The sequence below is a fragment of the Oreochromis aureus genome, linkage group 4 (assembly GCF_013358895.1).
Source record: "Oreochromis aureus strain Israel breed Guangdong linkage group 4, ZZ_aureus, whole genome shotgun sequence".
NCBI lineage: Eukaryota > Metazoa > Chordata > Actinopteri > Cichliformes > Cichlidae > Oreochromis > Oreochromis aureus.
The window spans coordinates 517511-660346 of NC_052945.1; the positions used below are offsets into that span (position 1 = coordinate 517511).

A 142836-nucleotide genomic window follows, 5' to 3' on the forward strand; every position below is an offset into this window, starting at 1 on the left:
ACTGCACCTCCTGATACTGTACCTCCTTATACTGCAGTACCTCCTGATACTGCAGTACCTCCTGATACTACAGTACCTCCTGATACTACAGTACCTCCTGATACTGCACCTCCTGATACTGTACCTCCTTATACTGCAGTACCTCCTGATACTACAGTACCTCCTGATACTGTACCTCCTTATACTGCAGTACCTCCTGATACTGCAGTACCTCCTGATACTACAGTACCTCCTGATACTGTACCTCCTTATACTGCAGTACCTCCTGATACTGCAGTACCTCCTGATACTGCAGTACCTCGTGCCTGATGGAAGAACAGTGTGTGACTGGGGTGACTGGAGTCCTTGATGATCCTCCCCGCTTTCCTCAGGCACCGCTTCCTGTAGATATCCTGGTGGGAGGGAAGCTCACCTCCAATTATCCTTTCGGCACACCGCACCACTCTCTGGAGAGCTTTGCGGTTGTAGGCGGTGCTGTTGTCATACCTGGTGGTGTTGCATCCAGTGAGGATGCTCTCAATGGCACAGCGGTAGAAGGTCCTGAGGATGCGGGGGCTCATGCCGAATCTCTTCAGTCTCCTGAGAAAGAAGAGGCGCTGCTGCACCTTCTTCACTGTTTTGTTTAAGTGTCCTGACCATGTGAGATCCTCAGCCAGGTGTACACCTAGGAAACGGAAGCTGCTCACTCTCTCCACAGCAGCACCGCTGATGGTCATGGGGGTGTGTGCTTCTCTGCACCTCCGGAAGTCCACTATCAACTCTTTGGTCTTTGTGACGTTGAGGGTGAGATGGTTCTCTTTGCACCAAAGTGTCAGGGCGCTGACCTCCTCCCTGTAAGCCGAGGATTAACAGAGTCTGTGTGCAATCAGCACCTGATGGTATATGAGGTATTCATTAACACAATTAATCTAAAATCAGACAAAAAACATAAAATCCGAGTAGAAAAAGTTATATTTTTTACTGTAATAACTACAAACATGTTTAATGAATCATATTTCATAACTTTAAATGCAAATATAAATTGTCAATTTTAAAACCCTATGCACAAGTTTTGCAAACAACAAAGTTATTTGCAGCCATTTACCTTTTACCCTTTTTTTAATAACCATTTCAAACTATTTACAGAACAATCAGCTGTTCTGCATTCAATAAGATACCACACAAATTATTTGTGCCACTCCAAAAAAATAATTTCTGCAGGTCTGACAGCAGCAGGTGTATCACTCCTGTTTTTTACCTGGAGACAGCAGTCCCCTCATTGTTCTGACACACAACACAAAATTATCCACAACACTACACACTAACTACACACTGTCCTTAAACAGTAAACGTGATGAAGCTATTCAGGAAAAACACGCGTATATCTTGTTTATCATGACTCTGGTTTTACGTGGCCTATCAGCACAATTTATAAACTGGTATATGTCACCTTGTTGCTTTGTCTTTAAGTGGTCACGTGATTGACTTACCACGACTACTTTATTCTTCCTCAGTCAAACAGCAGCACTCATGCGATTGTTTTGCCCCCTTAGCTCCAGGTGTTGTGCCAAAAAGTGATCGTCGGGCAGAAAGTGATTGCCGTCCGCGGGAGCGCACAGCTGCTTAAAGCTGTAGCCCTACTTCCGTGCAGCTGATGCGGTAAGCTGAAGACAGCTTCAACCGTCTGTTTGTTGAAAAATAGTAACGCGACCGCACCGCATTTTCTTGTTAGTAACTGTAACGGCGTTGTAACGATAGAAATAGTAATTAGTTAGATTACTCGTTACTGAAAAAAGTAACGCCGTTACTTGTAACGCCGTTATTCCCATCACTGGCTGCTTCATATACGATCTTTAACGATGAGCCTGAGTTAGCATGATAGAAAAGTATAAACCTGATTTGTGTTCATCATCACAACATTATCCCATCACCAAGAACAAAAGCTAGCTACATCTGAGCTACTGCATGGGAAAAGACACGCCCACATGCCGTAGGGTGTACATATTATTTGTACATATTATTTGAACGTTACACACGTGTGTAATATGTACAAATAAGATCCAGAACAAATCATGTGACACAGAGAATCAGAGCACCTATCACGAACCCCGTAGTCCCCATCAGCTGTCCTTACTGCTCCTGAGTCCGCCGGCTGTGTTTCCCTCTCCTGTCAGTGTGACCGGCTCGTCGTGCTTTCGTTGGTTCTTGTTGGGGCTTTGGACAGATGTTTCTGCATCAGTCCGTTACATAGTCTGAGTGCAGCGCCCCCTGCTGGGATCAGGGTAAAAGGGCAGTTGGAGAACTGGTGCCTATCACACCTGTGTAATCCCAGATAAAATCAGGAAGTGCAAACAGAAAATCATTTGTCAGGTTATGATTTCACAGAGCAGCTGTGTCGAGACCATCAGCTCGTAAAGTCGTCCCTCATCGATGAAGTAAACAGGAAGTGATGCGGAGCTGAGAGGATGTGATTACCAGCAGGCAGCTGATGAGCTCTCTGGGAGAACGTGAAACAGACTGATCTGAGTTCAGTTCTTAAGAACTCAAAGGATGTGATGCTTCACGTTCATTCGACCATCATGTGACTCACATCTGCGTCTGCTCCATCACTTCACTCTCTGTCACACTGATTGGATAAACACTTTACAAAACAGCCAATCACGTGATTCCTCACAAACAGGTTCACATCACTTCACCATCAGTGAGCTTTACTGTCGTTCATGCACTAGTGACAATAAAAATACATCCATATATAATCTTAAAGTTACTGCAGTACTATGAAGCGAGATCGATCAACTGCAGACCAGACAACAAACGACGGAGGCACCAGACAAATGCGATCAAATGATGAGTTTATTAACACAGGAGAGGAAACATCAGCATATGCCTTCCTCTGACAAAAATACATTGAATACTGGTTTTATAGCATAGAAAATTAACGCCCACACATACACGTCAATACAGGTCAAAAATACATTGTGTACAGTCATGAGCACATCTCGTACATCTTAATAACTATAAACAGTCATGTAACTTCTCTTTTCTATAACACCTGCCTTTTAAGGTAATAAACTTCAAGCTTCAGGGTCTCTAAGAGCTAATAATGGACCCTCGTCCTCAATCACTAAGTAGACTAAATTGCAGCAAGTCTCAAGAAGGAGCAGAAGACACTTGGGCCTTCGCTCAGGCCTGCTACTAGATTAATATGTGTATTGTAAGCATGCATGCAATTAACCTGCTATGTTCTCATCTTCCCTCAACATGTATCACCTGGACACTCTCACCAGTGAAGCTTAAAACCCTCTTGGATGGAACATCAACTCTAAACAAGCACAGATATGCAATGTGTATAAAATGAACTAAACCTGTGAATAGAATGAATGTGATGACAAACATATTCAATGCAATATGAACCCTGTAAGAAATATTACTGATAAAATAATACTGTAGAACATGTTCTTAATGCATTTATCATAAGGCAGAGTATATGGCAGCAATAAAAGAATCTCTAAATCCCAACAACTACTATAAAGTACTTTAATACAGGCTTGTTTGGAGTACTTTAACTTTAGTAGAGCACGCCTCTCTCCTCCACCGCCGCCGTCATACCGCCTTAATCATGTGAAATATGAACAGTGTGAATCATAACTCACTATGGTCAGAGATTATATGTGTGAACGCAGTAAAGCTGAAAGAGGAATAACCTATCAGATGTTAAAAATAAATATAAATACACAACACAGTGTTGGACATTTCAAGAGCATGTTTATGTATCTCCTTATTAGTCCTGATTAATGCGGTCACTTATAATCATGTTTCAGTGTTATGTGTGTATGATGCTGAATCCTGAAACATGAACGCTCGGACGTCCAGGAGCTCAACATATTTCAGCTTTTAAAGAACAAATAGGTGCATCAAGTTTTCTACTCTTCATTGTTTTTCAGTCCTCTTGTCACCTCATCTTCATTCTCCTCAGCTTCAGATTGGTTCCTGTGATGTTTTGGAGTTTGGATGTTTTGGCCTGGTGTGGCATTGAAGTATATACTGCAATGATCTGCTATGTCGTCATTCTGGACAGTCAGATCAGAGACTTCAACACTTTTGCTGATGACCAGATCCAGAGTGTGACCTCTCTTATGTGTTTATCTCTTTACATGCTGCATAAGATCGTTATTTTCCAATAAAAAAAAAAAGACTTCAGTTTTTTTCTCCTCCTTCTCACCAACCCAGATATTAAAATCTCCAGCCAAAATAATGCAGTCATTGCATTTTCCAGAAGCTTCATTCAAGAGGCTTTGAAACTCTTCTAGGAGTTCATTGAATTCCTTCTTGTTTTTTTCCGAAGGTGAGCGATACACAGCGACGACCAGGACAGGTTGATCTCCAGCTCTACAGCCGCATATTCAAAGTGTTCAGGGTTTCCTGAGGTCAGCATAATTTGATTACCCTTAAATGTCTTTGAGAATAAAATCACCACGCCACCTCCTCTTTCTTTGTCTTCTTCTGTTATTTTTTCCCTCACACACTGAAAGAATAGTTTCCAAACCTCAGCACCCAGAAACTCACTCCAAACACAACACAAAGGCAGTGACAGCAGTGATCCAGGTGTTTTCACAGGTGATCACCTAATGTGTCATCACTGATGACGTCTGAAGCCTCGCAGGTTCAGAAAGTGGTTCGAGTGTTGCTGGGATTTATGAACATGTAAAACGTGGAATGGATCCCTGCACATGTGCGTGGTGGAGTTTGTGATATAGATGAGCTTGTTTTCTTGGAGCCTGCTGAAGGGAGAAGGGTTTCCCTTTGAGCTGATCTCTCTCAGTTACACAGGATGTTCCCTGTAAATACTGAAAGGTGTTATTACTATAATATACACAAGTCCTCAGTGCCATGTGAAAGTGTAAGGAACTTGGAAAAAAAATCAACTGGACTTCTTTGAGTTCGTGAAGACGTTTCATCCGAGAACCTTCTTCAGTTTTAAGACCAAACGGTGGAGAGTCCCACGTATGTAAGCCCCAGTGGGAGTCGCGAGGTGAGAGAAAGGTGTCAAAAAGTTGTAGGGGTTTATCACCAGAGGTTTTTGGGTGAATCCATCGTGACCTTGCCTCACCCTATCATGTGACCCACCGAGATCACCTGACACAGGTTGTGAACAGCTGTTAGATCTCTAAACTTCAAATAAACATTATAAAGTACAAAAACCAATAAACTCTGTGTTTCTTGACAGTCCAATATGATGAAATTTAATGATCTGGTTTATTAAAAATAATCAAAAAGACTTTTAAAACGAAATCTAAGTTATTCCCAAACTGTTATGAAGGTTAGCAGTAAAAAGGAAGGAAAATCTCCTTTTTAACGGGAATAATCCCCCGGCAGCCTACGTCTATTGCAGCATAACTAAGGGAGGATTCAGGGTCACCTGGTCCAGCCCTAACTATATGCTTTAGCAAAAAGGAAAGTTTGAAGCCTAATCTTGAAAGTAGAGATAGTGTCTGTCTCCCGAATCCAAACTGGAAGCTGGTTCCACAGAAGAGGGCCTGAAAACTGAAGGCTCTGCCTCCCATTCTACTTTTAAATACTCTAGGAACAACAAGTAGGCCTGCAGTGTGAGAGCGAAGTGCTCTAATAGGGTGATATGGTACTACAAGGTCATTAAGATAAGATGGGGCCTGATTATTTAAGACCTTGTATGTGAGGAGCAGGATTTTGAATTCTGGATTTAACAGGGAGCCAATGAAGGGAAGCCAATACAGGAGAAATCTGCTCTCTCTTTCTAGTCCCTGTCAGGACTCTTGCTGCAGCATTTTGGATTAACTGAAGGCTTTTCAGGGAGTTTTTAGGACATCCTGATAATAAAGAATTACAGTAGTGCAGTCTTGGTGTGTGTTACCTGGCTTCATGGACAGATAGAGCTGCGTGTCATCTGCATAGCAGTGAAAATTTATGCTATGTCTTCTAATGATGCTGCCTAAGGGAAGCATGTATAATGTAAATAGAATTGGTCCTAGCACTGAACCCTGTGGAACACCATAACTGACCTCAGTGTGTGAAGAGGACTCTCCATTTACATGTACAAATTGGAGTCTATTAGATAGATATGATACAAACCACTGCAGTGCAGTACCTGTAATACCTACAGCATGTTCTAATCGCTCTAATAGGATATTATGGTCAACAGTATCGAACGCAGCACTGAGGTCTAGCAGGACAAGCACAGAGATGAGTCCACTGTCAGAGGCCATAAGAATATTTGATTGGTTGTTTAACACCTACAGAAAGTCAGAACTGTGATGGAGTCATTTTATATATTTAGAGAAAAACATACACGATGTTGTTGAATTGCTGAAAAAGGGCCCAGATGTACTTGACGATCTTATCAGCTGCAGCTCTCAGTGATTCGCTGGCTTCGGTCACATGATTCTTAGAGATTAATTCTGTCGACGTTTGAATGACTTCAGGAAGTGACGATTCCTTTCCACCACCTACAACTCCAACCTGACCGTCAGAGAGAACTGATTAACACAGAATCATTTCTGTTCTTCATCAGTTTGTCAGCATCAAGTAAACAATTTGCTGAAATGATAAACCATAAAATCATGAATAATATGTTTTTTAAACATTTAGTATGTGTTTAGATCTCACTAATGATGATGTAAAAATGAAATAAGACAACCTCAGCACCACTTTTCCTTCGAGGATGTGCTGAAACTCACATAGAGACATTTCTTGGATGAGTTTTCGAGCTGATGCTGAGCTGAAGTTAATTTGGTTCTTGACTTTAAGTCTTTTTGCTGTTGCTGACAGAATTTCTTCCACGACATGCTCATTGATGTTTGCAGAAATCTTCAGCTTCTCTAACAGTTCCTTGTTCTTTTGCTGGGCTTCATTGATTTCACCTTCTATTTTCTGCAACTTCTCCAATGATTCAGTGATTTCAGGACAGGACGATGGGGCAGAGGATCTACATGAAAAAAGGTTAACACATCCTCTCCTGTTATATTTTCTTTTTGATGGCTTGAGCTCCTCAGACAGGTCTGTAAGCTGATCTTTATAGTGGTCCAAAATCTCTATCCTGGAGAAACTGGCCTCCAGCAGCTCGTCAGCAGCAGTGCTCATCGTGGAGGTTTCTCTGTCCATCACAGAGCAGAAAACTGTCCCGGTGAGATCAGCAGGAGCCTGGAAGGACCAAGACAGAGCACACTATCAGCTGATATTATAGTGCTAACACGATCATGACCATGTACTGGTCAAGCTACTCCCCAAAAGTTGACTCTATTCATCTGGATGCCTTTATCATCATCATCATCATCATATAAACAGTAATGACTGAAACCAGCAGCACTGAGCACCAAAGGGCTGTGAGGGTCACAGGTCAGTCAGCCTGTTTGCTGCTGTGAACACTCTTTATATTTGTCCTTTGTTTGCTTTCACTCAGCAGGCTGTGGCTCTCACACATCTGAACGTCTCATGGACGCACAGCTGTGCTTTCTTCAAACTTTCCTTCCTGCATTAAAATAAACTCCACACATTTTTACCCCTGGAGCACACCCAGCAGGAGTCACTCGTTTTCAGTGGACATGGTTGATGTGGACGTTGTGGAGGACGGTAAATACCTCAGAGTACACACCGATAATAAACCAGACGTGGTTAAAAACACCACTGCCCTCTACAGGAAGGACCGGAGTCTCTGAGGTCCTTCAACATCTGTGGGACAATGCTCAGAATTGTCTATGAGTCTGTTGTGGTCAGTGCTATCCTCTGTGCTGTTGCATGCTCGGACAGCAGGTTGAGGGTCACAGACGACAACAGACTCAATAAACTGATCAGAAGGCGAGTAATGCTGTGGGGATGGAGCTGGACTCTCTTAGGGTGGTGTTGGAGAGGCAGGTGTTGTCCAAGATAAGGACAAAGCTGGATAATACCACCACATGCACCCACTCCATGATGCGTCAGTGAGAGACTGACATTACCCATAATGCACCACTGAACGACACAGGAAATCATTCCTGTCTGTGGATCTCTGCACTCCTCCATCTAACACACAGCAGACAAGAGCAGCAGTTACAGCCTCTACATCCTCTACAGTAAAGTAACAAAGTTTAGGATTTTAATCATATATATTTATAATTATAGCTGCTTTGTATTTTGTATTATTTCATTTAGTTCAGTCTGTTACTGCTCTTATTATCACGTATCATCTCCTCTGGGATTACTAAAGCTGGCCCAGCTGACTGCTCACACGAGCCACACTGACACAGAGTGATACTGAGCCCATGACACTAATGCTGCCCAGTCATGCCCCCCTGAGGCCCACATGGGCACTGTGGGCAGACCCCATGATCCACAGAGGGCCTCTGTACCAGACGTGTTTCGTGCTGGTGCTGTTCAGTATGTAGCTAGCTGCTCTCAGAGACGAACTCAGAGCTGTCAAACTGTTGGTCTGAAAGTGTTTGTTTCACTTGAGTTCTTTGCAGCGTGTCAGTAAGAACCAGTTTAACTTCATATTTCTGGCAGTGGAATGTTTTCATCTTCTCCACAGTAATCACATTTCCCCGTCTGGTGTTTCCTTATGTTAAGTAACGTGCCGCCAAAATATGGCTGTGTGGGACCACTGTGGGTGTGTCCACACAGGCCCACAGGAGTTTAGCCTTAGCCAAAAAACTGTGATGGGCACCAGATGGGTAAAGCTAGTGTGAGCAGGGCCCAGTGGGGGTTTCTGGGGCCACGCACACTGTGGGTTCATCACCTCTTTTGGGTCCCCAGAGGGACTAGCTTACATGGCAGGAAGTGACTAAGGATCACTGAAGCCCCGAGGCTTGTGTTGAGTAAAGGGGGCGTGTCCAAATGAAGCCTGTGCCGAGGCCCGAATCGTTCTTCAGGATATCACGTGACCACAGATAGGCCCCGTTTCTCTGAAATGACGGATCATCATGGAGACCATACGCACAGTATGCAGCAAAAAAGTGACAACTATCAGCAGCGAGGAGCATTGTGACATGCTCTCGAGTTCGTTTGATCTGCCCTTTGATGAAGCAGTTGGCCGGAGGGATTCGACCCATCACTCCATCACCAGACGTGGCCGTCCTGGACAGTAGAGCTGCCCGCACAGCCCTCAAACAGCAGGGTTCAGTAACAGCGCCCCACCCAGTTTAACAGGAAGCTACATGAACTCTTATTGCCAAAGAAGGAAGTCTGGTCATGTGAAGTGACTTTGTGATCAGTTTGTAAAGTGAAAATTAAAAACGTTGAGCAGAGATTAGAAGTTTGTAACCAAAGCCTCGATGTTCACCAGCAGAGAGGAAAAAGCTTGTTTTCTGCACTCGCAGCAGGACTGCAAACTCCTGATGCACTCAGTCATCAGACGCTGGGCTCACCTGCAGTTTGTTTCTGCCTTCATTTAACAGAGAGAATGAAAACAGCAGTTCACCTGTTTTAAAGTGGAGCCCTGACAGTCATGTGACCTCTGCTGAAGTCCTGCAGATGTCTGTGCAGGCTCTCAGTCATCCCGTCACGGTAATCTAAGAAACTCTTCAACATAAAGGGCAGGACTCGTTCCAGTTTCTTGAATCCTGTTGTTGTCTGGATGAGACAGTCCAGATGCTTTTCTTTAAATGCTTCTTAGATAAAGTCCCGCACACTTTGTTTTACACTGAATGTAATTCTGAGTGTATTTTTGTGTTCTGGGCCACATGATATCTTTTAACTTCTTATGTTTATTCTTGTTTTGTCTCAAATTGTTTTTCTGTTTATATAAATACATCACGTTTGTTTGATTCATGGCCCGACATGTGCAAAGATGACAGGAAACAGTGAACTCACAGGTGATACCATATCCATCGTTCACTCGTCTGCCTCGATGTCTACATGAACTCCAGTGACCTCCCACTGTTATTCCACAGGGTGGAATATGATGTCAGCCCACTGTGTGCAGCTGTGCGTCTCCTGGAAGGATTTCCACAGGTTCAGGAGTGTTTATGGGAAGTGTTGATCGTTCTTCCAGAAGCACATTTGTGAGGTCACAGTGATGTTGGAGGAGAAGGCCTGGCTCACAGTCTCCGCTCTGATTGGTCCCAAAGGTGTTGGATCAGGCTGAGGTCAGGACTCTGTGCAGCCCAGTCCGGTTCTCCCACACCAAACCGGCTCGTCCATGTCTTTATGGACTTTTCTTCGTGCACTGGTGTGCAGTCATGTGGGAACAGGAAGGAGCCATCCCCACACTGTTCCCACATACTGGGAACATGAAGGTGTCCACAGTGTCTCGGTCTGCTGAAGCACGAAGACTGCTGAAGAACACCCCACACCATAACCCCCCCTCCACCAAACTTTACACAGTGCAGTCAGACAAGTACCGTTGTCCTGGCAACCGCCAAACCCAGACTCGTCCATCAGATGGCCAGATGGAGAAGCATGATTGGTCAGTCCGGGGAACACGCCGCCATTGTTCTAGAGTCCAGTGGTGGTGTGTTCGACACCACTGCATCAACACCTGGTAAGGTAAGGTAACGTTATTTATACCCATAGGTAAATTTGCTTTACAGAAAAATGGTAGCATTTGGTATCCCTTCAAAAACACACATAGCTAATAAATATAAACCTCACTGTAACACATTTATAGTACTTTAACGTTTCGAGTCAGAAAAACAGATCTGGGGTAGAAGAGAAAGCACAAACGTTTCCAACTCTCAGACAGCGTCAGCATGTTAACAATGAATTCACATGTGTGCGTGTACATCTGCGTCAGCAGAAGTAGGATAGTGAAAACAGGACACTGTATGCCCATCCTTTCCATCTGAGGTCATGTGACTGCCTGCACACTTTCACCTTGACTTCATGTTTCTAATCTGTGGTGTTGTTCTGCGTCAGTGCGCAGACCCTTCTGTTCAGCTCCACATCTTTCAACGTTCACGTGCACATCTTTCCTTTTTCAGAGTCACTTTTATTCCCATGATTACTGCGCTGACTCTCTCTTACATGCAGCTGCTCATCAGGAGGGCCTCAGGTGTTCAGGAAGGCAGCTCTGCACAGATGCGGAGACCAGCTAACTTCAACCGTTCATTTATTCTAATTCTTTATGCCTCATAGCTTCATAATGCACCCCTCCCTCGTCACGGCCCCTGGCTTTAACAACCCTTCCGGTAGGAGTGCACGGACACCAACAGACTGTTAGCACATGGCTAACATTAGCATTACTGTAGACAGCTCATCACCTTCATGAGGTACTCCTGTGCTCTGAGAGCTGTTTACCAGCTGCTGCTGCTGTTCATCTGCTATCAGCCTTCACTGTCAAACTGGAAACCTCCTCGCTGACATCATCACGCAGAGAACAAACACACAAACAAACAAGCGTGTAAACAAAAAAATGTTTATTTATCAGAGAGAAACAAACAGCAACAACGCTGCCAGGTGAGAAAACAAGAGCAGAGGGGGATTCTGGGTAACAACTGACGAGGTAACATCAGCACACACACACACACAGGAAGTGAACAGAGAGGCTCATGGGAAGCTGTCATCGTCATCTTCAGCCATTTCTTTTGCAAACTCCAGATCCTGCTGCTCGCGTTCCCGACGCTCCTGAACACACACACACACAAAACTGATTGAATGCAGATGACAGGAAGTGTATCTTTATTATTTTATTATGATTTGTCTCTGTGTAAACTACAGTCTTACGTTGCCACCATGTGGTCACTTAAAGACATGACATCAAGTACTGTGTGTGTGTAGGTGTGTGTGTGTTACCTCTGCAGACTCCAGGTCCTTGTTGTACGCTTTGGGAGGAAACCTCATGGCCTGCAGGAGGACAGAGGGAGACAGACGGGGGATTAGCGTCGGGGCAATCGCTCCTCCCTGATCCAGTTTACTCGCTGACTCTCTTAAATCTGACGTCGTGTAACCGAGCAGACCCCCGGGTCCTGCTCCTCGACCTCCTTGTCCTCAATCTGCTTTAATGTGAGGAGGAGGAGGAGCAGGAGGAAGAAGCTGCTTCCACAGATTTGACAAAAAGGCCTCCAGTCAGACCCCTGCCGACAGGAAGTGACAGAGCTCGCAGCGTTATGGTGATGCAGAGCCGTCTGTGGGCGGAGCTTTCGTGATTTCACATTCTTGTGTCGACCTTGAGTCCCGTGTGTGTATGTTCAGGTGCGCTCACCTTGACAGACATGTTGTGGATGTCGAGGCAGAAGGAGATCCTCTGGTGGAACGCCAGCTGAGGCTCTCGGGTCCCGTAGATGTCCATGGTCTCCTTGGACTGGACGAAGCCTTTCTCGTGGTTGATGCTGGCCTCAATCACGCCGTCACGGATCGCCTGTGCCACAAACACTCAGAGGTCACGAGGTCAGCATTAAAAAGGCGGCGCTGAGCGCGTCTCTTTACCTTGGCAACGATGAACTCGGCGTCCTCGGGACTGTCGAGCTGCAGCTTCTGAGCGATGTCGGCGAGGGAGATCCGAGAGTACGAGAGGCTGATCATACGCACACCTGCACACACACACAGATCAGTGTCACACTGAGTGCGGCTGATGAGCAGCGTGCTGTCTGACGGCGGCGTGCCATTGGCTCACCGGTCTTGATGACGTTGTGTCTCAGGCGGATGATGAGCGTGTACGTCCCGTCGGCCTGAAACTTCTCTCCAAACTGCTCCAACACCTGGTTAAACTTGGCCAGGTTACCTGTCCTCACAGCTGCACACACAGATACAGGAAGTGAACAGAGAGGCTCATGGGAAGCTGCGAGTATCTGAAGGTAAATACACCACTGTGTTAGCAAACATTGTTCCTCCAATCAGAACCCATCGTTTCGCCATAACTCTACGGTCTGAGTCACATGATCAGGCGTGTGTGCGTGTGTGTGTGACACTGACCCTGTGTGAGCAGGAAGTAGGGCATCAGGGAGCGTTTGAGTGACGGCTGTCTGAACTGCAGGCGGTCGGGAATCTCTCCCAGCAGCAGCTCCACCACGATCAGCAGCTTGTGGACCTGAACCGGAGCCGAGCGATACTTCAGTGATCAATACCAGATACCAATACCCGACCGTGTGTGTGTGTGTGTGTGTGTGTGTGTGTGTGTACCGTCTGTTTGAAGCCCACGGCGGTGTGCTGTGGAGCCTTCCTCAGAGCGTTGGTCAGAGTCCTGCGAGCCTCCGAGTACTCCAGCTGGATGGCTTTAATACGACCTGCGTGGGTCACATGACAGGCGGGTGAGTGCGGCGTCACGGCGGGGACTCGCCTGAGCGGCGTGGCTGTGAGCTCACCTGTGTAGTAGAGGTATCGCGCCCACTCGTTGTTGTTGGCGAGCTCGGGGAACACGGACTTGGACACGAGCTTCTCGGCCTGGTCGTACAGGTTGAAGTGCAGGTAGTTCCTCAGCAGCAGGTTCAGCAGCACCGCCTGCCCGTCGGCGTCGTGCCGCAGGGTCGCCGTGCGCAGGCGGGTGTGCAGGAAGCTGGGGGGCGGGGACAGTCGTGTGACCGCTTGTCTGAGGGTGTGATGTCATCAGGAGAGGAGAAAGGTGTGTACATACCTGCGGATGATGTCAAGCTGGTTCTGGAACTCGTACACTCGGGCGTGGTAATAGTAACACTTGGCGGCGACCAGGTCGAGAGCACGGCGGTTCTTGGAGACGATCTTCTGCAGCAGGTCGTCCGACACTTTCTGAGCCTGAAACACAAACGTCATCGTCAGCACATGACAGAGCGTCCACACGAGCACGACGTCGCAAACATCCAGCTCGCTGCCTGCAGAGGAAACAGTCACTCTGTTTAACGCCACTTTTTACAGCGTGGCAGTGAGCACAGAGTCCACTGGCTCGAGTCCTTCGACCTTCATCTGGTTTCTCCTCTGTGGACAGGAGCTTCAGCTGTTCACGCTGGCTCACAGGAGGAGTTTGTGCCACTGGGTACCGAGGCTGGTCTCTGCAGCTGCTCGTGGAAAAACCCGGAGACTATTCAACCATGAAGCACGACTGTGTGGATGTACTGAGGAGTCAGGACGCGTCATTAAGAGTGCGGAGGTCGCCTTCCACTCTGTGACCTCACTGACACTAACCTGACTGCCATTATTCAGCTCACTGCAGCTTCTTTAGTAACAGCAACAGAACAACGTTACTGACACACACACACACACACACACAGGTGAGTGAGGGGCGGGTCACACACACACACACACACACACAGGTGAGTGAGGGGCGGGTCACCTCAGTGTATCTCTTGTTGTTGGTCAGGTGAACCACCAGCAGCAGCTGCAGGTATGCCTCCACCTCTGGCAGCAGAGGAGCTGCCGCCGCCTTCCCCGTGCGAGGGCGAAACTGAACATCTCCCTCGGCCATCTCCATCGGCTGAGACACACACACACACACAGATCAGGAATCAATCACCTCGTTATAAATAATCAGGTTACTGTTTGATGATGCTCAGAGGTCAGGGTTCACTTCCTGTTTGTCATTAATTCAAAGCTGCAGCTCATCTCTGCTCACCTCCTCCAGGAAGCCCAGCAGGAAGTCTCGGGTGGCGGCGTTGTTGGTGAAGAAGCCACAGATGGCTTTGTGGAGCACGTTGGTGTTGAGGCGGCGGCTGGTGGACGGCAGCGCCCGCAGAGCGCGGAGCACGAAGCGAGGCTCCTTCCCCGACACGGCCTTCTCGATCTGCTTCACGTGCTCCTTAATATCTGTGGGGAATGGGGGGTTACATTAGCACCAGTCACATGACCCACAGACCTCAGCTCAGCGCGATCCTCATGTTTACGCCTTTTCATGCGACCTTTGACCTCCATCCATGCAGATGTTACAGAGAAGGAGCTTAGCTGCTTACAACTGTGCTCATGACAACACGGCTCTACATCTGTGCCGTACGGTGACAGTTACATCCTCCTGAGAACCGGACGAATCATTTATGTCTCCTGTTATGGACACCTGAGCTGCACAGAGGACGTCCTGGGCTTCCATTGATGTCTCATGTGTTAGCGGGAAACACAAAGTCGAGGCTCACATCAGTCTCAGGCAAACTGATTTTTATTATATTAATCCTTCATAGGGCTGGGTTTCAAAAGTAGTTTGAATAAAGCGACATCGATTCATTAAATCCTGAATGATTTCAACAGAAATGCATTTCAATGCCAGAATCTCAGGTTAAAGCTCACAAAACTATTTCAGCGACCACCAAACAGCTAAAACAGTAAACAAGAGCACAAACATGTAAACACAGAGCGTGGATCGTCCACAGACACGCCGTCGGGATGAAAGCCAACCGCTCACAGATTCTGAGCTGCAGGTTTCATCACTCTGACCAAAACTGACCGAACCAGCAGCAGAAGATCAAACTACGCTTCATGTTTGATAAACATCGTCATTACTTCCCTCTGACTCTGGCTGTTACTTCCTGCACAGCTCTCTCTCTCAGTGCACTCAGAGACCAGTTTACCATCACATCTCTGTTTTCTGCATTATTCTCTGTTTATCACGCACCAGTCTCCTGCTGTGCTCAGTGCTGTTGGCCTCTGACAGCAAAGCCTCATCTCTGCTATTCACACTGAACAAATGTAAACTTCAGGTCATGTTCACATGTTGATTCGTGGTTTTATTTTAAGCTTATCTGCTTTAAAAAGCCAGGCCAGGAAAATCTGCTTCATGAGTTTCTGTTTTATCCTCAGTGACTTTGACACAAAGGTCTCTGCTGTGATGCTCACACCTCTGATCAAGTCTCACAGTGTCAGCTTTGTGTTATACAAAGACAGAAAATATGGAGATGAACTGATAAATTATCAGAATTATGATATTTCTGACTGAATGAGTCAAAACTGAATCGATTATAGACATCAGTGAGGATACCCAGCCCTGATCCTTCATGTCTCTTTTAAAGATCTGACAGATCCGACCATCAGGCCTGCTTTGATGCAGGAACCATAATGCTGACTCGTTCATTTTCTATAGAGGCTCAGAATCTGCGGCCTGTTCACCACCAGCAAACACACCGAAACACCGGCCGTCCTGTCTCAGCAGCACACCGGTCTTTGTTTATCTGCTCTACCGACTGAGGGGGAGAGAGCCATGGAGGGAACCATGGAGAGAGCCTGAGCCCGGTGTGAGAGTCTGGATCCAGCCGGGGGGGAGCCTGGGGGGTCCCGGTTTGAGGGGGAACGGGGCCCGGTCTGGACCCGGGAACGGGAGAGGCTGGTGTCGGTTTTAAGTTAACTGACGCGCAGGCTCTCTGGGGCTGTTAGCCCCTCATGCTAACAGGCTAACCGCCGAGCTGCCGTGACTCTCGGTACCGGGCCAGCACAGACCCGGGACCGTTCCCGGGTCTGTGCTGGGGGATATCGGTGTTGGTGTTTGAAGAGTTTTACCGTCCAGGGTCAGGCTGTCCTGCTCCTTCGGCTGTTTGGGCGCGTTGGCCGCCTCCTCTTCGGGCATCTCCACGTCCTGCGGCTCCGGGCCCGCCTCCTTCGGCTCCTTTGGCTTCTCTGCCTTCGAGTCCCGATCCCGGCCTCCCGCCTTGTCGCGTCGTTTGGCCGCGGTCTCCTTCATGCTGTGTCTGGGTGGATGAAACCGAACCGAGCTGACCCACAATGACTGGACACTATTCTGCGGCGCAGAGGATTCTGGGATATGGCAGGCAGAAGCAGAGGATAGCGGAAACAGCAGCGCAGGCTCGATAATCGATCACAGATGTGTGTGTGATGTGTTTCTGACAGATGAAAGTCTGACCCTGCAGGGATCCAAGGGCTGTGTCCAGGGTATGCACCATTGGCTGTGTCCCAATTCAGGGTCTGCACGCTTGAAGTACGCATTTTAAGTGCGATTACGTCACCGCCACGCGACGACGGCTGTCCCAATTCGAAGTGTACTTCAAATGCGTACTCCAAATGCACCGTCTATTTCCCCAAATATCAAGCGTGGTCCGGTGCACGCTTCGTGGTCCCATATATCCCACAATTCATAGCGCGGCGGTGGGTGTGGATAATTTTGCCGCAAAATACGGCAGAAGGGAGCGGCCGAAGAGTGAACTGTCAGAAGGAAGTACTGAATATGATGTCACTTATTTATGTGTGAATGTTTAAGAACATTAAAACATTACTGTTGGCCACATGTCGGCAAAGTTATGTGACATTAGTGATGTTTGTACTTTCAGCGGTAACTTGGTTTTAAAGCCTCTACTTCTAAATATATATATAGTCGACCTTATCTTACAGAGAATGTGATGATTTTATGGATAATTAAAGTCAGTCATATATCCACAAACACAACAAGCTGAAAGTCAGTGATGCTGCTCGGTTTGCAGTCCTGAATATGACGGCACAAGCAGGATTCACTGCACTGTTAATGTTAGCTATGTTATATTGCTGCCTCTGTTCGGTGGTGTCGAGCCAAACGGACTTTAACGTGTGTTTGAACGAGCTGACGGTTCCCTCGTTAAGCTGAAAGAAAGATGCTTTAATCACAGGAGTCACACATGTGTCCACTGGACCATCTGGAACTCTTCTTGTTTAGCACTCGTAATAACACAAACACTAAATCCTCCTTCTCTTGTGCTGTTTTGTAGCAGTGTGTACACCTGAGACTGTCACCTGTCTGTCTGTCCTGCACTCTCTCTCTGTTTCTTTCTCTCTGATTGTGGAATAAAAGTATGAACATGTATTTATAAGTTACACTTGTGTTTGAATCCTGCAGCTTATCACACATTTGATTTCCATGTGTGACAACTGCAAGTGTCCAGAGTGAGGACAGACTGAGGGACCCACTGCTGCACATCATCTGTGAGGCTTTGCACCCTGATGATCCACCAGGACAAACTCAGCAGTGTGTGAGGAAGAGGAGGAGGAAGAGCCAGCAGCAGCTGACAGATGGAGAGAATAGACAGACTGTTCCCTGTTTGTGAAGGACTGCTAGGAAAGTTTAACATAACTAATTGTCTGTCCTGAATCAGTCTTATTAGGTAATGTTCAAATAATGTTATCATCCCAGTGTTTTCAGTGTGGGAGAAAGTACTCAGGGCCTTCAGGTTACACACTATGAAAGGCAGCAACAAGTTTAATATTCAGAAACCTAAAGTATGTATCAGCAGCAGAATGGAGCTAAAATAAATGTTTGTTTCAGTTCTATGAAGCTTTGAGTATTTTGGATTAGTAGCACTGCTGTGTTTGTTGCATCATATTGCTGTAATTGTTTATATGCTTTATATATTCTGAGCTAAGTTGATCTATAGTGTTACATCATATTCTATAAGGATGTTATGTGTTTGTAGACTTTCTGCCCAGTTTGACCCATTTAGCAGAAGTCAGCCTGTTTAAGGCTCTGATATCTATTCTGTATGACTTAAAGCAGTTATGACATGGTCTGATTTTCTCACCCAATAAAGGAATATTTCATATATCAGTCTCATCTTCATTCTATCAGAAACAGTTTTCACAGCTCGTACATTTGCTTTTTACACATATATGTAAGCATTGAGCCAAATTCAGTAATGGCAACATACTGAAGGAACAATATTTGTCTCTTATATATAATACATGTATATATACACTGTCAAAGATATTTGTCTTTGAGTGAAGATTTAAGGTGATAGGAAATATAATTAACTGCTACTTGCATCTTTGACCCAGAGTTCAAGCTCATATATATATATATATATAATCTGACAATACATATAATATTGTCCATATTATATTAACATTACCACAGTGAGATGACTTTAGTCTCATGAATAACATTAGCTAATTGTTATTTACTAACTAATCTTGAAATGACTGTTCAGTACAGGAATGAAGCCCAACTATCATGTTTTACAGTCCTGTGGTCTCAACTAATCAAAGTGATGTCATGACAAAAATGAATGAACAACAAAACATTTTTTCTCCTTCATTTCTGTCACACAAAGCTGTATGAAACATTTCTCGCGGTTAGTATCATGGTTGCTAGGCAACCTGAACAGCGCGACGAAGGCTAGACCGTCCCATTTCACAAGCCTCTCACTTCCGCACTTCCCGTACTTGTAGTACGCACCGTACGTAGTACGCGTAGTGTGCGTACTTCAAGCGTGCAGACCCTGAATTGGGACACAGCCATAGATTGTGCAGCACATTTCTGCCTGTCCTCTCACTGTGATTTATTTCATTAGATTTTTACTAACTGATGTTATTTGAATGTGAAGTGGCGAACATAACGATGGTGTCTCTGTAAATTTAGAGTCAGAGTAATAAAGTTAGAATAAGAGTAAAGACATGAACTCAGCAGAACAAATGGTTTATTTCACACGTGGAGTCAGAATGACGGTGAAGGCTGTTTAAACAGAGGACACAGTTTAAACAAACATGATGATGGAGAGCCAAGGGACAGTTCTCAGAATCACACGTACCACCTCAAACATCTTCAAGAAACCAAAATGCTTCTCTAGAACTTCGAGGCCCAATATGTCTTTGTGTGGGTGAAAACATAGGATGATGACCGATGACATTATATTAAAAAATCTCATGGTGGTGTCAGGAAGGTCAGAGTACTTCCTGAAGAGCTTCACACTCGACTGTCCTGTGATTTGTACACCCGTCTCTGCTGACGTCACAGCTGAACGATGATTGACTGTCACGCTGCAAAGGCACAAAACCTTCACGTTGAGAGCAACAACAGTTACCTCGTCATGATTCATTTATTAAAAAGAAAAATATTTCCCCTGCTGGTGTAAAAACCACTCAGGGCGGTCCTGACTGTGGAAGCCAACTGAGGAAGAGCTTCCAAGGATCCCAGAACTTCCTCAGTAGCCTCTCAGTGAGCAGTTTTACATTCTCACGCATCCCTGCGGCTTCCTCACAGAGAGGTCAGCCAAAATCAAAGTCGCATCTGCCCATACAGCAGCATCACCTGTCAGGTGAAGGGGACCCCCTCACAGTGAAATGTGAGCATGGGTAGTCTTTGTGTATCTACACGTTCTTCTGCACAGCCATGCTGTGGTTGGTGAAGTTCAGAAGAAAAGAAAATAGCTCCTATACACAAATCTGCACAACAAGCTTTGATGACTTTTGTTTATTGTTAGTAACCAGGTGAACAGACACTACTGCAGCTTTTCATGTTTCCTAAGCACGGCCAGTGTCCTGTCTAGAACCAGTTTCATGCGTTTCTCCTGCAAAAAGTCTGAACTGGTACCAAAAAGCCAGCAATGTAGGCTGGTTCTGATAAGGTACCAAGGCCAAACTGGATCTGCACCACCACCGGGACCATGCCGGTGGAAAACTAGTATCAGACATCTCTGAGAAACTCAGATCACATTGATCTAGGAGAACAAACAGTCTCTATAAAGAAGTCACAGGAAAGTTTAAGAGTCCTTGTGAAGGGCTTATGGGCTTGTGAAAGGACTGACGAGGTTCTAGGAGGACTTGAATATGTTGTAGAAATCTTTCACAGGACACTTTGAAGACATGCTTCAGAGGGTTACAGGTTTCTCAGAGGAAGTCCCAGACAAGGTTCTAGAGCTACATTATCAAGTTCTAGAGAAGCTTTGGTGTTCCTTAGAGATGCTGAGTGTCAGTGAAGTATTGCATTAGACCCTTAAGGAGTCCTTTATGTGCTTTTGTAACTTTTGGAGGGGAGCAACCGATCAGAAGGTACCCAGAGTCCCGTGGGCACCTGTGGGCATAGAAATTGCTCTAGTAGTCGTAGGTTACGGATGTCTTTGAGGGAAAATACAGCTGTGGGTAACTCTAACTCTTTGGTGAAATTACAGGCGTTCAGGATTTCCAAAAGGTCATCATGAAGTTGTCTTTTTGGGTTTATTTTGGATTTTTGCTCTCCAGTAACTTCAGGTACTCCAGGTTTCGGCGCGTGACCGCCTGGTTCTGGCGTATGTAGTAGGCCAGGTAGCAGATGAGCATGAAGAGCCACAGGAACATGGTGACGAGTGTCACCACATCAGTGGTTCTCCTCACAGACAAACACAGATCCCAGTCCTCCATCAGCACGACCAGTGGTATCCCGACAGCTCCTGTAACACCACATCACACAGTGTCAGACCATAAACCAGTGTGTAGCCAAAAGTAAAGAACAAAATGATATAAAAGAAGGAAAAATGATGTGTTGTGTGTTCTTTGTACATCACGTCTGCTGAGAGAAAGCTTACCGAGGTTTGGGAGATCAGAAGTTGCACAGACAACTTCTGCTAGTGAGGTCGGGTCCAGATCCAACTGAGGCATGGACAGCTAAACACAAACAGAAAGTTGTAATGACGTTGTGTGAACTACAAACACACATCCTTGCACCTGTGCACACCTCCATCCTGCAGTCACAGTGCCAGGGGTTATGTGTGAGGTTGGCCTCAATCTGCAGACCGCCGAGCACCGGCAGCTCCAGCGTGGACAGACGGTTGTGCGACAGGTCCAAGAAGGAGAGCGAGTCCAACCCACGGAAACAACCGTCTTCTAGTGAGGAGAGCTGAGGAGGGCGGAAACAGTATGATCCTGCTGTCTTACTGGTGTTAAACTGATGCATGCTCTAAACTGGTATGAAGAGCTGTTCACTACCTGGTTATGCGACAGGTCGAGCTCATCGAGCAGGAACAGACTGGAGAACGTGTCGGCCGCCAGAGAGGTCAGCAGGTTTTTATTCAGAAACAGACGAGTGGTGTGGTTAGACAGGCCGATGGGTACCTGAGCACACAAACACACCTGGATACTGTGAGCGCACAGATCCCGTCTGCTAAAGCTTTATGAACATCCTCATTCTGCCTGAGAACTTAAAGTCAGGTCATAGTTTCGTTTTCATTCTTGGGTTGGAGTTTTTCAGAAAAAAACGTTTTTATAATTTTAATGCTAAAACAAGCTAAGCTAAAACAAGATGCGGTAAAATTAGCTAAATACTTGTTAGACTTTTCCTGGGAACTTTTAAAGGTCAGACTGTTTGGATAACTAACAAAATTGAACTGTTAAACTTTTGGTCCTCACAGTCCTCACAGGTCATTCAGAGGCTAAAGTCCACCTAGAGCTAGGAAAAGCAGCCACACACACACACACACACACACACACACACACACACACACACACACACACACACACCTGGGTCAGTCTGAGTCCAGTGCAACGGACCGTCAGTCCTCCGTCTGCTGTCTCCAGTTGGTGGCAGGCGCTGATAGTGGAGATTCGGTTGCCACGACGCCCCAATGCCACGGTGAGTGGCGATGTGGCTGACACCGGGCGGAGTGACAGCAAGACCAGAAGAAGAAGAAAGAGGCGGGGCATCGTCTGCAGTGAAACATCCACCGCAGTGGAAGACATCGGCAGCAGGTGCTTGGCGTAGGACATGATGATCACAGAGTCGACTTGTTACTTTAACTGTCTGTCACATGTTCAGCTGCGGGCGGCTATTTTGACTCGTTGTAAGCAGCAAGGAGCCGGGGGTGGAGCCTGTCTGCAGAAAAACAGTTCAAAGTTCAGTGGCGTCCCCTGCAGACTCCAGTCAGTCCTCTCAGTGATGTTTGTTGGAATAAAGACTAAGACGTCAGAAACACACCATCACGGTCAGCTGATCAATAATCATTATTAACTTGTTATTAACACTTGATACTGATGTCAGACGCCGGGAGAGAAAGTTTCTGGAATAAAACAATGTTGTAACAAAACAGCAGGAAAACAAAAGATTAAGGCGGGGATTACACAGAGTGAGGAGGAGGAGAACAACGGGATGAGAAGAAGATAAAGGAGATGGATTCATAAAGCCAACGAGGAAATGAGCAGATTATCAGATTAAATCCTCCCACAGGGATTAAGGAAGAAAAGAAAAAAAAAAGAAGTTAATGTTTGAATCCTTTAAAGCTGCTGGTCTGTTCCTCTGAGCTCTACTACACCGACGAGGCTTTTACTTTGAAACTTTTCATCACTGTGGTAAACATAGCCTTTGTTCACAGCTACAAATAAACTGTATTCTGATCACACTCGAGTTCTTACTGTTGGCTGGATCAATAAAGCCTCAGATCAATAATAATCAGTGTGACATTGTTCATGTTTTATTGATCCAGGTAAAAACCTGACTGAGATTCAAATCAGATGACAGGTTAACTTCCTGCTGTCTCAGCACTCATGTAAAACGAGGAATTCTGTCATCCTGTCACGTGACTCCTCTTCCTCAGTGTTTTCTACTCAAAATGAATCTTCCTGTCCTTGCCTTTCACAATAAAAGCCTGTTGTGCTCTTTCAGGAGTGAACTGTTGTTGATAAGAAACTGACAGGATTACAGTGAAGTGACCTCCAGCTGAACGCAGGACTACATCCATCCACGCTCACTGTGAACACAGCCCAACACTTGAGCTCCTCCACCCACTCAGAAGCCTCACACTCAGTGTACTGTAACAGCTGCAGTGAGTTCATCATCATCATCACCTGTGCTGAGGTCATGAGCAGGATCGCACTCGGTCAGCAACGCTTCACAGCAGTCACATGAAAGACCACAAATGTGTTTTTGTATTCATCAATATTTATCGTTATTATTTGGATCAACGTAAAGCGTCACACTCCTGTAACGCTGATATAATGTGTGGCCATGGAAACCGTTCAAGCCCCTCCCTGACCGTTTAAAGGGTCCTGACTCAGGTGTGACCCTGACCCAGCCGCACTGCATCCTGATCACATCCCAGCCCAGACTTCAGTTTGATGTTGGTGTGGGATCACAGACTAAAGCTGACTGTAGGTCAGTGATGGAGGCCGGCGGCGTGCTCGCCTTCCCTGTGTCAGATGTTTACTCCTGTTTCATTTGAGGTCAAACGTTTTAGTTCAGACAACAGGCCGAAGCACGGACACGTCCCTCTGTGACATCACCAAACAAACATCTGACCCCACGGACAGGAAACGGGGCTCTCGCACGCTGACAGGACACACGTGCCTTTGTTTGATCTGCTCAGAACAAAGTCTTCACCCACGAATGTAAAATTAGCAACAATATTATTATATTATTATTGTTGTTGTTATTATTATAAGTATTATTACAATATTATTCTAAACCTGTTTCAGCTCCATCATCAGACCGCTCTGAACAACAGCACACCTCTGTGGGCCCATTCTCAGTACTGTCATTAATAATGTCGTTATATTTAACTCCATGCAAACCTTGTATCTCCACTAAGCTTACAGCTGTCAGTGCTGCTCACATCCCAAATGTTTCAGACTTTTTTGGTTTGGAGCAACACTGTTACCATGGAGACACATCCTAAAAAGCCAGAAACTGATCTGTGACTGCACAAACAAACAAACAAACAAACAAACAAACAAACAACAGCAGGGCTGTACTCACGTGCTGCTGCTCCAGACACAGACGAACAGCTCTGACAGAGCAGAGACTAAAGACGAAGCCCCGCCCACAAACGAATATAAATAGATACAGTCAAATAAATAAACGACAGAAAAACTGTCGCCCACCGGAAACAACGTCACATGACACCACGGAGGGAAAAACTGTAAGAAAAAAAAAATCTGTTACAGAAAAATCATCATTAAAGAAATGAACAAATGTGCGTGACGTCATCTCTGTTTGTTAGTCTGTCAATATGGTTGTAAAAAAAACACCCGTGAGAAACTCAAAAAACAAATGCAAATAAATCAATAATACAATCGATTCCTTAATACTATCTCACTGAAATTTTCACTTTGCTGTTGAAGCTCTTATAATAACAGAGTCATCATATTTCTGTCCCTTATTTTACCGTTAAAAACAAGAGCTCAACTATAAAATCATCAGAGTAAAGACCTTCATAAAAACGACCACCAAGGGGCGCTCTGCACTGGCTTTGGATGGCCTTCCTGCCGACACCCAGACTCTCTGACAGGAATCGAACCAGCAACCTTTCACTGAGCAGAATGTGTTCATCACGACTTCACCGAGCGACTGATGGCACTAAAATCATCATTCACGTGCTGATCACCGCGCACGCGGACTGATTACATACCGATCAAACGTGTGTTATTCAATAATACTGAGCCGTGGCTCCGAGTACTGCAGGTACTCCGTGTTGGTAGTACTTGCAGTACTTGGGGTAGTACTCACAGTGCCCGGAGGGTGGTTCGCTTCCTGTTTCTATCAGGCAGGTGCCAGGTGTCCGGTGGGCGGGGCTTCATGCAGCTAGTGCCGCCTGTGCTGTGCTGATAGAGCTCGTGCTCGCACGCTCTTTCTGCGGCGCGTGCAACCTGCGCAGAAATGACGTATGTGCTCCGAAGAGAAGAAGAAGAAGAAGAAGAAGCTGAAGCTGTTTCCATGAGTCCGGCTCTGAAACACCTGCTGCTCTGTTGCTGCTTCTGTGGCGTCAGACTGATGAAGTGACCGCTGCTGCACACACACCGTGAGTACCACACACACACACACACACACACACACACACACACACACACTGTAATATAGTTTAAACAACTTCCTGTGTGCTTCAGATATTTTGAAACAGGTGCTTTAAAAAGTAGAATATCAAAACAAAATACAAATAAACTTTATTCACTTTATTCATGAATGTTTTGCACAGAAAACACAATCAGTAATATTTTATATATGTATATATATATATGTATATGTATTTCACTAAAGTTTCATTAAAGAAGCAGACCAAAGTAAAACACAGTGAGTAGTTTGTGTGACCTCGTGTTTTATGTACATGATGATAACGACGGGGCGAGCGCTTGCTGAAGGACCTCCTCTCAGATCTGGACCTGGGCTGTAGTGATGGGATTTCCGGCTCTTTTTAGAGAGCCGGCTCTTTCGGCTCGGCTCACTAAAAAGAGCCGGCTCTTTCGGCTCCGAACCGGCTCTTCAGGTTGTTTTGTTGCTTTAATTAATTTATTATTACAATAATATAAAATTATGCACAAAAGGAATTACCAATGTAAAAAAAGTGGTTTTATTTATATATGTTTATATATAAATATATACAGTGGCCCCTAGAGACACGTACAAACTCCAAAAAGCACGTACAAACTCTAAAACGCATTTCTAGCGTTAACTGAACTTCCAAAACAGAGCTACCTAGATCACTTAAATTACACAATTGAAAGCATATGTATATTGTTTGTGTATTTATACACAAGCACTCATATATATTCAAATAATTAAAAAAAAAAAGTTCATTTACCTCTTACTACCACACACTGGTGGTTGGTAATTGCTGGCTTGTGTAGCCTCTAGGTAACAAAAGCTCAACACTGCGCCTAGGATTCTGGAGCACTTCTGTTGTCTTTTGTACATGTTTTGGAGTTTTTACGTGCTTCTGAGGCTACGTCCACACGTACACGGGTATTTTTGAAAACAGCGATTTTTCGTTTTCGTTTTAAAAAATAATCCCGTCCACATGTAAACGCAGAAATGAAGGAAAACGCTGCTAGGAACATGCCAAAGCAGCAGGTGCCGATATATTCCTAAACGTGTAGAAATGTTGGCCAATCAGAAGTCTAGAAGCCTCGGTGGGAAATAGTAAACAAAGCTGGGGCATAGAAGCAGAACCGAGTCGTATGTGTGGAGGGACAGTAACTGTGTGTATATGTAAGCATTTAAACACTGCAGAGAGTACAATTAACAGTAACAGTATTGTAGAAATTCATTTGACCTAAACAAAACATGGCGCACAGTGTGACGTCAAAAAAGGCGCACATCTTTGACGCTGCATTTTCTCCATTTTCCTCATCCACGCGTACATGCAAAAACGGAGTTTTAGAAAATATCCACCCTGACAGGCATTTTTTAGAAATCTCCGTTTTCAAAAATACCCGGGTACGTGTGGACGTAGCCTGAGTTTTTATGTGCTTCTGAGTTTTTACGTGTTTTGGAGTATGTACGTGCTTCAGGGTTTGTACGTGTTTTAAAGTTTGTACGTGCTGCTTTGTCTCTAGGGGCCACCGTAAATATACTTTTATTTAGTCACTCCACATAAAATGTAATAAATAAATCATATAATACAAAAACCAACTAGTCACTGTTCAACTTTTAACTATTTAAATTTTCAGCTTTTCCTTGTAAACAAATTTAAAATGAAACAACACAAAACACTGCAAACCACAGCACAATTAAATATAAATTAAGATATGAAAAAGAAGATGCATATTCTCTGTCATATGCGCCTGCATGAATAAACTTTCTGAATCCTTTATCATCTGCAACTGAAAATAGTTGTGGATGATTACTATACCTTTGTAATGTGACATCGTTGTCCCTGGCTCTTTTCTCTGTCTCTCCCTCCCGCTCTGTTTCTCTGCTCCTGCGACTGTAACTACCGCCCCTCCCCCCTCTGCCCAGCGCAAAGCACAAGGCTCGCGTGCGGAGTGAAGCGGAAAAAAAGTGCGAGAGAGGGTGAGAGAAAGAAAAAAAAAACCCACGGCTCGCGATAAGGAGCCGGCTCGTGTCGTTCACTTCAAAGATCCGGCTCAAAGAGCCATTTCGTTCGCGAACGACCCATCACTACTGGGCTGAGCTCCTGTCTGAGGTACAGACATCATGTCCCAGATGTTCTGCAGGCTTTAGGTCAGAGGAGTGTTTGGGCCCGTCACTCCCTTCATCCTCCAGACATCTTCCACCAGAGGAACACAGGACCCGCTGCACTGGTGTCCCTCTGTGGATACGCCTCCCCCGACCATCACTGATCTGCCACCAAGCCACTGAACAGTGTTACAGGCAGCGTAACATTCTCCTCAGCTTCTCCAGACCCTTTCATGTCTGTCACAGGCTCAGGATGAAGCTGCTCACACATCTGTGAGAAGCACAGGGCAGCTCTGGTACTCTGTGGCACATGCCCGTCGAGCTCCACGGTGCTGGGGAGGGAGCACAGGGCCCACTAGAGGCTGTCGGGGCCCTCGGGCCACCCTCATGGAGTCTGTGATGGTGGTCAGAGTGTCCTGCTGGAGGTCATGTTGTGGCTCCGGCAGAGCTCATCCTTACACAAAGGAGCAGATACTTGTTCTGCTGGTGGGTTAAGTGGAAGTGATGGACGTCCTGTGTAGGCTGCAGGTATGGCCTCGTGCTGACCCCAGCCACATGCACACCTGCTGAAAAGCAGTCAAATGAGGAGGGGAAGTGTCAGCGACCTCCACCTGTTTCCTGTTTCAGGGGGAGTGTCATTGCTGCCCCTGCACCTGTTCTTTTCATTAACGCCCTCTGATACTGATCGGATCAACAAGTTTAAATGAGTCGATTCATCAGGTCGTATGTTGAATGTTTCAAAATGTTTTTATAAACTCTTCAATTCATATTTTTTAGATTTTCAGTTAAACACCAACAGGTGGGGGTGATTCATTCACTATAATTCACCTGTTTAAAATGCACTAAGGCTTAAAGTTTGTGTTATTAGGGGCGTGGCCTCTGTGACTGACAGATGGACGGTGGCACAGGTGGCTGTAGTTGCTAGCTGTCTGTTAGCTTCTGGACCTCTGGACGGTGTTTGTGCTGTCGGAGCCTTTTAATGACATCTCGTCACTTCCGCAAACAAAAAACAACATGGCTGTGTGTTGGTGTGTCGTCATGGTGATGTTTAACATCTTGTGTCTCCATCAACCCTCCCACAGCTCCTCCTACTCAGACATCACCACCAGTCAGCTGACACAGGTGGAGGATGCTGCCCTGGACCCCTGACAGCGACAGCAAAAAAAGACCTGAAGAAGAAAAACAACAAGAGGATGAAGAGGAGTCGGACATGACCACATCTAAGGACGACCCCGCCAGCCAATCAGATGCTGCGGTTAAGCCTCAGGACGGCAGCTCGGACTCTGGGGAGGAGGCGGCCGTGGTGCTGTCAAACAGGGAGGTGTTACCATGGCAACAGAAGGAGGAAGAGCGCGACGAAGCAGAGACACAGGCGGTGGCTTCATCGCCCGACGGACGATTCCTCAAGTTCAACATCGAGATCGGACGAGGATCCTTTAAGGCGGTCTACAAAGGACTCGACACCGAGACCACGGTGGAGGTGGCCTGGTGTGAGCTGCAGGTAACACACACACACACGCGCACACACACACACACACAACCCCGTTCAGCTATCTTAGTGAGGACCGTCATTGACATAATGGTTTCCTTAGCCCCTAACCCTAACCCTAACAGGCACACACACACACACACACACAGTAATAGTGGTAAAAGTAAAGATTTGTTTTTGTCTGCTAAACAAAAATAATCCTTCGTATTTATTCTGTAACATGTTTCTTATCTCAGGTCAGTTTGTGTGTTTGAGCTCTGAGGTTGGTTTTATGCTTTTATTGGCTGATGCCTCAGACCGTGAGCTCTGATTGGCTCAGAATGAGGACCTTTAGGTTTGGTAAATGTTTAACACACCTGAGTTTGTGTCTGCGAGGACGCGTCTCTGTCCTCAGGGCTGAGCGAGCTGCATGTTCTCAGACTCTTCATCATCATCATCATCGACATGAGTTCACACACCGTCACTAATCAGCACGACTGACAGTGACCCGTCTAAAACTGACAGGAACGTGTTTGGCCACAACTCCCAAGATGCATTTATGCAATAACCCCCCCAAAAAAGTGTGGCACCGCTGAGAGCATCAGACTGAGGCCATCGTCAGTGAGAGTCGGGGTCGGGGTCGGAGGGTGCTCCTCCTGCGGCGTTCAGTCTGAGCAGGTGTCGGTGTGTTTGTGTGACGGGACAGCAGCTCGCCGCGGCTGGGTGAAGACGTCTCCCTGTTTGTGGACAAACGGTTGTTCTTTTGCTGGTCGTCACAGGTGAACATTTGTGTCCACAAACAGACCGACGACTGTAAATGTGCGAGCAACACAAGGTGAAGCTTTGCTTGTTTGGAGTGAAACGACGTTAGACGAGCCGGTTCTGTTTAACTGAAAGGAAGCTCGCGGCCAGACACGCCCATAGATACTGCCGAAGGGCGCAGCACGCCTGTGAGATAAACTGAGGTGAGCTTCGATGGGTTTGCCTCTTAGGTCCCAACTTTACCTTCACCGTTAATAGCAGCCGTAAACACCACATACTCCCAAAGAGTGCAGCGCCACCACTTCACTCATCTGTGAGCTCATTATGTCAGAATAATCCAGTTTAAAGTGTTAATAAACTTGTAGCAGGGGGATGAGACCAGACCCGTTTAAACTCACTCTGCCAGCACAGCTACTGAGGAATCCAGTGTTTCTCATCTTTCTTATTGTCTGCCTGTTTGCATCATGTGACTTCCTGATACAGTCTAACAGAGAATATTAGTTGAAGTCTGTCACGATGAGTCACAGCCTGTTTACCCTCCCTGGACTCTAAGGAAGGGATAGCTCAGTAGGTAGAGTGGTCGCCCCATGTTAGGAAGGTCGGGGGTTTGAATCCACTGAGCGGATAATTAATTTTTAGCGGATTAATTGTCTTTTAGCCTTAAATTAAACAAACAACATATGAAGCAAAAGTAAAGCAAAGACAAAAAAAACAAACAAACAAATAAACAAAACAAATAAGCAAGCCTCACCACAGTATAGTCAAAGGAGTTTGCAAAGAAAAGCGTCTGGACTTCTTTAAGTTGCTTGAAGACGTTTCACCTCTCATCCGAGAAGCTTCTTCAGTTCTAAGGTCAAATGGCCGAGAGTCCCAGATTTAAACCCAGTGGGAGTATCCCCCCAAAGAGGGACAAAGGACCCCCTGGTGATCCTCTAATCACATGCGCCAAGGTGTGAAAGCGGGTGTGGGACCTAATCAGCCAGGGTTTCGGGTGAGCCCATTGTGAAACCTGGCCCCACCTTGTCATGTGAATTCCTGAGGTCAGATGGCCCAGGATGTGAGTGGGCGTTAAGTCGTCTGGGGAGGGAACTCAAAACTGGATTATAGATGGCAGACAGTTGGTGTCGTAAACCACCGCCTCTGTTCAAAGATGGTCGCTCACAGTGGACATAGATGGCCTCTTTCACTCCTCTTTCAAACCATCTGTCCTCTCTGTCCAAACTGTGAACATTGGCATCCTCGAAAGAGTGACCTTTATCCTTAAGATGCAGATGGACTGCTGAGTCTTGTCCTGTGGAGGTGGCTCTTCTATGTTGTGCCATGCGCTTGTGAAGTGGCTGTTTGGTCTCTCCAATGTAGAGGTCTGGGCATTCCTCGCTGCACTGTACAGCATACACCACGTTGTTCAGTCTGTGTTTTGGAGTTTTGTCTTTCGGGTGAACCAGTTTGTGTCTGAGTGTGTTGCTGGGTCTGAAGTACACTGGGATGTCGTGCTTGGAGAAAACTCTCCTGAGTTTCTCTGATACACCGGCTACATAGGGGATGACAACATTGTTGCGTCTGTCTTTCTTATCCTCCCTCGCTGGTGTCTGATCTTCTTTTCTGTGCCTCTTTGCTGACTTTATGAACGCCCAGTTAGGATAACCGCATGTTTTCAGTGCTTCCTTTACATGTGTGTGTTCCTTCTTTTTCCTTCAGGCTTAGAGGGAACATGTTCTGCCCGGTGGTGTAGGGTCCTAATTACTCCAAGTTTGTGTTCCAGAGGGTGATGGGAGTCAAAGAGGAGGTACTGGTCCGTGTGTGTGGGCTTCCGTAAACTTCAATGTTGAGGTTGCCATTCTCTTCAATGTGCACTGGCGCAGTCCAGGAAAGGCAAGCAGTTGTCCTTTGTGTCTTCCCTGGTGAACTTGATGTTTTTATCCACAGCGGCGTTAATGTGCGCAGTGAAGGATTCCACTTCTTGTGTCGTGATTTTGACCCAGGTGTCATCTACATATCTGTACCAGTGGCTGGGTACTCCTCCTTTGAAAGAGCCAAGAGCCTTTCTTTCCACTTCCTCCATGTAAAGGTTGGCTACAATAGGTGACACGGGGGAGCCCATGGCACAGCCATGTTTTTGTCTGTAGAAGCCTTCGTTGTATTTGAAGTATGTTGTGGTAAGGCAGAGGTCTAACAGTGTGCAGATCTGATCGGGTGTGAAGTTGGTCCTGTCTTCCAAGGAGCTGTCTTCTTGTAGTCGTTTTCTGACAGTCTCCACTGCCTCCGTGGTGGGTATGCAAGTGAAGAGAGAGACTACGTCAAAGGACACCATGGTTTCATCTGGATCCAGGGTAAGTTTCTGGACCTTGTCGGTGAAGTCGGTGGAGTTCTTGATGTGGTGTGGGGTGTTCCCCACGAGAGGCGCGAGGATGGTAGCAAGGTGTTTTGCAATGTTATAAGTGGCTGAGTTTATGCTCCTGACTATGGGTCTGAGTGGGACCCCTTCCTTGTGGATTTTAGGAAGTCCAGTTTTCTTTGCAAACTCCTTTGACTACGATGACCTGGATGACTGAGAACCTTCACAGACATATCACCACAGTATAGTTACTTTCATATAAATAAGGACTGACTGGTAACGTTTGCAGATTCACAAATTATGAGATAAACAAACTAAAACACTATTACGAACAACATTACCGCCCTGAGTTAACCCTGTTTTCTTCATTCTTATATTTGTTAAAAATGTGTTTTTTATATTTCCTTTTAAACTGGTTTATATTGTTACTTTCTTTAGTTTCTTCTGTTAGACTGTTCCATAATTTAACTCCTGCAATTGAGATAGACATACTTTTTAAAGTTGTTCTAGCACTTTGTATTTTTAAATTCCATTTCCCTCTTAAGTTATACTCACCTTCTCTTTCTATGAACAATTTACAGATTTCTTTTGGAAGCATTTTATTTCTTACTTTATATATTATTTGCGCTGTTTTAAACTTCACCAAGTCTTGGAATTTAATAGCTTGCATTTTGAAAAATAGTCCATTTGTATGATCCCTGTACCCCCACGGGGATCAATAAAGTATACATTATTGTCATTATTACTACAGAGGATGGCTTTATCACTTCTTAATAATGGCTCCATCCTCTACGGGCTGAATTTCAAGATGCAGGACGAGGCGTTATAGAAACAGCTTTGTTCCTGCTCACTCAACTTAATAAGAACTGTTTTATTAGACTCATTGTGTCTGATGACCAAACACGTGTCTGTCAGGTTCACATAGGTGTGTGCTTTGTGAAGACAAACACCATTCTCTAGACTTTCTGTAAAGTCTAAATAAAGTAACTTTGAACCTAAACGAGACTTCCTGAGAGGTCACAGGTCAGCCAGGATTCTCCATGGAGGCCTGGGACAGATACTTAAGTGTTTCACAGTAAAGGTCAAAGGTCGGTTCAAAGCGAGTCAGAGACGTCAGCAGCGTGTCGTTGTGAACGCGATCGAATCCTGACGTGAGCCTGTAGGAGTGCTCGTGTCAACATCGTGACCTGCTCTGACCTCACAGTAAATATCAGAGCTTTACTGCGCTGCAGTCTCACAGTATTTTCTACAAGAAACAAAATCTGTTCCTCTAAAAGTAAAACGTGTATTTCTGTATTTTCTATTAGTTATGTGTACTTATCAACAGTGAAGTGAAGGTTTGTGTTGTGGATGTGAAAGTGTGATGAGGGCTCAGAGGTGGCGTGCAGCACATCAGTTTCATGAAATCATCCTCATGGATATAATCTGGTTGTTAATAGGACAGTGTGTGAATGTAAAGTCTGCTGTTACCCTCACTGACCATCAGGTAGACTCACACAACAAGACAAAAGTCAGTGCAGTTACAGCTCACACAGATGTTTCTACATCCAGGTGCCATGCCCCTCGCTGTCCTCCAGTACAGAGTGTATATCGCTCAGGTGTGTCTGGGACTATGAGCACAGGTGTGTACACAGAGGCAGAGCTCGGGACATGATCATCAGAACTCTGCTTTTTAATGGCAGGACTTCTCCCAGCAGTCTTGTAGGAATGGGCTCGTTGATGGTTTGGAGGAATCAGTGAAATTACCTCAGAAAGATCAATATCAGTGATACTGAGAGTAACTGTGATGTGACAAACCAGGTGGAACTCCACGCCGTGTCACCGTGTGTCCTTTATTCTCAGGCTGTAGTTCACATCTGCAGTGTGAATGGAAGAGTGTAAGTCCACTGTGTCTGTGCTGGAGCGTGCCCCTCCTCAGTGTTGGCTTTTACTCAGACTGTGAGTAAAAGAGCTGCATGCTCACAGCCATGAAGGCTGAGCAACAATGGTACCGCTTGCTGTACACATACAGGCTGGAGAGCTGTGTACAGTAATGTGTCTCAGAGCAGCTCTAGCATGTCATGTCTAGCAGAGCAGATTCTCTCCTGAGTGAACCTGTTGAGCTGAATATCACACAGGTGAGTGTCACACACTGGGGTTTCATCAGAAACAAAGCCTGCAGACCTCTGGTCCCAGACCAAATCAGTGCAAGGTTGGTTTGCTTTTTAGGTTTTTATGAGTGCGTCTGTGGTTTAAGGTTCAGCTCTGAGTCAGGACGGCATGAAGTTTAATATGAAGGGACCGTCCTGAGGAATTTATGTGTGAGGTTATAAAACACTTTATGACTGATTTAAAGCTCCTACTTCAGTCAGGCTCAACAAAAACCATTGTCTTCCTCGTCCTTCATCCTCGCGTCTCATCTTTAATAGAGTGAAAAACACACTGGGCCCGGTCCTCTCAAGGACACATAGACCAGTGTGTGTGTGATAAAGGGTTAACAGTGACTCAGCAGTTTGTTGTACCGTACACAGTATCTGATTGGACGGACAGCTGCTGGCTGTTGATAACACACACACACACACACACACACACACACACACACACACAGGGCAAAGAGGTCAAAGATCATCTCTGTGCTGAACTTCCTGCTTTGTGTTTATGGTCATTATTAAAGGCACTCTCACCTGGCCTTCGTGCTCACCTGTGATTGGTCAGTTTCAAGGGTCACACACAAATAAAACAACATTTTTTTTAGTGATCCTTTATTTTCATGCTTTTATTGTGAAAATCTTGGTGCGTAGATACATTGTAGATTGACTTTCCTGCACACCTGTGACGCAGAGCCAGGGTTACGCGTGTAACCTCCAGCTCAGTAACAAAACGAGAAGGTTTAAAATCAGCATTTACATGTTCTTTATTTTTATTTCATTAAATATTTCATTTATTTTAATTTAAATGTTTAATTAAATCTTCTGACGCTTTTATTGTTCCTGTATCATTCATTTTGTTTTATATTTTTAACTGTATTTTTTATTATTTTAATTACTTTATTTATTTATTTATTGGGAGTTTGTTCCTTTTAAATGTATTCTTGTCACATTAATTTATTTTGTTGTAATATATTTTTAGTTTACTGGCTTTTCAGGATCTAATTTTTCAATGTAATTTATTTGACTTTCATGTTTTTCGATTTTCATGAGTTTTTTTTATATGTAATTTGATTTGAATTGTATTTCTTGGTGTGATTTGATGTCTGTTTAATGGGCAGACTGATGCCACAGCAGTGCTCTTGTGTGTGTGAACCAGAAAAACTAAAAATACACCAAAGTCATCAGACACAAACCCAGAAACTCATCGTACAGACGGCATGTGTGTGTTTGGTGCTGGTTTCCCATCATGCTCTGCAGCGATGTGAGAAGTGTATGTTGTCCTGTCAGCAGATCTGTTAGTGTATGAGGGCTCAGCGTCCTTCACAGCGAAGCTGTGTCAGAGCCGCCTCATCGGCGCTCTGATCTCTGAATTCACGGATGAGCGAATGAATGGAAATGTTCATGTGTTCATGTCATAACAGACTCACCGTCTGAACAAGGCTGAACGTCAGCGCTTCAACGAGGAGGTGGAGATGCTGAAAGCTCTGCAGCATCCCAACATCGTCCGATTCTACGACTCTTGGAAGTCGACGCTGAAAGGACACAAATGCACCATCCTGGTGACGGAGCTCATGACGTCCGGGACCCTCAAGACGTGAGTCCAGAACCAGAACATTTGGTTCTTCTTTAGTTCCTCAACACTCTGTATTTAGGAACTTGCGGTCTTTTCTCACCGTAGTGCATCAAGAACTAATTTTTCAGATATCAGTGACTCAGTTAACTGGTTAAATAATACATGCTGATCAATTCTGGATTGTGTTGCAGATTTAAAGTCATATTAGTCGCAGTTACTAGTTCTTCCCCTGGATCAGTGATCATATCCACCACCAAAGAAGAAAGTGCAGAAAAGCTGGAGGTAGATGGAAAAGACTTCATATCGCCATATGAAGGAGTTATTAGTCACACTCATCCAACATCTTATTTTACTAGTTTGAGTAACGATAACAAAGGTTAATCCAATGTTTTTATTTGACACCATCAACAAACATCTCAATCCTCCTCAGTCTGCTGTAACTCCAGTGTCTGCTAATAACTGGGAAAAATGTTTCTTCACCTGCAAGATCAACAATATCAGGTCACACCCCGTCTGTGCCTCTTCAACCACCCCAAGTCTTTTACCCAGTTCTGTTGTCTGAGGTCAAAGCACTTTTCCAACACATCTTTTGGATATAGTCTCCCACATGCACACCTCCCCCTGCCATCTCCCCCTGGCTTCTCTCTATTGTCAGTCAGTCCCTGGCTGTGTTCCAGATTACTTCAAAACAGTCAGCGTCTTTCCTCTACTAAAAAACTTCCTTCGATCCCACTCTTTTAAACAATTCTAGGCCAATTTCCAAACTTGCATTTGTTTCCAAAAAAGGACAAAAAATTTGGGTAAAACTGAGGTTCTAGTGCTTGGCTCAGGCAGTTTCTCTAAGGATGTTTATCAGTACATCGGCCCCCTCGCCAATAACATCAAATCCTCTGCTAAAAAAATTTGTATCACTTTTGATCACCGCCTGAATTTTGAAACTCTCAAAGGTTAGCCAGTATTGTTTCCTTCATCTGAGAAATATTGTGAAAATCAAACTTTTACTGTCAGTCAGTCATCTTGAACTTTTACTACGCACTTTAATTTTCTCCCATCTTGATTACTGCGTCTTTTGCGTGCGTCTCTCGGTTCTCCATAGCTCGTCTCCAATTAGAATCCCAATCACTTCACAATCCCTTCACTGGCTTCCAGTAAAATTCCGGATCCACTTTAAGATTCTGTTATTGACATATAAGGCTCTAGATGGACAGGCCCCTGCTTATGTAGCTGAGCTTCTAACACGTGATCAGCCGGACTCTCCAGTCGTCCAATCAGGGCCTTCTGACTGTCCCTTTAAAACCAGAGATGATTGCAGTTTGTAGGTTGTAGCGCCCAAACTCTGGGACAGCCTTCCTCAGACTATCAGGTTGGCTGACTCTGTTATTTTGTTTTACGTGAATCCTGAAAACTCATTTTTATAGGTTAGTGTTTCCTTAATTCATTCCCCTTCATTTGCTGCCATAGTTTGAAACCACGCGTACATGGAATGAATGTCTGTCTAACCCGGTCTGTAAGTTTTAACACGTACACTTATCATCAGTGTGCAGCTTTTATTTGAACTGCGAAGCACTTTGTAACTTTGTGTTTTGAAAAGTGCTATATAGATAAAGTTATTCTTCTAATTATTTATTGGTCCTACTTCTTGGGGACCAATAAACTTCTTGGATCTCGTCTGTCTTTCCTTAAACTCATTCAGGTACCTGCGCAGGTTCCGTCAGATGAAACTGAAGCTGCTGCAGCGCTGGAGCCTCCAGATCCTGAAGGGGCTTCACTTCCTGCACTCACGCTGCCCCCCGATCATTCACCGAGACCTCAAGTGTGACAACATCTTCATCACTGGGCCCACGGCCTCCGTCAAGATCGGAGACCTGGGTCTCGCCACGCTCAAGAAGGCCTCGTTCGCTAAGAGTGTGATTGGTAAGAGACAGTCTGTAACCCTCAATGACCTCAGAAAGTCAGTGGGCCCAAAAAGCTGTTTCATGGTTTTTCTGGTGGTGGATTCAGGAACTCCAGAGTTCATGGCTCCAGAGATGTATGAGGAGAAGTACGACGAGGCTGTGGACATTTACGCCTTCGGCATGTGCATCCTGGAGATGGCGACCTCCGAGTATCCATACTCTGAGTGTCAGAACGCTGCCCAGATCTACCGCAAGGTCACAAGTGTAAGGCCCTGCCCCCTTTAGTGCGTTTTACTTCCTGTCTTCATGCCCAGATTTTTGACTTCCTGTTTGTCTCTCAGGGAATCAAACCAGAGAGTTTTTCCAAAGTGACCATCCCGGAGCTGAGGGAGATCATTGAGGGCTGCATCCGAACCAAGAGCAGCGAGAGGTAACGCCACGAGTCTGCGGGTAGTTCACTGTCTGTAGTAACAGCAGAAAAACTCTGTCTGGGATTCTGTGGTTGGTCAGTTTTTGTTTGTCTTTCTGGTCTTCAGGTTCACAGTTCAGGACCTGCTGGATCACCGGTTCTTCCAGGAGAAGCTTGGCGTCCACGTGGAACTGGCAGAAGAAGACGACGGGTCGAAGACGTCGCTGAAACTCTGGCTGCGGATGGATGACAACAAGAAGCTTCGTGGCAAATATAAAGACCACAACGCCATAGAGTTCGTGTTCGAGCTGTACAAGGACGTCCCCGAGGAGGTGGCTCAGGAGATGGTACCCGCACCGCCACACAGGAGGCATCACACCATGATACCAGTTGGCAGGTGGTCTTACCTGTGTCTCTGTGTCACAGGTGGTGCTGGGGTTCGTGTGCGAGGCAGACTATAAGGTGATTGCCAAGGCGATCAGATACCGGGTGACGGCCATAAAGCGCCAGCGGGAGAAACGGCGCCACCTGGAGGAGGAAAAGCTCAAACACCAGAAAGAAGTGATTGAAGAGGAGGTTGACCCCCAGTCACCTGAAACGTCCATTCAGAAACCAGCCACAAACACAGCTGATGGGAAGGTGTGTTTAAAGTCGCCACATACGGCACCTCCTGCTGGCAGACATTACACCTGCAGTCCAGATCTTTGAATATGGAACAGTTTGTTTATGTTTTCCAATTGCTTGTTTTTCAATAACACGTAATTTTAAGCCCCTCCTCTTCTGATTAAACAGATCTTCACCTTCCTCCATTTTAATTTCACAGCAGGATTCAGCCGCCACACCTGCCTTTAAAAAAGCCCCTAGCGTCACAAGTATGACATCGTTGGTTATGTCGTCGAGCAGCAGTCTGGTGGATTCTGGGATCAGCGGCGTGTCCAGCAGGATGGGAGGAGACGGCGACGAGGACGGCGATAAAACTCTCAGACATGCGTCGTGCTCGTCAGCTACCTGTGAGGCGTTTGTTCGTTTGTGATCTTCGATCGTTAAATGTTTTAGTTCACGTTGCTCTGCACCTTGAGATTTTAACGCTTCTCCGCCCTCTCACTGCAGCCGACTGTGAGACAGACTTCTCCTTCAGTTCCTGGGGTGTTGAAGCTCCGCCTCCTCCAGTCAAAAACCCTGCACCTCCACCAATGGTCCAGGAAACCCCTCGACCTGAGGCTCCTCCCCCTGTGACCCGGCTCCCATCCAAAGCCAAACCTCCGCCCCTCCCCGTGCTGCGTTTCCCAAAGGTGAGCAGAGGAGGAGGAGCACCAGTCGCCGCTGTGCTCCTCCCTCCTTCACAACTCTCAGATCTGAGCAAACACACGTGCAACACACGTTTTCAGATTTAGTGTAGCCACTATTTCCTGATGATGTCATCAGAACGAAACCAGAGACGTTACGTCTCCTTCTCCTTGAAGCAGCCTAAACGGGGAGGGTCATAACTTTGATTTAAACAGTCACCAGAAATAAAAACTGCATGTATTAAACCACCACTCAAATTTAGTGAAATCTCTTTAAAGGTTTGTTGTTGCTAAGGCGACCTACCAGCAGGGGTGCAGGGTACTGTTCACTGACCTTTGATAAAGTGGGTATATGCAGAGCTCCAGAAGCCCACTGACAGCCAGCCGTCAGCACATGGGAGTGATGGGAGGGACGCGACTCCCACAGCCGCCTTTTAAAATATAATTACAGTAAGAATATAACTGGTAACCCTGACAGACTGCAGGGTAACGCATGTTTTTATTTGTTTGTTTGAATTTTGTTGTTGGTTCCATTGATGAGGGCTGAGCTCTGCACTTTACACATTTAGCAAAAAACAAACTTTTATTTTGAAGGCGAAGAAGCAGTAATTTAGGAGACAGGCCCTGAACAGCGCTCCTTTCTGACTCTGCTGTGTTCAGTCATCACACTTTAACCTTCCAGGTGGAAACAAACCAGTTAATGTGATCTGATTAGAAATGTGACAGAAACATGAGATCATATTAGACATGTCTGTGTGACGCTCGTCATGGGTTAGTTATACACGTGCCTCTCTCTCGCCCTCTAGAGGACATAAAAGAAGTCGTCACGTGATTAAACTGGCTGAGAAGCTTCTGTTCAGTCTGGATCTGTGTTTGTGTCCCACAGAGCATTGCTGTGTCCCACAGTGCCGAGCAAACATCACATGGATCAGTCTGCGGCTTCTCCTCACCTGTGGACAGGTAATGCACACGCTTACATACAAGGACCTGCAGTAACATAAAACACTCCTAAAGAACATTTAAGGTACCTTTATGTGCTCTGAAAAACAAAATGTCCTAAATCTAGGGTTGGTCCTCACAGAAGTGGTAAAAAGCACATTTGTTTTGCAGCTACGCCTCTGACGTGACCTCAGGTTTGAGTGATGGCACTGACGGCCAATCAGAGAAGAGCACTCAGGACATCGCAAAAAGAGCGGCTGTGAAACAGTTCAGGAGGAGAGCGCGAGCTCGTCTGAGAATCACAGGGGTGAGTCGCTGTGCGAACATTTAACCTCTAAAGAACAACATGAGGTGTGTTAACACTGTGTGTGTGTGTGTGTGTGTGTGTGTGTGTGTGTGTGTGTGTGTCTGTCTGTCTGTCTGTCTGTCTGTCTGTCTGTCTGTCTGTCTGTGTGTGTGTGTGTGTGTGTGTGTGTGTGTGTGTGTGTGTGTGTCTGTCTGTCTGTCTGTCTGTCTGTCTGTGTGTGTGTGTGTGTGTGTGTGTGTTTCTGTGTGTGTGTGTGTGTGTGTGTGTGTGTGTCTGTCTGTCTGTGTGTGTGTGTGTGTGTGTGTGTGTGTGTGTGTGTGTGTGTGTGTGTGTGTGCAGGTGTCAGACATGGTGGACCGAGTGGTGGAGTGTCAGCTGCAGACTCACGACGGTAAGATGGTGACGTTTAAGTTCGACCTGGATGGAGACAATCCAGAAGACATCGCATCAGTGATGGTGAGGACAGTCAGCCAATCAGAGCACAGCGTTGGCGTCGGTTCAGATGATTACTGTCAGATACGATAAGTCAGCTGAACCTGTGCTCACTGTCCTCTCAGCTCCACAGAGACTTCATCCTGCCATCAGAGCGGGAAGGATTCATAGTTCGCATGTATGAGATCATCAAGAGGGCGGAGTCAGTGATGCATCATCGTCCACAGGCAGACTCTGATAGGCTGTCCCGCCTGAACACCTCCACGCTGCCTGGAAGTGCGGTATGTGAAGTTCTGTTGATTAGCTTTACATCAAAGTTAAACATGATCCTCACAGTCTGCATGTTTAGTCTGTGATTAAAAGCAGCTGTGTTGCATTTTTGGACGTTTAAATACCTGAAACTGTTTTTATAGATGAACCTGTCAGCAGGCGGCCTCTCCAGAACTCTGTCCTCCTCCTCATTAACCGGTAAGAAGGGACAGAAAGAAATGTGGGAGGGCGGTGATGATGGGAAGAAGAAAGGGAGACGGATGATTTAGGAAAATATGAAGAATATAAGTAAACAAGAGAAGCTGCTGTAATGCTGACTCTCATCACTTAATGTTCACTGACCCCATCCTAATTCACGAATCTGTTTCATGATCAGATATCGACAGCGTTGAACCCCCTCCTTTAAAAGGAGCCGACTTCTCCATTGACCCTGAAGCCACGCCCCCTGTCAGATCACTGAGGTCACAGTCTTTTCACACGTCTTCAGGTAAGTGTGCATGTTGTCAGTTCATTCATTCGTTCATTCATTCACAAAAATGCTTCATTTTGTTCACTTTAAGGCATTTTTGTGGATATGCAGTGTTTCCTTCCTGTTTTATAGCTGCAGTGATTAAAGGAGTCCCTCAGGGAAGTGTCCAGGGGCCTCTGAACACTCTGTTTGTTTATGTTACCTGATTGAATCATCATGTTTTCTGTTTTTAATTAAGTTGAGGGCTTCTTCTGGAAAATGGGCAAAACTTATGTTTTAGTTCACAGTTCACAGTTCACAGTGCTCGATAATGTGCTTCAAAATAAAAATAATAAAGCTGTACAAGACAACCATTATGACCTGATCCCTACACGCATTTAGCTAAAATAGCAAATAGCACGTTAGAAACTCACCACACTGACAGAGTGGCCCTCTGTTTGTGTTTCATGGGGTTCCTCAGGGAAACGTTTTAGAGCCTCTGAACTTTCAAACAAGCCTTTAAAAATTTTGAAAGGTGTCTGAGTCAGAGGGAAATCTGCTGTCTGTCTCTGAGACGTTTACTGAGGGGGAGAACTCGAGCATTACAAAGGAAACTTTCCAGGTTGCTTTGAAGGTGTCTGGAAATGTTTGTTCTTCTTTTGATGGTATTGGCTCAGTGTTGGTGCTACGCTAGGCTAAGTGCATCCACACACCAGCACAGAACATGAAAGTATTAAAAAGTTTACTTGATTAAAACCATCATCACCAGCCTGCGTGGACTCTGATGGGTGGGTTATGTAGCTAATGCTCCTTCTGCCTCTCTCACTTTGCAGCTTCCTCATATCAGCCCCCCATTTACCCCCTCAGTTACCCCCATGTGGACTCCACTGCACCACACCCATCTCCTGGTCCCCAGTATCACCTCCCAACTCACCCCTACTACTCCTACACTGCTTCCCCCCCCACCCAGAGCCCCGCCCCCAGCCTCCACAGAGTCCAGAGTAACCCTTTGCTCCACACCCCCTCCTCTTCCTCAGCTCCTCTTTCTCAGTGGGCTTCACCTGAGCAGTCTCTCTTCTCTCTGGCCAACGTGCTCTCTCTGGCTATGAGTGTAGCCCAGACCTTCATGCCCCCACCTAGAGCCCCAAACCAGGGCTTTCAACCCCGCCCTCCATTTACCACCCCCCAGGCCACACAGTCTCCTCCACTATCTCCATCCTTTGGACCCCAGCTCCACCATCCAAGCCACACACCCTTTTCCCCTCCTTTCTTCCCCCCACCAGCCTATCCCCCACCCGCACCACAGACGAACTCTGCCTCAGACAGCCAGCAGGTGGTGGCACCGCCCAGTCGGATCCCAGACTCACCTCAGATAGAGAAGGAGCAAGGACAGGTGAGTTTGTACTGAAACAAGACTTTACCTGAGTACCAGAGTACCTAAAGTCCAGACATTGTGTAGTAGCTCCTTGGAGGACGTTTCTACCAACTGTTTTTATGCAAAGCTAACTGAACCCTGTGTTATATTATATGTTAAAATAAAATAATATTAGTACATGGGAATGGAAACTTTCAGTCTAATTATTAATTCTCGTGAACACAGTCAGCTTGACTCAGTTAAGTAGAACATGAGCAGAGAAGAGAAGGAAAATAAAAAATATGTCTTTATTTCCTGTTGCCTCGACTGTAGAGGGGGACTTTGTCTCTAAACAGGAAAATGAGTCTGGAAGAGGTTAAAGTGGATTCAGCAGGTGGGGAAAGTAAAATCAGCTGTAATGTCTCAGTGTGGGAAAAGACTCACAATCATTTCTACTGAGAGCTCCAGTAGATGTTCTTCAGCTGACCTGCTAAACTGAATTCAACCAGATGTCAGCAGATGTTTCACAGCTATCAAGGCTGATTTCACCCTCTACACTGACAGTACACTGTTTATGTTTACTACACTGCTAACTTTATGTTAGACAGCCACTGTGCAGCAGTCACACTGTTCATCACAGGGCAGCAAACTCACCTGTTCATCCTGCACTAACCTGCAGCCTTTAAATAACACAGTCAGTCTGCCTCAGTTTGTTTAGCAGCAGCTTTATGAACAAACATCATGTGACACGTACAGATTTAACAACATGAGGACTTCATGTGAGCTTTAAATGAGCATCCTTCCTTTGACTCTAAGCTCTCTGCTTCCTCTCCCGTCCTTCTTTCTTATCTTTCTCCATCTCTGAGTGAACTCAGCTCTCTGTCTTTCCTCTCACTGTCAAATAAGCAGCTGGACCTTTAGCTGCAGCACACTGTGAGACAAACTGCACACACACAGTTTGTGTGTTTGCTGATGTTTGTTGAGCTCATAGAAACACTGCACTTCTAATGACCTGCCTCAACAGGCAAGTAATCTGTGTTTACTGGTTTCTGAGGCTGTGTAGGTGATTAGTGAGGTCAGCAGTCCGTAGTATAAATGTTGACCTGCAGAAGAACGATCAGTGATACAGACGATGAATCTGCTGCAACACAAACCCTGAAACATGCTTTCATTCCTTCAGTCTCACACTCCAGTCCAGCAGAAGCTCAGCTCAGCTCCGCCCCTTCACGGTGAGTACCTATGAGGTCACAAAGTGCCATCAGACCACACTGAACCTGAAACCTGATGATTTATGTAACTGGTTCTCAGGTTCAGTGACTGCCTCTGCTCCCAGCTCGACCAGTGCTCCCAGTCACAGAGGAGAGCTCCGTCACTCGTCCCCTCCTCAGTCGACTCTGAACAAAAAAGTACGAGACTTTGTTTCTGTCAGTCATGATGCTGTTTAATGCTGTTTATGGTTTTATGTCTTCATTTTTCATGTGTGAACGACATGCATAAACAGAGACATCAGAGTAAAGTAACATGTTCTTCCTCCTGCCCAGCTCTCCCCGCCTGATTCTCCTTCACCCAGACTGTCCCCCATACACGAAGGTATGAACCACCTCTGCTGTTCAGGAAACAAATATTCACATCTCATTCTGTCAAATGAGACAGCATTATCTGCATATAGAGACACTCAGAGGTCGTTATCACTGAAATGATTCCATAATCATAACAACAACATCACGCTCCGTCTACATTGGTGTAAAAAATATTCAGTGAATAGAGAATTAAGATAAAGGATGATTTACTTTGTGTGTTTTCACTTGAGCTGTATCCTTTCCACATGATTCCACTGCACATCTGACCATTAAATACCAACATTTAATGGTCAGATGTGCAGGAAGTGTCTTGATCTGCCTTTACGACTCAAGCTGCTCACACTCTTCTTCTTCTCTCATTTCTGCAGCAGAGAAACCTTCTGCTTTCAGCGTTGGTCGTTTCCAGGTCACGCCCTCTAAACATGGTCAGGCTGCCCACCAGCAGGAGCAACGAGCCATCAGTCAGGCCACGCCCACGGCTCACTCCCCGCCTCCTCCCAGGAAGAACCAATCAGAGAGTGACACAGAAAGCAGCACAGAAAGCAGCGGATCAGAGAGCAGCATCAGCACGGTGACCCTCGCCCCAGTTATTAACAAGAACGCCAACCCGGGAGGTCAGGAGGAGAGGAGGAGCAGAGAGGAGGAGGGCAGCCAGAAAAGGAGGGAGGAGGAGGAGGAGAGGAAGAGGAGAAGAGGCCGCAGGCTGAACGTCAGTCAGTGGGAGGGGACAGCCGGCAGCTTCAGCCAGTCTTGGAGTCGCTCTGCGACCTACAGCTCCGACGAGTCTGACAGCGAGAACGGAGAGATGTGGGAGGAGCTACAGGAACTACGGGAAAGGTGATAGGTAGATTTTTTTTTTTTTTAATGAATGAATGAATTTGTTTTTCATTCGTGGTTCATGATTCTGCTGATCTGGGTGTTTAGTGATCGAAACATGAACGAGTCGATGTACTCATTTATTATTTTTAATTATCAACATACAAACACGCTGCAGTGTTTCTGGTTCTCCATGGTTATCATTTATTCCATCACTACAAACAACAGTGACCGTTACTTGGCCACAGATGTCACCATCCTTCATACAGTGACTCATATTTCAACATTGAAACTTAAAGTGACTCAGAAAGGCCTCTTTCCCGTTGACTCATTGCTACATGGACGTCGCTCGCCAGGTTCAATGTTACATAAAGAAATAAGACAAATGGTGTCCAGTCTGTGTCCAACACACATCTGCTTTATCAGGGCTCTAGACTAACTTTTTGCCACGGTTAACTTTTTTTCTTAGGCGTACCGGCACAAAAATTAGGCGCACCCAAATCTTTCAACCGCATCGCTTAACACCGCAGTTTTACATGTGCACTTTTTTTGGGGGAAATTGCAGTCCATACAGACAATATTGATTTGTAAATGATTAACTAACAATCTTATGCTTGTGCTTAAAATGCGTTGGCACTCTTTGGCAATATTGCAGACAATATTAAAGTTAATCATCATCTTGGCTCCTCTGACGACCTGTTTGCTGCTGCCTGCTGCTGAAAGGCAGTGGGGAGAGGGGACACTTGGGCAGTGCATTTATCGCAGCATATAATGTGTTTTCTGGATGCACTGCTGCTTTTTCAGCATTCAAAGATTGATGGCACCGTGTCAGAGCTGGCTATGAATTTCAGACGGATCAGTCCTTAACTTAACACAAAAGTTTTCAATAGTTCTTTTTATCTTTTCTCATTACCCACAGCTACATCCACTTCTGTGGGGCCTAGGCTGCTCACTAGGGCTGGGTATCATCACTGATTTCTATAATCCATTCGATTCCAGTTCACAAGGTCCCGATTTGATTTTTTTCAATTTAGCCTCAGACAGTCAGAAATATTATAATTCTGATCATTTATCAGCACTGATACACATGAGACTTCATCAGAGATGTGAACATCACAGCAGATGCCTTTGTGTCAAAGTAACTGAGAATAAAACAGAAAAACATGAAGGAGATTTTTCTGGCCTGGCGTTTTATAGCAGATAACTTCTGCAATATTGCATAATTTTAAAAAGTTTAAATTTCCATCTTACCACTGACCTGCAGCAAAAGTAAGATGGAAATTCATGACGATGTTTATCAAATGTGAAGTGTAGTTTGGATCTTCTTTTGCTGCTGGTCAGTGAATTTTGGTTGGAGAGACACAAAACCTGCAGCTCAGAATCGAGCGCAAAAAAGACGTAAACACAAAGCGGACCCGACGCATCAGAATCGGTGAGCTGTCGGCTTTCAGCTCCGACAGCGTGTCCGTGTACGGGCCGTCAGGTGAGAAAGCCGAGAAAGACAAAGCTGATTCTGAGGCGTCGGGTCCACTCTGCGTTTACGTCTTTGTGTGGAGTCCGTGTGCCTGCTCTCACTTACTGTTTGGTGGTTCTTGAAATAGTTTTGTGAGTTTTAATCTGAGAATCTGGCGTTTCTGGCAAAAGACAGTTATATTTAAAAGTCGATTCAGGATTTAATGAATCGATATCGCTTTATTCAAGCTACTCACCTCTCTCTATCCACCTGCACTTTCAACTGGACCACGACCAATCAGAGAGGTCCCGCCCCTGACTATCTCTCATTGGTTTAGACCACGATAGGGGCATAATGTGTGTCTGTTGTTGACCACACGGAGACTTTCAGAGTTGCGGATTTTTTTTTTTTTTTTTTACTCGAACAGTTGGTCGCACCGGTGCGACCAAGGATTTTTTTTTAGTTGCACCATTGAAAAATTTGGTTGCACTCTAGAGCCCTGTTTATCGTTTTTTACGTCTCCTTTTCTAACTCTTCCCTCTTTCTCCCAGACACCTGATGGAGGTGCAGAACCTGCAGGTCAGCCAGAAGCAAGAGATCGAAGAGCTGTACCGGCAGAAGGGGAAAGTCCCGCCCCCTGGAATCGTTCCTCCTGCAGCCATGTTGAACAGCCGGCAGCGGCGCCTCTCCATGTCTGGAAACAATCCCTCCTCTCGCAGGCTGGATATGCTGCCCCCTGCAGGTGGGAGGACTCCCTGCAGCCTGCAGAATAGACTAATGGAAGTCATTTAATACTGAATCATCCTTGGGTCTGTGTGTGTGTCTGTGTGTGCGTGTGTAGGTATCATGAGGAGGACCTCAATCAGCAGCAGCAGCAGTGGATCTCAGGACAGAGCAGGGAAAGGCGTGACCTTTGCCCCCGAGCACAGCTGCATGGTGAGGGATTGAGACCGTCAGGAAGAGTTTCATGAATCTGGACTTTAGTTTTTAGTAGGCCTGTCTAAAAACTAAAAAAACTAAAACGCGTTAACGCAGATTAAAATTTTTAACCCATCTGGAGAGCAGGATGGACAAACTTTGGACAAACAGCCCAAAATGCGTTGACAGAGACATTTCAGGGATTTTCAGTCATTCTGCGCTCCAAATGCGTTAAAAATTTTAATCGCGCTAACCGTGATGACGGTTTAATCTGCGTTTACGTTGACAGACCTAGTTTTTAGTCTTTAAAACTTCAGCATGAATCAACATCTGGAGCTTTGTGTTTTATTTTCACTCTCATGAAGCCGACTGTTGTTCTTACGTAACACTTTGCTGCAGGTCTCATTCACACACACAGTCATAGACTTCTAACCTGACCGTCTCACTCTGTCGGTTCAGTATTTTTCCGGAGGATTCTTCCACATGCTGATTAGATGACCCGCTCCACGTCCTGAGCCACAGACGCCACTGCAGCAAAACACTTCTGTACACACAGGAAGTTTTACTGCAGTGTTGTAGTAAAACTGTAAGTAAAACAGAGATTAGCTTTTTTGTAAAATAATAATCATCCATATGACAGACCTGCTGAGTGTTCATCATTGGGCAGAAGAGAAAATTCACAGAAGAAGAAGAGCAAAGGCAGAGAACAGAGTGGATGCAGATCAGATGGTGCCTGAAGGCCCAATCAGAGTGAATGTGGTCATCATGGCTCAAGAGTTGACAGTTCGTCTTGTAATTGGAAGGTTGCCGGTTCGAGCCCCGGCTCCGACAGTCTCAGCCGTTGTGTCCTTGGGCAAGACACTTCACCCGTTGCCTACTGGTGGTGGTCAGAGGGCCCAGTGGCGCCAGTGTCCGGCAGCCTCGCCTCTGTCAGTGCGCCCCAGGGCGGCTGTGGCTACAATGTAGCTGCCATCACCTGTGTGTGAATGGGTGGATGACTGAATGTGTAAAGTGCTTTGGGGTCCTTAGGGACTAAGTAAAGCGCTATGCAAATACAGGCCATTTACCATTTACGTCCTCATTAACGATGGTTCTGTTTACGTGGACATCATGTTTTCAGTGAGAAACGTTTGCATCTCTGACCGAGGAAACAGCCTCCACCTGTCACCATCTCACAGTGCAGCCATTCTTCAGCTCATAGCCACCGATCAGTGATCAACACGATTAATGATTAATGATGGTGGAAATGACCTCACAGCCTGTTGTTAGTCAGTGGTGCTACTTTCATCATTATGTAAACATGTCAGTCAGCTGATGATGACGAGGAAACATTTCTCACTGAAAACTTTACGTTCAGAACGATTTCACATGGACGCTGACCATCACATTTAACTGACCTTTGACCTTTGTCTTCCAGTGAGTGAGGAGCTGCTGAAGATGAGAAGATGATCACGGTGATGATGAAGAGTAATCCGCAGTGGAATACTTTAATGTCTCGTAGTTTGAAGTGAATGTCTCAGCACTTTAGGAAGAAAAGCTGAACATCAGAGGTCAGAGGTCATCAGACAACGAGCTGCAGCCGTTCAGCTTTAAAGAGGAGACAGAAGAAGAAGAGGGTCAAATAATGAGCTGCACCGACAAACATGAGATTATAGAATCTGCTGAAAACCTTTAAAACTTTATGATTTTTGTTGTGATGAGTGTGGAAACTTTTCTGACCTTCACTGCTGCTCGTGTAGTCGCAGGACACGAGCCCGAGCACGGTCTGTGTTTCTGGACGACCATGTGCTTTATTTATCGTCATGTACAGATGAACCAGTGTGAGACGCCTTCTCCGAGATTAAACACGTGGACACATGAAGAGATGAAATCATGAATTTTAACAGTTTTGGTTTTTTGCTCCAAAGTTTGTAAAGTCCAGTTGTTCCTCCTCATGTTTGTCTTAAATAAAGTTCCTTGTCTGTTGATGTGCTGATGTTTTTCTTTTCAAACTTAAAGGTCAGAGTGACGTCGTTACAGTGAAGTAATCAGCTGACTTCCAGCTGTTTGGATCAGCAGGATTTCTCAACTGCATCAGAGATGCTGAGATGAGAAAGTTGCTCTGCCTGCTGATCCAGGTTAGAGCTGACTCAGGCTTCAGCTGCAGTGACACCTGGTGGTGGTGGGAGGTCATGACCTCTGTGTCTGCTGTGCTCACAGATGTGCTATGAACCGAAGACACACAAAGGTTTTTTACTAATGAAGCAAACACACAGAGACAGCAAATCATTTACAGCTGTTCCAAAATAATTAATAATACAATAATAATAAAATGAATGAATGCGACGTCTCAGCTTCTTTTATTGCTCTTGATAAAACAGGACATGGAGAACATGGCTGACTGCTCAAGGTCGCCTCAATGCACTTTATATTGTACAGTAGATCGCACAATAATACATACAGAGACAAACCCAACAATCATATGACCCCCTATGAGCAAGCACTTTGGCAACAGTGGGAAGGAAAAACTCCCTTTTAACAGGAAGAAACCTCCGGCAGAACCAGGCTCAGGGAGGGGCGGGGCCATCTGCTGCAACTGGTTGGCAGTGGGGACACAAGCACGCTGTGGGAGAGAGCCAGTGGTTGTTGTAAACAAACTTATAGCAGCATCTGTACATCATGTTTTTATATCCATAGCAGAAATCAAAGAACCACATGAAACAGAAGTAAGATGAAGCAAACAGGTGTGGATGTCACTACAAAGGTGTAGGCCCCAGAGTTGGAGCTGCTAACAACTGTGGCTGTGGGAGGGGTTATTAAATTATATCTACCAGTGAGGGGCAGATATAACCCACAAATTCTATCCAATCAGAGCTCCCCCACCGTCTGGCAGCATGAAGCTGAACAGCGAACAGGTCACGTTGGTGTAGAGAACCGACTTCGTGTTCATGAATGTGACCGCAGCTCTGAGGTCCTCCTGAGCTCTTCGTACTGAAACTCTGAGTCATGTTTTTACTTTTGTTTTCACATTTGGGGAATCCCAGGGCAGTTTTTACTTTCATTTGGTGACTGTCCAGGTACGTTCATAACATACAGCTCATTTAGTCAGCCAGTCAAAGACCTGCAGTGTGGTGGTGTGCCATGACTAAAGGTACATTCTATTCTATTCTATTCTACAGGCTGCACAGGGTCAGAGCAGATGTTTTTGGAGCAGGTAAGGGGACGTTTTTGTCTTTCTGAAAATTTTCCTTTGCTAGTTTGTCCACATGATGAGCAGGGTGGTGTCTATAACTGCACATTAATACATTATGGTTTAAATGTCATCAACATTTTTACTAGCCGTTGAGAGCAGGTGATGCACATCTATGAGGACACAGGTGTGGAAAGGCTGTTTGTTGCTTAGGAAAAAATAATCTTTAACTGAATTCTGATCAATTTCACTGCAAGCTTTTCAAAATACCGAAGATAAACCAAAAGTCTGTATTTATGTACCTGAGATCTGAAAGACATGTTGTCAATTTTTAACCACAGGAAGCACCTGAAGGACAACGCTAAAGACAGTCAAACTTCTGAGGAGATGGAGAGAGACGAGGAACTGGAGTAAGTCTGGAAACAAAGAGTGAAATGAAACGAGGAGATTTTGGCTTTATTTTGTTTCAGGATCCATCTGTGGACAGATTAAATGTTTGTCATGCTTAAAATGTTTTTTCCATAATTCCTGTTTCAGAAGATTGTTTCAGAGGTTAGCTGTATTTACACCCTGCAGAGCAGACAGACTGAGGAGCTGTGATGAAAGGGAAAGATTGACAAAGCTGGCAATGAGAAGCTGCACAGATGAAGTCACCCTGCAGTGGCTGAGAAAAAACTCTGATGCCTTCACAGACATGTTTGACTTTCTGAAGAAACACATTGATGAGGAGGAGAAGAAGAACCACAGTGATAATGTTCACATCAGCTTCGTGGCTCATGGAGCAATCAAAGACTTCATGATCGCAGCCAGCTGTTACCTGCCTCTGCCCACCATCACTGACGTGCTCCTGTATTCTCCCTGGAACTGCATCACTTCTGGTTTAGTGTACGGTGTCGCTACAGGAAAACTGAGGCCTCAGCACAGAGTTTTTTACTGTAGGAAAGAAAAAGGCTGTATTATTCCTGATGACAAACATCGACCTGTGAACCTGCCAGACCACTGGAACTCACTGAAGAAAGCTGGAGCACAGATGGTCCCAAACATCACGGTTAGCCCTCTTCGAGATGATGATGGAGTGTGGGAACACTTTGAGTCTCTCTCAGCTAAACACGGCCCACCAGGAAGGAACCGCATCGTCATCCCGTACAACCTCCCAGGACGGGAATATGAAAGCATCCCGTTCTCTGTGGTGACCTTGGCTCTGTCCCTGGTGCTCCTCTCCTCCAGGTTTAAAGGGACTCTTCACTTCTCTGGTTGTCTCGGTGATCACTCTACTGGACAGAAATTTGACAGGAAGTATCTTCAGGAGCAGTACGCCTGCACCATCGACAACAGCATGATGACACATTCACCTGAAGCTTTCAGGGAGACAGATGATGATAAATGCCGCTTGTGTTAGACATGTTTGTGGACGTGTTAGTGTAAAGATGATGATCAAGTTATTTTTCTATATTTGAGGCTCAGATTCATGATGAATGGACTTGAATCATCATTTAGAAATGTTCCAGCACCAGGTTTAAACTGATTTCTTTATTCAGTGTATCAGAAGCACGTTTGGGTTTAAAGTGGTTCAGACACACCTGTTCATAATCTGCTAACCTCTGTGGAGGTTATTAATATAAACAGACTCACCTGTTCTCTGCTTGCTGCTCAGGTGACGTGATACTGATGTCAAACCATCAGCCAGCACACTCAGATCATTGACATGAAGTATATAGATTATTTATGTACATTATGTATTATTTTGATCTTTTATTGCTTCATGTCAGGGTTTTAGGTCCATGTAGAACAATAAGTTATGAGCCACAGCTTTCTAACTCAGACTGAACTGTGTCTGTCACGTACTAAACATAAAAGTAACACAAGTCTACAAGTTGTACGTCGATATTTTCATGCCTACAGACTCATACAGATTATTTCTGATCTTTTGTTATTGTAAAACATTAAAATGTGAAGATGATGTCGTCTAAATGAAGAAGAACAGGATGAAAACTTGAAGCTGCTCATTAAAAACAATATCGTTTATATAAAATGTGCCTTGATCACTGGAAGAACATGTTGATGGCAGATACATGCAGCTCCACATGTGGCGGCTTTAAGAAATCCCAGCAGTGTTTGAAACAAAGACTCCACAGAACAAACCCACAAAATAAGAGGTACATGTCAGGAGCAGTTTGGGCTTCAGTATCTTTCTCAACAACATCTCCACTTGAGGAGTTATAGAGGACTGCAAACCCTACTGACGGCCCAGCCTCAGCCTCGCCTTATGAATTTAATATTCAAATGTGAAGATGTGGTTACTATCAGTAAAGAAGCATTATGTAAGAACACATCATCAAATGAAAACCGTTCAGTAAATCGGGTGACTTACAGGAATCGGGATCTGTTCCATGGTCCAAACAGACATGTGACATGAATGTGATAAACTCACACAGCTGCTGTTGCTGAAGGCCGAGGCTTTCCTGTAAATGGTTTGGAAATCACCACCGTGCTTCTGGCAGTGCATGCTGTAGTTTCTCTTTCACTTGGTGACGCTCCAGGTTTTTCCCTCGTGCTACGTCAGACTGAGCCGGCCAATCAGATGAAGGATGCTGCCACAACAGCTGAAAAAGTTCATAAAGATCCTCCAAAGCAAGTATGATGAGGTCTTCTGTTTAGTGGCCTCTCTGACTTTTTCTGCATGCTCTAAATTGTGATGATGCTGATGATGTCATCATTACGATGTAATGGCCCTTTTCCACCTACCTGGAACGACGGCACGGTTTTCAGGGTTTTCCATTTGGCCAAAATGCGTGGTACCAGGTACTGTTTTAGTACCTTCTCGGCCAGGGTTCCAAGCGATCTGAGCAGGTACTAAAATGTGACGTTGTCCTACTGCATGACAACAGTTGGCTGGTCAGTAGTGTCACTCGATGAGTCATGAGAGCGTCTCATTCACATAAATTAAAACTACCATTTTTGAAATGAGGCAATGAGGAAAATGGCTACAAAAAACAACACGTGTTCCCCAAGTCTGACAAAAAGCAGCAGGTATATGTTCGCTTTCTTATAGCATTTGCATTGCATAATAATTACGTTGTGAGATGCACAGACACGTTGTTATGACAACAAGCATGCACACTGGGTTATAATGGAAAACTAATCGTGGCAAGTTGAGTCGTGGCCAGTAGTAGGTACTAACTCCAAGTAGGTACTAAATAGAAAAGGGGCTTAAGTCAGTGAGCTCATTCCTGAATGATGGCCTCATGAGTGGACTGAGCACTGCTCTCAACAGGTTTTTGATGGGTAGATGTCAACTTGACGCACCACAGAAGAGCGAAGATTTATAGAATCATGTTTTGATTTCTTTCCTAAATTAATTTTTCATCATTTTCCCTTTGTTTTAACCCTTTAAGACCTACCATAGAACCAAGTCCGCCAGACCTTATCTTTATATTTTTACATGCTGTGGAGCCATTTTTGGGAGCATTTCAAGTTGCTATACATCAATACAACTGTTATTGCCCAAATTTTAATAATATGTATGTATTAAGTCCATAGTAACTACATAAATTGCAAAAAAGTGCAATAAACTACAACTATTCATGTGGACTACACGGTTTCACTGGTTTGGAAAAGTTCTTTTAGTTCTTTGTGTTCTGATATTACTAGTTTGAATACTTTGAAAACCTGCCAGTGTTGAGGTGACTTTCAGAACACATGAGACCTGTTGGGGTTAGAGTTTCAGAAACAACATGTTACATTTCAAACAGGTTTTTGTCATTACACTTTTTCTAACACAAAGTTTTCCATTTGGGTGTTCTGTGTAAGCCGTACTGGGCAGACTGGGATACAGAGGAGGAGGATGGGCAGAGGGAGATCATGTACACGAAAATGTACACGTTTAAAACACAGCGGACCTAACCCAAACCCTCACTTTTGCTGGTACAGTAACTGTTAGCAATATGATGGCAGCTTTTGCCGTAACTATACTTTCTACTGTATTTCTGCTTTAATTCTGGATGACGAGACCACTTCAGTTGTTAAGGCAGAGCAGCAGCTATTTCACACTACAGTCTGAAAACTCTTTAAAACATCACACTATAATGTGTAGGATAAAAAAGTTGTAATGAAAGAAAAATGTGTATCGATCAGAAGAGTGCTATATTAACAGACTCCCAGTTAGAATATAAAACTGACTTATTACAGTAGAGCGAGATCCTAGCCAGCATATATTGTTCAGTGTTACTGGAGACTTCACAGGCAGTGTGTAAGCTTGCACCAGTGCATGCTTTTGAACTCAGTATCTAGATGATCTGCACCTCTCATCTACTGATGTGTTTTGATGTAGTGCATCTTTTATTTTAGAAATGTCCAATTTGTAGCAGTTGGTGCTTAATTCTAGAAATGAAAGATAAAGTGGCTTGATGCTGTCAGGGTTCCTGGGTCGGTGACCCAGTGTTTTCAGTTTTGTCACATTTAGGTTATGTTTACATTATGTTGCCACGTCAACGTTCTCATTTCCTGCTTTTCCTGTGTCAGCTCGTCTCTTGTGTTATTAGCCAGATTATGTTCAGCTGTGTACTCACCGGTCTCTCATTATCATCCTCATCAGTCTGTGTATTTAAGTCCTCTGTTTCCACTCGTTCACTGTCGTGTCATTGATGTTATGTTGTCGTTTCCGCCTGCGTTCAGTCAGCTAGCCATTCAGTCAGTCGTCCAGCCAGCCAGCCCTATTCTACTTCTGTTCTGTTTGTTCACTCCGTTGACAATCAGTGTTGGGACTAACGCGTTATTAAGTAACGCGTTACAGTAACTACGTTATTATTGTGGTAACGAGCACGGTAACTAGTTATTATGCCAAAACCAGGAACGCGTTACTCGTTACTGGGATTTAGATAGGCTCGTTACTCGTTACTTCGTGTGGTGGATATCGCGGAGCTTCCACAGATTCAGTAACATTAGCAAGTGGTGGAGGCCAGCAGGTGGATGAAGGAAAAGGGAGGCAAGAGGAGAGACCCGAAGCGGCCGCCGGTCCGCGTGTCAGGTGAACTGAACTTCAGGTAAGAAGTTATGACCTGCAGTCTATCAGAGTCAGATATAAACCAAGTTTAGGTGGAGTTTATTTTCGGTATGCTGACATTTTCGTACTGCGTGCTAGCTAGCATGACGGAGTTTCTATACAGCTGGGTGGGTGCTATGTTACTGATGTTGAACTTTATTTTGTTCATACGGTTAATTATTAGAGTTGCCAACCGTCCCGTAAAAACAGAATCGTCTGGTATTCAGAGAAAATATTACGCGTTTCGTACTGAGGTGAAAAGGAACACAGTTTGTCCCGGACTTCAGCTACAATGAAAAGACACAAAGCTGAAGCTGCACAGCTGCCTCTTCTTCTCTCATTCTCTCCCGTTTCTACTTCAATCACGAAACTGATCAATGATCAGCTGATCGGCTTTTCTCTCTTGTTTATTTATCGCCCACTTTGCGCCAGAAAGAGGAAACCAGCGGATGTCGCGTTAAACAACAGCAGCACGTTTAAGCTTGATCAGCTGTTGTTAGAATTTATTTAATATTAATTTCTAGTATCAGCTGATGTTTGCTGGAGCCACAGCTGTAAAGCTGCTGGTCATGATATCGGTTTGGATATGTGGTGAGAGGGAAACATGAAGATGAAACCAGGAGATGTCCTTACTGAATCATCAGAGCTGAACAGGTGATGGAGAAACAGGTTTACCTGTTAGGTGACATGAATGAGTTGAAGGAAGTTATGAACTGTTTCTGAGAGACAAATAACACCAGGATCCTTTTCTATGTAGCTGACAGCTGGTAACTGTGCAGGGGCGGATCTAGCAAAGTGTTGCCAGGGGCCAGGTAGGGCATTAACAGGAAAGGGGGCACAAGGAAATACTTTTCTTTATTATTCTCATTTAAAATGTCTCGCTTTTAAAAAATAATTATCTGAGTCTTACAACAAACAGTTGATAGATTGATACATATATACCATCAGAACAGTGTACATCACTGTCACAACAGTGTTTATTTTCATTCAAAGGCTTTATGATTTTTCCTATAATGGTGGGCGGTCTCTAGTCAAAATGCCCGGGACGATTTTTTTTGTCCCAGTCCAGCTCTGTATGCAGCTCATCTGCAGTCTGGTGTTACCTACATCTTCCTATTCAGAAGGCAGAATTTCTGAGTTCTGAGTACAATCAAAAGCACCACGACTGCAGTTTTGTGTTGGATGTAAAAAGCAGGCTAGAATCATGGCGGCGGTCAACGACGGTCCAGGCGTGATTTCTCTCGTGGAAATGTGCACATTATTTTTCCTTTCTGTTGGTAGGTGGCACAGTGCACTTGTGGCAAGTAAGCAAGATAGAAGACTGGCAATCTGGCTGGGTATCCAGTTACGGAAGCAACACATTAACAAGAGAATTCTGAGTAAAACCAAAGTTACTTTCCCTAGTAACTAGTTACTTTGAAAGTAACGAGTAACTTGAAGTAACTGAGTTACTTTTTTAGAGAAGTAACTAGTAATGTAACTAAGTTACTAATTTAAAGTAACTTACCCAACACTGTTGACAATAAACACCAACCTTCACCTACCTACCTGTGAGTCCAGCGTTTGGGTCCTCCTTCTCTCATCCATGACACTATCCTGACAGATGCATGCTCAAACATCCAGGTAAGTAATTCTCCAAAAGTTGATTCTGTTCATCTGGACGTCTTCAGTGGGAGAAACGTTTTGTCACTCATCCAGGTGACTTCTTCAGTCTCAGCTGACTGCAGGTTTCCCCAATCTTATAAACAGCACATTTGCATAATGACTGAAACCAGCCCACTGAAGGAACAATGGGCAAATTATGCAAATTCTCATGAACACTGATCAATGGCTCTTTTCCGCCACTTCTACCCACGATCTCGTTCTTTCGGTCACTACCCACAGCTCGTGACCATGAGGGTAGGGACGTAGATCGACTGGTAAATTGGTCCGTCTTCACCACGATGGGCCAGTACAGCAGCAGGCCTGCAAGTATCGGGCATGTGGTATTCTCCTCGGTCTTATAGTGGACAGAAATTATTTTATGGAGTGGCTGAAATAATTTGAGTGGCATCTTATTTGATGCAGAACACCTGATTGTTCTGTAAATAGTTTTAAATGGTCTTATAAAAAAAACATCTTGGCTGCATTTTTATGTAAATAGCTGCAAATAACTTTGTTGTTTGTAAAACTTGTGCATAGGTGTTTAAAATGTACAGTTTATATTTGCATTTCAAGTGATGAAAATGATTGGTTAAACATATTTGTGGTTGTTACAGTACAAAATGTAACTTTTTTCTACTCAGATTTTATGTTTTTAGTCTGATTTTAGATCAATTGTGTTAATACTGTGTTAATTTTACCTCCTCACTACGTACGACTCTGGATACTGTAGCTCCTGTGAAAACTAAGGCCTCAAATCCAAAGTACCTGACTCCGTGGTATAATTCTCAAACACGTAGCCTAAAGCAGATAACTCGTAAGCTGGAGAGGAAATGGCGTGTCACAAATTTAGAGGATCATCATTTAGCCTGGAGAAATAGTTTGCTGCTTTATAAGAAAGCCCTCCGCAAAGCCAGAACATCTTACTATTCGTCACTGATTGAAGAAAATAAGAACAACCCCAGGTTTCTCTTCAGCACTGTAGCCAGGCTGACAAAAAGTCAGAGCTCTACTGAGCCAACAATCCCTTTAACGTTAACTAGTAATGACTTCATGAACTTCTTCACAAATAAAATTTTTATCATTAGAGAAAAAATTACCAATAATCATCCCACAGATGTAATATTATCTACAGCTACTTTTAGTACCATCGATGTTAAGTTAGACTCTTTTTCTCCAATTGATCTTTCTGAGTTAACTTCAATAATTAATTCCTCCAAACCATCAACGTGTCTTTTAGACCCCATTCCTACAAAACTGCTCAAAGAAGTCCTGCCATTAATTAATGCTTCAATCTTAAGTATGATCAACCTATCTCTAATAATCGGCTATGTACCACAGGCCTTCAAGGTGGCTGTAGTTAAACCTTTACTTAAAAAGCATCTCTAGACCCAGCTGTCTTAGCTAATTATAGGCCAATCTCCAACCTTCCTTTCATATCAAACATCCTTGAAAGAGTAGTTGTCAAACAGCTAACAGATCATCTGCAGAGGAATGGCTTATTTGAAGCGTTTCAGTCAGGTTTCAGAGCTCATCACAGCACAGAAACAGCTTTAGTGAAGGTTACAAATGATCTTCTTATGGCCTCTGACAGTGGACTCATCTCTGTGCTTGTCCTGCTAGACCTCAGTGCTGCGTTCAATACTGTCGACCATAATATCCTATTAGAGCGATTAGAACATGCTGTAGGTATTACAGGTACTGCACTGCAGTGGTTTGTATCATATCTATCTAATAGACTCCAATTTGTACATGTAAATGGAGAGTCCTCTTCACACACTAAGGTCAATTATGGTGTTCCACAGGGTTCAGTGCTAGGACCAATTCTATTTACATTATACATGCTTCCCTTAGGCAGCATCATTAGAAGACATAGCATAAATTTTCACTGCTATGCAGATGACACGCAGCTCTATCTATCCATGAAGCCAGGTATCACAGACCAATTAGTTAAACTGCAGGAATGTCTTAAAGACATAAAGACCTGGATGGCCGCTAACTTTCTGCTTCTTAATTCAGATCAAACTGAGGTTATTGTACTCGGCCCTGAAAATCTTAGAAATATGGTATCTAAGCAGATTCTTACTCCGGATGGCATTACCTTGGCCTCCAGTAATGCTGTGAGGAACCTTGGAGTCATTTTTGACCAGGACATGTCCTTCAATGCACATATTAAACAAATATGTAAGACTGCTTTCTTCCATTTGCGCAACATCTCTAAAGTTAGAAATATCCTGTCTCAGAGTGATGCTGAAAAACTAGTTCATGCATTTATTACTTCCAGGCTGGACTACTGTAATTCTTTATTATCAGGATGTCCTAAAAACTCACTGAAAAACCTTCAGCTGATCCAAAATGCTGCAGCAAGAGTCCTGACAGGGACTAGAAAGAGAGAGCAGATTTCTCCTGTATTGGTTTCCCTTCATTGGCTTCCTGTTAAATCCAGAATTGAATTCAAAATCCTGCTCCTCACATACAAGGTCTTAAATAATCAGGCCCCATCTTATCTTAATGACCTTGTAGTACCATATCACCCTATTAGAGCACTTCGCTCTCGCTCTGCAGGCCTACTTGTTGTTCCTAGAGTATTTAAAAGTAGAATGGGAGGCAGAGCCTTCAGTTTTCAGGCCCCTCTTCTGTGGAACCAGCTTCCAGTTTGGATTCAGGAGACAGACACTATCTCTACTTTCAAGATTAGGCTTCAAACTTTCCTTTTGCTAAAGCATATAGTTAGGGCTGGACCAGGTGACCCTGAATCCTCCCTTAGTTATGCTGCAATAGACGTAGGCTGCCGGGATTCCCATGATGCATTGAGTTTTTCCTTTCCAGTCACCTTTCTCACTCACTATGTGTTAACAGACCTCTCTGCATCGAATCATATCTGTTATTAATCTCTGTCTCTCTTCCACAGCATGTCTTTCATCCTGTTTTCCTTCTTTCACCCCAACCAATCACAGCAGATGGCCCCGCCCCTCCCTGAGCCTGGTTCTGTCGGAGGTTTCTTCCTGTTAAAAGGGAGTTTTTCCTTCCCACTGTCGCCAAAGTGCTTGCTCATAGGGGGTCATATGATTGTTGGGTTTTTCTCTGTATTTATTATTGTGCTATCTACTGTACAATATAAAGCACCTTGAGGCGACTTTTGTTGTGATTTGGCGCTATATAAATAAAATTGAATTGAATTGAATTAATACGGTATTTTAAAATGAAGAAAAAAAAAATTCAGACAAGTGAGTTGTGCTGAAAAGATGATACCAAACAAGGCAAAGATAAACAGTTTTTAAAGGTGAAAGAGGTAAAATCAAAAGTAGTTGAAAACGGCCAATCATATCCTGGACCCCAGACGGTTAAATCCTGTGGATTAAGAATGGGATGTGAGATCTGTGTGAAGGCAGATGAACAAATACTTTTTGCAATATAGTGTACTTGACTGAAGGACATATCCTGGTGAAAAATGACACCAGGATTCCTCTGAGTTCCTGGACACCAAGATAATACCATCCACAGTAAGCATCGTCTTCAGCTCTCCAGACTGACCTTGCTGTGGGTGGAATAATTTGCAGTGCTAGTTTAGTGGCAGCACACTCAGCATACAAGGATAGAAAAACTCACAGTCAGCAGTTTTACTTCTGCTACACGTGTGAGGCTCTCTAAAGAAAGCAGAGACACTGCACACAGAGCAGCACTGAAACAACAGAAATCAGTTTCTCTGACCAAAGAATGGACAAGCTTTTTGGTCTGAAATCTTTGTTGCCTTTGTTGTGAGTTTAATTGTGAGTCATCCTCCACTGTGTCGAGGAGGTGGCTGCTCCTCCCAGACCCTGATTCTGATGGAGGTCCTTAAATGTAAACTGGAACAAGTGTGGACCCAGCAGGACCTTCAATGGAGAACCTGGGCAACCAACCAAGATTGCTTACCAAGGAGGAGACTGTCAGCTGCTAGCACCAATAATAGAGCACACTCATAAATCTCAGATATTTGTGGTACATTAGTGACATGATGGGTGTGTATAGAACAAAGGCACAGAAAAGGCAGCATCTACAGTTTTTGGCATCATGAACATTGATTCAAATACTTTTCTTGTGGAGTGCAGATGCTTTCCTGGTGTCTCCCCTCTCTCTGGGTGAGTGTGGAAAAAATATTTGTAAGGAATGGATGGATTTCTTAATGCTGGTTTTAATTTGAAAGTTTCTTCCAGGGAGCAGACAAATACTCAGTTTTGGGAAGATTCTGCATGTCAGCCCTGATCAGAGCTGAACACAAGGAGAGGTACATCAATACTTCCCTTAGGAAGCACTTAGGAGACAGGATGCTTCAGCCTCCTCTGTCCTGCTTTGGGTTCTTGACATTTTTCACTTGCTGGCTTCAGGAGAACATTGTAGGTTTAAAATCTCTATTTTTTTAAACCTGTCCTGTGGGGCGGTTTTATGGTGTGCATGCTCCAAACACAGCCGCTTTGCCAAGAGGAGTAAAATCTACATTTTGCCTGACGCGCTCTAAAAGAAGTAACATTTGCTAAACATACTGGTGTAGGTAGGTATTTTCATTTATAACATCTGTTAATGCAGAGCATCCCAAATTGTGGGTCCCGACCCCTAGGGGGGGCGCAGAGCCATTGCAGGGGGGGGGCGCGGTATGAAAAGGGGAAAAAAAACCAAAATGCTTGGACACTGCTAGCACGGGCGCCCACACAAACACAAAGCAGGAGATGAAGCATCGCCAAATATGTTTCCAAACCAAACCTGCAGATAGAGACAAAATACTGTTACTGTTAATCTGACTATCTGCAGGTTTTACACGCTTACATACACACACGCAGTTACTGTCCCTGCATTTAGAAAGGCAGAGGCGTCACGCTGTGATTATTTTAGGTGTAGTTGTTTTTTTCCTGTGTAATAATTTTCAACATTGCTGTCAATACATTTTTCAAAAAATGTCTCTCTGTGCAAAATGGGTTTAAACACATAAACAGCTGTGGGATACTGTTTGTCCGGGATTTGAACAGGGGGAACAAATTACGGCAGGATCAGCCTGATATTATTTGTATCCCGCTGTAACTTTACTGCATAAAGAGCTAACATGTCCAAAATGTCAGGAGTAGTTAGTTATTACAAGAAGTGTTTGTGAACTAAAAATCAAGAATGTGGGATCCTGTTTGTCCGTGATTTGGAGAGCCCAGCGCTGCTCCCGACAAAGGGAAACTAATTTTGCAGGGGAGACCTACCTTGGCACTTGTGCAGGTGAAGCCAAAGGGAAGATATGCCTCACCATATTTTTCTGTCTTTGGCTTGGAAGGAAGTTGGTTTGGAAACATATTTGGCGATGCTTCATCTCCTGGTTTGCGTTTATGTGGGAGCCCCGTCAAAAACCTGTCCACAGTGTCCCAGCGCTCCTTTTTTTTTTTTTTTTTTTTTCTTCATACCGCGCCCCCCCCCTGCAATGACTCTGCGCCCCCCCTAGGGGGCGGGCCCCACACTTTGGGAACCTCTGGTTTGGAGGATGTGTTTGTGCGTGCGCGTGGGGGGTGGGCGCGAACATTTTTCTTGTAAAACAAAGGGGGGCCCAGCAAAAAAAGTTTGGGAACAACTGTGTTAATGCAACAACATACAAAACAAATGTTAGAAATGAAAATAAACCTACACCAGTGTAACCAGTGTGTTTGTGTTGTGTTCTAGCATGAAGGTGAGGGGACAGTGCGGGATCTCTGGATTCATTAGTGCTCTCTGATAAAAGAACACGATGTGCACCATTAACAAAGTACAGCAGAGACTTCTTTCACCCGCTGCTAGCGACTAGGCTAACATAGCATGCTAGTGTTGTAGCTGCATCCTCAAGCTAAAACCTGTTAAAAACTTGAGTTAGTGAACTCTGCCCTCGACAAGACTCACACTGAGCGTGTCAGCTATTAAACTGACCAAAACAGCTCACTCATGTTCGTATTTCAACTAATGGCCTTTTATCATCTGAGAGCTATGTGACAGTAGCTTACCTCTGGCCATGCTGCAAGGAGCTGTGACCGAAGCAGACAAGCACACGCCTACGTCATGAGGTAGTGCACGACCACGCAAACACACAGAGCACACAGGCATGGGATTAAAACACAAAATAAAATATGTAATAAAGAAGTGGTTTTTGGTGAAATTAATAAGCATTTAACACATCTGCTACACTAGGCCATCTTCACTGTCTACACAACAAATTTAAGGATAAGTTATCTTAAACCACACACAGGTCACACAGATACAGCCACACAGGGATAGTGCACCCATGCCCCGTACTCAGTTACAGCCTGCAGAGGTAAAGGCGTTTTCCTTTTTCTAACAGCTCACCACAACATCTTCAACACATTTCCATTTGTCCTGCAGTGTTTAAGAAAGTCCTGGGCTTAACGCTTAAAACTGGACAGAAGTACCGATGCACCTGCAGGAGCTGCTCAGCCACGGAAACCCAGGCCATGAAGCTCCCAGCGCACAGTCTGGTGCTGATTTTAGTGCCAGAGGAAGTTTGGAGCTCTGCAGCTTGAAGTCAGTGACCGCTTCAGAGCCAACCAATCAGACTGCATGAAGCACTTGATTTTATACACCTGTGGCCATGAAACCAAAAACAGAGTGTAGACCTGCACAGCTCCAACGTCCGGTCTTCCTCAGTCATGCTGGGTATGTGATTGCTGCAGAAGCACCAACCTGCTGTTAACTGAATAATGAATGTAACCTTGGCAACAATATCTTATCAGAGCTGAGGGTTTTTAAGTCTTTCATTACCAAAACTGTATCAGGTGTATCAGTAGAAATCAGCTGAGGGGCACAGTGACCATTTGGACCTCCTCCATGCCGAGCCTTCATCTGGAACCGCTGCCAAGGTCAAAGGTCAGCACACAAAGCAGCTGCTTCACTGTGTTTGGCACAAAGATGCAAAGATTTCAGGAAGAGCTCAGCGGGAAAGGAAGTTATTTCACTGATTCCAATGCCCAAATCAGACGGTTGGTGGTGGCAGTGCAGAGATTTTCGCTGTTTGAATAATGTCACAGAGAATGGCGTTACCCCATTCCCCACATCCGGGATTTTTCTTCCCACCTTGCCGGGACCTCGATTTTTTTTTCTAAAACTGACTTGGTGCGGGTTTATCACCAGGTTCCATGTGTGCCAAAGACGTTCCCAAAACCACCATAATTGCCCCTTTCGGCCTGTTTGAGTTTTTGCGCATGCCGTCTGAAAGGCGCCGCCCAGACTTTTCAGCAATTGATGGACTCTGTCTTGCGCAGGCTGCCTTTTGTCTTCGTGTACCTGGACGATATATTGTGGCCAGCTGTTCTGAGAGGCAGCACGCGTCCCATCTCAGGGACACACAGGTATCAATAAACTCATACTGTTATTATCATTATAGTATGTATTTATTTATTTCATTACTTTATTTATAAACATGTTTAGTAATGTAAATTTGAACAGACAGAAAACACAGACATGCACGTGTCAGCACATTTTTTTTCTTGTAAAAAAGGAATGTAGTCTGAGATGATCTGTCATCCTCCATGAGAGCAGCCAGACCTGCAGCTGTCGCTTTCACGATTCCCAGCTCAGCTGAATATGAGAAACCTAAAGGGCCAAAAATAAAAGGACTAAAATAAGAAGAAATAGAAAGTTCTTACCTGATCCTTTGACCTGTTAGAGCAGCGGGTGAGGAACACAGACTAATGTTAGCTTACGTCCAGGTTTTGTTCAGGTTTTTATTGTTTCATGTGTGTCTTCTGCTTTCTTTGTTTTTAGTGATTCTTAGAGGGACATCAGGAAGAATCATTAAGGTAAATACTGTGGTAATAACGAGGTTCAGCTGTGCTTCTGTCCATGTTTCAGCTGCAGTAACAGGATGTGCTTAGCAGGGAAAATGCATCAGTGCAGCACCTCACAGAGTGGTGGTGCAGTCATTTCTAAAGGTGTGATCACAGAGTGGTGCAGTACCATTTCCAGAGCCAAAGATTTCTCCGTTTTCCAGCAGGGATACAGTCAGAGACGCTGATAGAAATTCTGAAGCATTTGAGAAACTAGGAATTTAAAGAATATAAGTGGTACATGCAGAAAGATGACTTCCTGGAAGACTTCCCACCCATCCCGGAGAGCCGACGGTAGAAGGCGGACTGTATGGACACGGTGGACCTGATGCAGACCTACAGCAGTCAGTACCTGGAGGTCACCTGTAAGGTTTTAAAGAAGATGAAAAAGAACGATCTGTTGGAGTCGTCGTCAGACACCGGCTCGAAGCCCAGAGGTGAGTTACACAATGTGATTCACTCGCTCTGGTTTTATGAATGAAACCCACTCAGTCAGGAAGTTCGTTTGCAGCCAGCGAGGCAGCAGTGAACTGCTCGCATCATCACACACACGCGCATGTTTGTATTACTGTCGGGTCAGCACGAAGCACTCACACAGCAGCTCACGATGCAGTTATTCCAACAATAACTCCAACAGCTTCTCAGAAACAATCACAGCAGTATGATTAACGTCCTAATAACAGATGATTAAAGCCAGAGCGGTGTATAAACAAACTCAGCGTCTTTGGAATCGGAGAGGATTCATCCGGAAACGAGCAGCAGGTTGCAAAGAGGTTCCGCAAGAGAAAAGACGACGTGGAGAGAAGGTGCAAATTAGTTTTACTGCATTTATTACAGTGTTGGGGTTACTGCACTTGTTCTTTCATGCTTTAGTTTTATCTGAGAAAACTACCGATGAAACTTTTCAGTCATTAAAATGTAAGAAAACTTAAATCGACTTTCTTTGAAGGTTTAATCCGCAGCAGTTGGCATGTCTGTAACTTTTTAACAAAGTATAAAAAAGATGATCGATGATTTCAAATCTTGTGTTGTTTGCAGACAAAGCTGCTAAATCAAGCCTAACTTTCATTTGTGGGAGATGCTTTCTCAAACTATGGGGCGTTTAAACATTTAAATCAGATGCTTTCTTAACGTGTGCGTCATGTAATGTACTGCTGCTAATTGCACCGAATAAAAGCCTGTATTTTTATTTAGGTTTGATACTGAAAAGAAGCGACTGCACCTTTGTTTAGAACAGCACAACTTTTTGTAAATCACCCCAAAACTACCCACGAGGGTCAGTTGGGGATTGTGCTGACACTGTTTAGTAAATCTGACTGTGATGAAAACATAAAATATCATAAGATCCATCGATCTGTATCTCCTTGAAAACATTTTAAGAAAATATGGTGCAACCTAGAAAAGGTCCTGTTGCCATGTTTGTCCAGCAGAGCCGGTTTCTAATGCTCCCAGCGCTCTGCTGCAGCGCTGACGGCCGCAGAGTCAGGATGTTACTGTAATTATCAGGTGATATATACACAGAGTTTACTCCTGAAATCATTTGTATCTGTAACGTCTTCAAATATGAACACTCTCTGAGGTGTTTCTCATTTCTCGGAGCAGTGAGTTTATCTTCAGTGGACGCTGCTGATGGTCAGTCTGTGTTCGCCAAGACGCCCCACACAGCGTCGGAGCCTTCACCGACATCACTAACAAATATCCAGTATTGTGAGTGTTTGAGGGACGGAGGGGTTTGGTTTCACACGGTTTACTTCTCTGCTACAAAAGCAACCAATTACTGAGAATTATGTCAAATTCACCTCAATGTGTTCAAAATGACAGTTTCCAGAGGTTTGCACAGTTTTTTTTAAAAAGTCAAATGATCATTTACACTTTGGTTAAAATGCTTAGAGTTGTATTTTATAATCAGCATTGGAAACTTTCTGTAGAAATGTATTCCTACATTCAGATGAGATTGTAGGAGATTCAGCAGGCACGAATGTTTCAGATGTGACAATCTTCTCTTTTATATCAGTAGGCACACAAAATGTTCAGGTAAACACAATATTGTAAGTTGAAGGATCCTGAGAAATGGAAGATCTGATTAGTCTGGTTTGGTGTTTGCAGCATTTTAAAGCTGACTGCACAAAGTACGTTCAATTTCTTACATTTTGATATTTAATATAATATTGAGGTGCAGGTGATAGAGGACGTATTCCCTGGATGTGGGCTGAACCTCTCACACTGATCTCTGCTGCCATCTGCTGTTTCAGCAGCAGGTTACATGCTGCTGAAACAGCACATCTATATCCATCTATCTACATATATACAGTATGTAGATATAAAACCAGGACAGGTGAATCTTGAAAAAGTTACAAAAAAGTCTGATCTGAACATTTTGCATGAAGAATAAAGTCACATAACTTTTAAAACACGTCAGAATAAGAAATATTAAAGATGAAAAACGATGGCCGATGACCTTTTTCCTTTTCGACACTACACAGTTTACTGTCAGCTGTTCGGCTCTGCTGATAATTCGTGGCAGTTTCACACTGATATCACACTGATCAAAGATCAAACTGTGAGCTGCTGTATAGAAATATAGGTTAAAACTCAGAAGTGGTTCTGTCTGATTTCAGGCCTTTCAGTCTGAGAGCCTAAAGAATGATTAGCAGGTATGGAAACTTAGAGCACCCCTCCTCAGGTGGACTCTCCATCGATTTATCTTTGTTCTCTGCAGATGGAAAGATGTCAGCTGCACAGCCTGAGCTGCGGTTCCCATTGGCTGTGTGTTAACTATTGTCAGAGGTAGATATGCATTAATATTATGATATATGTTTGAATTCATTTACAGTGAAAATCACAAAATGACAAAATCCAATCCAGCACTTTGGTGCAAAGTGGTCAACAGACTGGTTCTTATATAACGCTTTTCTACTCTCAGCACTCAAAGCACTTTACACAACTTGTACATTCACCCATTCACACACGAACTTTCATCAATGCTGTTTCTAAGTGGTTCCAATCTAACATTCATACACATTCATACTCCGATGGATGCATCAGAGAGCAACACGGGGTTCATATCGTGCCCAAGGATACGTGGCATGCAGGCTGGAGCAGACTGGGATCGAATCACCAACCCTTCGGTTAGTAGGTACCTGCTGTCCGTGCAGTCAAAGATTTATTAATGTTCATTCTTATTATCTATAATAAAAATTCCCACGATGAGTCAGGCTGCAGTTTAAGCTGCAGTAAGAGGATGTGGTTACACCAAACCACTTCATCTGTTAACTTCCTGAAACTAAGTACCCCTCATAGAGCAGCGAGCATCAGTCCAGACTTCCAGCGAATAAACAGGTAAAGCCTTTTTTCACATTTCTTTTAACAATGAAACTGGAGCTACAGATGTTTCTAAACCTGAATCCAACTGAAGTGACATTGGATTTAACATGGGTGTGAAATCTGCAGTCAGAAGGGAAACTGTTGCTGCTTCCTGGAAGTTACGTGTTTAATTTTTTTTTTTATGAAGCCGTGGTTCGTTCATTGTAATGAAAGTGTCAGCTGATAAAAGAACATCTTTCTTTCTTTCTTTCTTTCTTTCTCGCACAAAATCTTCAATCACACAGTAAATTGTTGCAGCGCAGGCTTACTGTGAAAACCACAGTGTACAGGAAACCACTCGTGCAAGCTGTTGTGCGACACGGAGTTATTTCATGTGAATGAGCAACAATTTGGGACTTCAAAGGGATCCCTGGGGTACGCCACAAGTTTAGATAGTATTATTTCGGTATAGTAACATTGGAGCAAACGCTGACAAAAAATGTAACGGTTTTTGTCAAATGGACAGAGACATGCCGACTATTTTCAGGAAGTATGACTGCAAACGTTTTAAAAATAGCATGAAGCCCTTTCTGTCTGCAGTAGACCTCCTGCATAGGCTGAACAGTGTTCTTAGGTAGGTCTGGTCAAGTTTAAAAGATTCAACAGTCAAATATTTATCAAAGCAGTTACTGATTAATTGTCTGTCAACAGTAAAATATATTACTGTCATCTGCAAACATAAATTAGTATATCTGCCTGGTCATTTCCAAATGCATTAGTGCCTGTCAGGTTTTTTAATGCTGCAGTGCTGTGGACACAGAGGGACTAAAAGTGACTGTCTAACACAACTCCATGTAGTTATCTGAAGGCCAAAAGATGTTTTTGTTGTAATGCAGGTATAAAGTTGCTCTTAGTAGAATGCAACCCCTCTGATAGATCTTTCAAATTAAAAGACCTCTGAGCAGCTGGATGACCTCACCATTTAAATGTCAGATTCAAATAATCATACCTCCTCTTCCTCCTAACAACTTTTCTCTGACTTTGGTAGAAAATGTCATGAGGTGAAGGACGGGTGTGCCAGAGAATCTGACAGTTCTGATGTTAGACTGTGTGACAGGATTGAATCTGCAATGTCAACAACATGGACTACAAATTCACATTTTATATCACCTCAGTACATTCTTACATTGGTGATTCATGCACATATTGGATCATCGGCTGTTTTGATGTTAAAAATCTTTTCAGTTCAGTTTTAAATCACAACAGTCGCCTCTTTTTATTTTAATCCCTACACTAATGCAGAGAAAACCCCAACAAAACGCAGAGGGATGTATAAACACACAGTGAATTTCTATGTTATTACCATGTGGTAGTTTCTGTGTAATAAGCAGGAAACAGCGCAGCAGTGCTCAGTGTTGAAAGGAAGATTAAGGGCAGTCAGCACTCCTCCCATTCACTCTGCAGTAAAAGCAAAAAGAAACACACAGATCTTTTTGGTTTATTATGGATGAAAATGAACTTGATTAGGACAATAGTGAGTGTGCATCACTTTAAATTGCCATGCCATAATTTCCTCAGAGATTAATAATGTATCCTGATTCTGACTGATTCTAATTCAACACTGACAGAACTGACAGCTACTTGCTGCAGGAGAGGCTGAATCTTTGGGTGGTTAGAGGTCAGTCAGTGATGAAGGCAGTGCAGGACAGTGGTGGACAAGCGGAAGAACATGGATGGCATCTTATTCATGTGTACTGGACATTTTAAATGTGTTCTCCACTTTCTTTGCTACCAGGAATATTTTTACCATATCATGCACTGTCATCCAGGTATAAACTATACTGTGAAAGAATATACTCTGCACTCAAATCTAATGTATTATTATTCTTTTAAACCTCATTGTTAGCATTTTGTATCTTGATGCTTGTTTTATTCAGTTATCATTACCATGGTATTACATTCCTGCTTATCTCACAGGAACTTCCACAGGTGTGTTTGGTAGTCATCATTGTTCTGTAAGGTTGTTTTAAAGGGTTATTAACATGGTTATTCATATGTTATTAAATGGAAAGAGGCGGTTTTGCATTGTGTAGCTCTGTTTCCTGCTTATTACACAGGAACTACTGCAGGTAATTCAGTGGTAATAACATAGAAATTACCACATTATTACATTCTTGTTTCTGCCTTCTTAGTGAGTCTTGAGTTAGTATTCTAATGTTTGTGAGTTTGTGATTTATAGTTTTTGGTGTTTTGTCTAATTATTCAAGATTCTAGAAGTTTATTGTCGTTACACTGCAAACACAAGTGTTTACGCAGAGCAATTAAATTCTTACTTTGCAGGTTTAATAAACAACTAACTAAAATAAAGGACAAACTTAACTCAGAGCATAGAAAATAATAAATCAAGTAAAGCAAGTGCTTTGTAGCATATGTGTGGGTTTAGTCAGAATTTAAAGAGCAAGTAGTTACAACACGTGGTGGTAAAATATACAGAATATGTAATTGTTTATATTGTATGAAGCTGTGTTATGTTGTGTATAAATGTACAAATTTGCAAATTTACAGGTTAACCCTTTAAGACCTACCATAGAACCAAGTCCGCCAGAGCTTACTTTATATTTTTACATGCTGTGGAGCCATTTTTGGGAGCATTTCAAGTTGCTATACATCAATACAACCGTTATAGCCCAAATTTTAATAATATGTATGCATTAAGTCCATAGTAACTGCATAAATTGCAAAAAGTGCAATAAACTTTTTTTTTTTACATATATTTCTACTTAGAGAAATTTAAGAGGTTTATCCCTCAAAACTTTAAATACAAAAAAGTTGCAAAAATTAGTTTACAACAACAGGAAATTTATAGTTTTATTTTTGAGATACACCAATTTTTATATACTGCAGAAAAAACGAAAAACAATCCTATAATGCAAATTTGCAGAGAAAACAGCATATGCATCAAAATAAACTATTTAAAGCAGTGCAATTTGAGTTCTAAGCATCCTAGAAACTATTCAGAAAAGCATAAAGTCAAACATGACTTTTAAAAACACCAGTACAGGCTTATAAGGCCTACAAGTAAAAACTACAGTTTCCGCTAAATGACGTCACTTCCGGTTCCGGCCAGGTAATGGCGGACACGCGATAGTTCCCCGCTGACATCTATTTCAATGTAGGAAGTGTTATGAACAGCTGATCGATCGGCAAAGCGTGTTTCTGGAATATTATGTTTTTGTTCCTGCAAGCGGTTTTTATGCAATTTTTGCAAAGCTGTATGTGGAAGGAAACCTGACCTAGGACAAGCTGATGGCATAAGATGCAAGTACAACTCCTCCGGTTTCATATGCAATAAAAAATGATTGCGCTCACCTGTTTCCTTCCCTGCAGAAAGCCATGTTTCGCTTACTGTGGGGGAGCCAACATGAAAGATTGAAGAGAGACATTATGTATAGACCAATAAAAATGGGGGGAAGAGCCGACCCAGAAGTTGCATCTAAGCTTAATGCAATGTTTATTGCTCCAGTCCTTAAGGCTTGCTTTAGTGACTTTAATGATTTGATTTGGCCATATTTTAAAAGATTTTGGATTGGTCGGAGAGTCTTGAAGGCATCGGGCAGGAGATGCCCCCTTAGTACACCTTTCTCTGAGCATTATCCTGCTGTCTACGACATAGTGATTAAATCATTAAAGTGTTTTTCATCCCAGATCATGCCCCAGGCTATAACCAGGGCCAATTTAGAAGAATTATTATTTCCAACAGATAGAATGACTCCAGTAGGGAAACTTCTGGAAAACCTCTGTAAATGGCATGGCTTTAATATTAACAACAAGATTTTGTTAAATATTCATAAAGACTTAACTTGGCAAGCAGTTCTGGAATGCTTACCTACAAGAGTGTTTTTGAAGGCAAGAGAGTGCACGAGGAGTGCGCAGTGCCCAAGATTGAGATGTGGGAATGACGAGACTGTTAGGCATTTGTTTTGGGTCCTTTTGCTAGGAGGTGTGGTGTTTATTGCGGCACCGGTTGAAAGAACTATATAAAGGGGACCTAACATATGAATGTATAATGTATGGGATTTTGAAAGGTAAGGGGCGGAGAGAGGAAGATCGTTGGTGGATAACTGTGAACTGTGTTAAAGATGCATTATGGAGGGCGAGAAATATTTGTGTTTTTAAAAAATATGAAATTTCTGCACGAGTTGTGGTAAATAGTACCTTTAATTTGTTGAATGATTATTTTTTAGGTGAAAATATCCTTTTGCTGAAGGGAGCAAAATAAAATGTATGGATGTTAGTTGAAAAATTGGAATGTGGGATCCCTTATAGAAACTTTTATTTTTCCTTTGAATGTTTAATTTTTATTCCTTTTTTTACTCGTCTTTGGGGTGTTTGTAGTTTAATTTTGTAATTCCAGGTTTGTTTTGTCCAAAGTTAAGAATTTGTATATTTTTTTGTGATGAACAATAAAAAATTTTGAGAATTGAAAATTGAATTGGTTCTACCGGGATTTAAAATTAGTTACGCAAAACGGAGCGTGCCCGCTCCGACCGGCTTTAAAGGGTTAAAGATAATCACAGTTTGACAATAAGTCAGTGATTCAGTGGCCTGATGGCCTGTGGACTGTCCTTGCTTCACACTCCTGTAGCGTCTGCCAGATGGCAGTGGTGTGGGATCTCCGGTCCCTGTGTCAGCTTCATGTGTCTTAGTCTGGGTTACAGTGTGTGTGTTTTATTTTGAAAATCCCACATCTTGCATGTGATGTCCAGTTTTGCTTCCTCTGTCTTGTTAGTTAGATTCTGTTCAGCTGTGCTCCCAGGTGTGTCCACTCTACCCTCATCTCCTCCTGTGTGCTGTCAGTCTGTTTGGCATTCGATTGGTTCCTGCCCGCCTCTGTTTTGCCAGGACTAATAAACAATATGATTTTAGGTTTGGGTCCATTCTGGGTCCTCATTGCCTGCCTCTTCTCTCTGGTGTCAGATCTGTTATGAACCAAAGGGAAATTTCTGACAAACTGCAGTTATTACTGGGAGCATGTTAGCGTGTTGGATTGATGTCTGAGTGTTACACGTGAGTGCTGAAAAAAAGACTCCTTTATCAGGACCTCACAGAGTCCAGGCAATGTCTAACACAGGAGTTATCCTTTATTCTAAAAGCACATTGATTCTCCTTCAGCCTGCTGCCGCTGAGCTGAACTGCCTCACCGAGAGAAACTCTTCTCCTTCATCACGTCTCCTCGTGAATGAGCTGCCTGTGGCAGAATGCTGGCTATTGTTCAAATTAACTAATAATTCCAACAACTGTAAAACAACAACAGTCATTACTGATGCAGACTGAATTATAAAGAACCTCAGACACACTTTCATTTAAGATGATTTGGGTTTGGAGACCTCACAAGTTACTGTCATTTCTTACAGCGCTGCGATGTTCACATTCAGTGACTCAACAACAGGTCACAGCATGAAATAGAAAACGCAGTGTTTGTCATGGTCCTGGGTCCGTTACCCAGTGTTTCTGTGTTATTAATAGGCTTTGATTTCATTATTTATCCGTTTTAGTCTCCTGGTTTCTGTTTCTGTGCTCCTCCTGTGCTCCGTGTACCATGTTTCCTGTGTCTCCTCAGTCAGTCTCTGTCTGTGTCTTTCTGGGTGTCTCCTGCTTTACTTTGATAGTCTCGTTTCCTGTGTTCAGTGTTTTCCTGTCCCACCGTCTCACTATGTCTGATTAGTCCCAGTTGTGTTTCCACCTGTTCCCCTGTTCGTACCCTCTCTGTGCTGGATGTTTCCTCCATGCTGCCGGTCTCAGTGTTTGTTTTCTCATCGGTTCCTAGTTTTCTAGTTTCTGGTCTCTTGAGTTCCTGGTTTCCGGGCTCCTGCCTGCCACACTGCATAACATGACACTGTTATTGAACATTTACATGATTAACATCACTTTGTCAGTTATGTTGAAATTCTTTTTTTTTTTTTTTTTGTACAAATGATGATATATCAAATTGTGTCAGAACATTGGGGACAGCAGTGTATCCCTACTAATGGAGGTAATAAAGGAAGCACCTTTCCTTAGCTGTTATTATCATGACTCCCACGCACCTCCAGGTTATTTCTCTCTCATGTCTCCGTTAGTAACCTTCTGAAAGTGCAATAGTCTATTTGATCATATCCTCAAATTAAACCGAAAACACGGGCAGATAAGAAAAGGTCATATTTTGCCGCTTCTTTAAAGAACTTATTAAGTTGATGTTTAACTGACAAAAAAATGAATGCAAGAAAAGATTTCATGTAATGTGGCATTAATCTGTCAGGATTACTAAGCGTCTGAAGGAGACATTGACAGAGGTGAAACTATTCATTTCTTCTGTGAAACTGACACTAAAACCACATGTGAGACACACATGTGGTTTGGAAGGATTGTTCATTATTACATTGAAAACAGTCCAGTTAAAAAACCAAACAAACAGTTTAAACCGTAAAGCCGTAAAGTAAAATCCATCTGCAGTGGATTGTGTCTAACTCATGGGTTTATTTTATTCTTGTTGATCCACATGTCCACAGGTACAGATGTGCTGAATCTGGAGCTAAAGACATCTCCTGATTCCTGAGAGGACCAAGGATGGCAACACCAACAGAGTTGGAGGAAGTGCTGGAGGAGCTGGGAGAGAGGGAGCGAAAAGATTTTAATGAGATGGAAACAAAGGATCAGGTGGAAAGTTTATCAAGCACTGACTTAGGACCTGAAGGTGAGTCATGGAAGCAGGTCAGTCAGCTGAAGCAGCTTCTGAAGCAGTTGAGGCAAAGTGAACTCCACAGTAAAATATCTCATACACTCACACATAAGGGAGGATTCAGGGTCACCTGATCCACTCCTAACTATATGCTGTGGAACCAGAAGAGGAGCTTCCAGTTTGAAAAGCTGAAGACTCTAGAACCCAGTAGACAGTACTATGGGATCTTTACAGTATGAAACAACCCTCTGAACCATCAGGGGGAAAAAACAGAATACAGACAGCAACCTGGGAGGAAATGAGTATTTGCACCTGTGCTCTGCACCTCTCGCAGAGTCCAGCCCGTCTTCAGGAGTATCTTCTAGAGTATCTTTCAGCTCAGGCTCCCATCCCACCACAGAGATGATGCTTTTACAGGGAATTATACAATTTTTAAAAATATCTGAATCAGAACTCTTTAGTGAGGCCAAGAGGAAATCGCGTGGTCTCAGTTGCTCTAAGACAGTAAGAAGAGTAGCTAGCTAAGCTAAATTAAACATTAATATTTATTACAAAGTTACAAAATTTAACTAAATGGTGCAAACAGATGAAACACAAAGAAAGTAAAAAAGTTACGCTTAAAAAGTTTAAAGGATGGAGGAAAAACAGGAGCAACTGCAACAGACTGCATGCAGGTTGTGCGCACAAACAGGTTGTTGTGTTGGTGTTTCACACAGCAGACTTTTCATGGGTGTGTCTTTGCTCCCCACAGATGTGAGATGCATGCCAGCAGCTCCGCCTCCACAACCTGAAACATCGTACCAAGTCACACTGCAGTCTGAACTCCAGAACATCTTCAGGTGTGCTCAGGAGGGACTTGAGAAGCAGACTGAGGAACGTTTGTATGACGTGACCCCAGAGCTGTTTATTACAGAGAGACGGACCACAGACTCCTGTTCACAACAAGAGGTCAGGCTGGCTGACCTCGAGTCAGAGAGGGCGGTTAAACCCAGTGACCTCTTCCAACAGTTTTCTAGTGAGGGCACTGCTGTGAGGACAGTGCTGACCAGCGGGATAGCGGGAATTGGCAAATCATCCATTGTTAAGAAGTTTTTGTTGGACTGGGCTGAAAAAAGAACCAATCAAGACTTACATCTGATCTTCCCCTTTGACTGTCAGCAGATGAGTTTATGGAAAGGAGAAACATTTAGCCTGGCAGAGCTCATCCATACATGTATCCCATATTATTCTGCCAGTGGTATCAAAGAAGAGACTTTAAATGACATTTTCACAAGTTTACAGAACTCAGGGGACACAAGTGAGTTCAGACTTCTGTTCGTGTTTGATGGATTGGATCAAAGTCGCCTTCAGCTCGACTTCACAGGAAAAACAGAGAAGTCTATTGATGTGACAAAGTCAGCCGGAGTAGAAGTGCTGCTAACCAACCTCATCAGGGGGAAACTGCTTCCCTCTGCTCGCCTCTGGATAACCACACAACCTGCAGCAGCCAATCGAATTCCCCCTCAGTATGTTCACAGAGTGACGGAGGTCAGAGGGTTCACTGACCCTCAGAAGGAGGACTACTTCAGAAAGAGATTCCAAGATGTGGAGCAGGCCAACAGGATGGTCGCCCACATCAACACATCCCAAGGACTACACATCATGTGCCACATCCCAGTCTTCTGCTGGATCACGGCTGCAGTTCTGGAGGATGTGCTGAAAACCAGCGAGGGAGGAGAGCTGCCCAAGACCCTGACTGAGTTGTACATCCACTTCCTGACGGTTCAGATTAACCACACAAAGCAGAAGGATGTCCCAGAAAAGTGCATTCGGTACATAATGTCATTGGCTGAACTAGCTTTTCACCAGCTGCTGAGAGGAAACGCCATCTTTACTGAGGAGGAGCTGAGCTGCAGTGGCATTCATGTCAGAGCAGCATCAAAGTACGCAGGACTGTTCACAAAGATCTTCAAGCAGGTTTGTGGACAAAGGAAGGAACAGGACCAGAAGAATATCTTCAGCTTTACTCACCAAAGCATTCATCAGTTTCTAGCTGCAGTTCATGTGACCATATCACTGTTTAGCTACAACAGAAATGTGATGCCTGTCCCCCGACTCACCGTGCAAAGTCTGTTCATGTGTTTCAGTAAATCGAACTCTTCTACAGCTCTGAATATCCAAAAAAATGCAGTGAAGACAGCGTTAAAGAGCCCAAACGGTCACCTGGATTTGTTTGCCCGCTTTCTCCTCGGTCTGTCACTGCAGACCAATCAGACTCTCCTACAAGACCTGCTGACACAAACAAGAAGTAGCTCACATAACAATCAGAAAGCAATCCTGTATGTGAAGAAAAGGATCAGGAAGAATCCTGGTCCAGAACAATGCATCCTTCTGTTCCACTGCCTGAATGAACTGAATGATCGTTCTCTAGTGGAGGAGATCCAACGATACCTGAGTTCAGGAAGTCTCTGCATAGATAAACTGTCTCCCACTCAGTGGTCGACACTGCTCTTCATCTTACTGTCATCAGAAAAAAATCTGGATGTGTTTGACCTGAAGAAATACTGCGCTTCAGAGGAGGCTCTTCTGAGGCTGCTGCCGGTGGTCAGAACCTCTAGAAAAATTCTGTAAGTTCATGGATAATTGAGTCATCCACAAAACCAAATATAATATAACTCCTCCTAAGCAAATCGCCTTGCAGAGCTTACAGAGTTGACATTGCGAGACATAGCAAGCAAGATGATGTTATTTACTAGTCCAATAACAAAAAGGCCAAGCCACACATATGTTTCTGGCCTCTATTTTGCTCTCTTCTGCGCTTTCTCTATTATCATGCTTTTGGTATATTTGCCGCTGCTGTAAATACAGAATATGTCAGTGTCATAGCTTGCTGAAAACCTACAGTGGGTGTTCTCTCACATAAAGTAATTGTGACAGCTCAGCTAAATGCAACAGCTGGAGCGAACAGGATACAATGGTTCCTGACAGAAAGGCCAATTTTCCTCTTACAAGTCAGGTGCCATCAAGAAGATTTTACAGCTGTAATTCTAAGTAAGAATAGTTGCATAACATTGCTTTAGAGTATAAAAGTATTTGTATATGATAATGTTAACAAAAGGTTCATACACCTGCTTATTTCCCAAGAAGTCACCACAGCAGAGTGAGAGGGGAAAGACAGGATAAAGACATGCTGTGGAAGAGAGACAGAGATTAATAACAAGTACGATTCAGTGCAGAGAGGTCTGTTAACACACAGTGAGTGAAGAAGAAAAACTTACTGAATCATGGGAATCTTTAAAATTTTAAAGATTTTGAATTCAATTCTGGATTTAACAGGAAGCCAATGAAGGGAAGCCAAAACAGGAGAAATCTGCTCTCTCTTTCTAGTCCCTGTCAGGACTCTTGCTGCAGCATTTTGGATTAACTGAAGGCTTTTCAGCGAGTTTTTAGGACATCCTGATAATAAAGAATTACAGTAGTCCAGCCTGGAAGTAATAAATGCATGAACTAGTTTTTCAGCATCACTCTGAGACAGGATATTTCTAATTTTAGAGATGTTGCACAAATGGAAGAAAGCAGTCTTACATATTTGTTTAATATGTGCGTTGAAGGACATGTCCTGGTCAAAAATGACTCCAAGGTTCCTCACAGTGTTACTGGAGGCCAAGGTAATGCCATCCAGAGTAAGAATCTGCTTAGATACCATATTTCTAAGATTTTCAGGGCCGAGTACAATAACCTCAGTTTGATCTGAATTAAGAAGCAGAAAGTTAGCGGCCATCCAGGTCTTTATGTCTTTAAGACATTCCTGCAGTTTAACTAATTGGTGTGTGTTACCTGGCTTCATGGACAGATAGAGCTGCGTATCATCTGCATAGCAGTGAAAATTTATGCTATGTCTTCTAATGATGCTGCCTAGGGGAAGCATGTATAATGTAAACAGAATTGGTCCTAGCACTGAACCCTGTGGAACACCATAATTGACCTTAGTGTGTGAAGAGGACTCTCCATTTACATGTACAAATTGGAGTCTATTAGATAGATATGATACAAACCACTGCAGTGCAGTACCTGTAATACCTACAGCATGTTCTAATCGCTCTAATAGGATATTATGGTCAACAGTATCGAACGCAGCACTAAGGTCTAGCAGGACAAGCACAGAGATGAGTCCACTGTCAGAGGCCATAAGAAGATCATTTGTAACCTTCACTAAAGCTGTTTCTGTGCTGTGATGAGCTCTGAAACCTGACTGAAACGCTTCAAATAAGCCATTCCTCTGCAGATGATCTGTTAGCTGTTTGACAACTACTCTTTCAAGGATGTTTGATATGAAAGGAAGGTTGGAGATATGTGGGTCATGGACTTACATGTTTGATTTGGCTCAGATTTTATGCTGAAGGTTCTTCCAGATTGAACATTCCCATTTGGGAACAGAGTAACACTAGGAGTGTGCTAGCTTGTGACTCGGTGAGGCTGGATTTGTGTCTTGAATCATCAGCAGTGCAGATATCCATTTCTTAAAAATGCATATCTAGCTACTGCTTTAAAATGAAGCGAGGTGACCAGTGGTCACTAAAGCAGTAATTATTTGAATGTTTCAAGTGTTTAAGTTTTGTCTCTTTTTCATCATAGGCTGAGTGGCTGCAAGCTGTCATGGAGAAGCTGTGAAGCTTTGTCTTCAGTTCTCAGCTCCCAGTCCTCCAGTTTGAGAGAGCTGGATATGAGCAACAACGATCTTCAGGATTCAGGAGTGACGTTGCTGTCCACTGGACTGCAGAGTCCACACTGTATACTGGAGATTCTTAAGTTAGTCATTATCAGTAAAAAAAAAAAAAAAAAAAAATGAAGCATAGTATTCTTTGCAGATTTTTGATAATACAGACTTTTTTATTCTTCAGCTTAAATATTGAAGCTTTTTCATGATTTCCATGTAGGCTGTCAGGCTGCATGGTCACAAAGGAAGGCTGTGCTTCTCTGGTCTCGGCTCTGAGCTCCAACCCTTCACATATGAGAGAGCTGGACCTGAGCTACAATCATCCAGGTGACACGGGAGCAGATATGCTGTCTGCTCGACTGGATGATCCAAACTGGAGACTGGATACTCTCAGGTATGCTCTGAAAGAACGAGAAGCATACGTGTTCTGATGTAATTTTCACATACGGTGGATGCCAAAGGTCCCTAGTATAACAAATGTCAGTGGCAGTGCTGCTATTAATGAATTCATGTTACCGTGTACCGTGCTGTTAGATTTAATATTGCATATTGCAATATTAAATCTAACAGCAATCTGTACATTTGCAATTGTGGTAACATAGCAGTAACAGGACCGCTGTTTTTTCTTCTTCTGCACATCATACAGGTCAGCTGTTTGACACATATTTCACGTTGCACTAATGCAGCTCTCCTCTGAATAAATCATGAGCTCCACCTGAGTCTCAATCCTCAGGACCCTTTGCACAGTGCTGGGGAGTTCTGCCAGAAGCACAACTTAAAAAGCATACTGATTCTCCTTCAGCTTCCTCTGATTTATCTAAATTACTGCACTGTTTTTGAGAAAAACACAAAATAATAACCTGAGTTATTATTTTGATTGATGGGCCCAAAACTCTCCCTGCTCTGGTTTGTGCATTTTTGAGCCATTAAATTGCACTGCTCTTAGCAAACGTTCATCCAGTTCACCTCAGGTTTTTACTAAAGTGAATGTGTAAATAAATGATTGCACATTGTTAGAATAGAATAGAAATATTCTTTAGTGTCCCTCACTGGGGAAATTCAGGAGAAATTTAGTAGATCACCTGTGGCATCACAATAATTTCCCCTGCTTAGTAAATCTGCTGCAGCCAATAAAATTAAATCCATGTTATTTTCTTATATTTAGCTGTTGTGATCCCGTAGAACTTTCCTTCTCCCTATTTACCATTCCTGTGACTGCAGTATAATTAGCTCCATTCCACGTTTATCCCAGCTCACCTGAAGTAAACATGAATCCATGATAATCTTAAAGGCTGTAATACTGCAAAAGACATTAATAATGCAAACTGATTCCACAGAAATATAAACACACTTTTGTCAGTTAATATACCTTATTTTTTTTGGGGGGGGGGGGGGCGCGGGGCTGTCCCGTTTGGCTCTTTTGCCATCAGAATTATTGTCTAAAGGTGAAGAAAGATGCCCAACGGATTTACTTTACCAAATGGACCATCCCAGCCTTGCCGTAATGGTCTATTTGATTCCCCTTTTATTGTTTATTTTATTTTATTTTCACTTGCTGAACACAGGACAGACTTGACTGGGGGAAAGAAAGGGAAAGAAAAACAGCGGGGAAGAGGGACGGTGATAAAGGGCAAAAAAATCCAAAAACCAACAAAACAAGCAGAAGAAAAAAAAAAAGAGCAACATAATAAACAACATCACGATGATCTATGGGAATGTAACAGTAAATACTAAATGTTAGACATTATTGTGCAGCACGTAAGATCGACAGCGCACAGCGTGCTTTGAGGTAGGAGCCAAAAAGGGTGGTGTGTGTGTGTGTGAGCACCCGTGTGTACACCTGTGAGCATGGACGCGCTTGTTTTTAAAAGGTTCCTTCATGTAGTGATCTGCTAGAGGGTGTGGGGGGGCCACAGCCCCGTCCTCCAGGGCATGAAGCAGGTATGGAGGAGATCAAGACTCCAGACATCCAGAGGCCCTCAGAGCACAAGAGACCCAGGAAGACCAACGGAGGGGCAGCCGCGTCACTATCCCAGAAAGAGCTGAGGAGATACCTTATAATAGAGATGGACCAATCCGGTATTATGTATCGGTATCGGTCCGATACTGACCTAAATTACTGGATCGGATATCGGAGAGAAATAAAAAATGTAATCCGATCCGAAGTATCACAAAATCACCCCACAAAACGTGCTACTTGGCGTAACCCAGCTCAGCGCATCGGAGCAGTATGTGTCACGTGATAGAGCGGCTGCTGTCTGGAGACCTGTCGGCGGTCTGGTTGAGCATTTGGAGCCTCGCTGTGCTTCCAAACCGCGGCATTTAATCTCGGAGAAAACTATCCCAGAGAAGTAAAGCAAGTGTGTAAGTTCATCTCTGAATTTTTGCATAGAATTTCCACGTTAAGCTTAACAACTGATATATGGAACCACAGCTGGGCTGGCCATCGGAGTTCCATATTGAGGTGAAAAGGAAGCGATTTGTCCCGTACTTCAGCTAGAATGAAAACAAACAAACAAACAAAAAAACAAAGCTGGACTTCTGTCTTTATGCTGCACAGCTGCCTCTTCTTCTCTCACTCTCCCCCTCCCTCTCCTGTTGCTACTTCAGTCATGAAACTGATCAATGATCAGCTGATCGGCTTTTCTGTCGCAAGTCAGCGGATAAACAACAGCAGCACGTTTAAGCTTGATCAACTGTTGTTAGAATTGATTTAATATTAATTTCTAGTATCAGCTGATGTTTGCTGGAGCCACAGCTGTAAAGCTGCTGGCCATGATGTCGGTTTGGATATGTGGTGAGAGGGAAACATGAAGATGAAACCAGGAGATGTCCTTACTGAATCATCAGAGCTGAACAGGTGATGGAGAAACAGGTTTACCTTTTAGGTGACATGAATGAGTTGAAGTTATGAGCTGTTTCTGAGAGACAAATAACACCAGGATCCTTTTCTAAGTAGCTGACAGCTGGTAACTGTGCAGGGGCGGGTCTAGTAAAGTGTTGCCAGGGGGGCAGGTAGGGCATTAACAGGGAAAGGGGGGGACAAAGAAATACTTTTCTTTATTATTCTCATTTAAAATATCTGGCTTTTAATAAATAATTATCTGAATCTTACAACCAAAGTGGTCATCTGATTAAATGTATAGAAATCCATTATTGTATATATTAACTATTAAGTCTAATAGTAAGCTATAGTACTTTTTCCTTTGGGAAGGTACCATCTGTGCAGTCTGCAATTCTGTTGAAGAAAGATGTTGAATCTATTTAATTATTGTAGAAAAATAATTGATTTCTGTGCATTTTTTTTTTTTACATGTGCATTAAATTAAAGTTGATTACAGATTAAAGCATCGCGAGGCGGAGGGTGGGGGGTGGTTCCCTAACATTTTTGCAGGGAGTTGGCAACCCTGTTAGTTAGGTTGTTTAATTTCTGCTAAGTACTCTTTATGGAGGATGGTGCAGGTTTAAGTTTAGGCTGAAGTATGAAATATTTAGGGTGCAGTGTATTTTTTGCATACAGGTATAACAGAATAGCTTTAGTGTTTTGTTTTTTAAAACTTGAGTATGAACTTATACAAAATGCAGCAAGATGTTTATAAAAAACAGTTTTATTGATTACAAAATACACTGTATTGGATTCATATCGGTATCAGCAGATATCCAAATTTATGATATCAGTATCGGACATAAAAAAGTGGTATCGTGCCATCTCTATCTTATAATCTGGAGAACTCTGTTCTTCATGCAGCAACAGCTCAAAGAAAAGTAGTTTTTGTTCCAGCAGTGTGATGCCAGAGTTCAGCTGTGAGTTTATCAAACTGTTTTTAAAAAAATTCAAAATATTTCACCATAATAAACATCCAATTACAGTTAATATATATACGAGCTGCACCACTTTTTTAAATGGTTTTTTCATGAATGGTCAGATGGTCCATCGCAAAGGATGGTCCAGCGAACTGATTCAGCTGTTTTCATCTAGTAAAAAAGTGAAGGCTCTGAAACTCAGAGAGAGAAATGAAAAGTAGTTTCTTTGGAGGATGTTTCTATTTTTGTGCAAAGCTCACTGAACCCTGTGTTATATTAACATAAAAATAAAGTCATATCAGTCAAGGGGAATTCAAACTTTAGTCTGACTTTAGTTTAAAGAAGGACAAAAATTCTTTATTTTATATATTGACAGGAAAATGTGCACAGTCAGGGGTTAAAGTGGATTCAGCAGGTGGGGGAACCTAAAATCAGCTGTAAGGTTCAGGGAAAATAATCATAACTCTCCAGTAGATTTTCTTAGTGTACAGGCTGTGATCAGCTGACCTGCAGTTTGTTTAGCAGCAGGTTTGACAATATGAACAAATGTAGAAATGCGAGGAATAAAAGTAAAACTAGTCAGAAAAAACTACTCAAGTAAAGAACAGATAGCTGAAAATTGTACTTAAGTACACTAAAAAATTATTTGTACTTCGTTACTTTTTTTTCTTTTGCCTGTCCCATTCAGCACTGTAGCAATCAGCATTATTGTGTGAAGGCCAAGAGAAATGCCCAGTGGATTTATTTTTCCAAGTGGATCATTACAGCTTTGCCCTACTGGTCCACTTAATTGATCTTTATTATTATTGTTTAATTATATTATTATTTTTTTAGTTAGTTGTATAGTTAATTAGTTATTACAATTGGACCAGACATGACTGTGGGAAAAATAGGAAAAGGAAAGATGTAGACAAGACAAGTTTGAGAAAAAAAGGAGGGAAGAGGGACAGAGAGAAAATCCACTGGATCACCTGCTGGAAGAAAAAAAAGAAAACAAGCAAAAAGAGAACAACACAGTAGGGAGACCACAGCAACACCTAGATAAGTATAAGTAATAATAAATAATAAATATTGAATGTTACTGAGCAGCACACAAGACTGACAACGCATGATATGCTTTGAGGCAGCAGCCAAGGAAGACAGTGTGTGTCTGTATACACCTGTGCACACCTGTGTACGTGAGCACGCTTGTATTCAAAAGGTTTCTCCATGTAACGATCTGATAGTAGGTGTGGAGAGTTTACTTCTCACTTCTGAAACCCAGAGATAGTCTTTAGAGAGAATGAGAGAGGAAAGAATCAGAAAGGGTTTTATTACCAAATGTTGAGCAGGTTTACAACATTAGGAAATTGCTGCAATACTTAGTGCAAACATACTGTAAAACAACACTTAAATAAACATAAAACTAAAAAAAAAGTGCTGAGCAGATAGATATATACATGAATGCAGGTGATGATGGAACAGATAGGGTCATGTGATTGTGGTGGGAACAGTCATGTGGTTATTGTTCATGAGTCCAACAGCAGAGGGGAAGAAACTGTTCTTATGGCGAGAGGTTCTGGTGCGAATGGACCGGAGCCTCCTGCCTGAGGGGAGCAGGTCAAACAGACTGTGTCCAGGGTGAGAAGGGTCAGCTGTGATCCGAGCTGCACGCCCCAGTGTCCTGGAGGTGTACAGGTCCTGCAGAGATGGGAGTTTGCAGCCAATCACCTTCTCAGCAGAGCGCACAACACGCTGCAGTCTCAGTTTGTCCCTGATAGTGGCTCCAGCGTACCACGCGGTGATGGAGGAGGTGAGGATGGACTCGATGACTGCAGTGTAGAATTGCATCATCGTCCGTGTTGGCAGGTTGAATTTCTTCAGCTGCCTCAGGAAGTACATCCTCTGCTGGGCCTTCTTTATGGCAGAGGTGATGGTGGGCTCCCACTTCAGGTCCTGGGTGATGGTGGTACCCAGGAAACGGAATGAGTCCACAGAGGTGATGGGGGTGTCAGTCAGGATTCCAAAGCCACCAGCCTGCCCACACCAGGGCAGATTACAAGAACTTACTCAGCCATGCACTAAAAACCCGGTAAAGAGATAATGTTGCATTTAGATTGGCTTTTAATTAGATTTGTGATGAACGTTTGATTGTGCTGTTTTATGTAAATCTGTCTGTATATCACTGTGAAGCACTCTGTGGTTTTTATCCTGTGAAGACTGCTATATAAATAAATAGAAATTGAAATTTGAAATTGAAACCAAAAGTTTAACTTTTCTGATACGTTATCATCAAGTAGACAATGCAGTCAATGAATCTGACAAACTGTGCACATATACATGGAACAGTAATGTAGCAAAACACTGCATAATGCTTGAGTTTTGCATTTTTATGGTAAATTTTCATTTTCAGTTACACGATTATTCAAAAGTATCATGCATGTTGTGATAGTGTTATTTTGTGAGTTACTCTTTGATTCCCAGCCTTAATCATTTCAATCGATTAAAGTGTGAAGCAGTTCATAACTGCACCAGTAAATGGCTGTTTTGTAATGCAGATTGGACCATGGTGGAGAGCAGAGGCTGAAACCCGGCTTAAAGAAGTGTAAGTGATTTTACTCAGTTTATTCTGACACGTCACAGAAAAAAGAAACTAAAAAACAATTCAATTCAATTTTATCTATCTAGCAGCAAATCACTAAGGTGCTTTATATTGTAAGGTAAAAAAGACCCTACAATAATACAAAGAAAACACAGAAAACCCCAACCAACACAGAGCAAGCACTCGGTGACAGTGGGAAGGAAAAACTCCCTTTTAACAGGAAGAAACCTCCGGCAGAACCAGGCTCAGGGAGGGACGGGGCCATCTGCTGTGATTGGTTGGGGTGAGAGAAGGAAGACAGGATAAAGACATGCTGTGGAAGAGAGACAGAGATTAATAACAGACATGATTCAGTGCAGAGAGGTCTATTAACACATAGTGAGTGAAGAAGAAACACCCAGTGCATCATGGGAATCTCCAGCAGCCTACGTCTATTGCAGGAAAAGGATCCATTCATATGAATCTGGATTTGCGGGTGTCTTTGAGAACTCCCAAATAACACAATTTAATGATGTTTCGATTCAATGATACTTTGTTCCTGGCACACCAGTTTGATGCACATTTCTGAAGCCACCATCTCCAGCAGCTCCATTAGATTTTTATTTGTGCCATCTGCAAATAAAACTAATTTTGATATTTCAGACAGCTAAAGAGTAGTTTTGGACCCAGTACAGAACCTAGTGGAATACCTCGTGCAATGTCCAAGTATAATGACTAATATTCTCCCAACCTCACAAACCGTTTCCTGTCAGTTGAATACGTTTTTGCCCAGTGCAGTACAACCCCCTCCGGATCCCATGCCTTTCAGGTTCATTAATGAACAGTTCATGATCAACTGTATCAAATGTTTTTTTTAGATCTAGGAATATTTGCCTGCATACTGTTAACAGGAATGAAACCCGCTAACGTGATTTGCTGTGTGCTTTGTCTCCATCAGATGCCTGCGAGCTGCAGATAGACCCAAACACAGTAAGCCGAGCCCTCAGATTGTCCAACAACAACATGACGGTGACAGCGTCAGACTTTCAGTCATATCCGAATCATCCAGACAGATTCGACAGTTGGCCCCAGCTTCTGTGTAAAAATGAACTGAGCGGTCGCTGTTACTGGGAGGTGGAGTGGAGGGGACTAGTGGACATATGTGTGAGTTACAGAGGAATCAAAAGAAAAGGGAACAGCCCTCGAAGCAGGTTTGGAGGAAACGATCAGTCTTGGAGTCTGAGCTGCTTTCTTGACCGCTACGCTGTCTGCCACAACAACCAAGGGAAAGAGATGTACTTCCCTTCCTCATCCTCATCCTCTTTCTCTAAGAGAATAGCAGTGTATGTAGACTATCCTGCCGGCATTGTGTCTTTCTACAGAGTCTCCTGTGACACTCTGATCCACCTTCACACCTTCAACACCACCTTCACCGAGCCTTTGTATGCAGGCTTTGGCTGTGACTCCAGGCTGGGCTTTAACCTGATGTTTAACATCCAGTCCTCAGTGTCTCTGTGCAAGCTGTAGGAGGATGAGTGTAAATGATGAGTATGAATCAGTCAAGTTTGTGCACTTTAAACAGAACAAATAACACTTTATCATAGTGATGTGTTTTTGTTTTTTGTTTTTTTACTGATTAACAAGAGTTGGAAAAACTGGCACTTCTTCTCAGAGTAATGCTCAATAGTGGGAATAGAGAGTATACGGCTGTGTTATTAGCCCTTTGGCCATCCTTGCCAAAGGGCTAATAACACAGCTGTATAAAACCGAGGAAACATCCTAGGAATCACAGGAAACAGCAAAATCCATTAAAACTGTGGAAACAAACTGAAAACTGAATGTGGGGCAAAGGGCTTGTTTGTATGGTAATAAAATGTAGAGGTCCATCAAGCATAGAAATAAGTATACTGCAATTGTTACAGGTTCAGCATTGGTCATGTGTTATTACTTCTCCTGCTAAATACACACAACAAGCATACAAGCTGGTTTTATGGACTTCATATGTATTTGTTTCATAATCTTCAGTAAGTATGGATCCATGAAGCGTCCCATAGACATCCGCCATGTCACCATGACTACGCTCCGCCCAGCGGGAAACTTTCAGACCAGGTCACAACCTGTGCAGAATTTAATGAGAGTTACCACAAAGAACAAAAGCAAAAGATTCATAGCTGGGAGAAAATGCTCACGCACACACACACACATATATATACTTAGGTGTGTACTGACTTTTGTTCCCAGTGGTTTAGACTTAATGGCTTTGTGTTGAGTTATTTAGAGGGGACAGCAAATTCACACTGTTATACAAGTTGCACACTTTACATTGTATCAAAGTGTCATATCTTCAATGTTGTCCAATGAAAATATTTACAAAAATGTGAGAGGTGTACTGACTTTTGTGAGACACTGTATATATATATATATATTTTTTTTTTTTCTGTGAGATTTGATGATGGATGGATATGAAGCCTGGAGATGGAGCTGTGATGGTTAGGATGAACGGTCATGGTGATGCTTACACTCTGAGCTTAGGGGGGGCACAGACTTAAAGTCATAAGGAATAGAGAGCAAGACAGCGATGTTCCCATCAGCTTGCTTTGTCGATTGGTTGTGCACCACTGATGATATGCGCACTGGTCAGAGAACCAGTGGAAAAGTCTTGAATAATTAAACCCATCTGAAGGCAAACATGGACTTGTGCAGAATAAATTCAGGAAATATTTTTAACTGGAAGGAAATAAGCAGAAGGAAAACAGGTCATACTTATTAAAAGTAATGTCTACACTACAAATACAGTGAAAGCCAAAAGCATGCAGTCACCTGTGGTTGCACAGTGTAGATGCTCTGATTCACGATCTCGATGGTGCACTGGCGATGTGTTAGTGACTGCAGCACACAAAGAGAAGAGCATAGAAGCAAGCCCACCCCAGTCTGAAGAGAAACATTAAAAAGACTTTGATAAAAAGCTTGGTGGGGAGAATATCTGAGGCGCTTGAAGACTGCTTCATTTTATCTGTTAATCCCACCATATCATCAAATGTCGCAGGTGTAAAAGTAGACCAAGAGTGAGAAGGGGGCACCTCGCTAGCAGAAAGCTTTAGGGGGAGATGTTGGCATTGATATCTTTGATCTTATCAACAAAAAATTGAAGACATTTTTTTCTGTCTGCTTTGCACATTTAGAGGTACCATATCTGGGGACACAGTAGCACTGATTTTGTCAAACAAAGTCTGGGGATTTCTCTTGTTTTTAATATGAGTCGAAAAAATATTCTGATCTGACATTTTTCATTTAAGGATGAGATTTCTAAGACAGAGCCTGTGTAGTTTGGTTTTCTTCCACTGTCATTCTGTTTTGTGGCATGTTCTCCTTAAGTTTGAAATAGACTGATTTATCCATGAGCATGCCTTTTCCTGTGAGATACACTGTGCTTTCATAGGAGTCACTTCATCCAAAATGTGTGAGCATCGAAGCACTGGATAAGAGTGTTTACATCATTTCCATTAGAAAGCAGAGAACTGTCAGACAGAGAACCTCTCGGCAGTAGTCTCAGTCATTATGGCTCTATGAGTTTTTAATGTGAAGAGTATTTGTTTAGAGCTAAAGTTAAGGTAAAAAAAGACACAATTATGATCACGTACAGGTACGTCCTCGACAAACACAAGGTCCAAGGTACGGCCTTTCAGATGTTTGGTCCAGAAACAAAGTTAAAGGAATCAGATACAAATCAAAGTTCAGCTGTTGAGTTTGATGTGGCATCATCAACAAGTTAAAATCCCCATGAATCAGAACCTTCTCCAACTTAATAATAGAAGATAAAAAGTTTGTAAAATCCTTTAAAAAGACAGCAGCAGGGCCAGCAGGGGGAGAACTGAAAACACAATAAAATATGTTCGTAGCACCAACCTTAATCGTTTGCACACTCCCAGACTCTCCCCAGCAAGTGATGCAGGTAACATATGGAGTGCAGACAAACATGGTGTGCTAAGGAAACAACCACTCAAACCGCCACTACCCAGCATGCTTCGGATTATCACACAGGTCTGGCTACATCGTTTTATCCCGGATGCTACAGTGTAGCTAGTGGGCCGTACAACTCACCGCCATGATTGAAATGAAGACTTGGGTTGGAGCGTGTGGGATGGACTGTGTGTCTATATTCACAACAACTGGTGCATAAATAGTGAGACCACAGACAATTTTCCATCAGAGGAGGAAACACACTGGATCGAGTCTATTTCAACTTGAAGCACGCTCACCGCATAGTCCCCCTCCAACACCCAGGAACATCTGTCCACCACTTATCCTGATCCCAGCCTATACTCCCCTCAGAAGAAGAATCAAGCTAATCAGATCTGACTCAAGAGAGTTGAAGCCTGGACAGAAAGATCAGTCACTCATTTGCAGGACTGCTTTGGTGCCACAGAGTATAGAATACCTAAGACTCCAGGACCTGCAGGACCACACAGACACTGTAGTATCATACATCAAGTTCTGTATGGACACCGTCACAGCTGATAAACACATATGTGTTTTATCCAAACGAGAAGCCATGGATGACATGTGAAGTTCAGCCAGCAACTCTGCCTTCAGGGCAGAAGACAAAACACTTCATACTGCGTCATACTTCCATACCGCTATAAACTCCCAGGGACCCTAGTTAGACTGCTCTTCATAAACTAGAGCTCTGCTTTCAAGATTCTTACAAACCTTTGTTGGGATTTCTTGTGAAAGACAAAAGAGCCTGACAAAAGGAGGGCACCTTTGTTAAACACTAAAACACATGGGTATTGATGTGCCCTGAACTGCAAAACATCTGCTATTTACTCCGAAGGACTAGAGCGAGATTTGAATGAAAAAAACAAGCAGCCTTTAGCACAGTCATATAATCAAAAAAAAGCTGCATCACAGATCCCTCTCAGATCACCGCTTTAGCTTGCTGCGTTGTGTAAGAAGCTACAGGAGCATAAAAAGCAGGACCAATGCATTAAAGAATAGCTTCATTGGCATCAGGCTACTCAACAATCACAAAGCAGTCACTGAACATCACTGATCCCTGTGCAATATCCCTCCTATAGTGCAAAGTGCAATAATAATATACTAATAATAGATGGATATTTTATATCTATTCCACTGTTTACCTGTACCACTGTTAAAGCAGCTATCATTAGGATTATTACATATTTATTATTTTATTTATGATTATACAGAAGATATTCTTATTACTATGTGTGACTGTTTGTCTGTATACACACAAGTTCAGCAGTTCTTCCAATTTCAGTATGTGCTTTGGTATGGTTACAATAATAGAGCTTAGTTTATTTCATCATATTTTTATGTTTAAGCCATTTTTTGCTGGTTTTTAGTTTGTTTTTTGTCTGCTTGGGAGCTGACACAGTCTCTATGGAGATGGGGTTTGGAGGGTAAAAGGAGGAGAGAAGCTGCAGAGAGGCGTGTAAGACTGCAACTCTGCTTCCTGGTCCCAACTCTGGATAGTCATGTTTTGGGGGGTGTTAGGGTTGAAAATTTTTGTTTTCAGTATAAATGAAGCTGGCTTAATTATTTGTATATACACACTGCAAATGTGCTCATATGAGTTGGCACTCAGTCTTTCGAAGGTCGAAAGCTTTGTTCGGTGTGACTGTCCGGGCTGATATATTGTAGGAATGAGTGCAGAGGGTTGATTGCAACACGCTTGCACACAGATAATGGTTACAATAAGTCTCTGGGTTAGAGAGTCCGAACATGATATCCTGAACCAGAACTTAGAATCAGTAGAAGAACAATGGATGATAACATTAGATTATCAAGGCTAGGCAGGAAGTGTTTTCCTTTTTCTGTCTCTGACAGAGGAGGGAGCAGATACCAGACGAGGTTGGACATGGACGGGGAGGATTCGCAGTGAGAGAGCAAGACTGCCACGTCCGTGTGGGAGCCAAAGAGCCATGATAATCTTTGTTTTGTCTATTTCACTAGCAGGGACTACATCCTTGGTAACAATGGGCGATGAGGGATGAGGAAGTGTGAATAGTGCTGCGGTTTGGGGAAGGCCTTGAAGGGGACTGGCGACGGCTCTCGGGCCGGGCAGATCCCCCAAGAAGGCATCCCCTACAGGAGCAAACACTGGGCATTACGGAGGTCTTGGAGATTGTTGTGAATGTTTAACAGGTAGGCTTGTTATGACCATCAATCCAGGAGATTGATTAAGTGGTCGGAGATTCCTTTGCGGGAGGTGGAAGTCGCGGCGCCGATGTGGAAGGAATGGCCAGAGAAGAGATTTGGAGGAATCCCAGAGGATGAGAGCACTTGACGAAAGTGTGAGAGGAACCATGTCCTGGTTGGGGCGTGGCCAGATTAGGTGATGAACAGAGGATCTGAAGGTAAGGCCTGCTGAGACTTTCTGAGGTCGAGGTAATGGGTTAGTGATTCGAAGGGACTTAAAGGTGAGTTTATTTTGAAGTAGTATATAGGCGTGGGGCCGCCCGATTGATTGGTTTTGCTTCGTTTGAGGAAGAAAATGAGGCAGTCTTCGGAGACTGGGTGGATGTCGCTCAAGCACGGGTGAAAAGTCGGATGGAACTTCGAATGAGGAGGATGAGGAGGTGAACTCGGAACAGCTTAAGAAGCCGAAGAAGGCGAGCAGGAACATGGCCTTGAGTGTGCGTGCCAGGAAGTAGTCGCTATACTTCAGCCGGAGGGTAGAGATGCAGCGATGTAGAAGATCTGAAGTTTGGGTTAAGCAGTGTAGGGTCGTGGCAGGTGACTGACGCTGGAGACCTTTGACAAGTAGTGATATCTGGGAAGACGTAATGGTTGGGCATGGTGAACCTGTGAGCAGTTTGGCAAAGAAATTGATGCCGCTGAGGTATGTCTTTATGGTGGGAATTTTGATGCTCAGAAACCGGAAGGCATGAGATATGAAGCTGGAAACTGTTGCGATGTCAAATGACGGGAAGGGCAGGTTGAAGTTATTATGGAACAAACGGAACGTGTTTCAAGCGGTCCAATAGGAGGACAATGTGCTTGCTGCAAGGCTATTTATAATTGCTTCTTGGGAGATGCTGATGAGTTCTGCGATGCTGGGGTTTAGATCTCAAACGTCATGGCTGAAAATGGAGGAACTGGGATCGGAGCTGCCTCTGCGTGGGGCGCCAAGGCTGTGAATGTCTGGAGGGAGAGACGAGACAGGGAGTCAGCAATGGAATTGAAGTGGCCTGGAATGTGTTTTGCTCTGATTAGGAACTGATGGGTGACTGATAGCCACGTGAGCTGCCACATGAAGGGCATGATGGAAGGGGAATTGCTTCGGCCTTTGTTGATTATGTTGACTACGGCGAAGTTGTCGGACCGAATGAGGATGGATTTTTTTGACCATTCGTGGCCCCACAGTGAGGCTGCAATGACTACCGGGTAGATTTCGTAAACGGCTGATGAAGGCAGGAACCGATCGTGGATATATTTACGGAACTCGGGAGGCCAAGCTGAAGAGAACCACCTTCAGCTGTAATAGCCCACAAAGCCGGCAGAAGGGGCGGCAACTGTGAAGAGCTGAACGTCATCGGGGTGGGACAGCTGATCGTCGTAGAAGAAGGTGATGCCATTCCAGTTAGCGAGCAGAAGTTGCCAGAGACACAGTTCGGCCCTGGAAGAGCTATCCAGCCTGATGGAGTCAAGGAGTGACGGTTTAGACGCAGTGAGTGAAAGCAAGTGAGAGATAAAGGAGCGGCCTTGAGGGATTATGCATAGAGCAAAGTTTAAGTGTCCCAACAGGGAGAGCAGCTGTCGTTTGGAGCAAGTGGGAGCGAGGAGAAAGTTTTGGAGAAGGGTGATGCAATTGAGCTTTTTGTTGGGCAGGGAGGCCTGGAAACGTTCAGTGTCGAGGGTTATCCCGAGGAACTCCAGGGATGTTGAAGGTCCCTCTGTTTTCTCTTCCGACAAAGGAATGCCGAGTTCGGAGAAGACAGACCTGAGAGTGGATAACCCGTGAGCTGGTGGTGACGTGGGAGGGGAGAGTCGTCGAGGAGGTGAACCAAAAAAGGCAGCTTATGGTTGTTAGAGAGGATCCAACATAGGGCTTCGGAGAGTGAATCGAAGAGCTTGGGGCTGCTTTTGCAACCGAAGGTCAGTCTGACAGCGAAATAATAGGCATCCCTTCACTTGACTCCGAACAGGTGCCAGAAGTCGGGGTGAATCGGCAAGACCTCAAAGGCACTTGTGATGTCGGCTTTACAAAGCCATGCGCCTCTACCGGCGAGTTTAATAAGAGAAATGGCATGGTTCACTGTTGAGTATTTGAGAGAGTAGTCGTCGCTGGGAATGAGGCTATTTATGCTTGGAATCTGACTGCCGTGGGGAGCAGAAAGTTCGATGATGATGCGCTTTTTTCCTGAATATTTCCTGATAGTGATGCCCAGAGGATTGATGTGAAAGAGGGGGAAGGGAGGTTCGGGGAAGAGTCCGATCATGAAACCCTCCCTGACTTCCTTGGCGAGCAGGCTGTCAATGGTTTCTGGGTCTTTGAGTGCTGACTGCAGGTTTTTGCAAGTGCAAGAAACCGATGGCTGGGAGACGATCCCTGGGTGGAAGCCTTCCGAGAAACCTTTTATTAAGAAGTTGACGAAGTCTGGGTTAGGGTGATTTTTTAAGGCATCTTTTAGTGCCGAAATGTGGATGGGTGTGGAGGCTGACAGAGCGTGTCATGGCTTGGTGGGGTTGTGGGGGTATGCGGGGCGGGAATGGCCGCCGGCAGACGTGGCAGTAGATTTCCCGATCGAGACTGCCCCAGAAGGTGTCTTGGTTAAACTGCTGAAGGCAAGCAGCTGCCTGAGAAGCAAACTGGATGTGGTACTGATAGAATCCGGTGCCGCCAAATCGTAACGCGAGGTTGAGAATAATGGTCAGATAGGAGTCGAACTCTTGTTTTCGGGAGGGAAAAGCAGTGCAAAGGACGTCTCTGTATAAGGAGAAGGCTAGAGCAAACTCGACCGGAGTGAGCTCTTTCGACCGAGAAGGGGCCGCACCAAGCATAATAATGGAACTGTCATGGACATCTATCACCCTAGGAAGAGCAGGTTGCGTGAGAGGAGGAAGGATGAGCCCAGCTAAATCTACATATTTACCGGCGATCATTTGTTGGCGAAGGTTAGCAGATAAAGGAGAAGGCTTTGGGGCCGGTGGGTTGGGAGGAGGAATTGCCGTGGCCAGCGAAAACTGGGCAGTGTTAGCTTGAAGAAATGGAGCCTGGGCAAAAAGGCTAAGCCAGGTGCAGCTCTGAACTTCGCAGATGGGAGGAAGAAAGGCTGCTGGGTAGGAGGGATGAACAGTCAGACGGCTGGTTGCTGGAATGTTAGCTGAAATACGGTGGGAAGGAGCGAGGGTGAGAGGACCTGACAACCCTGTGCCGAGGTTAGCTGCGGTGTTTAACAGAGAAGGAATAAGTGGCTGAGGACCTAGCATCCCGGTGCTGAGGTTACCTGTAGTGTTTAGCAGAGGAGGAAAAGGTGGCTGAAAACCTGGCATCCCGGTGCCGAGGTTGGTGGCAGGGTTTAGCAATGGAGGAATATGTGGCTGAGGGCCTGGCAACTCGGTGCCGAGAGAGTTTGTTGGGGCAAGCTGCGAAGGGGGGATTGGGGCATGCAGAACTGGCAACCCTGGACGAGTGTCACGCTGAGTGGGAGGAGCAGCTGAGGAGGGAGCATGCGGAGTGGTGGTGAGCTGCGGCTGTAGCTGGCTGGGTGAGGCTGAAAGGAGCGAGGAAGCATTGTTAATGGAGGCGCTAGCTTCATTTGTGCCCGGAAGAGGATTAACTCTGTTCGGCGAATGAGAGTGGGAGCGCTGAGATGTTAAGAAGAAACGGAATAATGTAGCCTTGTTATCGGATCGACGAAAGCGGATGCCTCTCTCTTTCAGAACACGTTGGATACGGGCGATGGTCCAGTCGGAGATCTTCGTGGGCAGAGAATCTTCGGGAGACCTCACCGGAGCGTGGGAACGGCGGCGTGACCTCGGAGTTGAAGGCTGAGATCGATCGTGTTTCCGGGAAGGTCCACGGGGCCGGAGACGCGCCTCGGGGTGATCCGGAGTGGAGCTCTGCCGAGCACTTTTACTGGGAGGGGATTGTCCTCTAGTAGCAGATCAGAGGTTGTAGTTTTGCGGGGAAGGGGATCGACCGGAGCTGCTGTATTGTTGAATGGAGCGGAGAGAGGAGTTCCGGGGAATGCGAATGGCAGACCTGACGGCTGCGCGGCGAGGACGGCTGCTGGAAGGAGCGCCGGACGGGCCGGCTGTAATAGGGCACTCCGCGGTGGCTCCACTAGGGAGATCAGTTTGCAGATCCCGAACTGCCCGGGGAAGATCAGGTGGAGAAAGAGTGAGGTCTTGCTCCGATGGGCTGAGTGACGAGGATTCCATGGTAATGGGCCGAAGGGTGAGTAGGAATCAAGCTCTTAGAATTGCGAGGCGTCTGACGACGAGGGGTGTTTGCATGAAAATGAGAACAGCAGGTATTGGAGAGGGGTTTTTTTTTTTATAGCCTTAGGCCGGAGGGGGCGTGAAGGAGGAGTGGTCCCACTCCTGAAATTCAGATGATATCTCCACAAAGTTGTACAGCCCGTTTGAGCGTTATTCTTTCTGTGAACCAGATGCCTGATTTCACACAGAGGTTCACAGAGCTGTATAAACTTGTAATTTCAACTGCCAACGCAAATTCAGCCTTTTAACTGACAGAACTTTCTCCTGAAATTCATTCTGAAAAATTTGAACATGACAGAGGTTTAATAAATTTGTCCTTATTTCTAGAAATGAGAGCTGCTCCATCCAAAGTGGGATGGATGCCGTCTCTCCTAACAAGACCAGGTTTCCTCCAGAAAGTTTCCCTATGAAGCCCACATCGTTTCTGGGACACCACTCAGACAGCCAGCAATTTAAGGAGAACATGCAGCTAAACATGTCACTCCTGGTCTGATTGGGGAGGGGACCAGAGAAAACTACAGAGTCCGACATTGTTTTGGTAAAGTTACACACCGATTCAATATTGATTTTTATATTTATTATTTATGTAGTGCCAACTCACACACAGAAGACACGCAGAGCAAACTGCAGCCATCACCTCTGCTTCTTTGTTGTTTTTCAGGTCTGTTCATCTTTATGGTGAACATACCAACCACATACTGTATTGGACAGATGACGGCTTATTACAGGAGTGCTAGCCACTGCGCTAGCTGTGTAGCATACTACTCAATTCCATTTTTTTTTAAATGTAGCATCAAATGAGAACAGCAGTCCCCTCAAGGTGCTTTATATTGTAAGGTAAAGACCCTACAATAATGCAAAGTCAGGAGTGTACCAAGGGATTCTGTTTCAGACTCCACTTCCTCCTGGCCACTCGGGAGGATCCACTGTGGGAGAGCTAATTGGAGCTAAGCTACTTCAGCCTTTACAGACTACAAGGGTTTGGCTAGTCAGGGTTATTTTCAACAGTGCAAAGCCTGTCCTCCAAACCCAGACACAGGCTACATTTATTAAAAAAACCATTAATGCTAAAAGAGGCATAGGTCATGTTGCTAGGTTACAGTATGATATTAGCTGCTATGTAAAACTTTGTAATTAATTGAGAGCTACACAAAACACCACTGTGTGTAACAGGAAGTGGCACAATACCGCGGTGATAGCCAACAACAATTGAGATAAAGAAGTGAAAGCAGCAGGAATGAAAGCACACACAGAAGCCTTTAAAGAGTCCTCTTTCTGCTCATGACGAAAGTGAAACTGCTCAACTGCTAATAAATTAACCCTTGGTGTGCGGGAATGACAAAACAGAAGGACAGAAGAAAATGGAAATGGACATTTAAAAGAATGTGGAAGCATTTCACAGAAAATCAAGTTAAATGCAGACTCTGCAACGCACAACAGCACTGCTGCCATGCACGAGCATTTAAAAGGGCGGCACCCCGCAGCTGTGACGTCAACTCTGAATGGGTCTAATAGGTGAGGGGGTGGGAGGTGTGGCGTTTACACACCAGTAAAGTTTTTAGTGGTTTATTCCTAATAATAGACACTAAATATTCCAATATGGTATTTTGGGCAAAAAATGAAAAAGATGAATTCCTGTATTTGATAAACAAATTATAAGAGTCCATATCTGTGAAGTTGTTGCTCAAAGAACTGACAGTTACATCGCGCTTGCTTTAAGGTTTTGCTTTCAAAACCTTTCTCAGTGTGCAAGAGGACAGCTTGTTGCTACTTGCTGCAGGAGGGGCCGGATCTTTGGGTGGTTAGAGGTCAGTCATGTGTTGTCATCCAGGTATAAACTATATTTTTAATATAAATATATAAACCCATATAAACCCACACATGTGCAATAAGACTGCTATACGTGCAATTCTTCTTCTGACGAAGTTGTGTTTTTGTATTTTCCTACTCAGTTGTATATAGTATTTGTATTTCTATTTTATTCTATTGTATATATTATTCTATTCTATTTTATTCTATTGTACATAGTATTTTATTTTATTTTATTTTATTGCATTCCAGTGTTTTCTAATTTCTGCTACATAACTTTGCACTTTTGCTGTAACAAAACAAATTTCCCACCTGTGGGACTAATAAAGGCCATCTTATCTTATTTTGAAAGAGTATACTCTGCACTCGAATCTAATGTATTCATATTTATTATTCTTTTAAACTTCATTGTTAGCATTATGTATAGGTTATCATTACCATGGTATTACATTCCTGCTTATCACACAGGAACTGCCACAGGTGTGTTTTGGTAGTCATCACTATTCTGTAAGGTTGTTTTAAAGGGTTATTAACATCCTATGTTATTAAATGGAAAGTTTTGCATTTTGCATTACCTTGTAATATAAAGCACCCTGATGGAACTGCTATTGTGATTTGGTGCTTTAAGTAAAACTGAAACTGAATTGAATTGAACATTACACAGTTAGTGCAGTGGCTAGCACTCCTGTAATAAGCCATCACCTGACGTGTCTGTGAAGGTTCTCAGTCATCCAGGTCATCGTAGTCAAAGGAGTTTGCAAAGAAAAAGCGTCTGGACTTCTTTAAGTTGCTTGAAGACGTTTCACCTCTCATCCGAGAAGCTTCTTCAGTTCTAAGGTCAAATGGCCGAGAGTCCCAGATTTAAACTCAGTGGGAGTATCCCCCCAAGGAGGGACAAAGGACCCCCTGGTGATCCTCTAATCACATGCGCCACCTGACCAATACAATATGTTCAGTTGAATGCTGATTTACGGTGGCCCTGAGAGGCCAAACGGACTGCAACTTCAGAAAACACTTGCAAAAAGAAAAATGCTGCAAAAAGAAAAACGCTGCAAAAAGAAAAACGCTGCAAAAGCACACAAAGCACAACGGAAATAGGAAAAAAGACAACGGAAATGTTTCTGGGGAGACAATACCCGGACGGACCAGTTGCACGAACCAAAACATGCTAACAAGTGCACTGGGAGACACTTCAAAGAAGTGGAGCGGCCAAAGAGTAAACTTTCAAAAGTAAGTTCTGAATATTATGTCACTTATTTATGTGCAAATGTTTAACAATGAGGAACATTAAAACATTACTGTTGGCCACATGCCGGCAAAGTTATGTGACATTAGCGATGTTTGTACTTTCAGCATTTACTTTGTTATAAAGCCTTTACTTTATACGCCGTTAGATAGTCGACCTTAATTTACAGAGAATCTGATGATTTTGTGGATAATTAAAGTCAGTCATATATCCACAAACACAACAAGCTGAAAGTCAGTGATGCTGCTCGGTTTGCAGTCCTGAATATGACGGCACAAGCAGGATTCACTGCACTGTTAATGTTAGCTATGTTATATTGCTGCCTCTGTTCGGTGGTGTCGAGCCAAACGGACTTTAACGTGTGTTTGAACGAGCTGACGGTTCACTCGTTAAGCTGAAAGAAAGATGCTTTAATCACAGGAGTCACACATGTGTCCACTGGACCATCTGGAACTCTTCTTGTTTAGCACTCGTAATAACACAAACACTAAATCCTCCTTCTCTTGTGCTGTTTTGTAGCAGTGTGTACACCTGAGACTGTCACCTGTCTGTCTGTCCCTACACTCTCTCTGTTTCTTTCTCTCTGATTGTGGAATAAAAGTATGAACATGTATTTATAAGTTACACTTGTGTTTGAATCCTGCAGCTTATCACACATTTGATTTCCATGTGTGACAACTGCAAGTGTCCAGAGTGAGGACAGACTGAGGGACCCACTGCTGCACATCATCTGTGAGGCTTTGCACCCCTGATGATCCACCAGGACAAACTCAACAGTGTGCGAGGAAGAGGAGGAGGAAGAGCCAGCAGCAGCTGACAGATGGAGAGAATAGACAGACTGTTCCCTGTTTGTGAAGGACTGCTAGGAAAGTTTAACATAACTAATTGTCTGTCCTGAATCAGTCTTATTAGGTAATGTTCAAATAATGTTATCATCCCAGTGTTTTCAGTGTGGGAGAAAGTACTCAGGGCCTTCAAGTTACACACTATGAAAGGCAGCAACAAGTTTAATATTCAGAAACCTAAAGTATGTATCAGCAGCAGGATGGAGCTAAAAATAAATGTTTGCTTCAGTTCTATGAAGCTTTGAGTATTTTGGATTAGTAGCACTGCTGTGTTTGTTGCATCATATTGCTGTAATTGTTTATATGCTTTATATATTCTGAGCTAAGTTGATCTATAGTGTTACATCATATTCTATAAGGATGTTATGTGTTTGTAGACTTTCTGCCCAGTTTGACCCATTTAGCAGAAGTCAGCCTGTTTAAGGCTCTGATATCTATTCTGTATGACTTAAAGCAGTTATGACATGGTCTGATTTTCTCACCCAATAAAGGAATATTTAATATTTCAGTCTACTCTTCATTCTATCAGAAACAGTTATCACAGCTCGTACATTTGCTTCTTCCACACATATATAAGCATTGAGCCAAATTTAGTAATGCCAACATATTAAAAAAAAACAATATTTGTCTCTTATATATAATACATCTGTACATACACTGTCAAAGATACTTGTCTTTGAGTGAAGATTTAAGGTGATAGGAAATATAAATAAATGCAACTTGAATCTTTACTGAAGCTCAGTGTTTGGCACAGAGTTCATGTTCACTGCTGTAATAACTAATAATGATTAATAAAATATTGGCCATATTATATTTACATTACCAAAGTGAGATGACTTTAGTCTCATGAACAACATGAGCTAATTGTTATTTACTAGCTAATCTTAAATGACTGTTCAGTACAGAAATGAAGCCCAAAAATCATCAGCCTCAGATACTTATCAAATCACACAAAGCTCATGTAGAAACAAATGTACAAAATATGTTCTCCTTCATTTCTGTCAAACAAAGCTGTATGAAACGTTTCCAGCTGTTAGTATCATGGTTGCTAGGCAACCTGGGCAGCGCGACGGAGGCTAGACCGTCCCATCTCACAAGCCTACAAGCCGGCCTTAGCGGTCTTTGAGTGCGGCCCTTAAGGACCGTTAAGGCTGCGTACTTTAAGGCTGCAGACCCTGAATTGGGATACAGCCATACATACATGTTTTGGTTCGTGCAACTGGTCCGTCCGGTTATTGTCTCCCCAGAAACATTTTCGTTGTCTTTTTTCCTATTTCCGTTGTGCTTTGTGTGCTTTTGCAGCGTTTTTCTTTTTGCAGCATTTTTCTTTTGCAGCATTTTTCTTTTGCAGCATTTTCTTTTGCAAGTGTTTTCTTTTGCAGCATTTTTCTTTTTGCAAGTGTTTTTCTTTTTGCAGCATTTTTCTTTTTGCAGCGTTTTTCTTTTTGCAGCGTTTTTCTTTTTGCAGCATTTTTCTTTTTGCAAGTATTTTTCTTTTTGCAGCATTTTTCTTTTTGCAGCATTTTTCTTTTTGCAAGTGTTTTTCTTTTTGCAAGTGTTTTCTGAAGTTGCAGTCCGTTTGGCCTCTCAGGGCCACCGTACTGATTGGTTGAAAAGTTGTCTCAATCAGTAAAGGTGGTGACCACAATAAAGTTCACCGCAAACGAGGTGATGGCTGCAGTTTGCTCTGCATCCATCTTCTCTGTGGCAGGGACTGAGCTGAAGGATCAATGACACATCGTCAGATGTTCCTTTAGGTCTCGGGTGGGGAACTCCAGGCCTCGAGGGCCGGTGTCCTGCAGGTTGTAGATGTGTCCTGATTTAAATGGCTAAATGACCTCCTGAACATGTCTTGCAATTCTCCAGAGGCCTGGTAATGAACTAATCATTTGACTTAGGTGTGTTGACCCAGGGTGAGATGTAAAACCTGCAGGACACCGGCCCTCGAGGCCTGGAGTTGAACACCCCTGCTGCCAATAAACAAGCATCTACATAGCACCAATGCAGTACCACACAGAAGCCTCTAGATGCCACTGTCTAACTGCAATCTGCTATCTTCTTTACACTCATTTCATGTTTGACCAGAAGTTTTTCTCAGTCTTTTTTCTCACTTTCTTTCTCTCGGTCACTCCAGTGTATCAGGCTGCCGCATTCCTCACATAGTTCTTGACTTTCTTTGACTTTATGATTACTGTTTATTGGTGTTAGAAGCTTCCCTCTCTGCATCATTCTTCTGTCCATTGTTGTTCCTGATAACATCTTGGCCCCTGAACGACACTGTTAATAAATTCAAAATTCATAACTCAGATGACCTTTTCCTTGGACAAATCTGAGAGCAGTGCTGAGACAGACATGACACTCGGAGACAGTGACAGTGAAAGCGGTAAAACTTGTTGAACTTGAAGCATATTTTTATCAGATTTGACTGAAAAATCTTACCTGTGCAGGTGTGCAGGTACATTACTTTGTTCACATTGTGAGATATCTCTTTCTATACTTACGCAGAGTGCATCCGTGTGCTAATTTTTAGCTCAGACGTGTGAGTCACTGAAGCTAGCAGTGCTCCATGAGAAAGTGTTCATGGGAGTTTGGATCTCTGGCAAGCAGAGCGAGGGATGTGATGTCATATTTGATTTAACTGAAATGTGAACCACCTTGATCCAGTTTTAAAACATTTTTTGTTGTAATTAATCAGCGACTGAATTTATATGCCAGGATTAGTGATGGTAAATTCGATTCTTTTTACTGAATCGAGTTTGAATCAGTCACCAAAATGAATCAGGTTTTTTGAGTCATTTGAGTCACTGAGTCAGTTGCCCAGAGAGTGCCAAAAATGTACATTTTCACTCAAACCTTATTTGTTTCTCTTTTCATGTAAATCCTACGGCTAAGATGAGTGATTGAAAAAGAAAAACAACAACAAAGCGGGGCCAAACAAAGCGCAAGCAAAAAAGGAGTGAAAGCACACACAACAGCCATGGTTCGTACTTGCCGTGCTGGTCGGCTGCAATGTTCGATCGCACGACCAGCAAGAGAATAAGCTTGAGAATGGTTTGTCTTTTTATTCTTTCCCAACCTGGAAGCAACATGAGGGAGCTCATATAGCGGACCTTACCAAAAGAAGGCGTCTAGCCTGGATAGCCGCCGTGAGACAAGCTGATATCCAGTTCTCTTCCATCTCCAGATATCGGTTGGTGTGCTCTAGACATTTTCATTCTGGTAAGTTCTATATATGTTCATATCACTCTTTATAGCTTAATAATATTATCGTTGGTGGTCTCGGAGGTTATAGAAATTGCGAACAAACATCGAATGGAGACATACGTGCTATGTAACGATTCGCTCATTCTTTCGCACAACTGTAGGGAAGCCTGCCTATGAAATGTATGTAATATCTTGCCCGATTATCAATGTGGTAGCTTGCATCAACTTTACAATTATGGACACATAATATGACAACGAGATTTTAGCAGTTCATTGATAAATGTATAACATACACTGCAAAAACTCAAAATCTTACCAAGTATATTTGTCTTATTTCCAATCAAAATATCTAATCACACTTAAAATAAGCCATAATCAGCTAAAGAGTAATGTTTCAGTGAGATATGGGAACTTGTTTTTAGACAGTGCATCTTGGATATCTTGTTAAGTGAAAAACTCTTGAAAACATATTGTTTTGAGTCATATCTCACACGAAACAAGCTTTTTTGACATTTCATAAACGTTTTAAGCTGCTGTGATATTTGTAAAAGATGTATCATCTTGTTTCAAGAAATAGACCTAACTTGAATCAGGACATCAAATCTACTTTATTGAGAACTGCAGATTAATAACATGCCCAACATTGCATTATTATGAGTCTTAGTATCTTAAGCACAGTGTATTTATTTTTCTTACATACCAGTCAAACCATATCAATGTGACATTGAAAGAGGCAAAACACTGAAATTGTTTCCCTCTCAGTTGTGTTGCACTGAACAGATTGCGCCAAAAGTAAAATAAAAAGTAAATAGAACAATAAATTTTTTGCCAGTGTTTAAAAACATTATTTCAGCCCACATATTCACAAAAGACTCAAGAATGATGTTTGATGATGTCAGTGAGATCATACTTCACTGGAATTATTAAAGTTTACATAGTGGTATGCTGTATAATCAACAAGATTTCCAGCATCCACAAAAATATTTGCCTGAGCTAGACAGGGAACTTCTACCTCATAAGCTAAATACTGATCTTTCCACCCAACTGTAGAGAGAGGCTGGCATTCAAAGCAATACACAGATGCATTTACAATATAGATGTTTTTAACAAGTGCAAACTCTGGAGCATCATTTATGACATCAGAAATAACCAAAGATTTTTCACATGAATGCTTATTTCCATGTAGCATAATCCACTGTACAGAAACTACATGTTCTACATGTGAAACTACATGTGATAGCAGCTGCTCCAAACTTTTCACCAACGGTATGTAATGAAAACAATGGTCCTTAATGGCAAGAACTCTGGAGTCTCCACGCTTCGAATAACAGACTGTTTGTTTTGTGACAATAATCTCTGGTTCAACTGGTTTTAACAGTTCTTTGATGGTCTTGTCCTGCAAATGGGTGGAAGCAATTTGAGTGAAAGGGTCAACAAACTGGTCAAATACCCCTATTGCATCACTCTTTAGTTGATCCAGGTCCCCAGAATGTCTCTCAATCATGTCACTCATTTGTTGTTTTAGGTGCTCCAATAATACGGCCTGGTATTGCTGGACTCCACTCACGATGTGGTTAACAGCTCTCTGTGGAAGAGGAAAAAACAAAGGAAAATCCTTAATTACAAAATTCATATGAAAACACAGTCAACATGCAAACTCACAGAGACACAATTTTTGAAAATGGAACCCTTCAGTGGTCACCCATGAAGTACATGGAGACACATTCTAATGTCAGGTGTTTCACTCACATACCTAAAGCTGTCCATTTATGATCAGATCATTCAGGATGCCAGGTCTGAACAGTGCCCAAGTTATAGCTTGAGCGCTGTTAAGCATAATGCTTTTAGGTTCTCTAACAATGAAATACAATTCAATGGAAAATTAATGGCATAAATTACCTGTGTCAGTCGATGAGTTTCCTTGGCTTGAAGAAGAAATGCAGTTGCATGTTTATAAATGTCAAGATTCAGGTGACCCTCTCCATCTTCTTGAAATCCACTCTGAAACAGAATAACAAAAACATATCTATTAAATCAGAAATAAATAATTGCATTGATTGGTAGCAATCAACAAATAATATTGCATTCATTAGTTAGCTAGATTCATGCCCATAAGGTACAAGGCAGATGTATTTTTACTGACTGATGTCTTTGAGCTTTTAAAATGACAACTAAAATGACAAACAAAGCAGTACTTGATAATAGATTAATAAGACTAGCAAAGCACATGGAGAGTTTAGTACAGTATAGTTTAAATTCCTTGATCATGCCTGATCACCCCCAAAATTGAATTACTTGTTTATTGGCCCATTTGTGACACTTCCTGAAAATTTAAACAGTCAGACAAATGCCACCAAAAACATAACCTCCGGAGTTACTAAGAAAAAAAGGTAAAGAAAAGAAAAACAAAAGATAGTTTTAGAAAAAAAGTAACAGTTAATGTTGTCAGTAGTCTTACTGTTACTTCGGAAATGTAAATAGTTATTTATAACTGATTACTCATTTAAAAAATATACAAAATAACTTACAGATTGGTTTGTATGAAAGTAATTAGTTATGTCAGTTATTTACTGTGAGACAAGTTACTGACAATTTGAAATGTTATATTTAGTAGTTTCACCTTTAAAAAAATAACCAATACTGACAATAAAAGTAATATTGACTTTAATGCTCTTATTAATGTGATGATGAGTATTTTTTTGTGTGTTTAAATTTTTTTTGACAGTAACTCTGAACAAATCATGTCATTTTGGTTTGCTTTGCCTAATACTCATTCTCTAAGTTGACCTTGAACACATTATATGTAAACATGATAGCGACCTATTCAGTTAGCTGACTGGCTTTTACCAGCTGATTTCAACAATATATCAACTTTTTTTTAAAACTAATAGGACTTTCTGCAAAGTTTGGATGCATTCACCGGAGCGAACGGATGACTGAAAAAAACACTGTCTGACAAGACTGCAGCTTTGCGTTTCTGCCGCAGCTCTCATTTACGTTTCAGGTGAGTTACTTAATTTAGCGAAGCAACTAGTTCGACACTCACCACTGTTAAAATAAAAGTACAACATGAGTCTGTCAAAAACAACACATTTAATAGACGTACTTGGATGAGCCAAAGTAAATGCTAACATTATGTTACAGCTTCTGCATCTCGTTTCTCTGGCTTTTGTTAAAATAACTTACCGTTAGTGCGGGGATGCTTGAGCCCTCGTCAGTTACTGAAGAACTGGCGTTAGTTTGGTTGATTGGGGCCGTCCTTTCACCTGCTTCAGGTAAACCGTGGCGGGTTGATCCTTCCTCCTCATCCGCTTCCACTCCGAGAAGGTGATGCGCGCGTGTCCGCTTTACGTGATAGTAGAAGGAGTTATATACTCTGTACTCACTCGGACAGCCGTCAATTCCACACACCACGCGAAAGTCAGGGCTGAGGCTGTGCATGGTATTAATGTGACTCAAAAGTTGTCTCAGACTCAATGCTACAAACACGTAGCATAGAAAGCAACGCCAAATCATGTTGGAAGCTAGTATCTTTCATTCGGTAGCGCGGGTTGCAGTTGTGCCGTAAAATAACTCGTTACCATGGTTACACGCGCCTGCTAAATTGTCGTAAATGTGGGGGATAAACTAAATTATTTTTTTATTAACCTATAATAATTAACGTTATTTTGTAATGCACAGAGACAGTTGTTTGGTTTAAAAACCAATCAATCATCCTTTTAGGATTTTTGGACCAAAGAAATGTCAGGCAAATTGAAGACGAACTTCGTTTCTGGCTGTCGTGAATGATCTGGTGGACATCTTAAGTTCATGCAGACACGTGCCTGCCACTACTGTCCGAGAGTTTTTTGCATCCGTGTTTCATTGGAAGTAAGTTAAAATGTATTATACAGTGCTCATTTTTTTGTACATATTACACTCCTTTCGAAAGTTCTAAATGTTTTGGTGTGTTTATACTGTGTAACGTTGCAGCCGAACAGTGACTGGACGAGGCAAGCTAACGCCCAAAAAGCTAACTAGTGTGCTAAGTAGGCTAACAGCATGGAAGGACTGGATGAGGTCACAGTGTCGGTTTTAATGGGTAATGTATGCAAATTTTATTTTTAAACAGATTAAATGGACTTATGTTTTACATAGGTGTATGAACACGGAAGTGTGTAAATTACATTATTTTATAAATAATGTCGTTGATGATGTTTAAGTAATTTTTTTACCTTCCATTTCATGTGATCATTTCTTCATTTTAGGAACATTTGTAGTTATTTGTTTTACTTATGCAAGTGTATTTATTCATCCTTAGAGGTGGATAGTTCTCAGTAACATTTACCAATTTACATTTAATTGATTAACTTTTGGGGAAGAAAAGTACTTCTAAGAGTAGTTTTACTGCACTATATTTTTCACTTTTACTTGAGTAGATTTGTAAAGAGGTAACTGTACTCCTCTACATTCAAAAAAGCTCAGTTCCTTTAACAATACCTAAAGCTGGATAAAAATTCAGTGTCCAATATATAAAAAATGAGGTCAACAATGCTACTAAAGTAATGTGATGATTTATGTTTGTCTGTAAACAGAATTTTTCCACAGCAGTTAGCCCAGCAGATATTTTTTTTTAAATTTAATTAAGTAATTTTTTGAGGAGAATACTTTTTTCTTCTACTTCATTTTATTTTGAAGTAACACTACTTTTACTTAAGTACAGTCTTTTTAGCATGCTGATCATTAGCTCTATACAAAAAACAGTAGCAGACAATGAGGTATCCACATTTCTATACTAAACTAGTTAGCAATAGCAACAAAATTTTAATGAAGTGTGGACTTTAATAGTCTCGTCTCTCGTGCACTTTCCTTTGTAGGGCATAATTTCATCTTGCTATGTTTTTCTTCCAATGTGTTCATAGCTGCAAACATCAGCGAGGGAATGATGGGCACCCTGTCTCGTGAAGACTTGCAGGATCTTTTCCCAGGCCCAGAGAACTTTTTACGGAGAAAAGCTGTCTGGCGTGCCTGTCAGGATGTACTGGAGGTCAGTTTCTCAGTCACTCACCACCCCTTAAAATTGGCATCGTCGTGTTTTTGTTCCTTTTGTAATTATTTTTTTGTTTTAACACCAGTCACCAAATCTACCTATTTTATTTTAAGGGAATAATGGAATGAACCTGCTATCAACCTGCTATTAATGAGGGCTGTCAATTGTTTAAGAAAATGCACTCAGTTAATCACAACACAACTCTGTGATTAATCACAACTAAAATACTACAAACCACATATACTACTGTTACCTGAATTTTCTTTTGTATGTTCTTATATAGAATTGAAGGGTGCAATATAGGTAATCATTACAATTTAAAGAGGGAATTTTATAGACTTGTGAAGAATAACACTTTTTCAAAATGAGGGTATTGAATAAATCAATCTGCAAACCTCAACTTTGATAAATAAGTCACATCATGGTCAGTCTATGGTCACTTAGTTGTGAATAGAAAATATTGTCCCCCTGAAGCTGCCTTACATTGTAGGAACCACCGTCCATCATAGAAAACACTTGCAGAGTAACAACCAGTGTGATTGTCAAATCAGTTCACCAGGTTTCTCAACTCTGGAATGTGATCAAACCACCGATTACAACCAGTTTAACCGTGGGCAGAGTTGAATGGCTCTTCACTATAAAACAATGTGCCTCACTAGAGGCTTTTTTTTGTCTCTTTTTAACTGTTTTTTAATTTAGGTTCCAAACTAATTTTTAAAATGTATTACCCTGACACAAAATATCTCTTTGCTATGTCTTTAAGGAAAAAGGAAAGCACAAAACCTACTTGAAGAAGAACCCTCTACCCTGCCAAGTCCTAATAGTGAGTCCATCCAACTGCCTCGTGTGTGTGTGTGTGTGTGTGTGGGGGGGGGGGGGCACATCTTTGTAGGGGTGCACTTGTGTGCCTACATATAATTGTATATGTAAATTGGCATTTACATGGTAAATATTTTGAAAAATGAATAAGTATTTAATAGTTAAGTTCAGAGCTGTAGTTGTTTTTTTTGTTTTTGTTTTTGTTTTTTAAGATTTCACTCCATTAAAGTATAATCTATATTTTTTTTTATGGCATATTTCTGACATTTGTCATTTTAATGACATAAGATTTTTTTTTTTTTTAAGTGAGAGACATTATTTATGTAATTTTGTGTCTTGCAGTAAACAAGCCTGCAGATATCAACAGTCCAGACACCCACTGTCCAGCAACCTTGGCCAAACACTACAAGACCCTACAAACTTTGTTTAAAAGAAAAAATCCAAACCACCAGGATGTCTCTCAGCTCCTGGATTTGGAATTTTCAGCCAGAAGAGCATTTATTGATTCAAATACTATTCGCGAGGAGGACAGACACAAAAAGGTTCTAGAAGCATACCCTTGCTTCAAGGACATTGGACATGTAAGTCATTGTTTAATCCACGTGATTCAAACCAAACAATGTTTATCATACCAACTTCTTGCTCCTCAGTGATGCATTGACATGTTTGTATTGGTATGCTGAATATTTTATAGGTGATGGAGGAGCTTCATCGCATTTTGGATAAAGAAAATGCCAACTTCATCAATGAACTGAAGGGAAGATGGCAAGATTTCTGCCAGAAGGTGCAGTTTTTTGGTGTATGGAAAAAGACGCTGAAGCCCCCAATGGGAATGGATAAAGGTAAGCAATGATGTTTTGGTGTTATTAGTCATCAGAGTATAGTTTGGATCTTTAAGCATGTTAAAGCAGTGGTCCGTAAAGTGATGCCACTGAGGACAGGAGGAGGAGAATTTGAAATTTTAAAGGCCTAATCCCCCACTCCCCCTCTCCTTCTTGAAGGAGCTGAAAGCCACACCTTTACTACGCGCAGGGAAAACAGACTCAACGCTACAAAAGGCTAAAAATAAAAACCAACAGGCCAGTTTAGGGAAAGGTTGTTGTGTAGGCTCACTAATCAGTGAGCCTACACAACATACAATGTAAGATAAATCCCTTTTTGTTCCCCCTCCCTCCCCTCCTCAGCATTAAGTTTTACAGACTAATATTAATGCAGTGTAGGTCAATGTAGGCATAGTTAGCATTCAAGCATAAGTCATATTAGCCTACTATAAACACAGTATACAACAATTATCTACACCATTTAGCATTTTTTTTAGGTTACTGTGACAAGCTTAAACTGTGGATTACAGCTATAACTTTCATGTGCTAGTGTCTTGTTGTTCACCTTTTCAATCCATGATGGTTATCACTGGCCAAATATTTGTTGTTTTTGTTTTTTTATCTTGAGGATTTTGTTTAAGTGTGGTAATGAGATGATTCTTTTTTCTGTACAGCTGAACAGGCTCTTGAGATCCTGCGTGTGCTGCCATCACTGTTCCCATCCACCTCTGCTCCTCCAAAGAGGGCACGGGATGCGAGTGAGGCTCTGGTGCATGTCCTTGAGGTGAGTTGTGTAAAATGTAGCAGTTGTTTTTTGTTTTTGTTCTTTTTGGGACAACAGTATTAAAAAAATGCTGCTTCTGATAAGTGCCAAAGTATTTTATATTCACATACTATATGTTCTAAGCCTTCAAAGGCACCTAAAACACATTTTTGGAATGAGGTTTCTCACAGCTTAGATCTCTGTGACCAGTAAATACAAACATGGATGCATTACGTGGTAGTAGCACATTTTATCACCTCAATGATACCTAATTAAATGTAGCCTTGGTTTTCTGTTTTTCAGGAAGGCTAGACATATGTGAACAGTAATTCCATCGAGAATAATTAAAAAGTAGCAATTTCAGATGTGTTTTCTCAGAACCTCAACTTTTGTTGTAATTTAGCTTTAGTTATGTGTTTGAAACAAAAGTGCATAATCCTTACAAAAGTTTGTCTGTGTTAAAGGACCAAGAAGACCCTAATACCTATTTGATGAAACGTCCTCTCTCCTGCCCAGTCCTGATCGTGAGTCCGTCCAACTGCATCCTAGCGGTAGGAGATGTGCCAATAACCACGTTTCCAAAAGACGAGGTTACGGAGGGTGCTTTATACCTTATGGCCTACTATTATACCCTACACCTTACATACCCAAAGTGTGTAGCCACTCTTCTTTCCGTCATACAGACGGAGGTTCTCTTGGACAAAATCCATGAGCGAGATCTCACATCATCTTACAAGAAGAGCATGGCTGACTGGAATGCTTTTATTGGCCAGTAGAGCCAGTGTGGTTAAGATGTGGACTATAGGAAAGCACTTCTTCTCTTCTTCCAAGGCTACTACAGTGCATGTTGGTTGCGATTGATTTTTGTTTGGAAATTGGCCAGGTTAGCCCAGTTTTATAATTAAGGATGCACGATAATATCGGTGAACATGCCGACATTTTATGTTTGGTTTGTGCAGTGCAGACTGCCTAGCTTTTAGTTGATTTTAAAGGGTTTTTTTTTTTTTTTAATGTTGAGTTTAGGCTACAGTGTATTCAGCAGATAGGCTCTGTGCATCCTTAATGATAATTTTACAATGGTATTGTTTGAAGAATGTTGTCAAATGTCCATGTTAATATAGTCCAGGACCTTTAATTTAAATGATAAAAACACTTTGTATTAATAACAAATGTTACAGGTTGAGCAGTTTAGTATGCCTAGCAGTGTGTTTGTCTGTGCTTTGAATTGTGCCTGTGCAATGCACAGATTTTAGCAGTGTATTAAGGGCCAGATTGGGCAGAACAAAAAGTCACTGCAAAATGGCTTCTTTAATGCAGTCCTCTCTGTTTATGGGGCTTTACCAATAAAGTTGCTGCTCTGCAAATCTATAGTTTTCATTTTTTTGTCTTATAAGTAGCAGGTAAATGTCTTGAATCTAGAACAGTATTACTGCTGTATAGAAAGGTAAATGCACTAGAAATGGAGAATTATTACAAAAATACTAGTAAAAAAATGCTAACTTAAATAAATTTTGTCTCAAAATGCCAGTTTCTAATCTTATTTCAAGTAAGGTGTTGTACTTAAATCTAGAACAGTGTCACATTTTAGAACTCAAAATAAGTTATATACACTTAAAACAAAGAGTGTGATGTTGGAAGGTTTAAAAAAAGAAGCTACTTTTGAGGGGGAAATGCTACTTTTGAGCGTCACAAACTTATTATGAGACACACAAACTTCACAACACTAGTAAAATATAGCTAAGAATGAGTTTTTCCGGCTAATTTCAAGATCTTGTAAGGCTTATTAAACTGTCTTATTTCAAGAAATCTTGTCAAGAGAATTTTCACTTGTTCCATTGGCAGATTTTTTCACTTAATACAAGATATTTTTTGCTTGAAATAAGTTTTTTTTTCTTGTTTTTGGAGGGCCATTTTTTCCAGTGTAAATTTGGGGTGCGGGGTGAACCATGGCTATTACACTCGATGCACTCCAGCTGACTTGCCTTGGTTTGAATGACGACGTACTCACAGTTTGGCGGCTTGAAAATAGCCAAATCTTGCACCCAGCCGTTAGTAAATTGGATGTGCGCCTCCAGCGACTAATAATTACGAAACTGGTTCGCAGTGTAAGCGCTTACTCCACAAACAAGACACTTAAAGATATCGGGGTAGGACAATGGCGTTAAGTCGTCGGGGTCTTTACTCCACAGCCGTATTTCATATGGGTCCACATTTGCAATGCACTCTATTTTTTTGCAAGTACCGCTGCTTCGCCTCTGGACGCAATCGGTGTCTATGCCGTCCATTTTCTTTTGAGCTGCTTTTAAGCATGTTTCTTGTAGTCGTCGTTCCAACACAGTGTGTTTGTTTTGATTCGTGGCCCCGGAAGATGGCGCCGCGCTCCCACAATACATTGCGGTGTGACGTCTCCAAACTCCAAAGCCCTATAAATATTTTCCTCAAATGTGTCAAATATATATTTTCTCATCTAAATAATTTAGTGAAATACTGAATTTTTGATTATTTTACTTACATTATTGCAGCAGCAGAATGCAACTCAGCCACTGTATTTTTTTAATAGTGGTGGAACTGAGTTCATATATTTTTTCCTTCAGTCTGCTTATTATCTTTGCAAAAGAAAGAAAATGTAGGACACTACCTACCTACGTCACAAGGTAGTGTCCTTAGACGGACGGGTAGTCAGGAAGTGAGCGGCTGTGGACAGCCCCCTTTTTTTCTCCATAGAAACTTTATTGAACAAACAATGAGTGTCCAACATAACAGATGGGCTGTGGACAGCCTCCTAGCCTTCAACTCCGCGCTTACTTGCGTGTTTTTCCGGACGCTAGCGCCACAGCGCGAAAACTTTAAAATGTCGCTCCGTTGTTTGGACAATTTTATTTCTCAAGGAGCTAGAAAAACCTTATCGTCGTCGCCCGCACGTTTTGTACCTTAGGCTCATCAGAGACAATCATATCCAGGTAAAATAATTATGTGTGCCTATGCCAAGAGGCACACATATTACTATTCCTCGGATTTATTATTATGTGTGCCTATGCCAAGAGGCACACATATTACTATTCCTCGGATTTATTATTCTTATTATGTGTGCCTATGCCAAGAGGCACACATATTACTATTCCTCGGATTTATTATTTCTTATTATGTGTGCCTATGCCAAGAGGCACACATATTACTATTCCTCGGATTTATTATTTCTTATTATGTGTGCCTATGCCAAGAGGCACACATATTACTATTCCTCGGATTTATTATTATTATTATTATTATGTGTGCCTATGCCAAGAGGCACACATATTACTATTCCTTGGATTTATTATTATTATTCTCCAGTTTCCGCCTGAAATTTTGCAGCGAATCTCGCCCCGCAGTTTTGAGACAAGCTTCATATATGTTACCTCATTTTGTGCGGCCGGATCTGGAATGGTGTGCTATGACTTTTGGTGTTTATGAATTTTATAGTTTTTAAATATTAATATTTTAGTGAAATTTTTTTCCGCGCTCCTCTGCCGAACAGTTTTGACATTAGGGTTACATATGTTAGATCATTTTGTGCGGCTGGAGCTGGACTATTATGTCATGACTTTTGGTGTTTATGACTTTTATAGTTTTTAAATATTAATATTTTAGTGCAAATTTAGGCCAATTCATCTTTTGGCGCCAAATAAACAGACTTCATTTGTGGTGTGTTGGCGCCATCTTTTGGTCCCATTGAAACAAATTTCAAATTTCATTTGTGGTGTGTTGGCTCTCTCTAGTGGTATGCCGGGAGTGGTACAGCCTGTCTACCCTTATTTGGATACCGTAATGATGACAATATCAATGGCGCGCACAGCCTCGCTGCTTTCAGGAACCATTGGAGGTTTTAAGGTTGCGCGAACCATTGAATAGTTACGGTAAACACAATGGCTTCTATGCTTGGTGGAAAACTCCATATCCCACAATTCATAGCACACCTCTGCCGAGTTAAACAATGGCGGCCACCACTTCGTTTTATATGTCTTTTATTAGTGTTTCTAGGTCACAAAATAAACTTTTAAGATATTTTCAGGCAAGAATGTAGGTGTGTAAACTTCAAATATCTGCTTGTTTTATCAAGACATCCCATATTAGCGACAGTGCTCTGACGACCTCGGTCCTGCCTGACAGCTAGCCGGCTACCTAGCTAGCTGCCGCGACTTGGCTGCAAATGGATAGCGAGGGACTCTCTCTCTCCTTTCACCTCCCGGTCTCGCAAATGCTCGCACAGAATCGGAGTTACAGCTGGATGTGGAAAAAATAACTGAGTTGTTTGGTGGTGCTATAATGCGGAGCTACAACAGTGGGCAGCTATCCACGGTGTATGACAGAAAGGACATGCCGCGACCGCCGATCGACCGGTGTTTGCTAACGCGGAGGTCAATCGTGGATCAGGAAAGCGAAGGCAGGAGCGTGAGGTGAACTGAATTTCAGGTAAGAAGTTATGACCTGCACTCTATTTGGGTCAGATATAAACCGAGTTTAGGTGTAGTTTATTTAGCAGCAGTTCTCTTATGTGTTGCTGATAGTCGGCTAGCTAGCTAGCGCCGCTAGCATAGTTAGCTAGCGCCGCTAGCGACCCTTCGTGAAAAAGCACCCAGGCTTGGCTTATATTGAGGTGGGTGAAACTCGTGTCAGCACCGGTCGCTCGCCGACAGTATGTGTTTTAGCTGGACTTATTTTTCGCTTATATGGGCCGATGATGCTGGAAACCGAAGGCAGGAGCTTGAGGTGAACTAAATTTCAGGTAAGAAGTTATGAACTGCACTCTATTTGGGTCAGATATAAACCGAGTTTAGGTGTAATTTATTTTCGTTGACCTTTACAATCGTACTGCCACGGAGTTTATATACAGCTGTGTGCGCACTAAGTTACTGACGTTGGACTTTATTTTATTCATTAGGGTTAGTTCATAGAGTTGCCGTGCCTTACAAACGGAATCGTCCCACATTCAGAGAAAACATTATGATTTATTCTGTCGTTACTGAAGCCTCCCCTGTCATTCTCTCGCGTGTTGAAACGTCAATCATGAAACTGATCAATGATCGGCTGTTCGCTCTTATTTATCGCGCTAAACAACAGCAGCACGTTTAAGCTTGATCAGCTGTTGTTAGAATTTTTGATTTTAATTTCTAGTATCAGCTGATGTTTGCTGGAGCATGAAGATGAAATCAGGAGATGTCCTTACTGAATCATCAGAGCTGAACTGGTGATGGAGAAACAGGTTTACACTTTAGGTGACATGAATGAGTTGAAGGAAGTTATGAGTTGTTTCTGAGAGACAAAGACCAAGCTCCTTTTTTGTGTAGCTGACAGCTGGTAACTGTGCAGGGGCGGATCTAGCAAAGCTTTTTAGGGGGGCAGCTAGGGCATTAACAGAGAAAGGTGGACACAAAGATATACTTTTCTTTCTTACTCTCATATAAAATATTTAGCTTTTATTAAATAGTTATCTGAATCTCACAACCAAAGTTTGTATAATAATACACAAGATTGGCTGTAGACCATTGTTCATAATTCAGAACACTGTGTAAAAATAACAAAAACAAAAAGTGAATGCATGTGTGAAAAGTGGTCCATAATGTAATGCTTCAAAGCGTGTTCATGCAAACATTGTCGGGTCTGCCGTGGTACAATGGGACTTCTGCTCATGAACCTGTGTGCACAGCGTCTGCAAATCGGCGCTGTAATGAAGTAACTTCATCTTTACACAAAACTGTACGCTGTCATCTGTGAAGCTTTAGCGGTGTTTGTTTTTACCATAGTTCATGGTGGAGAATGGCTGCTCTTCTGAGTTTTGCTCTCTGTAGCCGTATGAATGGCAACTACAGTGATTAGCAGCGGCATAGGCACACATAAAATTTCTTCTGAAATTTTCGCTTTCTAGTTATGTGTGCCTATGCCAAGAGGCACACATATTACTATTCGTCGGATTTATTATTCTTATTATTATGTGTGCCTATGCCAGGAGGCACACATATTACTATTCCTCGGATTTATTATGTGTGCCTATGACAAGAGGCACACATATTACTATTCCTCGGATTTATTATTATTATTATTCTCCAGTTTCCGCCTGAAATTTTGCAGCGAATCTCGCCCCGCAGTTTTGAGACAAGCTTCATATATGTTACCTCATTTTGTGCGGCCGGATCTGGAATGGTGTGCTATGACTTTTGGTCTTTGTGAATTTTATAGTTTTGCAGCGAATCTCGCCCCGCAGTTTTGAGACAAGCTTCATATATGTTACCTCATTTTGTGCGGCCGGATCTGGAATGGTGTGCTATGACTTTTGGTCTTTGTGAATTTTATAGTTTTTAAATATTAATATTTTAGTGAAAATTTTCCCGCTCCTCTGCCGAACAGTTTTGACATTAGGGTTACATATGTTAGATCATTTTGTGCGGCTGGAGCTGGACTATTATGTCATGACTTTTGGTGTTCATGACTTTTATAGTTTTTAAATATTAATATTTTAGTGCAAATTTAGGCCAATTCATCTTTTGGCGCCAAATAAACAGACTTCATTTGTGGTGTGTTGGCTCCATCTTTTGGTCCCATTGAAACAAATTTCAAACTTCATTTGTGGTGTGTTGGCTCTCTCTAGTGGTATGCCGGGAGTGGTACAGCCTGTGTACCCTTATTTGGATTACCGTAATGATGACAATTTCAACGGTGCGCACAGCGTCGCTGCTTTCAGGAGCCATTGGAATTTTTAAGGTTGCGCAAATCATTCAAAAGTTACGGTAATGCTTGGTGGAAAACTCAGTATCCCACAATTCATAGCACGCCTCTACAGAGTGAACAATGGCGGCCACCACTTCGTTTTATGTCTTTTATTCGTGTTTCTAGGTCACAAAATAAGCTTTTAAGATATTTTCAGGCGAGAATGTAGGTGTGTAAACTTCAAATATCTGCTTGTTTTATCAAGACATCCCATATTTAGCGACAGTGCTCTGACTACGTCGGTCTTGCTGACAGCTAGCCGGCTACCTAGCTAGCTGCCGCACTTGGCTGCAAATGGATAGCGAGGGACTCTCTCTGTCGTGCTCGCACAGAATCGGAGTTACAGCTGGATGTGGAAAAAATAACTGAGTTGTTTGGTGGTGGAGCTACAACAGAGGGCAGCTACCCACCGTGTGTGACAGAAAGGACATGCCGCCAACGAGACATATGAGGCCGGGCAGGCGATTGCTAACGCGGTGGTCAATCATGGATCAGGGAAAGCGAAGGCAGGAGCGTGAGGTGAACTGAATTTCAGGTAAGAAGTTATGAACTGCACTCTATTTGGGTCAGATATAAACAGAGTTTAGGTGTAGTTTATTTTCGTTGTGCTGACTTTTACAATCGTACTGCGTGCTAGCTAGCACGACGGGAGTTTATATACAGCTGTGTGCGCTAAGTTACTGACGTTGGACTTTATTTTATTCATAATGGTTAGTTCGTAGAGTTGCCGTACAAACGGAATCTGCCACCACATTCAGAGAAAATATTACGATTTATTCTGTCGTTACGAAGCCTCCCTGTCATTCTCTCGCCTGTTGAAACTTCAGTCATGAAACTGATCAATGATCGGCTTTTCTCTCTTGTTTGTTTATTGCGCTAAACAACAGCAGCACGTTTAAGCTTGATCAGCTGTTGTTAGAATCATGGATCAGGAAAGCGAAGGCAGGAGCGTGAGGTGAACTGAATTTCAGGTAAGAAGTTATGAACTGCACTCTATTTGGGTCAGATATAAACAGAGTTTAGGTGTAGTTTATTTTCGTTGTGCTGACTTTTTACAATCGTACTGCGTGCTAGCTAGCACGACGGGAGTTTATATACAGCTGTGTGCGTGCTAAGTTACTGACGTTGGACTTTATTTTATTCATAATGGTTAGTTCAGAGAGTTGCCGTACAAAGCGGAATCGTGCCACATTCAGAGAAAATATTACGATTTATTCTGTCGTTACTGAAGCCTCCCTGTCATTCTCTCGCCTGTTGAAACTTCAGTCATGAAACTGATCAATGATCGGCTTTTCTCTCTTGTTTGTTTATCGCGCTAAACAACAGCAGCACGTTTAAGCTTGATCAGCTGTTGTTAGAATTCATTTGCTTTTAATTTCTAGTATCAGCTGATGTTTGCTGCAGCCACAGCTGTAAAACGGCTGTTCCAAACCAGATATCCTTACTGAATCATCAGAGCTGAACAGGTGATGGAGAAACAGGTTTACCCTTAGGTGACATGAATGAGTTGAAGGAAGTTATGAACTGTTTCTGAGAGACAAACACCAAGCTCATTTTTTTTGTGTAGCTGACAGCTGGTAACTGTGCAGGGGCGGATCTAGCAAAGCTTTTGCCAGGGGCCAGGTAGGGCATTAACAGAGAAAGGTGGACACAAAGATATACTTTTCTTTCTTACTGTCATACAGGGAGTGCAGAATTATTAGGCAAGTTGTATTTTTGAGGAATAATTTTATTATTGAACAACAACCATGTTCTCAATGAACCCAAAAACTCATTAATATCAAAGCTGAATGTTTTGGAAGTAGTTTATAGTTTTAGCTATTTTAGGGGATATCTGTGTGTGCAGGTGACTATTACTGTGCATAATTATTAGGCAACTTAACAAAAAACAAATATATACCCATTTCAATTATTTATTTTAACAGTGAAACCAATATAACATCTCCACATTCACAAATATACATTTCTGACATTCAAAAACAAAACAAAAACAAATCAGCGACCAATATAGCCACCTTTCTTTGCAAGGACGCTCAAAAGCCTGCCATCCATGGATTCTGTCAGTGTTTTGATCTGTTCACCATCAACATTGCATGCAGCAGCAACCACAGCCTCCCAGACACTGTTCAGAGAGGTGTACTGTTTTCCCTCCTTGTAAATCTCACATTTGATGATGGACCACAGGTTCTCAATGGGGTTCAGATCAGGTGAACAAGGAGGCCATGTCATTAGTTTTTCCTTCTTTTATACCCTTTCTTGCCAGCCACGCTGTGGAGTACTTGGACGCGTGTGATGGAGCATTGTCCTGCATGAAAATCATGTTTTTCTTGAAGGATGCAGACTTCTTCCTGTACCACTGCTTGAAGAAGGTGTCTTCCAGAAACTGGCAGTAGGACTGGGAGTTGAGCTTGACTCCATCCTCAACCCGAAAAGGCCCCACAAGCTCACCTTTGATGATACCAGCCCAAACCAGTACTCCACCTCCACCTTGCTGGCGTCTGAGTGGGACTGGAGCTCTCTGCCCTTTACCAATCCAGCCACGGGCCCATCCATCTGGCCCATCAAGACTCACTCTCATTTCATCAGTCCATAAAACCTTAGAAAAATCAGTCTTGAGATATTTCTTGGCCCAGTCTTGACGTTTCAGCTTGTGTGTCTTGTTCAGTGGTGGTCGTCTTTCAGCCTTTCTTACCTTGGCCGTGTCTCTGAGTATTGCACACCTTGTGCTTTTGGGCACTCCAGTGATGTTGCAGCTCTGAAATATGGCCAAACTGGTGGCAAGTGGCATCTTGGCAGCTGCACACTTGACTTTTCTCAGTTCATGGGCAGTTATTTTGCGCCTTGGTTTTTCCACACGCTTCTTGCGACCCTGTTGACTATTTTGAATGAAACGCTTGATTGTTCGATGATCACGCTTCACAAGCTTTGCAATTTTAAGACTGCTGCATCCCTCTGCAAGATATCTCACTATTTTTGACTTTTCTGAGCCTGTCAAGTCCTTCTTTTGACCCATTTTGCCAAAGGAAAGGAGGTTGCCTAATAATTATGCACACCTGATATAGGGTGTTGATGTCATTAGACCACACCCCTTCTCATTACAGAGATGCACATCACCTAATATGCTTAATTGGTAGGCGGCTTTCGAGCCTATACAGCTTGGAGTAAGACAACATGCATGAAGAGGATGATGTGGACAAAATACTCATTTGCCTAATAATTCTGCACTCCCTGTAAACACCAAGCTCCTTTTTTGTGTAGCTGACAGCTGGTAACTGTGCAGGGGCGGATCTAGCAAAGCTTTTGCCAGGGGCCAGGTAGGGCATTAACAGAGAAAGGTGGACATAAAGATATACTTTTCTTTCTTACTCTCATATAAAATATTTAGCATTTATTAAATGCTTATCTGAATCTTACAACCAAAGTTTGTATAATAATACACAAGATTGGCTGTAGACCATTGTTCATCATTCAGAACACTGTGTAAAATGACAAAAACAAAAAGTGAATGCGAAAGTGCATACATATTTATTTTATGTGTTTGATGTGTGTGTCGGGGGCGTGGTCTGCAGTGCCGCTGCAGGGGAGGTGGACCCACGGTGTAAATTCTGTGCTCTCTTGGCTGTTTTTGGGTGTGTGTTGGGCTATGAGTTGAAAAGCTACGGCTGCCTGTGTGGGTACACCAACCATGTGTGAAAAGTGGTCCATAACGTAATGCTTCAAAGCATGTTCATGCAAACATTGTCGGGGTCTGCCGTGATACAATGGGACTTCTGCTCATGAACCTCTGTGCACAGCGTCTGCAAATCGGGGCTGTACGAAGTCACCTCATCTTTACCCAAAACTGTAAGCTGTCATCTGTGAGGCGCGAGCGGTGTTTGTTTTTATCATAATTCATGGTGGAGAATGGCTGCTCTGCTGAGTTTTGCTCTCTGTAGCCGTATGAATGGCAAACTACACTGATTAGCAGCGGCATAGGCACACATAAAATTTCTTCTGAAATTTTCGCTTTCTAGTTATTGTGTGGATGCCCTAAAAGGGCTTCCACACTATTGAGATCCTGTTTCTCTTTCTTCTTTATTATTGTGTGGATGCCCTAAAAGGGCTTCCACACTATTGAGTTCCTGTTTCTCTTTATTCTTTATTCCACTATTTACTAGTTGCTTCCGTGACGTTTTTGGCACTTAACTACTGCCTCAGTTTTCAGCCGATTTTCTCCGTTCAAACTCTGAACTGTTCTGCTCTTTCTGCTAATTCCTGCTATGACTTTTGGTGTTTATTACTGTTATACTTATTAAAATATTACACTTTTTCCTTTAATTTGTCCTATTGAAATGAATGGGAAACTTCCACAATTCTGCTAAAACTTGCTTGTTTTTGAAACTTAACTACGTCCTCATACTTTCACCTAGAAACTCCATTCAAACTTTAAAATGTTCTCAGATTATTGGGCTATTCCTGAGTGATTCAGCTTTTTCAGATCTTCTACCGTTTTAATTTTATACCTCTTTAAGTTTTCAGTTGCAAAATTGTGATTTTTCAGAAAATACATGTGTTGCTATGGTTGCTATGCAATTAACTCAGAGTGAGGGCTGCTCTGTTCTGAATTTTCTCTTCATGTCTGAACAACTTCTTGCAACTCGCTCAATTTCCACTCAACCCCCACAAATTATACATCAAAATGTAGGTATTTTTGCTGGCTTTCAGAAAATGTCACTATCATTGTTGTGGGCGTTACAGAATTTTGGGAAATCTCCTCAGACCAACACAAAGTCTGAAAACTCTCCATAGAGAGTCAATGGAGAGTTTGTTCAAACTCAGCACTGGAATTCTCTAATGAGAGGCATTTTCGAATCGTCATATCTCCTTAACGAAACAAAGTTGAGACATGACGCTTGTGCCAATATATCTTCAGACACCCTGATGCTCACAATTCAAAATTTTTTCTCACCTATTACCGTTTGGCCATGAATTACATTTGTTTGAGGGTAGGAAATTCGTGCCTTGCTCCGATCTCTTCAGATTTCAAACTCTGGAAATGAGGCACTTTTTTTCTCTCGTCATATCTTTTGATGGATTTCCACAGAGACCTGAAAATTCCCATGACTGTTCACCAAAGCCGGCTGTTTCTTACAGTGCAAGAATGATTTTGATGCTCGATATAGATTCAGAGTTACAAAACGTTGTTTGAGGGCAAGTCAAGGCAGTTTTGCTTCGCCTCTACTCAGTTACAGTGTATTACAAGTCATATATCTTCAATAATTTATATTTTATCTCTGAATTATGAAGACCTGCAGATTCCTCCATCTCTTCTGAACAAAACGGTGTCAGAATGAGCGTTCTAGCCCCTACGGTTAGGAAATTATGGCCATTTGTTCAAGGGGAATCCTGAATGTGAGAAATACACTGCAGAAAACTTTTACCTCTCTCTGTGTCTGTGTGTGTAAGGGCTGATTACATCAGGTGCAGCTAATTTAACTGACCTAGATATACCAAGCCCAGACTCTTAACAGCCACTGTTCCCTTTAGGCTCTGTCTATGTGTATGTTTGTGTGTCTGTATCAATATTTCTCCCATGTTAAAGTATTACTCCTCCATAATAGTATTTCTGTTAAATCAAAGTACTTCTACTACATCTTAGTACTTCTGCTATACATGGTATTTCTGCTAAATCATAGTATTTTTGCCAAATCATGGTTTTTGTGCCAAATCATAACATTTATGTTATGTTATAGTATTACTACTAAGTGGAGCAATTTCTGTCATATTATAGTGTATGTACTGATTGCAGTATATCTGCCAAATCATAGTATTTATACCAAATCATGGTATTTATGCAAAATTACAGTATTTCTGCTAAAAAGCAGAAATAGTACCTTTTAGCAGAAATTTACGCCAAAAGATAGTATTTATGTTAAAACAAAGTATTTCTGCTAAATCATAGTATTCCTGCCAAATCATAGTATTTGTACTGAAACATAGTATTTCTGACCATTCGTAGTATTTGTACTAAATCATAGTACTTGTGCCAAATTATAGTATTTGTGCCAAGGCATCGTATTTGTATGGAGTCATAGTATTTCTTCTAATTCAAAGTATTTCAGTCAAATCTCAGAAGTTGTGGTAAAACGCAGTATTTCTGACAAATCATAGTATTTGTACCCAATCATAGTATTTCTGCCATATCATTGTATTTGTGCCCAATCATGGTATTTTTACCAAATCATGGTGTTTTTGCCAAATCATGGTATTAGTGACAAATTTTAATATTTGTGCCCAATTAATATTTCTGATATGTTATAGTATTATTACTGAGTCATAGAATTTCTGTTATGTTATAGTATATCTGCTGAATATAGTATATGTGCCAAATCATAGTATTTGTGCTAAAACATAGTATTTCTGCTATATTGTGGTATTTGTGCAAAAACATAGAATGTCTGCAAAATCATATTATATTTATTATGTTATAGTATTACTACTAAGTCACAGTATTTCTGCCAATTCGTAGTATTTGTACTAAATCATAGTACTTGTGTCAAATCATAGCATTTGTTGCAAATCATAGTATTCTAACCAAAACACAGTATTTGTACGAAAGCATCGTATTTGTACGAAGTCATAGTATGTCTTCTAAATCATAGTATTTCAGTCAAATCTCAGTAGTTGCCCTAAAACGCAGTATTATTGCCAAACATAGTATTTGTACCCAATCATGGTATTTTTGCAGAAACAGTATTGCTGCAAAAACATGGTTTTATTTCAATTTCATAGTATTCGAGCAAAATGATGTGATATGTGCAAAAATATAGTATGTCTGCAAAATCATAGTATTTTTGCAGAAACATAGTATTTCTGGTAAATCATAGTATTTTGTACTAAATCATAGTATTTCCACCAAATCATAGTATTTGTACTGAAACATAGTATTTCTGCCCAATCGTAGTATTTGTGCAAAAACATAGAATGTCTGCAAAATCATAGTATATCTGTTATGTTATAGTATTACTACTAAGGCATAGTATTTCTACCAAATCACAGTATTCCTTCAAAATCATAGTATTACTGCAATTTCATAGTATTTGAGCGAAATCATAATATTTGTGCAAAAACATACTATGTCTGCAAAATCACAGTATATCTGTTATGTTATAGTATTACTACTAAGGCATAGTATTTCTACCAAATCATAGTATTTGTACTGCAACATAGTATTTCTGCCCAATCATAGTATTTGTACTAAATCATAGTACTTGTGCAAAATCATAGTATTTGTGCCAAGGCATCGTATTTGTATGGAGTCATAGTATTTCTTCTAAATCATAGTATTTTAGTCAAATCTCAGAAGTTGTGGTAAAACGCACTATTTCTGACAAATCATAGTATTTGTACCCAATCATAGTATTTCTGCCATATCATCGTATTTGTGCCAAATGATGGTATTTTGCCAAATGATGGTATTTGTGCCAAATTATAGTATTTGTGCCCAATTAATATTTCTGTTATGTTATAGTATTATTACTGAGTCGTAGAATTTCTGTTATGTTATAGTGTATCTGCTGAACATAGTATATGTGCCAAATCATAGGATTTATACCAAATCATAGTATTTGTGCTAATACATAGTATTTCTGCTATATTGTGGTATTTGTGCAAAAACATAGAATGTCTGCATAATCATATTATATCTATTATGTTATAGTATTACTACTAAGTCACAGTATTTCTGCTAATTCGTAGTATTTGTACTAAATCATAGTACTTGTGCCAAATCATAATATTTCTGTTATGTTATAGTATTACTACTAAGTCGTAGAATTTCTGTTATGTTGAAGTATATGTGCTGAATATAGTATATCTGCCAAATCATAGTATTTATACCAAATCATAGTATTTGTGCTAAAACATAGTATTTCTGCCATATTATAGTATTTGCTTAAAAACATAGAATGTTTTCAAAACCATCGTATATCTGGTATGTTATAGTAGTACTACTAAGGCATAGTATTTCTGCAAAATCAAACTACTTCTGCTAAGTAGTAATATTTTTGTTAAATTACAGTATTTCTACTAAAAAGCAGAAATAGTACCTTTTAGCGAAGTTTCTGGTAAATCATAGTATTTGTATGCGAAATCATAGTATTTTGCCAAATCATAGTATTTGTTTCACATCATAGTATTCGAACCAAATCATGGTATTTGTGACAAAGCATCGTATTTTTACAAAGTAATAGCATTTTGCTAAATCATAGTATTTCAGTCAAATCTCAGTAGTTGTGCTAAAAAGCAGTATTATTGCCAAATCACAGTATTTGTACTCAATCATAGTATTTCTGCTAAATCATAGCATTTGTGCCAAATCATAGTATGTCTGCAAAATCGAAGTATAACAGTTATGTTATAGTATTACTACTAAGTCATAGTATTTCTGCTTTGTCATAGTATTTGTGCTAAAACGTAATATTTCTGCCAAATTATAATATTGCTGCTATTTCATAGTATTTGAGTGAGATTAGCGTTTCTGCAAAAACATCGTATTTCTGATATCTTATAGTACTTCTAATCAATTATAGTATTTGTGCCAAAGTTAAGTATTTCTGCCAAATCATATTATCTCTGCTAAATCATAGTATCTGCCAAATCCTAGTAATTTTGCTCAATGAATTTCTGCTATGCTGTAGTACTTTTGCTTGATTATAGTATTTCTGCTAAGTCAAAGTATTTCATGTAAATCATAGTATTTCTACCAAGTCCCAGTGTTTCTGTTAAATCATAAATAATGTTTTAGCACAAATTGTATGATTTGGCTCAAATACTATGATTTGGCAGAATTTTCTATGTTTCAGCACAAATGCTCTGATTTGCAGAAAAAATATTATTTAGTATAAATACTACGTTTTAGCAGAAATACTATGTTTTAGTACAAATACTATGTTTTAGCACAGATTTAGCTAAATACTATGATTTGTCACAAATACTGTGATTTGGCACAAACACTGTGATTTACCAGAAATACTGTGATTTGGCAGAAATAATATCAATTGGTTAAAATATTTTGATTGTTATGATTCGTCACCCCTTTTCAGCAAAATTTTCAGTTTTTTCACTCCTTTTCAGCACAAATTCCAGCTTTTTTGGCTGTTTTCAGAAAAAAAATTCTTTTCAGCATAAATTCTGCTGATTCACCTCTTTTCAGCACAATTCTCAGCCTTTTCACCTCTTATCAGCTTCTGCTCATTTCAGCAGAATTGTCCGTCTCTCCACCTCTTCTTTGTAAGAGTGACTTTGGCTCAGGGAAATGAATAGCCACCTTTGAGCAGAAATTCTGCTGATTCATCTCTTTTCAGTGCAACTTATTGCTTCTTTACCTCTTTTCTGCAGAAATTCTGCTGATTTACCTCTTTTCTGCAAAATTTTCAGCGTTTTCACCTCTTCTCAGCACAATTCTCAGCAGCTTCTGCTCATTTTAGCAGAATTGTCGGTCTCTCCTCCTGTTTTTTGAGAGAATGAGTTTAGCTCAGTGAGATGAGTAGCTGCCTTGAGACCAGGAGGGCCAGGTTCCAATCCTGCTCAGGGCGACATGTTTTTTTTCACCACCATGCAACTTTTTGCAACTTTTCATCTTTTTCAGCTTTTCAGCAGACAGCTTCAGCGTTAAGGCATCCACACAGCATTTTCGCAGGAAATGCAAATTGTGTGGATGCTTTAAGCATCCACACTATTGAGTTCCTGTTTCTCTTTATTCTTTATACTTTATTATTCTAGTTGCTTCCGTACGTTTTTTGGCACTTAACTACTTCCACAATTTTCCGCCGATTTTTACCGTTCAAATTTTAAACTATTCTGCTATTTCTGCTAATGTGCGCTATGACTTTTGGTATTTTTTGCTGTTATACTTTTTAAAATATTAAGCTTTTTATGCAATTTTTTGTCCCATTGAAATGAATGGAAAACTTCCAAAATTCTGCTAAAACTTGCTTGTTTTTGAAACTTAACTACTTCCTCATACTTTCACCTAGAACAACCATTTAAACTTTAAAATGTTCACAAATTATTGGGCTATTCCTGTCTGATTCAGCTTTTTCATATCTGTTACCATTTTCATCTTATCCCTCTTTAAGTTCTGAGATTCATTTTTCTGATTTTTCAGAAAATACATGCGTTGTTATGGTTGCTATGCAGTTGGTTCTAAGTGAGCCACTCTTCCTTTTTCAATCTTCTCTTCATGTCCGAACAACTTCTTGCTACTTGCTCAATTTTCACTCAACTTCCACAAATTATACATCAAAACGTAGGTATTTTTTGCTGGCTTTCAGAAAATGTCACCATCATTGTTGTGAGATTTATAGAATTTTGGCAAATCTCCTCAGACCAACACAAAGTCTGAAAACTCTCCATAGAAAGTCAATGGAGAGTTTGTTCAAAATCACCGCTTGATTTCTGTAATGAGAGGCATATTCGAATCGTCATATCTCCCTAACAAAGTGACATTAAGACATGAGGCTTGTGCCAATATATCTTCAGACACTCCTGACGCTCACAGTGTACAATTTTTTTTCTCACCTATTACCATTTGGCCATGAATTACGTTTGTTTGAGGGTAGGAAATTTGTCCCTCGCTCAGATTTCTTCAGCTTTCAAACTCTGAAATGAACCACTTTTTCTCTCGTCATATCTTTTTGATAGATTTCCACAAAGACCTGAAAATTTCCATGACTGTTCACCAAAGCCTGCTGTCTCTTACGGTGAAAGAATTATATCGATACTCCAAATAGATTTAGAGTTAGAAAGCGTTGTTTGAGGGCAGGTCAAGGCAGTTTTTGCTTCGCCTCTACTCAGTTATGGTGCATTACAAGTCAAATATCTTTAATAATTCATATTTTAATGATAAATTGTTAACACTTGAAGATTCCCCCATGTCTTCTGAACAAAACGGTGTAAGAATGACCGTTCTAGCCCCTACGGTTAGGAAATTATGGCCATTTGTTTGAGAGGAATCCTCACTATGAGAAATACACTGCAGAAATCCTGTCTCTCTCTGTGCTGAGTGTGTAAAACGGCTGCACCTGTTTTGGCGGGAAAAAGTACACAGCCTCTCTGATTGGTGGATTCAAATTTAGCAGCTCCCAGGCTGCTTGACTGACCTAGAAACTTGCTTGTCTCTCCCTATGTGTGTGTGTGTGTGTGTGTGTGTGTGTGTGTGACAGAAAGAGAGAAAGGGAGGCGAGAGAGAGTTTTATGGGAGCATCTTATTATTATATGATTTAAATTCAATATATTTAGACTGGTTGACTGAATTTGATCCTGTGTGTGTCTCTCTGTGCATGTGTGTTTCCATATGTGTCCATATTTGTGATTGTGTCACTGTTATACTTTTTGCTGATTTTTTCATTTAACAATTACATTTGAGGGACCCTTAGCATGTTCAGGATTCTTTCAGCTGTCCATTTTGCTTTTCTTTTTTAAGTTATTACTATTGTGTTGAGTCATAGCATTTCTGCTGCTTTTCAGTATTTGTGCTAAATACAGCTTTTCTGCAAAATCATACTATGTCTGCTATTTTATGAGATTTGTGCTAAATACAGCATTTCTGCTAAATCATAGTCTTTCTGCTATTTCATAAGATTTGTGCTAAATATAGTGTTTCTGCTATTTCTGCCAAATTTAGTATTTTTGATTAATTAGGGTTTTTCTACCAAATCATAGTACAGTTTTACTGCTTTTTATAGGATTTTAGAGGATATTTATATTGCTTAATATAGTATTTCTGCTTTTTATAGGATTTGTGCTTAATATAGTTTTTCTAAAATATTTAGTATTTATGCTTAATCATACTATTTCTATATATTTCTGCCAGGTCCCCAGGCAGCTAATCCTCTGTGAGGACTGATACATACAAATACATATCAGGGCCTGCACGGCTTCCCAGCCAGCCAATCATATCTGGGGTCTGCCCTTTCTTCTCTCGTCATATCTCAGCGACAGATGTACAAAGAGCAATGCAAATCACAGTCAAAGTACACGAAAGTACGCTGATTCACCCAGTACAAGAATTATGCTTCTAGTCCACCGAGTTTTTGAGTTACACGACGTTTTGTAACTGCAAAAAACGGCGTTTTTCGCCTCTCACCGCAATCTGATTCTGACTGCTCATCACCCTGTTTTCCAGGCGCTCGCTCTCTTTCCCAGTGGCGCAGTTGGTAATGACACAGGTCTGCAACCCAAAGGTCGTGGGTTCAATTACACCTTGGGCAACATGTGTTTTTTCCCTACAAATTAATACACTATCACAGACCACTAATTCATATTCATCATTTATTACAATTCTGCAACCTTTTATGATTTTAGCAGCTTTTGTAATATGGACCTCAGATTCTTGTTAACACTCCATGGCACAAATACTGTTCCCTTTAGGCTCTGTGTGTGTGTGTGTGTGTGTGTGAGAGAGAGAGAGAGAGCGAGAGAGAGCCTTTTGATGGGAGCATCTTATTATATCACTTAAATTCAATATATTTAGACTGGTTGACTGAATTTGGTCCTGTGTGTGTCTCTCTGTGCATGTGTGTTTCCATATGTGCCCATATTTGTGATTGTGTGACTGTTATACTTTTTTTTGCTGATTTTTTTTTTTCAATTAACAATTACATTTGAGGGACCCTTAGCATGTTCAGGATTCTTTCAGCTGTCCATTTTGCTTTTCCAATTTTTCTATAAGTTATTACTGTTGTGCTAAGTCATAGCATTTCTGCTGCTTTTCAGTATTTGTGCTAAATACAGCATTTCTGCTAAATCATACTATTTCTGCTATTTTATGAGATTTGTGCCAAATACAGCATTTCTGCTAAATCATACTATTTCTGCTATTTTATGAGATTTGTGCCAAATACAGCATTTCTGCTAAATCATACTATTTCTGCTATTTCACAAGATTTGTACTAAATATAGTGTTTCTGCCAAATATAGTATTTCTGCTTAATTATAGTATTTCTGCCATTTTATAGTATTTGTGCTAAAACATAGTATTTCTACTAAATGTAGTATTTATGCTTAATCATACTATTTGTATATATTTCTGCCAGGTCCCCAGGCAGCTAATCCTCTGTGAGGACTCATACATATAAAATTTACATATCAGGGCCTGCACGGCTTCCCAGCCAGCCAATCATATCTGAGGTCTGCCCTTTCTTCTCTCGTCATATCTCAGCGACAGATGTACAAAGAGCAATGCAAATCACAGTCAAAGTACACGAAAGTACGCTGATTCACCCAGTACAAGAATTATGCTTCTAGTCCACCTAGTTTTTGAGTTACACGACGTTTTGTAACTCCAAAAACAGCGTTTTTTCGCCTCTCACCGCAATCTAATTCTGACTGCTCATCACCCTGTTTTCCAGGCGCCGCTCTCTTTCCCAGTGGCGCAGTTGGTAATGACACAGGTCTGCAACCCAAAGGTCGTGGGTTCAATTACACCTTGGGCAACATTTTTTTTTCCTACAAATTAATACACTATCACAGACCACTAATTCATATTCATCATTTATTACAATTCTGCAAACTTTTATGATTTTAGTAGCTTTTGTAATATGGACCTCAGATTCTTCTTAACACTCCATGGCACAAATACTGTTCCCTTTAGGCTCTGTGTATGTGTGTGTGTATCAATATTTCTCCCATTTTAAAGTATTACTCCTCCATAATTGTATTTCTGTTAAATCAAAGTACTTTTACTACATCTTAGTACTTCTCCTCAGTCATAGTATTTCTGCTAAATCATAGTATTTTGCCAAATTACGGTTTTTTTGCCAAATCATAACATTTGTTTTATGTTATAGTATTACTACTAAGTGGAGGAATTTCTGTCATGTTACAGTATATGTGCTGATTACAGTATTTCTGCTAAATCATAGTATTTCTACTATATTATATTTTTCTTTCTAAATATAGCATTTCTGCTATATAATTGTATTACTGCTATGTTATAATATTTGTGCTAAACCAGAGTATTTCTGCTGAAACATAGTATTTCTGCCGAATGATAGTATTTCTGTCAAATTACAGTATTTGTGCTAAAACGTAGTATTTTTAAAAAAAAATTCAATATTAATAGTAAATTACAGTGTCTCTGGTAAATCGCAGCATTTCTGCTATGTTGTACTGTTTTTCTAAATCATAGTATTTCTGTAATGTTTAAGAATGTTTGGCTAAATATATTCTTTCTGTTATCTTATACTATTTCTCCTAAATTCTTGTATTTTGAGAAGTTATCGTGTTTCTGGTAAGTTACAATATTTCTGCTAAGTTCTGCTATGCTATTGTATTTCTGCCAAGTATTATGTTTCCTCTAAGATATTGCAGTTCTGCCAAGTTACTACATTTGAGCAAAGTTCCTTTGCTTCTGCAAAGTTTTTACAAATTCTGCAACTTTTCAGCTTTTTCTGCTAGTTTCAGCAGACAGCTTCAGCATTACAGCATCCACACTGCATTTTCGCAGGAAATGCAAATTTTTCTAGTTATTCTTCAAGTTGCTTCCGTACGTTTTTTGCCGTTTAACTACTGCCTCAGTTTTCAGCCGATTTTCTCCGTTCAAACTCTATACTGTTCTGCTCTTTCTGCTAATGTTTGCTATGACTTTTGGTGTTTATTACTGTTATACTTTTTAAAATATTACACTTTTTTCCTTTAATTTGTCCCATTGAAATGAATGGAAATCTTCAGAAATTCTGCTAAAACTTGCTTGTTTTTGAAACTTAACTACTTTGTCATACTTTCACCTAGAAACTCCATTCAAACTTTAAAATGTTCTCAGACTATTGGGCTATTGCTGTGTGATTCAGCTTTTTCAGATCTTCTACCGTTTTAATTTTATACCTCTTTAAGTTTTCAGTTGCAAAATTGGGATTTTTCAGAAAATACATGCGTTGTTATGGTTGCTATGCAATTAACTCAGAGTGTGCACTCGTCCTTTCTGAATTTTCTCTTCATGTCTGAACGACTTCTTGCTACTCGCTCAATTTCCACTTAACCCCCACAAATTATACATCAAAACGTACGTATTTTTGCTGGCTTTCAGAAAATGTCACCATCATTGTTGTGGGACTTATAGATTTTTGCAAATCTCCTCAGAGTAACATAAAGTCTCAAAACTCTCCATAGAAACTCAATGGAGAGTTTCTTCAAAATCAGCGCTGGAATTCTCTAATGAGAGGCATTTTCAAATCGTCATATCTCCTTAACGAAACAAAGTTGAGACATGAGGCTTGTGCCCATATATCTTCAGACATCCCTGATGCTCACAATTCAAGAATTTTTTCCCACCTATTACCGTTTTGAGATGAGTTACACTTGTTTGAGGGTAGGAAATTCGTGCCTTGCTCAGATCTCTTCAGATTTCAAACTCTGGAAATGAGGCACTTTTTTCTCTCGTCATATCTTTTGATGGATTTCAACAGAGACCTGAAAATTTCCATGACTGTTCACCAAAGCCTGCTGTTTCTTACGGTGAAAGAATGATTTTGATGCTCCATATAGATTTAGAGTTACAAAACGTTGTTTGAGGGCAAGTCAAGGCAGTTTTGCTTTGCCTCTACTCAGTTACAGTGTGTTACAAGTCATATATCTTCAATAATTTATATTTTTTCTCTGAATTATGAAGACCTGCAGATTCCCCATCTCTTCTGAACAAAAAACGGTGTCAGAATGACCGTTCTAGCTCCTACGGTTAGGAAATTATGGCCATTTGTTCGAGGGGAATCCTTAATGTGAGAAATACACTGAAGAAAACCCATAGCTCTCTCTGTGTCTGTGTGTGTAAGTGCTGATTACAGCAGGTGCAGCTAATTTAGCTGACCTAGATATACCAAGCCCAGACTCTCAACAGCCCCTGTACACTTTGCTCTCTGTGTATGCGTGTGTGAGTATCAATATTTCTCCCATGTTAAAGTATTACTCCTCCATAATAGTATTTGTGCTAAATCAAAGTACTTCTACTACATCTTAGTACTTCTGCTCAATCATAGTATTTCTGCTAAATCATAGTATTTTTGAAAAATCATGGTGTTTGTGCCAAATCATGGTTTTGGGGCAAAACCATAATATTTATTTTATGTTATAGTATTACTACTAAGTGGAGGAATGTGTGTTATGTTATAGTATATTTGCTGAATATAGTATATCTGCCAAATCATAGTATTTATCCCAAATCATAGTGTTTATGCAAAATTACAGTATTTCTGCTAAAAAGCAGAAATAGTACCTTTAGCAAGAAATTTGTGTCAAAAGATATTATTTATGTTAAAACATAGTATTTCTGCCAAATCATAGTATTTGTACTTATTCATAGTACTTGTGCCAAATCATAGTATTTGTACCCAATCATAGTATTTCTGCAATATGATCGTATTTGTGCCAAATCATGGTATCTTTTGCCAAATCATGGTATTTGTGCCAAATCATGTTATTTGTGCCCAGTTAAAATTTCTGTTATATTATAGTGTTACTACTAAGTCGTAGAATTTCTGTTATGTTATAGTATATCTGCTGATTATAGTATATGTGCCAAATAATAGTATTTATAGCAAATCATAGTATTACTGCCCAAATATTTCTTGTAGTATTTGTAGTAGTAGTTGTTGTAGTATTTGTGCAAAAACATAGAATTTCTGCAAAATCATAGTATATCTGTTATGTTATAGTATTACTACTAAGGCATAGTATTCCTACCAAATCATAGTATTCCAAATCATAGTATTACTGCAATTCCATAGTATTTGAGCGAAATCGTAGTATTTGTGCAAAACCATACTATGTCTGCAAAATCACATTATATCTGCTATGTTATAGTATTACTACTAAGGCATAGTATTTCTACCAAATCATAGTATTCCTTCAAAATCATAGTATCACTGCAATTTCATAGTATTGGAGCGAAATTGTAGTATTTGTACTAAATCATGGTACTTGTACCAAATCATAGTATTTTTGCAAATCATATTATTTGAACCAAAACATTGTATTTGTAATGAAGTCATAGTATTTCTTCTAAATCATAGTATTTCACCCAAATCTCAGTAGTTGTGCTAAAACCCAGTATTATTGCCAAATCGTAGTATTTGTACTAAATCATGGTACTTGTACCAAATCATAGTATTTTTTGCAAATCATATTATTTGAACCAAAACATTGTATTTGTACGAAGTCATAGTATTTCTTCTAAATCATAGTATTTCACCCAAATCTCAGTAGTTGTGCTAAAACCCAGTATTATTGCCAAATCGTAGTATTTGTACTGAAACATAGTATTTGTGCCAATAAGAGTATTTGTACTAAATCATAGTACTTGTGCCAAATCATAGTATTTCTGCCATATTGTGCTAGTTGTGCAAAAACATAGACTGTCTGCAAAATCATAGTATATCTGTTATGTTATAGTATTACTACTAAGTCACAGTATTTCTGCCAATTCAGTAGTATTTGTACTAAATCATACTACTCGTGCCAAATCATAGTATTGAAATCAAAATATAGTATTTGTACCAAAGCATTGTATTTTGTACGAAGTACAGTATTTCTGCCAAATCATAGAATTACTGCAATTTCATAGTATTTTGAGGAATCCCTTTTGTTATAGTATTACTTCTAAGTCATAGTATTTCTGCTTTGTCATAGTATTTGTACTGAAACATAGTATTTCTGCCAAATCATAGTATTACTGCTATTTCATATTATTTGAGTGAAATTACAGTGTTTCTGCAAAGACATAGTATTTCTGCAAAATCATAGTATTACTGCTATTTCATAATATTTGAGTGAAATTACAGTGTTTCTGCAAAAACATTGGTTGGTATTGGTTTTAGTTACCTTTAGCGTATGTGCTAGTTAGCAATAGCTATGGCAGCCCAGTTATTTTATTGTTTTGGGCTTGTTCCTGCTTTGTTTTTTCCCCTGCAAATTTATGTGAATTTGTACACTGTAATATCGCTGTATTACGTAATGGCTAAGTAGGAGGCTGACTGTTACTAAGTGCATCAGTGTACATAGGTCATCTCTTGTGTTGGAGTGCCCTCTTGTGGCGCCTTTTGGGTAGTGCCTTTGTAAACATGAACACTGCAAAGAAGTGGTATCAGACTGGTTTGTAGTGGAGGAATTTGTTGCCAGTTTCTTTCATCTTTAATCCGTATTCATGTTGTAATGTAGTAGTACCACAATATGGCAGAAACACTATGTTTTGGCACAAATACTTTGATTTGGTATACTTTAGCTTCTTCACCCCTGTAGGCAAAATTTTCATTTTTTTCACCCCTTTTCAGCACAAATTCCAGCTTTTTTGGCTGTTTTCAGAAAAACAAAACTCTTTTGAGCAGAAACTCTGCTGATTCATCTCTTTTCAGCGCAACTTATTGCTTCTTTAGCTCTTTTCTGCAGAAATTCTGCTTATTCACCTCTTTTCTGCAAAATGTTCAGCCTTTTCACCTCTTATCAGCACAAATCTCAGCTGTTTTCAGAAAAAAAACTCTTTTGAGCAGAAATTCTGCTGATTCACCTCTTTTCTGCAAAATTTTCAGCCTTTTCACTTCTTCTCAGCACAGTTCTCAGCAGCTTCTGCTCATTTAGCAAAATTGTCAGTTGCTCCATCTCTTGCTTTTGTGAGAATGAGTTTGGTTCAGTGAGATGAGCAGCTACCTTGAGACCAGAAGGGCCAGGTTCAAATCCCGGTCATGGCAAAAGCTGTTTTCAGTTTTCTCTTTTGTTCTGCCTCTTTTCTGCAGAAGTTCTGCTCATTCACCTCATCTCTTGTGTTGGAGTGCCCTCTTGTGGCGCCTTTTGGGTAGTGCCTTAGTAAACGTGAACACTGCAAAGAAGTGGTATCAGACTGGTTTGTAGTGGAGGAATTTATTGCCAGTTTCTTTCATCTTTAATCCGTATTCATGTTGTAATGTAGTAACTTTTGTGGCACAAATACCACAATATGGCAGAAACACTATGTTTTGGCACAAGTACTTTGATTTGGTATACTTTAGCTTCTTCACCCCTTTTCAGCAAAAATTTTCATTTTTTCACCCCTTTTCAGCACAAATTCCATTTTTGGGGCTGTTTTCAGAAAAAAAAAACTCTTTTAAGGAGAAACTCTGCTGATTCATCTCTTTTCAGCGCAAGTTTTTGCTCCTTTGCCTCTTTTCTGCAGAAATTCTGCTGATTCACCTTTTTCTGCAAAATTTTCAGCCTTTTCACCTCTTATCAGCACAATTCTCAGCAGCTTCTGCTAATTTCAGCAGAGTAAGTAATGACACGTCTCTGCAGTTCAAAGGTCGTGCGTTCAATCCCACCTTGGTCAACATTTTTTTTTTCCTACAAATTTATACACTATCACAGACCTCTAATTTATATTGCTAATTTCTTTCACTACAAATGAGTAGTGCAAAAACATACTATGTCTGTCTGCAACATCACAGTATATCTGTTATGTTATAGTATTACTACTAAATCACAGTATTTCTGCCAATTCAAGGAGGCTGACTGTTACTAAGTGCATCAGTGTACATAGGTCATCTGTTGTGTTGGAGTGCCCTCTTGTGGCGCCTTTTGGATAGTGCCTTAGTAAATGTGAACACTGCAAAGAAGTGGTATCAGACTGGTTTGTAGTGGAGGAATTTGTTGCCAGTTTCTTTCATCTTTAATCCGTATTCATGTTGTAATGTAGTAGTACCACCATATGGCAGAAACACTATGTTTTGGCACAAATACTTTGATTTTGTATACTTTAGCTTCTTCACCCCTTTTCAGCAAAATTTTCATTTTTTTCACCCCTTTTCAGCACAAATTCCAGCCTTTTGGCTGTATTCAAAAAAAAAACCCCAACTCTTTTCAGCAGAAACTCTGCTGATTCATCTCTTTCAGCGCACGTTTTATGATTTTAGCAGCTTTTCTAATATGGACCTCAGATTCTTGTTAATGCTCCATGGCAGAAATACATACAAGTACCCACCTGATGAAGCAGACAGAGGCAGTACCTCTGATTTGTGAATTTGAGCAGAAACAGGTTGTTTTACCTCTTTTCAGCAGAAATTCTGCTGATTCACCTCTTTTCTGCAGAAGTTTGAGCAGCTTCTGCTCATTTCAGCAGAATTATGAGTCTCTCCACCTCTTCTTTGCAAGAGTGAGTTTGGCTCAGTGAGATGAGTGGCTTCCTTGAGACCAGGAGGGCCAGTTTCAAGTCCTGCTCACGGCAGTATTTTTTTTCACCACTTTTCAGCACAAGTCCCTGCTTTTCAGGTATTTTCAGCAAAACATCTTTTCGGCAGAATTCTGCTGAAAATTCTGCTTATTCACCTCTTCTGCAAAATTTTCAGCCTTTTCACCTCTTATTAGCACAAATCTCAGCTGTTTTCAGAAAAACACTTTTGAGCAGAAATTCTGCTGATTCATCTCTTTTCAGTGCAACTTTCTGCTTCTTTACCTCTTTTCTGCAGAAATTCTGCTGATTCACCTCTTTTCTGCAAAATTTTCAGCCTTTTCTCCTCTTATCAGCACAATTCTCAGCAGCTTCTGCTCATTTCAGCAAAAGTGTCAGTCTCTCCACCTCTTCATTGGGAGAATGAGTTTGGCTCAGTGAGATGAGTAGCTGCCTTGAGACCAGGAGGGCCGGGTTGAATCCTGCTCATGGCAACATAGGACGGGTTTCTTTCACCACTTTTTAGCAAAATTTCGCCGTCTTTACCACTTTGCAGTAGAATTTTTGCTTTTCACCACTTTTAAGCAAAAATCTCTCCTTCTTCACTTGTTTTCAGCGGAATTTTCAGTTTCTTCACCACCATACAACTTTTTGCAACTTTTCATCTTTTCAGCTTTTCAGCAGACAGCTTCAGCGTTAAGGCATCCACACAGCATTTTCGCAGGAAATGCAAATTTTTCTAGTTGTGTGGATGCCCTAAAGGGCTTCCACACTATTGAGTTCCTGTTTCTCTTTATTCTTTATTATTATTCTTCAAGTTGCTTCCGACGCTTTTTTTGCCGCTTAACTACTCCTTCAGTTTTCAGCCGATTTTCTCAGTTCAAACTTTAAAAATTCTGCTCTTTCTGCTAATGTTTGCTATGACTTTTGGTGCTCATAATTTCTATACTTTTTGAGATATTGAATTTTTTTGCAATATTTTTGCCCATTTTGCACATTATCAGTGGCCTCACTAGTTTTCCTTGCCCGGTTGAGCCGTGTTTTAGCTCAGTGAGATAAGCAGCCGTTCTCAGACTGGGAGACCCGGGTTCAAATCCCGCTTATGGCAACATTTCTTTCAGTTAACAGTTAAACTGTTTTAACTCAATTTCAGCTTTTTCACCCCTTTTCAGCAAAATTTTCAGTTTTTTCACCACTTTTCAGCACAAATCCCAACTTTTTCTGCTGTTTTCAGCAAAAACATCTTTTCAGCAGAATTCTGAAAAGACTTCTGCAGAACTCTTTTCAGGAGAATTTTCACCTCTTTTCAGCCCAAATTCTGCTTATTCACCTCTTCTGCAAAATTTTTCAGCCTTTTCACCTCTTATTAGCACAAGTCTCAGCTGTTTTCAGGAAAAACTGTTTTGAGCAGAAATTCTGCTGATTCATCTCTTTTCAGCGCAACTTTCTGCTTCTTTGCCTCTTTTCAGCAGAAATTCTGCTGATTCACCTCTTTTCTGCAAAATTTTCAGCCTTTTCTCCTCTTATCATCACAATTCTCAGCAGCTTCTGCTCATTTCAGCAGAGTTGGCCGTCTCTCCACCTCTTCTTGGTCAGAATGAGTTTACCTCAGTGAGATGAGTAGCTGCCTTGAGAGCAGGAGACCCAGGTTCGAATTCTGCTCAGAGCAATTTTTTTTTTTTCACCACCATACAACTTTTTGCAACTTTTCATCTTTTTCAGTTTTTGAGCAGACAGCTTCAGCAATAAGGCATCCACACAGCATTTTCGCAGGAAATGCAAATTTTTCTAGTTATTCTTCAAGTTGCTTCCCAGACGCTTTTTTGCCGTTTAACTACTGCCTCAGTTTTCAGCCGATTTTCTCCGTTCAAACTCTATACTGTTCTGCTCTTTCTGCTAATGTTTGCTATGACTTTTGGTGTTTATTACTCTTATACTTTTTAAAATATTACACTTTTTTCCTTTAATTTGTCCCATTGAAATGAATGGAAATCTTCAGAAATTCTGCTAAAACTTGCTTGTTTTTGAAACTTAACTACTTTGTCATACTTTCACCTAGAAACTCCATTCAAACTTTAAAATGTTCTCAGACTATTGGGCTATTGCTGTGTGATTCAGCTTTTTCAGATCTTCTACCGTTTTAATTTTATACCTCTTTAAGTTTTCAGTTGCAAAATTGGGATTTTTCAGAAAATACATGCGTTGTTATGGTTGCTATGCAATTAACTCAGAGTGTGCACTCGTCCTTTCTGAATTTTCTCTTCATGTCTGAACGACTTCTTGCTACTCGCTCAATTTCCACTCAACCCCACAAATTATACATCAAAACGTAGGTATTTTTGCTGGCTTTCAGAAAATGTCACCATCATTGTTGTGGGACTTATAGATTTTTGCAAATCTCCTCAGAGTAACATAAAGTATCAAAACTCTCCATAGAAACTCAATGGAGAGTTTCTTCAAAATCAGCGCTGGAATTCTCTAATGAGAGGCATTTTCAAATCGTCATATCTCCTTAACGAAACAAAGTTGAGACATGAGGCTTGTGCCCATATATCTTCAGACATCCCTGATGCTCACAATTCAAGAATTTTTTTCCCACCTATTACCGTTTTGAGATGAGTTACACTTGTTTGAGGGTAGGAAATTCGTGCCTTGCTCAGATCTCTTCAGATTTCAAACTCTGGAAATGAGGCACTTTTTTCTCTCGTCATATCTTTTGATGGATTTCAACAGAGACCTGAAAATTTCCATGACTGTTCACCAAAGCCTGCTGTTTCTTACGGTGAAAGAATGATTTTGATGCTCCATATAGATTTAGAGTTACAAAACGTTGTTTGAGGGCAAGTCAAGGCAGTTTTGCTTTGCCTCTACTCAGTTACAGTGTGTTACAAGTCATATATCTTCAATAATTTATATTTTATCTCTGAATTATGAAGACCTGCAGATTCCCCATCTCTTCTGAACAAAACGGTGTCAGAATGACCGTTCTAGCTCCTACGGTTAGGAAATTATGGCCATTTGTTCGAGGGGAATCCTGAATGTGAGAAATACACTGCAGAAAACTTATACCTCTCTCTGTGTCTGTGTGTGTAAGTGCTGATTACAGCAGGTGCAGCCAATTTAGCTGACCTAGATATACCAAGCACAGACTCTTAACAGCCACTGTACACTTTGCTCTCTGTGTATGTGTGTGTGAGTATCAATATTTCTCCCATGTTAAAGTATTACTCCTCCATAATAGTATTTGTGCTAAATCAAAGTACTTCTACTACATGTTAGTACTTCTGCTCAATCATAGTATTTCTGCTAAATCAAGTATTTTTGACAAATCATGGTATTTGTGCCAAATCATGGTTTTGGGGCAGAACCATAATATTTATTTAATGTTATGAGATTACTACTAAGTGGAGGAATGTCTGTTATGTTATAGTATATTTGCTGAATATAGTATATCTGCCAAATCATAGTATTTATCCCAAATCATAGTGTTTATGCAAAATTACAGTATTTCTGCTAAAAAGCAGAAATAGTACCTTTTAGCAGAAATTTCTGTCAAAAGATATTATTTATGTTAAAACATAGTATTTCTGCTAAGTCATAGTATTTCTGCCAAATCATAGTATTTGTACTTATTCATAGTACTTGTGCCAAATCATAGTATTTGTACCCAATTATAGTATTTCTGCCATATCATCGTATTTGTGCCAAATCATGGTATTTTTTTGCCAAATCATGGTTTTGGGGCAAATCATGTTATTTGTGTCCAGTTAAAATTTCTGTTATATTATAGTGTTACTACTAAGTCGTAGAATTTCTGTTATGTTATAGTATATCTGCTGATTATAGTATATGTGCCAAATCATAGTATTTATAGCAAATCATAGTATTACTGCCCAAACATAGTATTTCTGCCAAATTGTAGTATTTGTGCAAAAACATAGAATTTCTGCAAAATCATAGTATATCTGTTATGTTATAGTATTACTACTAAGGCATAGTATTCCTATCAAATCATAGTATTCCAAATCATAGTATTACTGCAATTCCATAGTATTTGAGCGAAATCGTAGTATTTGTGCAAAACATACTATGTCTGCAAAATCACATTATATCTGCTATGTTATAGTATTACTACTAAGGCATAGTATTTCTACCAAATCATAGTATTCCTTCAAAATCATAGTATCACTGCAATTTCATAGTATTTGAGCGAAACTGTAGTATTTGTACTAAATCATGGTACTTGTGCCAAATCATAGTATTTTTGCAAATCATGTTATTTGAACCAAAACATTGTATTTGTACGAAGTCATAGTATTTCTTCTAAATCATGGTATTTCACCCAAATCTCAGTAGTTGTGCTAAAACCCAGTATTATTGCCAAATCGTAGTATTTGTACTGAAACAT

The 142836-nt window shown here is 41.9% G+C and overlaps 6 protein-coding genes and 1 long non-coding RNA gene across 22 annotated transcripts; 3 read left to right on the forward strand and 4 right to left on the reverse strand.

Moving 5' to 3' along the window:
* Positions 1-11325: 11325 nt before the first annotated feature.
* Positions 11326-16696, reverse strand: psmd3 (proteasome 26S subunit, non-ATPase 3). Its single transcript, XM_031738691.2, has 12 exons — positions 16312-16696; positions 14447-14637; positions 14168-14308; positions 13496-13632; positions 13227-13417; positions 13045-13148; positions 12838-12952; positions 12539-12658; positions 12352-12455; positions 12128-12283; positions 11719-11769; positions 11326-11550 (listed from the first exon to the last, which is right to left on the reverse strand). The coding sequence occupies exons 1-12, from the start codon at positions 16490-16492 to the stop codon at positions 11473-11475; spliced, it is 1569 nt and encodes a 522-aa protein (XP_031594551.2). The 5' UTR covers positions 16493-16696; the 3' UTR covers positions 11326-11472.
* Positions 16697-19191: 2495 nt separating this feature from the next.
* LOC116319377 (leucine-rich repeat-containing protein 3-like) lies at positions 19192-25112 on the reverse strand. Of its 8 annotated transcripts, XM_039610756.1 has the most exons (7): positions 24683-24967; positions 24230-24390; positions 22003-22354; positions 21472-21615; positions 21221-21382; positions 21072-21150; positions 19192-20936 (listed from the first exon to the last, which is right to left on the reverse strand). In XM_039610756.1, the coding sequence occupies exons 3-7, from the start codon at positions 22246-22248 to the stop codon at positions 20725-20727; spliced, it is 843 nt and encodes a 280-aa protein (XP_039466690.1). In that variant the 5' UTR covers positions 22249-22354; positions 24230-24390; positions 24683-24967; the 3' UTR covers positions 19192-20724. The 8 variants fall into 8 exon arrangements, with proteins under 8 accessions (XP_039466690.1, XP_039466692.1, XP_039466696.1 ...); XM_039610758.1 differs by lacking the exons at positions 24230-24390; positions 24683-24967 and adding an exon at positions 24980-25112; XM_039610762.1 differs by lacking the exons at positions 24230-24390; positions 24683-24967 and adding an exon at positions 24980-25019 and having other exon boundaries at positions 22003-22350.
* A 15-nt stretch (positions 25113-25127) lies between these two features.
* Positions 25128-49726, forward strand: LOC116319380 (serine/threonine-protein kinase WNK4-like). 6 transcript variants are annotated; one of them, XR_005612730.1, is made up of 25 exons: positions 25129-25271; positions 28468-28886; positions 35501-35673; positions 37346-37566; positions 37654-37811; positions 37889-37977; positions 38084-38303; positions 38383-38595; positions 38780-38966; positions 39067-39248; positions 40129-40202; positions 40353-40488; positions 40828-40944; positions 41046-41201; positions 41334-41388; positions 41567-41677; positions 42472-43031; positions 44173-44221; positions 44301-44398; positions 44534-44582; positions 44941-45409; positions 47393-47583; positions 47683-47777; positions 48219-48345; positions 49177-49726. XR_005612730.1 is itself a non-coding variant. In XM_039610754.1 (24 exons), exons 2-24 carry the CDS (start codon positions 28515-28517, stop codon positions 49177-49179), a joined length of 3978 nt encoding a protein of 1325 aa, XP_039466688.1. In that variant the 5' UTR covers positions 25129-25271; positions 28468-28514; the 3' UTR covers positions 49180-49726. The 6 variants fall into 6 exon arrangements, 3 of the variants coding, with proteins under 3 accessions (XP_039466689.1, XP_039466688.1, XP_039466687.1); XR_005612731.1 differs by having other exon boundaries at positions 38783-38966; XR_005612732.1 differs by having other exon boundaries at positions 37358-37566.
* A 626-nt stretch (positions 49727-50352) lies between these two features.
* On the forward strand, positions 50353-52359 carry LOC116319379. Of its 2 annotated transcripts, XM_039610825.1 has the most exons (3): positions 50889-50952; positions 51270-51338; positions 51466-52359. In XM_039610825.1, the coding sequence occupies exons 2-3, from the start codon at positions 51316-51318 to the stop codon at positions 52325-52327; spliced, it is 885 nt and encodes a 294-aa protein (XP_039466759.1). In that variant the 5' UTR covers positions 50889-50952; positions 51270-51315; the 3' UTR covers positions 52328-52359. The 2 variants fall into 2 exon arrangements, with proteins under 2 accessions (XP_031594539.2, XP_039466759.1); XM_031738679.2 differs by having other exon boundaries at positions 50353-51338.
* On the reverse strand, positions 51749-53427 carry LOC120439776. Its single transcript, XR_005612754.1, has 3 exons — positions 53300-53427; positions 51939-52202; positions 51749-51861 (listed from the first exon to the last, which is right to left on the reverse strand). It is a non-coding gene; the product is annotated as an uncharacterized LOC120439776 (long non-coding RNA).
* A 12090-nt stretch (positions 53428-65517) lies between these two features.
* On the forward strand, positions 65518-89670 carry LOC116319378 (NACHT, LRR and PYD domains-containing protein 12-like). 3 transcript variants are annotated; one of them, XM_039610603.1, is made up of 7 exons: positions 65518-65870; positions 75285-75469; positions 76206-78060; positions 80069-80242; positions 80371-80544; positions 86492-86538; positions 87473-89670. In XM_039610603.1, the coding sequence occupies exons 2-7, from the start codon at positions 75343-75345 to the stop codon at positions 88039-88041; spliced, it is 2946 nt and encodes a 981-aa protein (XP_039466537.1). In that variant the 5' UTR covers positions 65518-65870; positions 75285-75342; the 3' UTR covers positions 88042-89670. The 3 variants fall into 3 exon arrangements, with proteins under 3 accessions (XP_039466537.1, XP_039466536.1, XP_039466538.1); XM_039610602.1 differs by lacking the exon at positions 65518-65870 and adding an exon at positions 68725-68772; XM_039610604.1 differs by lacking the exons at positions 65518-65870; positions 86492-86538 and adding an exon at positions 68725-68772 and having other exon boundaries at positions 87473-87751.
* Positions 89671-104729: 15059 nt separating this feature from the next.
* LOC120439774 lies at positions 104730-107952 on the reverse strand. Its single transcript, XM_039610801.1, has 3 exons — positions 107275-107952; positions 105988-106089; positions 104730-105673 (listed from the first exon to the last, which is right to left on the reverse strand). Exons 1-3 carry the CDS (start codon positions 107602-107604, stop codon positions 104993-104995), a joined length of 1113 nt encoding a protein of 370 aa, XP_039466735.1. The 5' UTR covers positions 107605-107952; the 3' UTR covers positions 104730-104992.
* Positions 107953-142836: the final 34884 nt, after the last annotated feature.

Coding starts and splice junctions, on each gene's coding strand:
- LOC116319377 (XM_039610758.1), bottom strand. CDS start 22,248: ATGTCCTACGCCAAGCACCTGCTGCCGATGTCTTCCACTGCGGTGGAT. Junction 21,616..22,002: donor CTGGACTCAGACTGACCCAG/GTGTGTGTGTGT, acceptor CACAGTATCCAG/GTGTGTTTGTGTGCTCAGGT. Junction 21,151..21,220: donor ACTGTGACTGCAGGATGGAG/GTGTGCACAGGT, acceptor GTTTGTGTTTAG/CTGTCCATGCCTCAGTTGGA.
- LOC116319380 (XM_039610753.1), top strand. CDS start 28,515: ATGCTGCCCTGGACCCCTGACAGCGACAGCAAAAAAAGACCTGAAGAA. Junction 38,304..38,382: donor AGGAGGTGGCTCAGGAGATG/GTACCCGCACCG, acceptor TCTGTGTCACAG/GTGGTGCTGGGGTTCGTGTG. Junction 41,202..41,333: donor CCACGCTGCCTGGAAGTGCG/GTATGTGAAGTT, acceptor CTGTTTTTATAG/ATGAACCTGTCAGCAGGCGG.
- LOC116319379 (XM_031738679.2), top strand. CDS start 51,247: ATGTTGTCAATTTTTAACCACAGGAAGCACCTGAAGGACAACGCTAAA. Junction 51,339..51,465: donor GAGAGAGACGAGGAACTGGA/GTAAGTCTGGAA, acceptor TTCCTGTTTCAG/AAGATTGTTTCAGAGGTTAG.
- psmd3 (XM_031738691.2), bottom strand. CDS start 16,492: ATGAAGGAGACCGCGGCCAAACGACGCGACAAGGCGGGAGGCCGGGAT. Junction 13,633..14,167: donor ACAACAAGAGATACACTGAG/GTGACCCGCCCC, acceptor TTTGTGTTTCAG/GCTCAGAAAGTGTCGGACGA. Junction 12,953..13,044: donor CCGTGGGCTTCAAACAGACG/GTACACACACAC, acceptor GCTCCGGTTCAG/GTCCACAAGCTGCTGATCGT.
- LOC116319378 (XM_039610603.1), top strand. CDS start 75,343: ATGGCAACACCAACAGAGTTGGAGGAAGTGCTGGAGGAGCTGGGAGAG. Junction 78,061..80,068: donor AGAACCTCTAGAAAAATTCT/GTAAGTTCATGG, acceptor TTTTCATCATAG/GCTGAGTGGCTGCAAGCTGT. Junction 86,539..87,472: donor GAAACCCGGCTTAAAGAAGT/GTAAGTGATTTT, acceptor TGTCTCCATCAG/ATGCCTGCGAGCTGCAGATA.
- LOC120439774 (XM_039610801.1), bottom strand. CDS start 107,604: ATGATTTGGCGTTGCTTTCTATGCTACGTGTTTGTAGCATTGAGTCTG. Junction 106,090..107,274: donor CAAGCATCCCCGCACTAACG/GTAAGTTATTTT, acceptor ATTCTGTTTCAG/AGTGGATTTCAAGAAGATGG. Junction 105,674..105,987: donor AAACTCATCGACTGACACAG/GTAATTTATGCC, acceptor CCTCTTCCACAG/AGAGCTGTTAACCACATCGT.